Here is a 144,179-nt window from a genome sequence, read left to right as displayed (position 1 = left end):
GCGATAGCCAAATTCTATCTCTACTACCGGTTCATTGAATTTTTAATGGGTAATTACTGTCGAATGGTAACTTTACTATCGATACATCTGTATCTCTCACCTGTAAAACCGGATATCCGGTCATATCGGTTTATCGCTCTCAAGCTTAATGCATACCTGTCAACCCGAAGCTGTTGGCAAGCTTACAAATAGTTACAGTGCCTTGCAAAAGTATTCGGCCCCCTTGAACCTTGCAACCTTTCGCCACATTTCAGGCTTCAAACATAACGATATCAAATTTTATTTTTTTGTCAAGAATCAACTACAAGTGGGACACAATCGTGAAGTGGAACAAAATTTATTGGATAATTTAAACTTTTTTAACAAATAAAAAACTGAAAAGTGGGGCATGCAATATTATTCGGCCCCCTTGCGTTAATACTTTGTAGCGCCACCTTTTGCTCCAATTACAGCTGCAAGTCGCTTGGGGTATGTTTCTATCAGTTTTGCACATCGAGAGACTGACATTCTTGCCCATTCTTCCTTGCAAAACAGCTCGAGCTCAGTGAGGTTGGATGGAGAGTGTTTGTGAACAGCAGTCTTCAGCTCTTTCCACAGATTCTCGATTGGATTCAGGTCTGGACTTTGACTTGGCCATTCTAACACCTGGATAAGTTTATTTTTTAACCATTCCATTGTAGATTTGGCTTTATGTTTTGGATCATTGTCCTGTTGGAAGATAAATCTCCGTCCCAGTCTCAGGTCTTGTGCAGATACCAACAGGTTTTCTTCCAGAATGTTCCTGTATTTGGCTGCATCCATCTTCCCGTCAATTTTAACCATCTTCCCTGTCACTGCTGAAGAAAAGCAGGCCCAAACCATGATGCTGCCACCACCATGTTTGACAGTGGGGATGGTGTGTTCAGGGTGATGAGCTGTGTTGCTTTTACACCAAACATATCGTTTTGCATTGTGGCCAAAAAGTTCAATTTTGGTTTCATCTGACCAGAGCACCTCCTTCCACATGTTTGGTGTGTCTCCCAGGTGGCTTGTAGCAAACTTTAAACGAGACTTTTTATGGATATCTTTGAGAAATGGCTTTCTTCTTGCCACTCTTCCATAAAGGCCAGATTTGTGCAGTGTACGACTGATTGTTGTCCTATGGACAGACTCTCCCACCTCAGCTGTAGATCTCTGCAGTTCATCCAGAGTGATCATGGGCCTCTTGGCTGCATCTCTGATCAGTTTTCTCCTTGTTTGAGAAGAAAGTTTGGAAGGACGGCCGGGTCTTGGTAGATTTGCAGTGGTCTGATGCTCCTTCCATTTCAATATGATGGCTTGCACAGTGCTCCTTGAGATGTTTAAAGCTTGGGAAATCTTTTTGTATCCAAATCCGGCTTTAAACTTCTCCACAACAGTACCTCGGACCTGCCAGGTGTGTTCCTTGGTTTTCATAATGCTCTCTGCACTTTAAACAGAACCCTGAGACTATCACAGAGCAGGTGCATTTATACGGAGACTTGATTACACACAGGTGGATTCTATTTATCATCATCGGTCATTTAGGACAACATCGAATCATTCAGAGATCCTCACTGAACTTCTGGAGTGAGTTTGCTGCACTGAAAGTAAAGGGGCCGAATAATATTGCACGCCCCATTTTTCAGTTTTTTATTTGTTAAAAAAGTTTAAATTATCCAATAAATGTTGTTCCACTTCACGATTGTGTCCCACTTGTTGTTGATTCTTGACAAAAAAATTAAATTTCATATCTTTATGTTTGAAGCCTGAAATGTGGCGAAAGGTTGCAAGATTCAAGGGGGCCGAATACTTTTGCAAGGCACTGTGTGTATGTCCTTACAAAATGGTGACGAATCTTCCAACGTTTTAAAAAGCGTGCAATATGAAACAAAAATAAAACTCAATTTTTTAAATAATATTAATTTATTGGTAATATTGTCACATATAACCTGGTGCAATCAATATCTTCAGCTACAACAGTGCTTCTCCATTATTTCCTGTTACGCCCCCCGCCCCCCCCCCCCAGGGAGACGTAAATGTTCGGTGCCCCCCCAACTTTCTGCCGCCACTGTAAATATACTGTAGTAACATTTGTCTATAAAATTCTTAATATTATATAAGTACACCTTTACATAACATTGTGTCCTTTTTATTATTAAAGAAAAAAAGTGTAAAAAAAAAAAAAAAAGACCATTTGATACTGAAAAAAAAAAAAGAATAAACTCAATAAATAATCATATATTAAAATTGATGAGCAACATTACCTCAAAAGACTGAAAAAAAAGCAAAAATTAATAGAACAAAAACAACAGTGTCACTGGACAGAGAGACAGTTTTTATTTTTGCTACAGGCAGTATCAGCTCCTTTGCGGTGTTGGGTTATTTTGCATTGAGCAACTTGGTATGCCACCTTATATGATGCTGACGGTGCTCGCCGGTTTACTGATGTAACACCGACCAAGCAGGACGATTGTTGACAATATTCGGCACGTTTTCGCTGGAAAAAAAAAAGAATTCCTGCTCTCCGCTGGGAACATTTATAGACAAACCATACAAACTGGTCTTTCCTCGTCTCCCACTGTACTAAAAGTCAAAGTCAAATGCTACATACGCTTCGTCATATTTTTTTGTCTTAGCTTTTCATATCTCCAGTTCTCTTTGCTGTGCGCTCCTGTTTGGTTAAAAAAAAAGCACATGCTGCAAATGAGAGCGCCACTGTCACCCACTCAGTGGATGTGCAATTAAACTCTGTTCTAGTGCGGCAAAAAAGTATGTTCCCCAAGGTCACATACACCACCCCCATCATCGTTCTGCGCCTCCCTGGGGGGGCTCGCCCCACTATTTGAGAACTACTGAGCTACACCATGATTACTAAAATTTAACAGTGACTTTTTTTATAATTGTATGTAGCACTTTTTTGCAATTTCTATCATGTCTTTTGATGGCTGCACTTCAGCTAGCAATTCAGTTTGACTTGAAGGTAGTTCGTAAGTGTGTCCAATTATAAATTAAAAATTAACTTACCGATGCAATCTTTGAGTCAGGGAACATTTCTTTTGCTAATTCTGAGAAGTGATCACCACTAGTTGCAGGCAAATTGTGTTCGGCAACAAATTGGCAGAATAAAATCTCCGCTTTTGTCACTTTTCATTCTGCAGGCTTCATCTTTATAACCACTGTTGTTAATCTTACTTCAAAAACGTAATTAATTACAGTTCCAAATTACTTCTCCCAGAAAGTAAATGAGTTAGTAACTTAGTTACTTAAATGTAAGAGTAATTAGTTACTTGGCAAAGTAACTGGTGTGTCCTTTCATGTTTTTTCTTTTATTAAAAAACAAAAAAACATTGTAACCTTTGCTATGTTTGGAAGTCATTTAGTGTTGTGAATCAATCACATGGTTAAAATTGCTCCCGTTTTTGAATTAGTTCCCTTCCGTCTACTTTTGACATGTGAAAGTTTTAAAACTGTTTCATCATTTAAGATAGATTCAAGTCAAGATTTTGCCGATTTAGGAGTATTTTAGATAAAAAGTTACCTAAGTTCGCTAGGAAGGTTCACTACAACAGAGCCTTTCTGAGAAGTCTACTGCTTTACAGTAAGAGTAGCAGTTTACTAACGCCGCCGAGTCTGTCATTTCGCATATAGTTCTTTATGCATGTGTTATCTAGTGTAACATCAAGTGGGCGTAGATTGTAGGCTGTCGGCTACAGAAAGGAAATTTTGGAGCCACCTACCCTAGCATTGCGTTTGCAACAGCGTCACAACACTCTTCCCTCCTTCCCACTCCTGCTCTTTTCTCTCCGAGTCGCTGACTTTTCTCGCGTCGTTCAACCAACGTAGAAACGCATAGTAACACACATTGCCTCGTTGCCGAAACGGTGACACAATCCAAACTGAGAAAAAAAATGTAATGCACGAAAAACGTAGCGATTTTGAACGTACGGCGTACACATTTAAAAATCAGTGCTCACTTGTACAAATTACGCCGAAACCGTACAATTTGACAGGTATACAAATGAAACATTTTGGTCCAGTCGGTAGTTTATTTCTTTGTAAAGTTATTACTTACCGCACCGTGACAGGGGCTGACAACACAAATAGGGGGACAGAAAAAGATATTAATGACAGAGGTTCTTCACTGTACGTTACCTTGTTCAAAAATTCATTAAAAAAATTTTTTCCCCTCTATAGGGCAAGTGACATTTCTTGTTTTTTGAGGAAAAAAAATAACATTTTGGGTCACAATATGATAGGGAACCTCTGACTTAAAGACTTGTAGCCTGTAATAAGCCACAATTGTTCTCTATTACTAAAATATGTTATGAGAAACACTTAAAATATTGCCATTGATTTAAAAATCTCTAATAAAGTGATACGTCTACATCCGAAGTTCATTTGTTGCAGGACCTTGTTTGTAAGTCGAGATGGTCATATGTTGAGCAGGATTTTCCCATAAGAATACATTATAATTCCATTAATTGACTCCCCAGCCCGAAAACCTACACTAAATCTTTAATAATTACTGCTGTTACTATAGCAAATAGCAACTACAAAGAGCAAAACAAATAAATTATGAATAAATATCGGAATAATAATGTAATGATAATAATACCCGTAATCATACGCGGAGTTTAAGGCCAAGAAGTGTCATTGCATCTAATTGACTTTCCTATGTATGATTTTAAATTTAAGACTTTCCCGGTAAAATATTGCTTATATAATTGTAAAGCAATAAAACAAACAACAAAAATGAATGAAATGAACAAAAAAAATGTTATAATGGATCAAAATTATTTTTCGAACAGATCATGTGACTACCAATTTAGACGGTCATTTGCATTGGTTAGCCAAAACTACCTGAGGACCGAAGAGGCAAGATGAATATACGTAATTTTTTGAAAACTAAGCTTTCAAAAGCGACAACTACTAAGCAAGAACCAAGGATTAAAAATGTCGACCATGTACAGCAGGGAGCACCTCCAAAATGGTGAGCGGAGTTTCAATTTGCCCCACTTAAGACAACAATGGCGACCTACTAGTTAAAGTAATTTTACGAATTGTATAAAAACAAAAACATCAAGAGGGGTTTCAATAGCAAATTATTTTAACTCATGATAACGTTTATCTATTAAGAAATACGTACAAGTCTTTCTATCTGTAGATCCGCTTAACATTTACGCAGTGGCGGTTTTAGGGGTGGGGCCAGAGGGGCACTGGCCCCAAATCTAGTTTGGATGGCCCCTAAAGTGCCCCTGTTCGTATTTTAGCACAAAGCATGTCAATCGGCGAATTCTTCTTTTCTAAAGTGAGTGCGAATGGGATACAGGTAGCCCTGTTTATGAACGAGTTCTATTCCTATGTTGGCGATGTAACCCGGATTTCCGTGTACGTCAAAGCACCCTCTAAATTACAAAAAAATATATATATATATCCAAAAACCTGTGTATTATACATCATTGTACTGTCCTCCTCAACACGTTGGAGCTAAGTCTTAGCTAGACATTGAGCTAAGCTCATTGGGCGCCCCATTTTCGGATGTCCGTGTGGTCTGCTGACTTTATTCAGCTTCTCATGACATCAGCACTTGCAGAATAAAAATAAAATAAAATCAGTCTCATCATCAATAACAGCAATTAAAAATTTCCGTTTATACAGTAACTACCTGCTGATAGAGCAATAACAATCCACACAAATGATTAGCATGTATCATTTAGCGTCTGCACATGATCGAAAACAACCACATAAACTCGCCCCAAGTATTCAACCACTATTGAAAATGCATAATAAACAGTACAAAAGGGGTTATATACAGCCGTTGCCTCTGGATGCTTCACATGCAGGCTGTCACCACTGTCACTCGTCTGCTGTGTGTGTGTGTGTGGGGGGGGGGGGGGAGGGGGGGCGTCTGTACATGTACATACTTCCTGTTCTACGCTTCCTGCGCCAATATAAAAGCATGCCCGCAACAGCTGCAAGCTACCCCACAAGAGGCGTACCAGTCAAAAAACCTGCCAAGGAGCCTTCCACTGGAAGCGCGGAGAAGCCCGTCCGGAAATCCAAGATCAAGTGGCTGAAAGCCAGCGACAAAGAAGGATTGAGTAGTTTCGATGTCACCCTGCACCCAGTCCTCCTAGGCGCCCTAAAGGGCAACACTATATCGAAGTTGAACAACATCGTCCACATCATCTACGAATAAGGTAGAGAAAGATTCGGAGGAATGCAGAGGAAAAACGCTACACCGAGGCTGATGGGGAGAGAAGGGAGAGAGAGAGATCCTCCTGCTGGTAAAGGAGCGACGTCTTCGACAGAAAGCATGGAGGAGAGCAGAGGGAGAGGAGAAAGAAGGCCTCCAGAGCCTCTGAAGAGAACTCAGGGCCAGGCTAGCCCAGCTAAGGCAAGCTGAACGGATTAAGAAGCGCAGAAGCCGCAAAGAAAGAGCAAGGGCAGGTTTTTTTCGAGACCCTTTCAATTATGCCCGGGGCTTGTTGGAGGAGAAGAAATCGGGAACACTGCAGGTTTTGGAGCAGGAGCTAGGAGAATACATCAAAGAGAACAGATCCAATCAGCATAGCAGAGCAAGTCAGATCTGTATGTGGTCTGGCTAGATCTAGCAAATTCCTATGGGTCTGTTCCCCACCAGCTCATCCACTTCAACTTGGATTTTTTTCCACATACCATCACACATTGAGGGCCTGGTAGCAAAGTATTTCAACAACTTCCAAATCTCCTACTCTGACCAGGAGGTCTCAACTGGCTGGCACCGCCTGGAGAAAGGGATAGCCATAGGCTGTTCCATCTCGCCCATCCTTTTTACAGCAGCATTTGAGAGGCGTTAGATCCCAATCTCGCCACCGACTTCCAGATATCCGGAGCTACATGGACGACAAAACAACCCTCCTCCAGACATCGGCTTGCACAGTAAGACCCCTGAAAAGGCTCGAAGAGCTGCTAGCATGGGCCCGGATGAGGATAAAACCAGCGAAGTCCCGCAGCCTCTCCATCAGGAAAGGCATACGGACCGATACTATCCGCTTCACGGTCAACATTGAGGAAATCCCGCTGTTAGTGGACCAACCAGTACGGAGCCTTAGAAGGCTGTACACAGCTGACCTGTCAGACAAACATGGCCACCTCGATCGGCTCCCAGCTGCTGGACGGCCTAAGCAAGATTGACCGTAGCCCCCTGCCAGGAAAGCTCAAAGTCTGGTGTTACCAATTCACTCTGTACCAGCAACTGATGTGGCCCCTAAAACTCTGCGACGTCAGCCTTACAACAGCCCAGAAACTGGACGCGAAAGCCAATAACTACATCCGCAAGTGGCTAGGTCTGCCCTGATGCTTTTTGGGAGCACTACACTGAAGCTCCCCTTGAAGTCCATCAGCTTGGGGTATAGACAGGAAAAGATGAGGCTTGTTTTTGAACTTAGGGACTCACCTGATCCAGCTGTCTGAAACGCCAAGGCCCATGGACGCACAGGGCGCAAGTGGGTCGCCACCAAGGCTGTCGATTTGGCTATTACCAACCTAAAACACCTTGAAGTTTTTGGGTTTCAGCAGCAAGGCAGGTCTGGCTTCGGCTGGAGTCCTACACCAAAGATGTGGTCCAAGGCTTCAAGGAAGGAAAGGAAAGACCTGGTGATCTCCGAAGTCATCAAGATCGAAGAAGAGAGCTACAAAATCTGAGCTGTCAGCCAACAACAGCAAGGAAGATGGATGACTTGGGAGGCTGTTGTCAATAGAACAATCTCATGGGCCGACATGTGGAGGACGCCCCAGCCATGGTTGAGCTTCATGATCAAAGCCACATACAACACACTTCCCAATCCCCAGAACCTGCACTTATGGTATGGCACAGAGGAGACATGCCATTTCTGCAACTCCAGCAACCAGAGTCTGCAACACATTCTCTCTGGCTGCAAGGCTGCACTGACACAGGGCCAGTTCAGGTTGCGCCATAATAAAGTCCTGCGCAAGCTGGCCAAAGTCCTCGAGGCCCGTAGGCTTGAAGTTAACAACACCAGCCCGCTAACATCACACCAGAGGATCCAGTTCATCCAGCAAGGAGGCAAGAGGCACAGCATCAGCACTAATCAGTGGTCCCTACTTTTCCCCCGGAGGCGAGAGGAACATGAGGGCCGACTCGGACCGGCAGCTTGCGTTCCCCGGAGTCATTACATCCATCACCCTCCGACCGGACATTGTCCTCTCGTCTGTTCCCATGAGGACAGTCATCATGGCGGAGCTAACAGTTCCGTGGGAAGAGGGGATGGACATCGCGTTTGAGAGAAAAAAGGAAAAATACGCCGACTTGGCTGCTGCATGACGCCAAGCAGGCTGGAAAGTGAGTTTTACCAGCAAAGGTCGGGTGTAAAGGCTTCACAGGAACCTCCACCCAGTGGCTCATGGTGTCACTCGGAATCACGGGAATGAAACTGAGGAAAGCCTTGAAGGACCTGGCAGAGGAAGCAGAGCAAGGCAGCTTCTGGCTCTGGCGGAAAGATAGAGTGTGGGGGAAACAAAGGCCTTAGGATCTCCGTTTTTGCTTGGTATGTGGTCAGGCTTGCACTTGACTCAGGGACTTGGACTGCCCTGCCATGCAGAGTCCCTTGGAGCCCAGGCCATAAACCAGCTGCAGGGAGTGGCAGGGAGACGTCCGGGTCACTGCCCACCACCCAGAGATGTTCCGGGATGAAAGGGGCAAAACATTTAGGAGGGGTAGCTCCCGGCTGACGACCCTGCAGCGGGCCCACCGGCACAGTCGGCGGTGCGACAAGCAGTTATGCTCAGCAGGTTCCACCTACATGTACTCCAATCCGATTACAGTAATTTTCGGACGATAAGCCGTTACTTTTTTCCTTCATTTTGAATACTGCAGCTTATAGTCTAATGCGGCTTATTTGTTGGTTTATTTGGGTTAACATGTAACACTTTATTTGACAGGGTTGTCATAAGACTGTCACAAGACCATCATAATTATGATATGACACTATCATGGGCATGACTGAATGCTTATGACAGATGTCAATTAAGTGTCATCCGACAAATTATGTCACTAACTCCATTCATGTCCAGCTTGGCTCTTTTACATGAGTCTTATGGCGCCACTGTCATATAAAGTGTCACCAAATACCATAACGAGCAATTAATGAAAAGACTGGAGCAGTAACTGAAGAAATAATTAGCACAGAACATGAATTTTGATTCTTATTTAAATCTCTAGCACTGCAATGCATGCTAGGAAGCATGTTGGACAACAACAGTGTTGACAGCAGGTGGCAGCAGAGGTTGACTGTCTCCCCAAAGGGAGCAGTGATGACCAAATGAAGCTTAAATAAGCAATGAATCGTGGTTCATCTGGTATTATGACACTCGTATGATGCCTCTGTCAAATTTCGTGTTACCGGTTAATACCTTTTGGCGTAAACATCTCAAAATACAGTGAGGACAGCTGCAGCTTATAGTCAAGTGTGGCTTATCTATGAACAAATGCCGTTTTCGTGCCAAATTTGGCGGGGGGCGGATTATCGGCAGGTGCGCCTTAGAGTGAGAAAATTACGGTATATTTGTAATTTTTTGTAAATTTCATAGTACAGGGTGTTCCAAAATGGTTGACCCCATTCTAAATGCCCATATTTTGGAAACTACTTGATGGATCTTAATGAACTAAATACACTTTATGTTGAAGGTCATAAGTTTTATTGGTTAAATTTACAAAGTACAAATATTTGTTGGTTCTATCGCAGATTTTCATAAATATGAGCGCTGCCTGTGACTCTGCACACGTCGAGTCGGTATTCGAGCTCGTGCCAAACTCGCTGTAGCATGTCTTCGGTAACAGTTCCAGTGCAGCTGTAATTCTCTGTTTTGTTGTTTAGTTGGTGCCTTCTTTGCAAAATTTGTGAAGAAGGCACACTGCGCTGTCTGCGGGGACTGAGTCCGAGCATACTCTTACACGCAGAATGCATTTCTTTTGAAGTGAACGGCATTTCTAAACCTGAAAAGATAGAAATGCCAAACGTTACACACAAAAACTTGAAACGTTTCTACACAAGCTGTGAAAATTTGAGGTCATTCCAACGAAAATTGTCAAAATTATTGGCCTGCGAAATGGGGTCAAACATTTTGGAACACCCTAAATTTAACCCATTCCCATTCATTGACAAGGATAGCTGCCCAATTTATTCAAACTGGGCAACTGGATGAGAATGCTCACCTTTCAGTGCCATTGGCAGTGCTAGACATACAATTAATTTTGATCGGGAGAGGCCGAAGGGATGAATGTTTGTTCGTCCGTCCCAGTCAAAATAAATTGGTCAAAGGCAGCCAGTCAGTTCAATGAGTGCCCTATTACAGGTTAAACATAGTAGTAATACTCAAGCATTATACACCAAGAAACAGCCAAATGGCCAGTCATAGTACAGGGGCGTAGAAGGTCAAAATATAACTACTACTACTGATAAAATGCTTCTTTAATACTTTAACAGCTTTGCATTTATTAATGTCTTGAAATGAAAATCTACTGAATTATGTGCTCACACAAGAAGCGATATTATCAGTTCCTAAAGTAGGTGTTGTGGGGTCACCAAGGCAACGATGAAGGCACAATTCCCTTTAATACCAGCGTGATAAAGAAATTCAAGCCAGTATGATCAAAATTATTTAGAGATGCTATTTGAAAGTAGAATTGCTGCATAGTGCCGCTTTAAAGTGAAGTCTTACTGAAGCAATTAAATCATATTTGAACATAAAACTGGAAATCAAGCCAGAAAATAAGAAAATACTATATATTTACTATATATACTATTTACTATATTTACTATATACTATATATACTGTATATTTAATCCACAAAACCTGTGTATTTTTTTAAGTAATGAAAAGACTTCTAAAGGGCTCATCAAAATATCACTCTACGCTTCATGTTACTCCTTTTGGTAGGAATATGCGTTAGTAACCTAGTCATGTTTGGTATATCATTTACACTAGTGCCTTGAGACGTAGGAGTTTACTTCCTGGAAAGTTTCACAAGTGAAATTGCGTGTTGTGCTAAGAAACTCCTGCGAATGACACTAGCGTTTGTCAACAATGTTGTCTGATCTCTAGATTCCAATTGTTGACCGTGTTAAGGAAAGCGCTTCAAATATTTTGTTGGGACTCAACTCATTTTAAACTCAAGTTGACAAAGCCTTTTGGAGTTTATTTCCTCTTCCTTTTAACACAAGGAAAATGTACTTTATGCATTTTGGCAGAAGTGAAATGAATTTGCACAGGCACCACTTCTAAGGAAATTGATCTGACAGTGTTCCTTTTCATTGCTGTACCCAAACCGTGAGGTTATTACAGGACAAACAATGCACACACGTTAAAAATGGGTCTTCCCTTGGTCCTTACCAGAACCAGACCTTTGGCTGAAAGCACAGAAGGAACAAGATGTTCCCATTCTGTCCGAACTTACAGCTGGTCTCATTTTTTTTTACTTTAAAAAGAAAAATGCCTTTTCATATCTGTAGCTTATGCAATTTACACAATTGCTGAGAAGGTGTTTTGTATATATTTCAGGGAATTGCATCTTTCCTATGTTTCTTGCTGTGACATCCAGGGACTAGCACTAAGCAGATATGTAATGAAACCTCTGTTACAAATTCTCACAAAACATCCACATCTTTGACATAAGTGACATAAGTTTTGAAAGAAAAAAAAAAAACAACCTCCTGTGGTATAACTCAAATGGAAAGGAAACCCCGCCCAAACAAAGCAGCCCCTCCTTTCACACTATGAGGAGTGCGCAAGTCTCTAAACCAGTTCCACATTTTCCAATCACCTAAGACAGACACCCAACAGCATTTGTCCCCCACTTTTTTCAACATTCATGATTTGCATAAAGGAAATGAGGCGTAGCCACCGAAGAATGATAAAATAAATAATTTTTTAAAAAATTACAATATCCTGCAAATTGCATGTGATGCATCCATTGAAAGCAACACAGAGGCTGAAATTTGATAGTTAAAACAACAATAACAACAACTAACATGCATGTGTTTTGGAAATATAGTGGTATGAAATACATTTTTGAAACTACTTGAAACATTTCAACATTTCATTTTCATTTAACATTTGGAATTTCTCACATTCCTGCATAAAATATCCATCAAATGTGATCTGATACTTGTCAAAATCACACAGATGAAAAAAACTCTGCTTTAACTAAAACCACCCAAACATTTATAGGTTTTCATATTTTAATGAAGATAGTATGCAAACAATGATGGAAGGGGGAAAAATAAGTAACTGAACATCACATTTAATATTTTGTGCCCCCCTCCCCACCGCACCCCCCGTCCCTTTGGCAGCAATAACTTCAATCAGTCGCTTCCTGTAGCTGCAGATCAGTCTGGCACATCGATCAGGACTAATCTTGGCCCATTCTTCTTGACAAAACTGCTGAAGTTCAGTCAGATTCCTGGGATGTCTGGCATGAATCGCTGTCTTTAGGTCATGCCACAGCATCTCAGTGGGGTTCAAGTCTTGACTTGGCAACTCCAGAACATGTATTTTGTTCTTCTGAAACCATTCTGAAGTCGATTTATTTCTGTGTTTTGGATCATTGTCTTGTTGCAGCATTCATCCTCTTTTTTGCTTCAACTGTCTGAAAGACAGCCTCAGGTTTTCCTGCAAAACATCCTGCTAAACTTTTGAATTCATTCTTCCATTAATGATTGCAAGCTGTCCAGGCCCTGAAGTAGCAAAACAGCCCCAAATCATGATGCTCCCTCCACCATATTTCACGGTGGGGATGAGGTGTTGATGTTGGTGAGCCGTTCCATTTTTCCTCCACACATGACATTGTGTGCTACTCCCAAACAATTCAACTTTGGTTTCATCAGTCCCAAAAATATTTTTCAAAAACATCTGTGGAGTGTCCAAGTGCCTTTTTGCGAACATTAAATTAGCAATATTGATTTTTTTAAAGACAGCAGTGGCTTCCTCCGTGGAGTCCTCCCATGAACACCATTCTTGGCCAAAGTTATACATATAGTTGATGTGTGCACAGAGATATTGGACTGTGCCAGTGATTTCTGTAAGTCTTTAGCAGACACTTTAAGATTAGTTTTTTTTTTTAACCTCTCTGAGTATTCTACGCTGAACTCTTGGTGTCATCTTTGGTGGACGGCCACTCCTTGGGAGAGAAGCAACAGTGCCAAACTCTCTCCATTTGTAGACAACTTCTTGACTGTTGTTTCATGAACATACAGACTTTTATAGATGGTTTTGTATCATATCCCAGCTTTATACAAATCAAAAATCCTTGATCCCAGGGTTTCAGACAGCTTTTTTGATTGAGCCATGAGGCACATCAGACAATGTTTCTCATCAAGAATTTTTTTTCCTGGGGTGTGTTTTATAGTGGGTAGGGCAGCTTTAAACCACTTATCAGTGATTGGGCACACACCTGACTTAAAATGTTTGGTAAAATTGGTTTCGATTGCAATTTAAGTCTCCTTAGGCAGCGGGTCCACTTACTTATTTTTCCTCCTTCTGTCATTGATTGCATGCTATCCTCATTAAAAAATAAGAAAACCTAAAAATGTTTGGGTGGACTTAGTTAAAGCAGACACTGTATTTTCATGTATGTGATTTTAACAAAGATCAGATCACATTTGATGGTGATTTTATGCAGAAATGTGAGGAATTCCAAAAAGTTCAGATACTTTTTCATACCACTGTATAACGTCATTAGCCGCTTCTTTTTTCCTCCGCTTTGAACCTAGCGACTTATAGTACAGTGTGGCCTTTAAAGGGGCGCTGGAAGTCACTCACTTTTTTAGTTTTTCCCCATTGAAAAACAGCCATTTCGATCCAAATCTGTCGTTCTCGCACGTTTCTCCATACAAGGCATGCCCAATGACAGTAAACACGCATGCTGGATAGTTTACGTACTCCTACTAGGCTACTACAGAGACAGCGTTCTATTTCACCTACAGTATGTGTTGGAGTTTTTGTATTAGAAATAAAAAGGCCCTTGTATTTCAATGCAAATCCCCGCAACTAGACGGCGCAATGACACACGATCACATTTGAACTAAAAGGGCCAATAAGCCTCGTTTAACACCCCCTTTTCACAACACTCAAATTAATAGCACACGAATTTCCAACAGGGCTTTGCACGGCGGGAGCTAAACAGCAACAACAAACAATAATATTGAATTTTAGAAAATGTTGCTGTTTTTGTAAAGAAAAAAATCACTAATTCGTTTTTGTGCCATGTTAATCCCTACTCTGTCAATAGTTTACTTTTCAGTTCCAATAGCACCTTATTCACCGTGATCCGGCAGCAAGCAAGGTGTCAGGTGGTGTTATTAACAATAACAAAAAAACTTTTTTAACATACAGTATATACTCCCCAAAGTTAAATGTGCTATAGACCCTACTCACATGACGTCACAACCACGCCTCCGCACCATATTGTCCGTCAACTCGTCGTGTTTACGCAACACCGCTACGTAAATTCCTCCTATTACGGCGTGTTTTTCTGCTCGTTAATATTAATAATCAAAATGGTGAAGGTGTGTGTGGCGGTTGGTTGCAGTAACAGAGAAGATAGACGGAGAGACTTGAAGTTCTACAGTATTCCGAGAGACCCGGAGAGGAGAGCGAGATGGACTGCTGCAATTCGACGAGAATACTGGGCACCAAACGATCGCCACAGATTATGTAGTAGTCATTTTATATTTGGTAAGATGCATTTAATATATATTTAGAGTGTTTTGGGCTGACAACCACAATTACGATCATTGCGAGGCTAATCGCCGACAACATACAGTTTCAAATTCAAGATGCTTATTTCTTCCACCATCATTATTTTTTGAATAATATTTTGCTGGTACCAAGTGAAAGAAGCTGGCCTCGTCTACGGATCATCAGTTAAACAGGTGTGTCCAAACCTTTTGCAAAAGGGGCCAGATTTGGTGTGGTAAAAATGCGGGGGGCTACCTCGGCTGATTTACATAGAACAATATATTTAAACAAATTTTAGCAAGTCACATTTGCTTTATTATGATTATTTTTTTAATTAATAATTGCAACAATCTCGTCTTTGTGGCGTTCTCTTTCGACACTCGGGCTCTTGCGAAATACTGCTGCTGTGAAATTAAACTAGCTTCAAGTTGATATAATTTCTCGCTGCGTATCTTCCCTGTAATGTTGTCGTACATGTCAGCGTGTCTTGTTTGTTAATATCGCGTCACATCGAACTCTTTGAAAACAGCGACTCTCTTTGCAACTGAGGCAGACACAGTTGTTGCGTATTGTATTGATGAAATAGTCCAATATCCACCTATCCTTGAAGTGTCGGCCATTGCAGTCAACTTTTTTTTAAATTGATTGTCGCCATTTTAGAAAATTGAAAGTAAAGGGTCACACGGGTAATGTTGCTTAGAGTGCTGCTCTTAAAGTTTTTCAAAGTTTCGTAGGTTGAGTTTCTGTGGACAAGATAGTTGTAGATATCAGGGTAGCAGATGTCAGGCAGAGACGGCGAAGACAGCAGGTCGAAAAATATCGATTTAGGCATCAAATATGGATCTGGCGAATGGATAGACTGAAGCTTTTGCACATAACGCCTTCTATGCAACGCATCCAATGAGTTTACAGCATCTGAAAGCACCGGGGCTTCCATGAATTGCACTATAAATTGCACGACAAATTGAAACCATTGAGAATACGGATAAACAATGACGGACAATATGGTGGCCGGATACAGCGACACGTCATTGTGTGACGTTGGTGAGTGGGGTCTATACTCCCCAAAGTTAAATGTGGTATTGATTCAATGTTTTGTTCATTTTTAAATCTACCAAAACCCTTTTCCCTCCCAACACCAGGGGGTGCTGCAGCTCACTCTGCACCCCACTTCCCACGCCACTGGCCTTATATATGGATTTTTATTTTTATGATGAGCTGTATGTCTTTAGTAGGGTTATCAAAAGTATCGAAAAATATTAAAGTATGGTTACAGAAATGTATCCAGATACAATATTGGATTGCAAAAGCATCCATACACAGTTATATTTTTGTACAAAAAAAAAAAAAGCGTTAACCACAAATTTGTTGTTTTGGGGTAAATTTGATTTTGCGCTACTCTTGTAATAGAGGACATTTTTGCATTTTCCTTCTTAACTCATTGGCTGCCATTGAGAGCACTTCACATCCATTGCATTCAGAGTGTGAGGGTTGCCTGCGAATGAACAAACGGCCATAATATTAACCTTTAGTGTAGCCTAGATGACCTAAAATGCGGTGTCCACGTGTGTGCGCCAGGTCCCAGTTAGATAAAATACAGAAAATATAACACGATTAAAACAGAAACACACTCTGGTTATGGCCCCCAATAACACTCTAAAGCTTATCTGGTTATTTATTTACTTTGAATTTCATCGCGTACGACTCATTGCTTGTCATTGACAAGGATCGGTGTCCAATTCATTTAAACAGGGATGTCTGGCTGTGGATGCTCACCTGTCAGTTCCATTGATGATACTAGATGTAATTAGATGACTGCTCTAAAAAGGGGTTAACTGTATCAAGTAAAAGCTTTGTTTTCATCAAGCAGGATGGTTCTGTTCAGCTCGGTACATGTGCAAACTGTCTGTGTCTAATGGTTGCAGTCATTTACTGTTTTTTGGATCTGTGTTCCTGCGCGTGTTTTCGAGCACAGTCCTGCACAGGGTTACCTCTGGTAAATGGTCATTTTGATTCCATTACAGAAAAAAAAAAAAGTCTGACAGATTCACCCCATCGTTGCGATGACTCATCTTGTCCAGAAATGATTGAGCTGCACGCATTTTGCCTGCATGTGATGATGGATGTGTTATTGTGTACAGACTGACAAGCCTATTTTGAAAAGGGTCTTTTTTTGTTGATAATGTGGCTCCTGCGGTGGACATCACATATGAGGATGCCAGGTAACTTTTTTTTTTTTTCCCACATGACCAAAATAGTCACTTGCCCTATAAAGGGTTAATCTGGTCAACCAGAAACGTAAAACACCAAGTCTTCAGGCTGAAACTAAATGCTGTATTTGGAGATTATGCTAATTTAAAAAAAAAATCAATTATTCACTTGTTGGATAACCAAATTTTGATTTCCAAAAAAGAGGACATTCGGCCCATCCTCGAGATACTTAAATTTTACTCGAAGTTCACTCAAACAAATTCAAATTCTCATAGGTTACTCAACAGGCTTTATTATTTTTGAAATAATAGAAGAATAATAATATTAAAAAGATGGAATGAAATGATTTAAAAAATAATAATGCCTCTTTTGTATTAACGAATCATCCTTGAACAAAATAATAGCTGTCTTTCTTATTGTACAAATAAATAATTTGAAATAATGTTCTAAATAATACCTAATAAAAAAAATCCAGCTTTGAGGTGGGGAGTAACGCGTTACATGTACTCTGTTATATTTACTTGAGTAACTTTCTGAGAAAAATGTACTTCTAAGAGTAGTTTTACTAAGCTATACTTTTTACTTTAACTTGAATAGATTTGTGAAGAAAAAACGCTGCTCTTACTCCGCTACTTTGTGCTACACAAGAGTCGTTATATTTTTCCCTGTTTATTCTACATATTATTTATTTATTTTATTTTTTTTGCCAGCGATGCAAAGAGTAGAGATGTGCCTGGTGTATTACAAGGGGTAGCTCTACCGATTTCACCAATGAGACGGCACAACAATAATCACATGACCCCATTATACCAATCAGACGCAAGCTTGCCGTTCTATCTTCACGCCAGCCTGTTCAATCATATGGTGTCTTTAAAACACCGTAAAAAATGAAGTTTTTGCTATAGAGCGCTGCCCTCAACGTGACTTGAAAGCGCGGATTTTAACCTCTCTCCCAATTTTTATTTGGCACCGATTGACCATGGAAAACCAGAGATATGATCCTTTTAATTCAAACTCGCAAGTATTTTCTCCACCATAGGGCAGTCATGCTCTTTGGATGAATAATGCTTTATTTACTTTTTTTTTTTTTTTTTCAAAGATTTTTTTTTTTGTATTCCTTTGGCTTAATGTGGTTATGTATTGGGTTCTTGTATAGTATCATTATAACAATAGTCCATATAGATAACTTTGTGCTCTGAAAAAAAAAAAACGTTTAAAAAAAAAAAAAATCCAACAAAAATATAAGCAGTAACTCAGAAAGTTCCTCATTACTTGAGTATTTTCACCAAATACTTGTACTTAAGTACATTTTTTGGACGACTAATTTTTATTTGACTTGAGTAATATGTATTATTTTGAAGTAACGCTACTCGAGTAAAATTTTTGGCTACTCTACCTACCTCTGGTTATGGAAGGTACAGTATACGTTCTTCCTATCCTTGCATTTTTATAGTTTCAAAAATACTAAAGCTAAAATCTTCCGCATGAAACGACTTGTTGTTTGTGGTTGTAATTATGAGGCTCTTTAATATTGTTTACTACAACTACTGTACTGCTGTGGCTGCAACGCATGCTATCTGCTGCTAGCCTGTTGCTAATCGGTATGTGTAGAATGGCACAATTACATCCAATTTTACTACAATTCTGTGTTTTGTGTCACAGCTGAGACATAAGCTTTGCTAAATCAAGTTATACAACGATAAAGATATGAAAACAAACACTCATCTACTACAAGTCATACATGGGATTCTTACCCTGAATGCATAAATGCAAGTGTTACAAGTTTTTGTTCATTTGTTTACAGGTGGAAAACGCTGTTAGGCGAGGGAAGAGAAACACTTACTGTACGTCGATGGACATATCTCGAGACTACGTGCATTCTACTTTGATGATGGAAGGCTCGACTTATGCTCCACCTTCGTTAATATTTTTTTTAATGATTTCATAAATTGTGATTTATTGACCTGTTTTGCACATGCACCAATCGTTTTAAATAGAAGAAATTGAATCAAGTTTGCAAAAGTTTTATTGTGATCAATATCTGCAATTAATAAAATAAGAATGACATACTCTTTGTGTCTGTACATGTGTCACGAGCTTATAATACCATTTCTATACTCTAAACAGAAGAACAATACCCTGTAGTATTTCCTTGTAACAACAAAATCTGTGTCAGCCCCTCTGCACTCGGCATCTGTAAAATTATTTGTAATTTTGCCTCATTTTGGTCGCTCAAGTGGCCGGCGTATCAATCTACACCTCACGTTAACACAGACTGCACAGATTGTTAGAATTTTGTCCACGAATTATCAATGAAGTGATAAGAACACACGCACAAGACAAAAAGTCCTGGAGCTTCATCTACGTTGTGCTGAATCCATTTTTGGAGATTCCGTGGGTTCCTCCGGTTTGATTTTGCAGTTTTAACTTTGTCTACGCACTGCTTACTTAAACCGCACTTCATGTTGTTCTGTCTAAAGCGGAAGTCCGTAGCAGAAAATGTCAAAGATGGCGCCGCCCATGTTTCACTCAGGAAATTTGTCTAAAACCACTATTAAGAACAGTGTTGGAAAATGCATTATCACAAGTTATTCTACATTCAGTTAATAACCAGAGAAATGTAGCATGATTTATATGACACAATTGTTTTTTTTGACGGGTGTACAAAAAACAAGATACTCTTAAAAATTTCGACACAGTTAGTACTGCACCAATACTAAATCACAAAGTCCCTCCAAAAACCCTAACACTTGTGGTATTTGGGAACAGACTCGCCACTCCAGGCAAAAAAAGGCATGACAACGACAATGGACCGACACTGGGGGGAAAAATGGGGAACTACTCTAAATACAAACAATATGAGAGGACAAAGGGCACACCTGGACATGACAGGAGTGACTGAAGAGAGCTTGTCAAGTGGAAAAGGCCTGACAAAGTTAAAACAACCAGGCAGGGAAGACACCAACAGGACACAGTCAAGTTACCCCTTTGAACTCTCCCATATTGTACAGTACTGGCCAAAAGTATTGGCACCCCTGCAATTGTGTCAGATACTGCTCAATTTCTTCCAGAAAATGAATGCAATTACAAATGCTTTGGTAGTAATGTCTTCATTGATTTTGCTTGCAATGAAAAAACACAAAAGAGAATTGGAAAAAAAAAAAGAATTAAAATAATATTACACAAAACTCAAACAAAACAAAAATGGGCCGGACAAAAGTATTGGCCCCATTGAAAAATCATGTGATGCTTCTCTAATTTGTGTAATTAACAGCACCTGTTACTTACCTGGGGCACATACCAGGTGGTGGCAATAACTAAATCACACTTGCAGGATGGATTAAAGTTGACTCAACCTCTGTCCTGTGTCCTTGTGTGAACCATATTGAGCATGGAGAAAAGAAAGAAGACCGAAGAACTGTCTGACGACTTGAGAAGCAAAATTGTGAGCAAGCGTGGGCAATCTCAAGGCTACAAGTCCATCTCCAAACACCCGAATGTTCCTGTGTCTACCGTGCGCAGTGTCATCAATAAGTGTAAATCCCATGGCACTGTGGCTAACGTCCCTAGATGTGGACAGAAAACAAAAATTGACGAGAGATTTCAAGTAAATATTGTGCGGATGGTGGATAAAGAACCTCAACTAACATCCAAACAAGTTCAAGCTGTCCTGCAGTCCGAGGGTACAACAGTGTCAACCCCTCGTATCCGTCGGAATCTGAATGAAAAGGGCCTTTCTGGTAGGATACCCAGGAAGACCCCACTTCTGACCCAGAGACATAAAAAAGCCAGGCTGGAGTTTACCAAAACTTACCTGAGAAAGCCAAAAATGTTTTGGAAGAATGTTCTCTGGTCAGATGAGACAAAAGTAGGGCTTTTTGGGACAAAATGAGACTTTCAAAGAATAGAACACGGTCCCCACAGTCAAACATGGCGGAGGTTCCCTGATGTTTTGGGGTTGCTTTGATGCCTCTGGCACTGGGCTGCTTGACCGTGTGCATGGCATTATGAAGTCTGCACGCAACCAACAAATTTTGTTGTAGGGCCCAGTGCGAGAAAGCTGGGTCTCCATTAGAGGACATGGGTCTTCCAGCAGGAAAATGACCCAAAACACACTTCAAAATGCACTAGAAAATGGTTTCTGAGAAAGCAATCTCAAGCAATGAGTCCAGACCTGAATCCCATAGAACACCTGTGGAGAGATCTGAAAATGGGAGTTTGGAGAGGCCACCCTTCAAATCTCAGAGACCTGGAGTAGTTGGCCAAAGAAGAATGGTCTAAAATTCCAGTAGAGCATTGTAAGAAACTCATTGATGGATACCGGAAGAAGTTGTTCGCACTTATTTTGTCTAAAGGTTGTGCTACCAACTACCAAGTATTAGGCTGAGGGTGCCAATAATTTTTTCTGGCCCATTTTTGGAGTTTTGTGTAAAATGTAGGGCTGTCAAATGATTAAAATTTTTTAAATCAAGTTAATCACAGCTTAAAATTAATGAATCGTAATTCATCGCAATTCAAACCATCTATAAAATATGCCATATTTTTCTGTAAATTATTGTTGGAATAGAAAGATAAGAAACAAGACGGATATATACATTCAACATACTGTACATAAGTACTGTATTTGTTTGTTATAACAATAGATCAACAAGATGTCATTAACATTACTAACATTCTATTAAAGCGATCCATGGATAGAAAGACTTGTAGTTCTTAAAAGATAAATGTTAGTACAAGTTATAGAAATTTTATAATAAAACCCCTCTTAATGTTTTCGTTTTAATAAAATTTGTAAAATTTTCAAACAAAAAATAAACTAGTAGCTCGCCATTGTTGATGCCAATAATTACGCAATGCTCATGGTGCTAAAACCCATAAAATCAGTCGCACCCAAGCGCCAGCAGAGGGTGACAAAACACAAAAAAACAGCAGGAACAAATGGACATGACACTGTGCTGTCATTTTAATCTGTTTGAGCAGGGCATGTGTGTTAAATGCGTCAAATATTTTAACGTGATTAATTTAAAAAAATTGTTACGGCCCGTTAATGCGATAATTTTGACAGCCCTAGTAAAATGATAAAGATTTAATTTTTTTTTCATTATCTTTTGTGTTTTTTCATCGCAAACAAATAAATAAAGATATTACAACCAAAGAATTTGTCATTGTAATCATTGTCTGGGAGAAATTGAGCATTATCTGACAGAATTGCAGGGGTGTCAATACTTTTGGCCAACAGTGTACATAAACATTTCAAATAGAGATGTCCCGATCGATCGGGTCCGATCACGTCATTTTCAAAGTATCGGAATCGGCAAAAAAAATCGGCCATGCCTTTTTTTATTACATACGGTATATATTTTTTAATTAAATCGTTTTCTAATTGTATTTAACGTTACAGACATAATATGTTACACTTATCCAGAGTCTTTAGTTTAGGCTTAAGGTAGGGTTATCAAATTTATCCCAATAACGGCGGTAATTAATTTAAAAAAAAATGTATCTTGTTAAAATATTTAAAGCAATTAATGCATGCGCTGCACGACCCACTCACGCATTGTCGCGCTCCGTCTGTAATGGCGCCGTTTTGCCTATATAGAGAGCTAAAATGCAGCGTAAAATGAGTAGAGTGAATTTTGGCAGCCTTTGGAGCCTTATTTTAATTGGCTAAGGCCTTACAATCTCTCTCCCTACGATTAGAAACATCATGGGAAGCAATGTGGGGAAGCAAGGTAGCATTTGATCTTTTCCTGAACACCTTATGTTATTTCCCAACGCAGAGAAGATATATCAATTGGTAGCACTACGCACAGCTATGGTTCCACTTTCCATCATGCATTTGGGCATGGCCTTCAGTATCACTTACTGAAAGCTCAACAAACACACTAGATGGCAATATTTAGTCACAATATACAAAGTCACAAGTCTTTCTATCCGTGGATCCCTCTCACAGAAAGAATGTTAATAATGTAAATGCCAAACCTGAGGATTTATTGTCATAATAAACAAATACAGTACTTATGTACTGTATGTTGAATGTATATATTCGTCCGAGTTTTATTCATTTTTTTCTTAATGCATTGCCAAAATGTATATGATCGGGAAAAATTATCGGGAATGATTGGAATTGAATCGGGAGCAAAAAAAAAGCAATCGGATTGGGTAATATCGGGATCGGCAGATACTCAAACTAAAACGATCGGGAGCAAAAAAACATGATCGGAACAATCCTAATTTCAAATAATAATTATGTAGAGAAAGAACTAGTGTAAAATCCGAATTCAAAACTAGAATTTCAGCTTTCTTCTACAGAATGAGGTGAAGCCACAAAACAACAAAAACACCTCATTCCTTTGCTTGTTTTGGACATGAACAAGTGTCCAAAACAAACAACTTACAGAAAAGCAAGCATTCACACAGTACTCCATGTTGGCTTCTCGTCTCTCGGTCCATCTCACTTGTGCTATTAATAGCAGTCATCAACCTCTCATCAGTCCTTCCTCCTCTTCAGGCCCTCTGTCTTAGTCAGACACGGCTCATTTGATGCATCTTCTTCCACTAATTAGCTCTGCATAAAGAGTTGTCAACAGATGTCTCCAAACTTTGGCCTTTGAAGTGACATTACAGCTGCCGGAGTAAACTTCCAGATGGAGCAGTGATGAAATGGGTCTCAGGTTGGTGTGTGACTGGGAGGGGGTAGACACTCCCGAATGCCCAATACTCACAAAACACTAAATATAAATCCAAGAAAAATGTTGTGAAGCTTTAGCTAGACCAGAGGCACTTATCCATGCGATAGGGTAATTGCTTTATTACGGTCCTCAGCAAAGTTCGAATTTACTATTTTTAATCGCACACACTTTTCCAATGTCAGTTCTAGTTCCTTGTCTCCTCTGCTCATTTTCTCCAGCTTGATAATCACCTCCAAGGACAGAGCGGATCATTTAAAAAGATCATTTTCACTTCCCTAATGCCCTCTATGTAAATGACTAATGTGCACACTTTTCCACATCACAGCAGAGAGAGCTCAACAAAGGCAGCAGTCACGTCAGGTCAGACAGTTCAAATTATTAATCAGTGACCTGGGAAATAGACTTGGTGGTGTTGGAGATAGCTAGGAGATGAGAGAGGGGGACAAAGCAGCTGGTGCACACTACTATGCTGTCAGATTAGGATGTAGGAGAGCTCATAAGTCTCTCTTTCCTAGAAGAATCATCAATGGAAGCATCAAAGCCACAAATGCAATTCACTAATGAAACAGAAGGATGAAATTGGATTAGACATGAATTTCCAGATTCAGTGGTGCAAAATGATTCAAAATCAGTAGCAAAAATATGGACAATTTTCATAATAAGATTTTAGTAGATAGAGGTGGGAATCTTGGGGCAACTAACGATTTGATTACGATTCAGAGGCTACGATTCAATAATAAATTGATTACTGATGCACCACACCCCCATCTGTTAGCTGCTTTTAATGTTTCGTACATAAGATACAAAAATTGTACAAAAATCCTCTCAGGCTTAAAGGCCAAATGTGAAGTAAGGTTGGCCAAACATGTTTTGGAATAATATCAATGGCTAAACAATGAAAAGCATATTTTCGTTTTTTTTTTTTTAACGCAACCCTTCCAGATTCTTTGTTTAACCCATAGCAACGCCCTTGACAACGAAAATGCTTTTCTTCGACAATCTTCGGAAATGACGTCACACCGAGAACTGCGAGGGAAGTCCGCCATACACACAGTATTGTTGCATTGCTTCTCGGTAAGATGCCACGGCGGTGTGTGGCGATGTATTGTTCTCAATCTAAAGAAAAGATGTATGAACTTCGGAAACGCGATTATTTTGTCAAATATACAACATATACATTATTTTTTCATGCTTTATTTGTTGGACAATGTTTAATTACTTTAATTGTGACCCTATTTGGCATGTTATGAAATTACTTCACATTTGGTCTTTAAATAAACGACTATTTCAGTATCGATTTAACAGTTCAAAAGAGTAAATAAAATACCCAAGTCCCCATTCTGTGTAAGCAGCTTTAAAGTGCATGTGACACGAAAAAGCATGTTTATATCATAATACACGCGGTATTTTATGCTCCTGAATGATATGGACCGCTTGGATGTGTGTGGAGGCGATCACTATATTTATTTAGTTTTTTGAATCCCGCGCCATGAAAATGAGTGACTTCCAGCTTCGATCTTGCGTTGAGGAGGAGGGCGCTGTGACGTGTACGGGTGAAGGCGTCCTCTTCACTAAACAGCCGTACTGTTGTGCATGAGGACTAAGGATTCGGCTGATTTTGCGGATTAATACGTTTATTTTTCGCATCACGCCAGCCAAACGGCTGCAGAAAAATCTTGCATTATAAGGGAGAGGTGTGTGCACCATTTTGGAGTTTCAAAAGGTTGCCATTCACCGTGGATATTGGCCAAAACAAGCCATACTACTGTGGGACCATTGGATTTACAAGGAAGTGAGTAAACATCTGGTTTTGTATTATGTCAAATACGAATACAGCGATTACAAAGTAAACACTACAAACTTTCTTTAAATAAAGGACTACTTACGTTTGATCATTGATAGGCATATAACAAGCTGTCCTCATGCACATTAGCTGCATGTTAGCTGCACAACAACTGCAGCCGCCCTCCTCCGGGGAATGAACTGTAAATTGCTCTCCGCCGGGCAGTTTGCCGATCTGCGAAGACAATCGACAACCCAGTCGTCATGTCAAATAATCCGGGCTAGTTATGTGTGATTTTCTGCTTCAAAGACTTTGAAACATCACTCGGTTCGGGTTAGCATGTTGGCTAGCTGTCACGTCTCTTGGTTTGTTTACATTCTGCCGGGGAAGGGAAATGACATAGGTGTATAGGTAATATCGTTCGGGAGGTGCGACGGTAAAGGTGAAGTCGACAGTTTTGACCATTACGGAGTAATTTTGCCATGTCGTCCTGAATAAATTCATTTTTATTGTTTCATATTCCATTTAGCACAAGACTGTTATTTGTTATGACCATGCCATTTATTTAGCAATTGGGGAAAATACTTGGATAAAAAGAATATCCTGTAAAAATATTGAAGTAAGGAGACAGAAACAATGACAGTTTGCAGCTCTCGTCGTAGCGTTTTCCTCGTTGTTAATAGTTCCCCCTCGACGGGCTGACTGGTCCTTCTCAAGCCATTTATTTAGCTATTGTGGAAAAATACTTGGATTAAAAAGAATATCCTGTAAAAATATTGGAGTAGAGAGACTGAAACAATGACATTTTGCGGCTCTCTTCGTCGCGTTTTCCTCGTTCTGAATAATTCCCCCTCAGTGGGCTGAATAGTAAAACCGATGAGCCCAGTCTCCCGCTGACGTCATCCACCTGTTGGGGACGCTAGAGCTCTATAATGGTAGGCGTGGCTAACCGGCAGATTAAAAGACTAATTTCTCGTCATCTGCGCTTTGCTAAATTGTTGTATATAGTCGAATCGTCTGAAAATATGATTCTAATTCACATAATAATGCTATTTAAGACTTTTTTTCTCCTGTCGTATGCTCTTTAAAATACATTCAATTAATTTAATGTTGTGAATCAACTGTTCACGTTGTTAAAATTGCTCCCGTAATTTCACAATTTCCCTTCTGTCTACTTTCAAAATGTGTAAGTTTTAAAACTGTTCCATCATTTAAAGATAAATCAGCAAAATCTTGGCTTGAATCTAGGAGTATTTTAGATGAAAGGCTAATTAGGTTCGCTCAAAAAGGTTTGCTACAACAGCCTTCCAGAGAAGTCTACTGCTGTAAGATGGCGGCTGTTTACTAACGCCGGCGAGTCTGCCATTTCGCATCTAGTTTTCCACACATGGGCTAACGCCACCGAGTCTGTCAATTCGCATTTACTTTTATATACATGTGATATCTACCGTAGCATTATGTGGGCGTAGTTTGTAGCGGCTGTTGTTCGCAGTCAGGTATTATTGTTTTTTTTATCTAGTGTCATGAGGTGAGCATGATGTTTACTCTCGGTCTGTTCCTTCTTGCGTCCCGAAGACTGCTGTTCGCAATCTGAACTTTTTGGCAATTGCGGTGCTCTCAAGTACGAACCGTGGTAGGGAGTGGACCCAGACCCGGCGGCATGGGCGGGCATTAGGGGGCCGTGCCCGCCCTGAGGGACGGCTGTGCCCGCCCTAGCTCGATTAAACTGTACTGTGTAATTTTTTTTTTTTTTTTTAATCTTCCACAAAAAACACACACACGGGGAGAATGAACCCTGTGTAATTTTTTTTTTTTTTTTAATCTTCCACAAAAAACACACACACGGGGAGAATGAACCCTATATTCCAGTGTTTTTCAACCAATTGTGCCGCCGCTGTGAGAGATCGTCAGGTGTGCCGCGAGAAATTATCCAATGTCGCTTTTTTTTAAACATCGTCGGGCAAAGTTGCAGTAGGAAGGAAGGAATGGGGAAAAAGTTCTCGGTTGTGTGCAGATGAGTTGAGTTGCGTTTAATGAACTGCTCGGATTTCTAGGCATCAGCCACCTTGCTCTCCGTAACAATGTGGACCCCAGCACTTCTACTGTTCATTATTTGACTCGTCAAGTGTCGATATATACAAAGGTATCCTTTCCATTTTATCCATATGTGACAACCGTTAATCTTCCCTCTTTTTTTTATTCCAACACATTATCGAGGACAGCTAGGTGTGAGATGCCTAGAAATCCGAGCAGTTCTTGAACACGACATGAGCGGCTATCTAGCGCCATGGCGCCATACAAGCTTAAACGTCATCTCCAAATGAACGCCCGTCGCTTCAGAACAAGTCGATGGATTATTTTGTGAGCCTTCATGAAAACACAGAGAAATGGGCAACTTTTTTGAGAAAAACTACAAAGGTAAATAAGAATGCCCTGAAAGCCAGTTACTTTGTTGCTAAATCTCAAAAGTCCCAAACTGTGGCAGAGACGTTAATACTACCTGTCTGCAAAGCCATTGTCAGCGAGACGACCAGCCCTGATGTGCTTAAATGCATTGCTCAAGTCCCCTGTCTGATAGTTTTTCAAGCCTAATTGCTAAACGTTTCACATTGAGTAAGTATAAATACTGAGAAATTATTTTATAATTAAATATACCATACAGAAAGTAATTTTCGAACATTTTGGTGTGGTGTGTCGCGAGATTTTTTCCAACGTAAAAACGTCCCGTGACTTAGAAAAGGTTGAAAAACACTGCTCTAGTCATCCTATCTTGATCTGTTGTCATTCAATTCAACCAATCAGAGCAGTGAATGTAGGCAATTTCTAGCAAATCACAGATGAGGGGGGCGGGCTGAGTAGCCGGCCATCGCGTACTGCGATTGGATAGGGATTGCTCCGGTTACAGAAATGGCGATTGAGCGGCTCCTCCGTTGCTAATTCAAATTGGAATGGACATCCGTGTTTTTTTCAAGAAACTAAAGACGAACTCAAGCCATGACAAAGACGCGGCCGAAAGTCAACATGAAGGGATAGCACTGCCACCTCCTGCAGTTTCAATGACTGACACTATCATCAGAAAATATAACGGGTAGAAACGCCACTGTTACGGCTAAATTTACATTGAAGAAGTGTGCCCCCCCCCCCCCAAAAAATGTAATGCCCCCCTGTAATTTCTTTCTGCAGCCGGGTCTGAGTGGACCGGCGATTTCCTTGGCTCGTTTGTCGCTCCTACATCCGGCTCTTACTTCAGGGAGGTGGCCTAGCGAATAAAAACACCTGGACGCTTCGGATGGCTTTTGCAGTGGAGACTTTATTAACAAACACAACTAACCAGCGGGGGACACAGCCACTTAACACAGGGCTCCTGCGGCACGCAACTCTCTCAACGCCTGCCTCTCTCTCCCCTTCGGCCCTCGCTCGCCCACTTCTTCTCCGCTAAATTGGCAATGCTGGTCATATTGAAAAGGACAGTGGCCCCTTGGGGAAGCCGGTAACACCGCACTGACTGTGTTTTAGTTCCGGTTTACTTGGCATATTTCAATAACCGGAATTCGGATGTTTCTGAATCGTTCCCGAATCTTCCACGGCCGAATCACGAATAATCTAAGAATTTGAAATTTCGCACACCTCTATTAGTAGACCAGTGAAATGCCATGAGAAACATGTGGGGGAGTTTTTATATAAATTAGACACATTGTTATGAAATAGTGGCTTGTTTATAGAGATACTTTTGAAAATGGACTAATAAAAATTGGCTATAATTTGCTGTTTTATCATTCTTTTATCCTTGAATGGTACAAACAATAAAGTAAATGGTTGTCAGGTTTTTTATGGGGTTAGGTGTTTTTTTTAAATGCCAAAATTAAAGGGAGAAAAATGTTAAATGCTGAACAAAAGTGACATAAATATAGTGCAAAACTGGCTTAAATATTATTTTTCTCTGTTTCACATGGAATAACTGGTTTCTAGATAACTTTTTTGGCAAAAAACAACAACAATAAAAACTTTTGTGAGTCACCCGCTTAAAAAAAAAAAAACCTCAAATCAATTGATAAAATCGATTCATGGCCCAGGCCTAGTTTACAGCACTGAGGAACCAACCAATTTGTACACCAAACGCATACATGGTCATGTTACAAACAGATTTGCAACACTCCATTTGCAACTTCCATCTTGAAACGCTTTCAATATCTCTGCGAAGTTGGTGGAGTGAAGCTGAGGTGTTAAAAGTTTTGGGTTTGAGAGTTCTGCACACGTCCACCAGAGCTGTGCAGTGATGCGGCAAAGCCCTCGAGAAAAGCTGCTGCCCACGTTACAGACTTTAAATAAAACACTGCCCTGATTATACAGTTCTCTTCCCAGAAAAGGCTCGAAATTTGCACATATGTGAGCAGAAGACTGACATGGCCTACATGTAAACAGTACAATTTTGCACTCCCCAAATATATCTAATGACTAAAAAAATGAATGCTTAGTAGTAGCAGTCACAGCATCTGTTCATGTTGACTTATGTGCTGCATTTGAATAACAAATGACACTAAGCAGGGATGCAAACGACGTAGTGATGCTATGGTCTTACTGATCTGAGTGAGCGTCCAAAAATAATCTCCAAACAAGTCAACAAGACGGTTGGTGCTTTTTGCAATACTGTCTTTTTCAAAATCAAATAATGTCACAGCTTATTAGTCGAAAGTGAACACAAATTAGCATAACGCTAACGTGCAGATCAAAGCCTGAACTACTGTAGTAGTCATTAGGCTGGAAATTGGGTAGCAAGCAGGAAAACACATCAATTGATGACAAAGGCTGGGAGGTATATCAATATATACGTTTATATACAGTAGATATAAAGCTTGTGTAACAGTTTTAAAAGATAATTGAGCATTCCCATGTAAATAAACTTCCTTTCCTTGCTGTGTGTGTCATGGAACATTTGAGGTGGGTATGTATTGCATTTGCTTACCCACAGGTGGCTCAGACAGTCTTAAACAACATGACATAGCATTGCAGCTGTCTTTGACAGGTAGCCAGAAAGCCGTGTGTTAGTCTCACCCCCCCCCCACCCCTTCACCCACACACACACTCACACATGCAGAAAGTGACTGTTTGCAGAAAGTGACTGTTTGGAAAACGGAAACCCCAAATAAACGATGATCCAAGGCCATAATTCCTTCTATTTTTTAATAACTTACTTTCCAGTGTGGTCCATGCTGACTCAGGTTTACTTTAAATTTCCATCTATTACATTTTTCATCATTTGAAAAACTTTCCCTTCAGTCGTTTGTAACTAAAAAGTGTCCCATCTTTACAATCAACTCCTTCTGGATTGACACATAAATACAGACAAACAAGCGTGTGCACACAGTGTTGTTTACGTCAACGACAAATATAACAAAAATATTTCGTCAACGAACTATTTTTTTCATGACGACAACAAGACGATAATGAGCTAAAAATATGTTTTTGGACATTAAAATATAACGAGACTAATATCAGTTTTCGTCTGATGAGATGAAAATGCGCAATAGTTTCCGTTACATGTTCACAATGTGCAACATTGATCTGCCATAACGTACCGCACGTAACACGTCACCTTTGCTCATTAATATTCATGACGTTAGCAACTGTTGCTAGGGGGTCAAACTTGCATTTGTCCCTCATGCTAAATGCATGTAAATAGTGTATGAATGAGATGTTTACTGAGCTAAACCTACCAGTTCTGTCTGAAAATGATGTCCCTGGTGCCAAATTCACTGGTAAAGATGTGGAAGAACATACAAATGTTCTCTTAAGGAGATGGCTTGAGTGTCGAGGGCTGAAAAAGACGGGAAAAAGAGCCGACCTGATCCAGAGGTAGCTTTTTTATCGACACCTTTTTCTTGCATTGCCTTACGCCACTGACAATGATATTCTCGTTTCAACAAGCAATCCTTTACCACAATATGCCCTGTCTTTCTTATATATTACATCCTCTGGTTGTCTTATGTCTCTGACCGTTCTTGGGGGCAATTTATATTGCTATTTTTGTGTAGGGATTGCAATTGCTACTTGGTGGCAGCCAATGAACACTTTTAATTTTTTCATTAATCACAAATCTTAATTATATTAATTTATTTACACTTCCCCCTTGGTAAAGTTGTTTCTTTACAACAGAAAAGGTAACAACAGTGGCAGTCAGATACTATTTTTTTTTTTTCAGGTCATTCATTGTCAGACAGAAGCAGCACAGCAAAACGCCACGCTAAAAACGGGAAACGTATCAAGAAAACATTATTCATATGCCATAATGTCTAGAGTCGTTTAAACAAGTTCCATAGCAGCAGTGTTTACTCGGCATGTTCTTCTTTGAAAGATTACCGGCAGAAAACATTAGCATTACGCTAATGCTAACAGTGAGCGTCCTCTTAAATGCTCAGACAACTTTTTTTTTTCTTTACATACAGTTCGTGGCATCCAGGTAGGTATAATTCTTTGAAAATCATGTACTGTTTTCCTGCCGAGTGTGTATTATCACCAAGTTGGCGTTGTGCTTGTAGACGCTACAATATGTGCTCGTCTGTCAATGTTCATTCGAAATAGTTGGGGACCATTATTTATTTATTTTTGGAGTAAATATTTTTAATTTTACAGATGAAAACATTTTTTTGTAAACGTCGACTAAAACTAAGACGAAATTAGTCTTGAGCTTTTGTCAACAAAAACTAGACGAAGACAAACACATTTAAAGATGACTAAAATATGACTAAGAATAATTAAGTATTAGCGTTCAAAAGACTAAGACGAAACTTAAAAGAGCTGCCAAAAACAACACTGGTGCTACAGCACAATACAGGCTGAAGGTTCTGGACGTATGCCCTCTCCTGGCTTACTTCTAACCTACAGGCAACACAGGCACAAATACGTCTGCGTACTTCATTTTAATCCATCCATGAATAATGGAGAAGTAGCAATTTTAGTTGATGTTCTCTCCCAGAAGAACAAAACGAAGAACAACAAAGTAACCGAGAACAGGAGAGCTCCATCTGGGCGGTTTAAAATAATAATAGAGGTTATCATTAACTATTAACTGGCTTGTATTCATTTGGGCTGAAGCCTCTTTGTGTGTCAAGGTCACGGGCAGATAGGGATACCCTCAAAATGAGGGAATTGAAATATCATCTTTCACAGTCAGGCACCATAAGAGCACTGCATTGTGTGGGAGGGTTACAAGTTAATGATACAAGTAAGACGGCTCTGAGCTGTGCATTTGTGTGTGACCTGATTCTAAGGCAATGAAATATGGAACAAGTCAAACACCCGTGTGTTTACAAAGGAAGCACTTGTAGTAAATGGAAATTGTATATACAGTACTGCTGTACTAAACAAGAGTGTGGAAGCCCTCCAATCTCGAATAGTTTGCACATGTCAATGGCAGGCAGTGAGTTAACACGACAAATTCCGAGAGTGCTGGAAAGATTCTGCTGCTGTATCTCGTTATGAGTATTTCGTTTGCACCCTTTCCCATCTATTCTTTGTGCACGTCGATGTAGGCTGCTGCAACCTCACCTTGTTATAATGAGACCCATTTCCTTTCACACTCTTGGGACAGAAGGCCAGTGTGGGTCAGCTCTCATGGTTTTCAGGGATAATTGGGTCGTTTAACCCGTTGTTGCCTGAATTTACATTTAACACATATGTATACAGTACATCAAAATACTTTGGGGTAATACCTAAGTACACGTAAACAGTATATAATAACTTCCTCTTATTTATACTCCAAAAAGTATTTTTAAAATCTTTTTTTAACTCATTGGCTGCTATTGACAGCAGTAAACGTCTAGTCCTCCCAGTCAAAATGTATTAGACATTTAGCAACGTCAATTGCAGCCAAATGAGCTCAATGGGTGCCTCTTAGTGCAAAACTAGATTAATTTTTCGTTTATCAGCTCACGGATGAAGGCGTGACTCACCGGTCAGATTAGACAGGCGAGTCACACCCTCTGCTGACCCTTCACTCTTCCACGATGCTGGTCCAGGTAATAGAGAGCATTTAAGCCCCCTTGTCCCTGTTGATGGTCCTCGGGCCCCGCTTGGGGATTTCAATGGCCTCCATGATCCAGCGCTGATGTTTGTTTTCTTCAGTGCGGATGAGTCTGGCCTTTTCCCAGTCCATAATGTGGTTTTCCCTTTTGCAGTGCTCGGTGATAGCTGAATTGTGGTGTTCCTGTTGTGTTTTTTTTTTTTTTATTGACCTTGTATGTCTTATTGCTGTCTCCCTCTCACAATCTGTCCCTCCGATTTATGATTTTTAGCGTGATTTGCACAGAATTTCATATATGGAGTTGCAATTGCTTTCTGGATTAATTTTGTCCTTTGGATAGACCAATATCTGGTGAAGTGTTATGTGTGGTTTGACGAGTGTGTTTATGTTGTATTTTTTTCATGACTCTTTGGATACGTTCCGTGACTCCTCTCACGTACGGCAACGTCACCATATTGCTGTGTTCTTGTTTTGTTTATTTTTTTCTTCCCCCCGTGTTGTTTGTTTTTAACCTGTCCTGCACTTTTTGCTATTGCACACTGTGGTTACTGACACCTTTCTAGTGCATGTTGTATGTGCTTTTCCTCCTGTTCTGTCATTTGGGTCCGGGATTATTGTTATACTTTCATGTAATGTTCTGACTACTGACAGTTTGTGGATGTTGGGGTGTTCAGATGTCCATAGGAGGAATCGTCGGTGTGTGTGTAGGCTTCCTGTGTACTTTTATTCTGATGTCTCCGTTGTCTGGTGTATGTTTATTTCCAGAAAGGCTACGGATTGATCGGTTTTACATTTTCCAGTATGTCGTTTACGTAGCGTTTTCATAGTGTGGGTCTGTATTCATCCAGGGCTGGTGTGAGTGCTTTCTGTTCCAAATCCTCCATGAAGAAACCGAACATGATGGTTTGTGTCTGTAGATGGTGTTTCTGAATTGGAAGTACCGTATTTTTCGGACTATATGTCACAGTTTTTTTTCATAGTTTGGCTGGGGGTGCGACTTATACTCTGGAGCGACTAATGTGCGAAATTATTAACACATTATTATATCATTTCACATGTACTTTGGTGTTTTGGAGTGACACTGATGGTTTGGTAAACTTCTTACTTGTTGGTAAGCATGTTCTTTATGTTATAGTTAACTGAATAACTCTAAAAATAAATAAATAAATTGATAAATACATATAGATAGATAAATAAATAAATAGCTATGTTACGTTAACATACCGGCCACGTTCGCATTTCGTTGTTCATGCATCATGTTACATTATCATACTGTACACTTATTCAGCACGTTGTTCTCTAATGTATTTTAATTTTGTATTTTAAATTGCCTTTTAAGATTACATATCTGTTCTATGTGTTGGATTTTATCAAGTAAATTTCCCCCAAAACTGCAACTTATACTCCGGTGCGACTTATATATGTTTTTTTTTCTCTTCGTTGGGCATTTTATGGCTGGTGCGACTTATACTCAGGTGCGACTTGAAAAATACGGTATGTGGAAGTGATGTCCTGTACTGTTAGATTTGTGCGTTTTTTGAGTGTCCTGTCTGCAATTAGTCTGTCGTGCACGATATGTATGGTAGCCTGTGTGGGGTTTTTTGTGAGAAGTGAAATGACATCATGTGATATGAAGGTTCAGCAGAGGGCTTGACTCGCCTGTCTAATCTGACAGGTGTCACGCCTTCATCAATCAGCTCATAAATGACGGCGGAAGTAGTCGCCGAAACATGTCAGGTAAATAAGACAACCTGAAACAATTGTCTAGGATTAAAGAAAAAAATCAACCATCTGTAAGCGAAGAAAAAATTAACTTAATACAACTAAAGTGCAACACTGTCTTAGTTTTTTTCTCCCACTATTTGTGCTGTGGGCCCAACAAATGCTTTCTCATGAAATAATCTAATTGGTTGCCTAATTTTTTTCCCCATAAAACAACAAAACATCAAGTCAAATTAATTATTTTAATCATCTGCAATAAAAACCTCAGATTCATTCATAAAATCGATGAACGCCCAGACCTATGTTATGATATTCTTATCTCAGGTGAGCACAGCATGATAACAATCTAATGAGTTTTTTTCTCTACCTTCTTCTGTATTATTGTTTACAGTGATACTACAATAGCAAATAATTCAGAAGGAGAGCTGACTCACGGCTGTGTGGAAGCTCCAGCAGGAGGGCACAGAGGGGAACTGAATCATCTGGAGCCTTATTGAGTATTTCCTCCATTTGATTTCATTATCGCTCCAGTGATCATTATCATCCTCTGCACTGTTTGAGGCTCCAAATTACAGGGAGTGCAAGAGGGGTTTGAAAAAAACAAAACAAAAAATCATGGCGTGAACAATACAGAGAAATCGAGCATATTACCAAAATGCTGCAAGGCATCTTCTCTTGTTTCCGTTTGTTTCGAGGAACCTGGGGGGAAAAAAATAGAGACCTGCCGTGCTTTCAGTCTGACAGTGTGTGGGCTGTAATCAATGCATTTGAGCAAAAATACATTTGTTTCTGATAAGACATACTTCACATAATAAAAGGAGACAACACATTTTGTCTGTTGCATTGATGTCATTTTTTCTTTTTTTTTAATTAGAAATGGATCAAACAGAGTCGTACTGTTTTTGCCTTAACATGGCATGCATACAAAATCCAAAGTGTTCATCTGTTAGTGCCCAATAGTGATGATATATATATATAGGGGTTACTATTCATTTATTATTCACAAGATATAGTATGTACATTCAAATGACTAGAATCCAGCATCTTCAAGGAAAACCAAGCAATACTAAAAGTTACAAAAATTTTAAATGAAAATATTACACAAAATCAAATGAATAAACCCCACTTCTTAAATTATGATTACTTAATTGTTAGTCTTAGGCACGTGTAGATTGGTGAGGCGTTTAAAAAGGCAAGAGGAGGCCAATGACCTCTTCCTGTCATGGATTTCAAGCTGATGTTGTTGTAAACAAAATAACTACGCATTCCTACTTTTCCTGTAGGTCATTCACCACAAAAAAAAAAAAAAAAAAAAAAAAAAAAAAAAAAAAAAAAAAAAAAAAACGTAAAATCAAACAACGTAGGTTTGAAAAAGTTAAGAAACTTATCCGTCGAAGTTTCTTCTGTCTTTGATATGTAATAAACTGAAAGAAAGTCCGCTAGGAACTCATCTGGAGATTCTCTTTGGCATAAACAAATGTGATTTCCAACAAGAAAAACATTGATCTGAAACAAAAAGAACAATAATGGCTGAAAAACAACCATAAATTTGCCCTCTCAAAAAAAACAACAACAACAACACAATAGTACATGGGACTGTCTGCATTTGGCTAAGCTAGGGTCACGTGATTGAACATCACCACTGGAACAAGCGCCACACTGATTATCTTTGTGAAATGAGGTATTAAATAATCCAAATTCCTCAGGTTATACTTCTATTAATACAGAGTATGTGTTGTGGTAGTTAGTAAAAGAAGGAAGTTGATATTGGAAACAACACTCATTGACGGCAATAGACGTCCAATCTATTTCAACTGGGAGAGACTTTCAATGGCAGCTACAGTTAAAAACGTAGGGGAGGGGAAAATTTTGAGACTATTTTGTTATTTATTCTGAAGAGGGATCCTATAATAAATACTGCACTTAACATTTATCTGGCATGGAGAGTTCTATGTTTTTTGGGACGAGAGTCCCCAAATACTTGTTTCTCTCCTGTGTCCTGCAAATGGGAGAAGATTGTGAAGGGGGAACTAAAAAACACAGGCATGATTTAAGTGAAGAGTTTAGCGTTTTCCCCTTTGTGACAGCAAATGAGACTTTACTGCCCTGGACAGTATTTTTAGGATGCTCTGCATGTCCGCTGAGACGACAAAGGCGTCAGTGTGACCTGTTCCTACAATGTTAAACTACGACTATTATGTTTAACAGCAAGAATAAGAATGTTTCTTGAACGTTGGGAATTTGGCAAACTTCATGTCCTTAAGCTCAGTGTCATACAGGGGAAAAAAATAATGTTTATTTTTATTTTTTTAAAGGAGACCCTATATTACTTGCATGTGAACGCACATGCAGACATATGGGCTTCATCTAAGGCAAAGGGGATTGTGAATAAGTGTAAAAAGTGCTCGTCGGGTCTGTTTCAAACAGATCAGGTCCAGCGTGCTGCACAGAGCTGCCAGTGTGTTTCCTGTCAGGGGAATAAGAACGCTGGCTGCTCGGGGGGCTTTTTCCTCCCTCTGGCCTCGTGAATGAGATCCCCTCCATTAAGTTGCTCCCCTCATACGTCTCCCTCAGGATCTCTCACTGGGATACGCTCAGCAGTTTGGTAGATTTATTGGGGTAATCGATAGCTAGGCTGATGGCAGCGATGTTCTTCAGAGCCTGCGTCATGAAATGAATAGGAATCAGTATGTTACTCAAATATAAGGGCAGTACTGTATATCTATACAGAACCTTCAAACAGGGTTTTCGTACAATATTTTTTTCAACGAGTTTAAATTATTAATAGTAGATGATAGTTGCACTACGTTTTTTATTACGAGCCCTGCCTCGAAATGTGTGAGTAACTGATACCTTCATTAAGGTTTATAACTACCTACACTGCTGGCCAAAAGTATTGGGAACCCTGCAATTCTGTTAGATAGTGCTCAATTTCTCCCAGAAAATGATTGCAATTACAAATGCTTTGGTAGTAATATCTTCATTTATTTTGCTTGCAATGTAAAAACACAAAAGAATGAAAAAAAAAAATCAAATCATTATCATTTCACTCAAAACAAAAATGGGCTGGACGAAAGTATTGGCACCCTCAGCCTAATACTTGGTAGCACAACCTTTAGACAAAATAACTGTGAACAGGAACAACCGCTTCCGGTATCCATCAATGAGTTTCTTACAATGCTTTGCTGGAATCTTAGACCATTCTTCTTTGGCCAACTTCCCCAAGTCTCTGAGATTTGATGGGTGCCTTCTCCAATCTGCCATTTTCAGATCTTTCCAGGAGGCGTTAAATGGGATTCAGGTCTGGACTCATTGCTGGCCATTTAAGAAGTCTTCAGTGCTTTCTCTCAAACCATTTTCTAGTGCTTTTTGAAGTGTGTTTTGGGTCATTGTCCCGCTGGAAGACCCATGACCTCTGAGGGAGACCCAGCTTTCTCACGCTGGGCCCTACATTATGCTGCAAAATTTGTTGGTAGTCAGCAGACTTCATAAAGCCATGCACACGGTCAAGCAGTCCAGTGCCAGAGGTAGCAATGCAACCCCAAAACATCAGGGAACCTCCGCCATGTTTGACTGTGGGGACCGTGTTCTTTTCTTTGAAGGCCGCGTTTTTCTCCTGTAAACTCTATGTTGATGCCTTTTGCCAAAAAGAACTGTTTTTGTCTCATCTGACCAGAGAACATTGTTCCAAAACATTTTTGGCTTTCTCAGGTAAGTTTTGGCAAACTCCAGCCTGGCTTTTTTAAAGAGTATTACAACACCTGGGGAAATGCTAATATTCCATCATTTATCCATAAACGCATGCCTTTGGGATTCATATCATGCCACTTCGTGTAATTACACACATCGCAACACCAAGAAAATGATAGAAATTTGGATCGATTGTCAAGCTAAAACGACTGGCGCCGGAGATCCCCGAAACTAGCATATTGTGTGCGTGACGTCACAACTAGGAAACACCCGGCTCATTGCTTGCGTCCTGACAAGTACTAAATGGCGGCGATGATGGCGGACAATTTTGTTTCTAGTTGCAGCGACGAATCCGACGTAACGAACGTTCTTCTAATAGTGACGAGGTGAGTTATGAACCTTTCTTTGGTGTTTTGGGTTATCAATTTGAGCCCAAACAAAAGCAAATGCAGCCTAATGAAACGATCATTGAGGGGAGCAATCACACTGATGAAACACTGGCAACAGATCGTGTGGGAAACACCGAATGGTTTTGCATTTCTTTTTGTGAAGCTGATACACCGTGACCGCAAAATAAAGTAATATATAGAATAATTATCATTTATTGTGCTATCATAGGTTTTCGCTCTGCCAACAGACACAAATATGAATGGGATTAAAGGATTTGTTGTATATATTTTACAAGCGATAATCTATACAAGTGTCCAGTCCTATATCCAATGCGTGATATGTTTTTTATTGTAAAAGAGTAATCACTCTGGCCATTTCAAGCTTGACTACTCCCCTCCTTTGCTTTGCCTGTGGTGGTGGGGTGGTCTCATCAGTGCCAGTCATCGTCCTCTTTCTTGATATCTCAAGACATTTAGGTGGCTGCGCGTGTATGGTGGGCACCGCATCTGCTTTTAGCAGCAATTTCTTAGCAAAACCTGATTTCATTTGTCCGTAGTTCAAATAGCAATCAGGTGTAAAATGTGATCCACACAAAACCGAGCGTGCAAAATTAGCGCTCTTTGCATGGAAGAAACTTTACTCATTGTCTGCGTAGTCCAGCTCTTTTTCTCGCGTTCGGGAACTCATGAGTAGTACATTGCGACAAATGGCTATTTGTACACCACATAGCACGACAGGTTTGAACCATTTTAGCGATTTGTTGATAAAACAAGAACGTAACTCTCTCGTCGATAAACAACGATGGCACCTGCCTCGACCTTTTGTTTCCTGGCTGTGATGTCACAGCCCCATTCGGCTGTTTCCGGGCTACATTCGGAAATGTTCGTAATTTTCCATCTATTTTCGATAATTGGTCATGAATGTGATTTATTTTTTTGTTAACTTTATTAATATTTGTTATCTTGCCACATAACGGTTCTATTGATATCTCACAGCCCCTTAGTATTATAATTCTCTTTCAGTCTCTGGGTCAGAAGTAGGGTCTTCCTGGGTATCCTGCCAAAGAGTCCCTTTTCATTCAGAGGGTGACGGATAGTACGGGTTGACACTGTTGTACTCTGGGACTGCAGGACAGCATGCACTTGTTTGGATGTTAGTCAAGGTTCTTTTCCACCATCCGCACAATCTTTTGTTGAAATCCCTCGTCAATTTTTCTTTTCCCTCACATCTAGGGAGGTTAACCACAGTCACATGGGCTTTACACTTATTGATGACACTGCGCACGGTAGACACAGGAACATTCAGGTCTATGGAGAGATTTGTAGAATTAAGATTGCCCACGTTTCCTCACAATTTTGCTTCTCAAGTCCTCAGACAGTTCTTTGGTCTTCTTTCTTTTCTCCATGCTCAATGTGGTACACACAAGAGAACAGGCCACAGGTTGAGTCAACTTTAATCCATTTCTACTGGCTGCAAGTGTGATTTAGTTATTGCCTCGGGTAAGTAACAGGTGCTGTTAATTACACAAATTAGTGAAGCATCACATGATTTTTCAAAGGGTGCCAATACTTTTGTCCGGCCTAATTTTGGAGTAAAATGATAATGGTTTCATTTTTTTCCATTCTCTTTTGTGTTTTTTTTGCAAGCCAATTAAATGAAGATATTACTACCAAAGCATTTGTAATTGCAATCATTTTCTGGGAGAAATTGAGCATTATCTGACAGAATTGCAGGGATGCCAATACTTTTGGCCAGCAGTGTCTGTATTCTGTAAGATGGTGGTAACAGCACTATTCATCTAAATTGAAATATTCAACTCACTTAAACATAAATCATAAAACACCAAGATACCATAAGAATATGTGATGTTGACTGCGGTTGGCTGACAAACAGAACAGGGAGAAACCTGCCTTTTGCCTATAGTTAGCTGGGATCCGCTCCAGAAATCCCGGAACCCTTGTGAAAATGAATCAATGAACGAATGAATGAAGTAGCTGACTGTACTATATTACTTTTATAATGACAAATTTGTGGTGCGGAACGACAATTTCATTTTTCTGCTTTCTCAAAACATGGGATACTTCACTAGATGATGGATTCTTACTTTTGTAATACTTTTGAATAGATTCAGTTATTTCCTCTTGGTGTGAACACAGTAACAACAACAACAAAAAGAAGTTTTAAACAAAGAACCACATCACTCATAGTTTTATATTCATCCTGACAAGGAATTGGCAACCTTACAGACAGAACTTCCCGCACATTTTTCCCAACTTCCATCCCCCCTACATGACCTCAACACCAATTGATCCAACCTTAGGCTCTATTAAACTCTTTGGCTGCCATTGACAGCGATAGACGTCCGATCCATTTAAAGTGAAAGGGTTGGCAGGGTTGCCAAACCTCTCAAATCAAATGGATTAGACGTCTATTAGTGATAAATTCAGTAAATTAAAACTGAATTTTAAGTTACTTTTTAAGACCCTTATGATTGGATGTCTATATATCGTCAATGGCGGTCAGAGAGTTTAGGATAAGTATAGAACCGCAGAGGCGTGCTCTGAAACAAATGGTAATGGACTGTAATGACTAAATGCATTAGTTCTCAGAGTGCTGCCTACACACTCAAAAAGGAGGGGGTGCAAGAGAGCTGCTGGACATCAACAGCTTGACAAGTCATTACTGAAAAGTGACCTCGACCTTCAACTGACTGTTCAATCAACTGTGTAGTTGTTTAAGAAATACTGTACAATGCAGTGCTTCTCAATTATTTTCTGTTACACCCCCCCTCCCCCCAATCAGGAAGACGTAAGCATCTCGTCCCCCCCCACCCTGAACTCTCTGCTGCCACATTGGCTTCCCATAAATTTTGATAATTTTGCAACGTTACGAATAAAACATAACAAAATGGTTCAATGGTGCCCCCTCGAATTTTAAAAAAAGGCCTCTCCTATCAGTTTTTTTAACGTAGACCGACAAAACTTGGGAAGCCGATACGTTGTGAAAACCTGCTCCAAGAAGTCTCTTACACCCATGTTCCAAACCCAACAGAAAATCGGGTTTTTTGGATTGAATGTGAAATTTTTATCGATTTACAGGGTGCACATTTGAGACCTTGGCGCCTAGGGAGTTAGTTGGATCCTCCTTAAAAATGGTAAGACTGTTCATGAGACATACGATATACCCCCCCACTAATTGAGAAGGACTGGTATAATGGGACAAAATCCAGGAGGCGAAGGCAACTGTGTACATAGTATAATGTAACGTATAATATAATCATCGAAATTTACATACGTTAATTGAACCTTACCAGTGCTGTATGATTGATGAGGTGATCATCAGTGGTCATCGCTAACAAGTACTCCTGGAGGATGCCTTGCGTCTAGAAACACATGTACACACATCTTTCTTAGCATCACACTGATCGGTCAAAAGTTGAAAATGTCATTGAGTACCTTAAACAAACTGAAGAGTGATTCCGCAGTAACTTTATTGGTAAGACTTAAGTACGAGGATTGGAGGAACGCACATAAGACTACATCAGGGCTAAATGGGCCGAGACCGTCCAAATGTAGCATTTACAGCTCTTTAGACACAGTCCAGAGGCCTCGGGCCACCATCAGTCTTTTAGCCCCCCAACATGTTTATGCTGGGAAACATCCGAGCACAATTTGTACACTTGGTTGTGCGTGACATACTGTTTTATTCCTAAATATAACTCACACTTCCTGGGGTTAAAGGTTCATATATTCTCAGTGGGCCTGGCCTGTGTGTGCGTGCTTGACTTCACAACGGAAAAGGACTGAAGTTAAACAAAGTACGGGACCTATAATTTTATTACAAGATATCGATACGCCAAGATTTGATACAATTATTCATTTTCAAAATTAAACAGAAATTACCCCCACCGCTTCACTCACGATATTTTTGAATCAACATTTAACTGACCTGCCAGAAATGTTAAATAAATGCATCAAGTACTGCAGCAACCTAAAACCAACCAGTATAAACACAAGCAGTAAGGTAGCATACATATTATTGCTCAAATGTCAAAAAATCTATTTACAAATACTTTTGACTTTTAAGACTGCTGTCTATTAAAATTGGCATAACAGCATGGTTAATAAATTAATCGATATTGATATTGGACCAAGTTTATGAGTTGCTATTTTCACTTGTCTTACATGCAAGTTTATGAGTTGCTATTTTCACTTGTCTTACATGCATTACTCACGTACTGTTAGCAGGGGGAGACGATTGGCTAACTATTTAGTGGAGATAGGGATATCCAGAGCCATGTAGAAAGCGAGTTGAGACACTCTCTGATCACGTGGTTCACGTAGGTCTGAATAGTTCCAAGCACAAACAGCACTTTAATGGTTTTCGATGGAACTGACAGTGATAATTACAGCATTTATGGTAAAAATTGATATAATCACGTATATATTTTTTTGATTATCTCAATGGGGTCCGCCCACATTGAAGCGATGTTTGGAACTATTCGAGGCGCCATTACCCGGAAGTAAAATCGCATAATGCATCCCTATCGGAATGTCGCAACTCTTTCTATATGGCTATGGGGATATCGTCAGGCCGATTGGTGGTACAGTAGTACCTCTACATACTAAGTTCATTCGTTCCAGGACCTTGTTTGTAAGTCGAAATGGTCGCATGTCGAGCAGGATTTTCCCATACGAATCGGGTTCTACTGTGGCGGACTTTTTTGCTGTTCCTGAACGGACCGCGGGGCTGACGTGACAGTGAGCAAGAGAGAGCTATTTTACTTTCTGTTTCGATCCTGGCGTCGACAGCAGTGGACACTAGGCGAGTTGATGAAATAAATGATTAGAAACCTGACGAAGCTGGTGATTTCTTTGGGGATTTTACGACAATAAGAATTGTCACCTTAACCTTATAAAGACTAGCGGACGGAGGAGGACCGCCGACCCAGTTCATGGATGCACACACCACGCTTATATTTTGCTGTCATTCACATCTTCATTTCAATGGTAAGCGTCACCTTTTTTTTTCTCCACCTGCACTAAACCTTTTGGATCCAGTGTTGATTTCTCTCAAAAGAAAATCAGCAGTGCGTCCGTCTTCCGGCAAAACAAAGAAACTGCGGCACTGTCAAAAATCGTCGTATTTCGAGCACGTCTTCGGATGTAGAAACAAATGGCGAGTCAAAAAATTGTATGTCGGATGTCGAAAAGATCGTGTGTTGAAGCGATCGTATATCGAGGTACCGCTGTACTACTATGACATATGGAATCACAAAATCTAACAAGTCCGTGCAAATTGCCAAAATGTGCCGTGCATGCACAGTCTATTTATGTCGATAATGGTGATGTAAAAATGTAAAAAAAAATGACATTTAAAAAGTCAATGGAAAATTTTTAAACTTTTTGGCGATACATATCAGCACTACTGCATACTATACCAGACAAGGCCTGTTTCTTTCAGAATTTGTGGGTATACTGTAGTTTACTCACGATAGCGCGAGCCTCTGCAACAAAGAACAGCTCAGTGAGGGCTCTGTGAAGAGGTAGCAACACAGTGATACTGGTTGGATCCTGGCTTAAATTGTTTTCCATGGACATAAAGAGCTGCCACAGAGGTCGAAGCAGGGTCAGCTGATAGGCTCTGCAGTGCAAAGAAATCCATATTTAGTCAGACACAAGGACATACACAGGCTGAATTAAAACATGTTTTAAATTAGTTTTTCACTAGAAGACATCAAATTCATTTGAACTGGGAGGGCTGGCAGCGTTCATTGGATGTCCATCACCATCAATGGCAGTCAGTGAGTTAAACGGGGAAGCTTTAACTAACATGGTACATTTGTCAGTGCGCTATTTCCTGATGCACCGATTACTCTGACAGAGACAATAGTTTTGCTAACAGCTAATTTTGGTTTGTGCCAAAAAACAACAAACTAAGGGTGGTGAGGATGTTTCCAACGATTGTTGCAACATATGTCACGTCTCTCACAGTCCCCCGCCCCATAATACATAGTAATTCACCGTTAGAAAATGGAAAAAAAACATTTTTTTTAATGTAACTGACCATTGCAATTCCTTATCTCTATGTGGTTCAGTTACAGGGCACCCTAACCTTGAGAACACTTAATGAGTGCATGTGGTTGCCATTGTGACCAGATGGAGTCGGAGTCTGTCTGCACATAGGCAAATTTTGAACACATCCTTTACCACGTGATTGTGGTTGAGAATGCGAGGCACTTATGAAGGCTTTTATGCAAAACCTGTTCAGACAAATGCAAAGGAGGTTCTACATACATAGTGTAATATCCAGATTACTGGGACTCAGACATGCCATTCTTGAGGGTAAAGCAAATCATGTAATATAGTATTACTGTACTTACAAAATGACAAGTATTTTACAATACATTTGTTTTCTTTCTTTTCATTGCAATTTATTTTATTACCAGATACTGTACAATAAAGTCTATAATACACATTTAGTATACAGGGGTCAAGACTTTCATTAGTATGATCCGATCATGTGATCAGAAATCGGGCTGATCGCGACATTTTTCATAGGATCAGAATCAGGTGAAAAGGATCGGGTTTCTAATTAAAAAAATATGGTTATATTTTTCTCCTTGTTCATACAGTGCCAGACCCTCCCTCCTGCTAGCAGTGCGGCCAAACTGTCCAGTGCAGCTTGCGTTTAGTACTTAAAGTTAACGATGATTGACAAGTTTGTACCTTTGATCACCAGAGAAGCTTGGTAGCTCTATTAACAAAGGCACAAATGTGTCAATCAGCGTTAAACTGGTGCCCAGTCATTAGTGTGCTGTGGCAACTCATTGTGTAAGTGAGAGGCTGTTCTCAGCAGTGTGAGCAAGCATTGATTTAACTCACTCAAAAGTATTTTTCTATGATGTTTTTGTTTAAAAACAATTCACATCATGAAGGCCGCATGGGGGGGACAGTAACATGTTTGGAACTTTTGTTCAAATAACAAAAAAATAAAAAATAAAAATTCCAGTACACGATCAGGGCTTGGTATCTGCAGATTCTCAAAATCAGGTGACTCAGACTTGTGTGCAAAATTATGCGATCAGGACATCCCTAATAAAATTTTTCATAAGGGAAATATCAATAAGCGTGTGTAAAAATTAGGCTTGCCACGTACGTCTGGGATTGACACTGGAGAAGGCGGAGCAACAGGTGAATGGCTTTAAGTCTCTGGTTCCCAGTCTGGCGACAGGCCACGCCCACTTGCCACTCCCATATTTCAGTTAATGGCAGTTGATTGAGCACTTGTTCATCCGCTAACATTTGCTTAAGGATCTCAAAACCTGGTTTGAGGTAAGCAAAAGCACATCGAGGGTGACAACAGAGCTAAAAACAGCTCATTATCAAGTTAATCTTTAGTATTTAGAGGAATGGCGTTTACAAATAAGTAAACAGGAAATGGCAAATAAGTATTTAGTCAACCACTAATTGTGCAAGTTCTCCCACTTGAAAATATTAGAGAGGCCTGTAATTGTCAACATGGGTAAACCTTAACCATGGGAGACAGAATGTGGAAAAAAAACCAAGATAATCACATTGTTTGATTTTTAAAGTATTTATTTGCGAATCATGGTGGAAAATACTGTAAGTATTTGGTCTAAACCAAAAGTTCATCTCAATACTTTGTTATGTGCCCTTTGTTGGAAAAACAGAGGCCAAACATTTTCTGTAACTCTTCACAAGCTTTTCACACACTGTTACTGGTATTTTGCCCCATTCCTCCATGCAGATCAGTGATGTTTTGGGGCTGTCATTGGGCAACATGGACTTTCAACTCCCTCCTCACCCCGTGGCGTCAAAATGATGACAAGAACGGTGAGCAAAAGAACCACACGGGGGCACCTAGTGAATGACCTACAGAGAGTTGGGACCACAGTAACAAAGGCTACTATCAGTACCACAATGTGCCGCCAGGGACTCAAATCCTGCACTGCCAGACGTGTCCCCCTGCTGAAGAAAGTACACGTCCAGGCCTGTCTGCGGTTCGCTAGAGAGCATTTGGATGATCCAGAAGAGGACTGGGAGAATTTGTTATGGTCAGATGAAACCAAAATAGAACTTTTTTGGTAGAAACACAGGTTCTCGTGTTTGGAGGAAAAAGAATACTGAACTGCACCATACCCACTGTGAAGCATGGGGGTGGAAATATCATGCTTTGGGGCTGTTTTTCTGCAAAGGGACCAGGACGACTGATCTGTGTAAAGGAAAGAATGAATGGGGCCAGGTATCGAGAGATTTTGAGTGAAAATCTCCTTCCATCAGCAAGGGCATTGAAGATGAGACGTGGCTGGGTCTTTCAGCATGACGATGATCCCAAACACACAGCCAGGGCAACAAAGGAGTGGCTTCGTAAGAAGCATTTTAAGGTCCTGGAGTGGCCTAGCCAGTCTCCAGATCTCAACCCCATAGAAAATCTGTGGAGGGAGTTGAAAGTCCATGTTGCCCAACGACAGCCCCAAAACATCACTGCTCTAGAGGAGTTCTGCATGGAGGAATGGGCCAAAATACCAGCAACAGTGTGTGAAAAGCTTGTGAAGAGTTAGAGAAACGTTTGGCCTCAGTTATTGCCAACAAAGGGCACATAACAAAATATTGAGATGAACTTTGGTACAGACCAAATACTTATTTTCCACCACGATTTGCAAATAAATTCTTTAAAAATCAAACAATGTGATTTTCTGTTGTTTTTTTTTTCCACATTCTGTCTCTCATGGTTGAGGTTTACCCATGTTGACAATTACAGGCCTCTCTAATATTTTCAAGTGGGAGAACTTGCACAATTCGGGGTTGACTAAATACTTACTTGCCCCACTGTGCATCTGTACCTGTTAGGAAGCGACCCCTGTGACCTCCTGAAATTGTAAACTTGTAGCCCCATTCTGTGTTGCTCATGTCTGACATAAATTTGTAGTACAAGGTGTCACCTAAAGAAAAGACACATGTCGCTCAACAAGGTCACTGGTGAATAGGAGAGAAAATGCAACTGAAAAAATGACACTCACCTGGAATTTCAAAATCGGACCACTTCTGAGGAGAACCACTAAAAATGTGGACATCGTGATGGAAATCACTGCTGCTGGACATGATAAATTCATCACAACCTTCCTCGGTGTGGCAGCGGGAGTCAAATTTTACAGATAGGTAAATTGCCCCTGGAATGTGTACCTTATCCTGAGAACAAAAGAAAAATTATTAACTCGTAATTATAGTTTCAAAACGTCCTATTTGTCATTATAACTGGAACTTGTGTGTTTTTTTCTGTTTATGTTGTGAATTACAAACACCAGAACAAAAAATATCCAGATATGTATGTATGTATGTATGTATGTATGTATGTATGTATATATATATATATATATATATATTCCAATTGATTAAATGCAATAAAAAAGTACTACAATTTATAAACTCTCGTTTCTCCTCGAATTTCCTCCAACTCAACAGCTCAAAATCAGAAGTCCTCCTTATAGGCACCTCAGCCATGCTCACGAACAGTGTTGTTAATAACGGCGTTACAATATAACGGCGTTACTAACGGCGTTATTTTTTTCAGTAGTGGGTAATCTAATTAATTACTTTTCTCATCTTGGCAACGCCGTTACCGTTACTGAGGACGGAAAGGCATGCGTTACTATGCGTTACTATATTGGTCGAAAAGTCTGAGGGAGACTGACTCACCGAGACGACAGAGCAGAGCAGGAGTAGGGAGGAGGCAAAGTTGTGACGCCGAGCAAACGCGATGCTAGGTAGCTCCAATAATACATGTTGTAGCCGATAGCGAGTACAAACTACGCCCGCATGTTATGGTAGATATGATAGACATAGTAGATATCACATGTACTGTACATAGATATATAACTAGATGCAAAATGACAGACATGGCACTAAATGAGTTATTAGACAGCCGCCATCTTAAAGCAGTAGCCTTTTTAGGACGGCTCTGTTGTAGAGAACCTTCCTAGCGAACCTAAGTAACTTTTTATCTAAAATACTTCTAAATAGGCAAAATCTTGACTTGAATCTATCTTTAAATGATGAAACAGTTTTAAAATTTTCATATGTCGAAAGTAGACAGAAGGGAACTAATGCAATAATGGGAGCAATTTTAACAACTTTTAACAGTTGATTCAGGGTAAAGGGTAAATTAGGGTAAAGAATTAGGCTCGGGCCAATTGTACCAAAAACCTTCACAAAAACTTCACATAGTGTGGCCAATGTGTTTTTTTTTTTTTTTTTTGAGGGGGAAAAAAAAAAAAGTAATTATCACCAATTACTTTGCCAAGTAACTAATTACTCTTACATTCAGGTAATTGAGTTACTAACGCAATTACTTTTTGGGAGAAGTAATTTGTAACTATAATTAATTACTTTTTTTCAGTAAGATTAACGACACTGCTCACGAATGACAATAACTTCTCTATTACCATCAACAATGTACCAATCTCTCCTTCTACTCAGGTTAAGAGACTGGGTGTTATCCTCAACAGCACGCTTTCCTTCTGCTCCCATATCAACGACATCACCAGATCAGCCTACTTCCACCTTCAGAATATTCTCCTCCCTTCTTTCACCCGCCATACTGCTTCCACTCTTGTTTGTAGTCTAATCACCGCCCTGGCTTAACTACTGTAACTCATTGGTCTTCTGTCTCCCAAATAAGTCCCTCCAGAATCTGCAGCTCATCCAAAACTCAGCAGCACGCCTCATCACTAGGACCCCCACCACACACCACATCACTTCCATCCTCTGTCAACTTCACTGGCTCCCAGTTAAACAATCAACTACAAGATCCTCCTCATTACCTTCAAACCATTTCATGACCTGGCCCCTCCCTACCTATGCAATCTCCTCTATATTAACCGTACCCCCGTTCACTTCGCTTTTCCTTTATCCTCCACCTTTCCGTCCCTCGTGTCTGTGTCGCCATCTTTAGTTCCAGAGCTTTTAGTCACTGTGTCCCCATAGACATGGTGCCCCCCCAGCTCTGGAGCTCCCTACACCCCGATCTTCGCAATATATCTACCCTCTCACATTTCAAATCCGGACTAAAAACACACCTGTTTACTCTTTCTTACCCACCATTACCCTTAGCTCTGTTCAATCTTGACTTTTGGATTTTTTTATTACTTTTATCCTGCTTTTAATCTTTTTTTATGATTGTTTTGTTGTTATTGTTGTTGACCTAATGTGTTTTCATCTTTCTTGTGAAGCGTCTTGAAGTGACATGAAAAGTGCTCTCGAAATAAAATGTATTATTAAACTTATAAACTTTATGTAGGTTCATAAGACTCACAATTAGTACATGACACATGTCATGAACATGAATAAATGCTTATGACAAATGTCATTAAGTGTCATTCCATAAATTATGTCACTTTTGGTGCAAAGTTGACAGGAATAGCTACAGTCGAATCTGAATGAAGGCACCTACTAATACCTTGTTTGTGCTGATCAAAATATTAGGAACAGCCTCCATTCAATTAGAGCTGAAGCGAATTTAGTGAATGACTGGTGCTGCGTCACCAGTAGGTGGATGGTGAGATAGTGTAAATCGCTTTGAGCGCCTTCAAAGGTGGAAAAGCGCTATATAAGTGTAACACCAACACCAACACTTATTGACATGTCGTAACTCATAAGTATTCATTAAAACGATCATGACACTTGTTGCGTTATACAGTTGTGGTCAAAAGTTTACATACACTTGTGAAGAACATAATGTCATGGCTCTCTTGATTTTCCAGTTATTTCTACAACTCTGATTTTTCTCTGATAGAGTGATTGGAACAGATACTTCTTTGTCACAAATAACATTCATGAAGTTTGGTTCTTTTATGACTTTATTATGGGTGAACAGAAAAAAGTGATCAAATCTGCTGGGTCAAAAATATACATACAGCAGCGCTAATATTTGGTAACATGTCCCTTGGTCATTTTCACTTCAATTAGGCGCTTTTGGTAGCCATCCACAAGCTTCTGGCAAGCTTTTGGTTGAATCTTTGACCACTCCTCTTGACAGAATTGGTGCAGTTCAGTTAAATTTGATGGCTTTCTGACATGGACTTGTTTCTTCAGCATTGTCCACAAGTTCTCAATGGGGTTTAAATCAGGACTTTGGGAAGGCCATTGGAAAACCTTAATTCTAGCCTGATTTAGCCATTCCATGACCACTTTTGATGTATGTTTGGGGTCATTGTCCTGTTGGAACACCCAACTGCGCCCAAGACCCAATCTTCGGGCTGATGACGTTAGGTTATCTTGAAGAATTTGAAGGTAATCCTCCTTCTTAATTATCCCATTTACTCTCTGTAAAGCACCAGTTCCATTGGTAGCAAAACAGCCCCACAGCATAATACTACCACCACCGTGCTTGATGGTAGGCATGGTGTACTTGGGGTTAAAGGCCTCACCTTTTCTCCTCCAAACATATTGCTGGGCATTGTGGCCAAACAGCTCGAATTTTGTTTCGTCTGACCACAGAACTTTCCTCCAGAAGGTCTTATCTTTGTCCATGTGATCAGCAGCAAACTTCAGTCGAGCCTTACGGTGCCGCTTTTGGAGCAAGGGCTTCCTTCTTGCACGGCAGCCTCTCAGTCCATGGAGATGCAAAACACGCTTGACTGTGGACACTGACACCTGTGTTCCAGCAGCTTCTAATTCTTGGCAGATCTGCTTTTTGGTGATTCTCAGTTGAATCTTCACCCTCCTGACCAATTTTCTCTCAGCAGCAGGTGATAGCTTGCGTTTTCTTCCTGATCGTGGCAGTGACCAAACAGTGCCATGCACTTTATACTTACAAACAATTGTTTGCACTGTTGCTCTTGGGACCTGCAGCTGGTTTGAAATGGCTCCAAGTGACTTTCCTGACTTGTTCAAGTCAATGATTGTTCAAGTCAATAATCACTCACAAGAAATTGCTAATTCGTGTTGCTGTATGTATATTTTTGACCCAGCAGATTTGATCACTTTTTCTGTTAACCCATAATAAAGTCATAAAAGAACCAAACTTCATGAATGTTTTTTGTGACAAAGAAGTATCTGTTCCAATCACTCTATCGGAGAAAAATCAGAGTTGTAGAAATAACTGGAAACTCAAGAGAGCCATGACATTATGTTCTTCACAAGTGTATGTAAACTTTTGACCACAACTGAAAATATGAACCCATTTTCAAATAAATTGTTACCAAATTTTACACAGGTAACGTAAGCACATTTTAAAAAGGAAAATATATATACATGACAAATAAGCAAATATACCCACCTCAAAGTTGGTGTTGTTGTCGTACGGGTGCTTGGATTCTCGGACCTGCACTGCCATACCTGGCTCTTCCATAAACTGACAAGCAGTGAGGGAAAGGCTGCACAACATATCTTGGCTGCAGCCTTTCAATACCCTTTGGAGAATCTGAAAAATAAAAACGTATTTTAGACTCAGTGAATTCAGCTGACAATATTTCCATTATTCCTGATTTCTTGTCACCTTTTCCCACAACAGCCGCTCCTCCAGTTGCATTAACATATCCAGAATATAAGCCATATGTGAAGCGCCGTTCAGTTCGAGGGCCTCCTCGCTCAAAGGCGCCTCGGCAGGCCAGTCGGCCAGCAGGGAGGCTAGCACGTGGCGGGCATACAGTGTGGCGATAGCATGGTTGACCTTAACTAGGTACTGACGAACAGCTCTAGTGCTGCGAACATCCAATTCCTTGTGCAACAGAGCTGAGCTTTTAGTGCGCCGTTGTTTGGCGTAGCTGATCTGCAAATCACTCTCTGAGTTGGTGATGAGTCTCTGTGTCACCACGTTGACTTCTTCTGTGGCCTTTTCACTTTGACTGGGTTTAGACTGTAAAAGAAGTTAATTAGTTTTTTGAATCCCACGCCATGAAAATGTGACTTCCAGCTTCAGTCTCGAGTTGAGAAAGAGGGCGCTGTGACGTGTACCGTAGAAGAAGTCCTATTCACTGTCCCGCCGTACTGTTGTATGAGAAGGACTAAAGATTCAGCTGATTTTGCGGATTAATTCGTTTATTTTTCGCAACATGCCAGCCAAATGGCTGCAGAAAAATTTTGCTGCACCAGGGAGAGGCATGTGAGCCTTTTTGGGGTTTCAAAAGGCTCCCTTCACCGGTGGATATTGGCCAAAACAAACCCTACTACTGTGGGACCATTGGACTGACGAGGAAGTGAGTAAACATCGTGTTTTGTATTATGTCAAATACTGGGATCATTTTAATACGTAAGTGGCTTGCATTTTGTGGCTGACATGCTCCCTGTCGACTCGGCCGACGACTCCGGCGGCTTGTCGCACACCCCCTCGCCGGGAGAGCACTATACTCGGTTTATATCCCTCTTCATGTGCCCGGTGTTCTGTCAAATTTTCAACCCCATCAGAAATTGCAACTTTGTGTTAAAAATGGCCGCAAATACAGCGATTGCAAAGTAAACACTACAAACTTTCTTTCAATAAAGGACTATTTACTTACGTTTCATCATGGATGGGCAGGTAGAAGGGATCTCCTAAGACGCATTCTGTCTGTCATGTTTGCTGCACAACAACTGCACGCCGCTCTCTGTTTATGTCGTCGCCGTGTAGTAAAGCATTATTTTTCATTATATTCGTGTTGACTATGTGGCAGCTACGCGTTCCTCTGATATCGGCCGGTTTGTCCGGCGGTACAGTGTGACATGTTCCGGGCTAGTTTTGTGTGATTTTTCGCTTCGAAAGCGAAAATAAGACTGAGACTTCACTCGGTTTGGGTTAGCATGTCGGCTACCTATCACGCCTCTTGGTTTGTTTACATTCTCCAAAGCCTGGGGACAGGGAAATGTCAAAAGCCTGACTAACTACGGCGGCATAATAAAGCATTTGGGAGGTGTGACAGTAAAGGTGAAGTCGACAGTTTTGACCCTTATGGAGAAATTTTGCCATGTCGTACTGAATAAATGCATTTTTATTATTTCATATTCCATTTAGCACAAGATTGTTATTTGTCATGACCATACCATTTATTTAGCAATTGGGAAAAATACTTCGATACAAAGAATATCCTTTAAAAATATTGGAGTAGAGAGACTGAAACAATGACATTTTGTGGCTTTCTTTGTCGCATTTTCCTTGTTATGAAGAATTCCCCCTCATTGGGCTCCATACTAAATCAGATGAAACCATTCTCCTACTGACGTCATCCACCTGTTGGGGATGCTGAAGCCCTATAATGTTAGGCGTGGCTAGATGGCGGATTAAAACACTAATTTCTCGTCACCTGCGCTTCGCCAAATTGTTGTATATAGTCGAATCGTCTAAAAATATGATTCAAATTCGCATAATGATGCTATCCAATAATTTTTTTATCCTGTCGTATGCACTTTTAAGTTCTTTATTGTGGATGACTAAAAAAAAAAAATAATAATAATAATTGAGTTATTCTTTGTAGTTGTTGTTGGTTTTCCCCCCCCAAAAAATGAAACCTAGCAACCAGTTTTTAGATAGATTATTCCACGGGAAAGAGTTTGTTTCTTTGTGAGGTTATTATTTGTATTTGGGGGCTGACAGTATAAACAGGAGGAGAGAAAAAGAAGATGTTTTGAAGGTTAATTATGTTACTTTTGTTTAACATTTTTTGACCCTTTGTAGGGCAAGTGGCTATTTTGGTAGATTTCTGGTACTGTAGGCCACAATATTAACATTTGGTGATGTCCACATACAGTATGTGGATGCCAAAGCTCAATTCAATGTATATATCTAATTTTGTATGTATCATTATTTGTATAAGATTAATTTATTGAAATAAGTATATTATGGATTAATAAAAATGTTCATATTAAAAAATAATTAAAATACATTAGTTATGGTCCCCCAATGAAACTCAAATTAAGTAGACAAGGATAGACGTCAAATTCATTCAACCAAGGAAAACTGGCTGATAATCCTCATTTTTAGTGCCGTTAACGACGCTAGCCTTCCAATCTATTCTGACTGGGAGTTACTCATTCACCCCTTACAGTCAGCACCTCCAGTGAGTTAAATTTAGCAATTTTTTTGGGATTAATTACTCACGATGCAGGATGCCACAATCATATCTGTGTCGACAGCCTTGTTGTTTCTCTCCTCCGAGCGAGGCCGTCTGTTTGGATGCCATTTCTGAGCTGAAGTGCGGCTTGTATCGTCCGTTTTCATTTCCTCTCCGTCAAATCTGAAAAGGGAAGAGCATAGCAACGTAATACAACATATTCAGGGAATAAACTTTTGATGCAGAGCAGTATGCAATAAATCTCTTATACCGACCTCTTTTGCACTACCATAAAGGAGGAGTCTGATTTTTTAATTTGTAACTCGTTTAAGTCATTGTGGGTGATCTGTGCAGAGGAGAAAAATCTAGTTTATTTTTATGTCGCAGTATTCCTTTAAGTGAGATAGAAGAAGGTCTGTCATCACCTGAAAGCAAATCTTAGCTTCCTCGTCTAGACCGTCGCGTTGCTCGGGCTTGTTGACATCGGTGTCATCAGCTGTGCTGCTTGAGTGGTCAGAGTCGTGCTCCTTGTCTCGCTCTTTTTGATCCCACTCGGGGTCTTGAGCCATGGAATGGATTTCCCGCTTGGAGGAGTATAACATGATGGACAAAATCTCCAGGTCTCGCAGCAACCACAGCTTGCTGAATCCCGTCCCCTTGCTGCATTTGCTCACGAGCAACTGAGTCAATCCTGACTGCTGGACGGCTTCCTGAGCTTGTTCCACCCCATGCTTCTACACAGAATAACAAGGGAAAAGAAATGGTTTATTACATTTCAGGTGATTTAAACTGTAAAGTAGCCATGTGCCGATTACCGGTTTCAAGGTACACCGTGGAATGAAAACGTCAAAGTTTCAAAACCCCAAAACTTTTATGTCATACCGTCCCTAAGGGATTAGCTATTTTCAGCTGTTCTACACGATGGCTGGAGAAGGTGAAACTCCTGAACCCCCCCCCCCCCCCCGACATGTAAAACATGTTAACTCCAGCATGTTTAGTGCGTCTAGCAGTGGTAAAATGTGGTGGGGTTTTTTTCTCTCTGGCAACGGTCTGTTTGAGAAAGAGTGTGTGTGTGTCTGTATAATAATGTAAACATGATACGAGTCATACACATGTGCTTTTTATTGAAAATAATTCAATTTTTTTTTTCCTGATGCTAATAATGTTGAGCTGTGGCTGTGGGTATAGGCTAACCTAAAGGACTGCATTTATTTAAATTTTATTTAGAATATACTGTATATATAACTTATTTATTTTAACTTAACATTACATTTATGTTCCAATTTGCTAATACAGTATGTTTTGAAAATTAAAAATTCTTTATCCTTTAATCCCTTTTAAAAAAAGATATCTCAAAGTAACACATTTTAGAGCTGTAATTCCAATACCGTGATAACGTGATATTTTGGCTGAAGGTTATGATAACGTGATATTTTGGCTGAAGGTTATCATACCGTAAGAATATCATACCGGCACATGCCTACTATATAGCAAAACCCACATAAAGAGAATTACACATATACTTCATTAAAATCCAAAATACATTCCAATTTTATAAGAGCCTGCTAACTTAATGCTAATTTACAATGGTAGAGCTCGCTGTGCAAAATACCAGTGAACTCTTTTAGTGACATTGACGATGACAGATGTCCAATCAAGTGGCTATTCACACACTTCAACTGTCAATTTATATGGTTTTACAACTAGTAGAGACCCAAATCATTTAAACTGGGAGGGCTGACATCGAAGAACGAAGTCTATTGTCGTCAATGGCAGCCAATGAGTAAAAAATAAACAACATAAAAACCAACTATACAAAATCTAGACAGAATGTAAAGAATTGAGATTAGACAATATGATTAAAAAATATATATAATGTATATATAGTACAGTGAATATATATATATATATATATATATATATATATATATATATATATATATATATATATATATATATATATATTCATATATTTCTTTTTATTTATTTATTTATTTATTTTATTTTATTTTTTGGAGGACCAGCTCGTCTAGCCCAAATGCAATTCTTGGATCATGAAAGTAAGCCTGAACCATACATCGTTTAAACATTGCCATCGCGATGTGCGCATGCGCAATAGTCCCATCGCAAGGACGTGCGATAGTTTTTTTGTTTTTCTTTCTGATCCACAAACCCTTGATCTGCTTCATTCGCTCGCACAGCCTCTCTCACCCCCTTTCGCAGCTCTCAGTCACTGCGCAATTGCTTATTAAAGTTAACTATGGCTTTGATCTGGTCAAAGAAGCCGGGCAGCAATCTGTCAATCAAACTGTTTAACTTGTTAAACAGTTTCTGCAAAGGAGCGCGGGCTGGAATGAATGTGTGTGTCTGTAGGAGGAGAATGTGGAGACGTTCGAGACATATAAAATAAACGCCAGAAGTGATTATGAGGAGTTTGTAATTTCTACATGTTACTCTAAGAGTCACAGCCATGTTAGGTAAACAAAAGCATTTAATAAAGCCAAGCATTTTTCTACTACAGTACTTTATTCTTGTTTAAAAATGATTCAGTGGGACAGTTATGTTTAAAGCTGATCATAATTATTACATTTAAAGTGCTTAAAAAGCATAAAAAAAAAAATATATATATATATATATATATATATATATATATATACATTTTTTAAAAAGATCATACTTTGGGGGAAAAAAGTGAAGAAAAAACATGTCTTATATGTATCTCTTTCCAGTGCTAGATCTGAATAAATACATTGAGCACACACACACACACAAGAAATGGGTGGGGGGGGGGGGCGTTTATGCGCTACTTCGCGGTTTTTCACTTATCGCGGCGGGTTCTGGTCCCTATTAACCGCAAAAAACGATGGAATACTGTACACTGTGGTCATGATGAGTCATCCAAAGTCTTTCCAAAGAGCCATTCAAGTCATCTAGTAAGAATGTCTTTTAAAATATATATATATATATATATATATATATATTTTTTTTTTTTCTAATATCGCAATATAATATCGCAATATATCGCAAACCCCCAAAAAATCGCAGCAATAGTTTTTTCCAATATCGTTCAGGCCTACATGAAAGGTACCTTCAGTGTGTTGTAAAGTCCCTTGAGAGCCAAGGAGAGAACCCAGGAAGCCTCCACTGCATCAGGACAGCCATTTTCTTGGCTTGTCTGCATCAGGTGGCAGATAATTGAGATGAAGTTGTTCAGGTAGCGACTGAGCAGTGTCTTTGGGGAACATTGCCCATCAGTTTGCCCTGCAAGGCATTCTGAAGAATCCTGAGACTGGATAAGTTGGTAGTCATTGACTAGAAAAAACAGTATAGCACATAGAGTGGGTGTTTTTCCCTAATGCTGGAAATGTTGTTGATTGACCACTAGAAGACTAACCTGTTTTTCTCTTGCGGGTTTTTATATCCACCACTGCTGCCTGGTTTGTTTCTGTGAAATGTTTGAGTAAAATCATGGTGTGGTGCTCATTGGCGTTGTCAACAAAGACTGTCTGCGTGCCAACACACAACACCTAAAAGGCACAAGAGCTTGTTAATTATGCGAAGATGGAAAAAAATTGATCTTGTTAACAATAGGTCTTACAAGACCACCTCCCCAAAAATCTTTGTTAACATCTAATAGAAATTAGCAGGAGAGTCAGGACACATGCACACCATACAGTTGTTGTATGAATGTTCGATGTTCACATATCAATGTCTGATCTTGTTTTTCTTTATCAGTGGGCAGGCAAGCAATAAAAATTAACATTGTTTTACTCATTAAACCAAATATATCAACAAAAATGCATATTCTAACTGAGGAGAAAGTTAGGACACCCTACCACCTAATAGCTAGTGTTACGCACTTTGGCTGAAATAACTTCAGTGAGACACTTTTTGTAGCCATCTACCAGTCTTTGACATCTTTGATCGGTCTGAAGAAAGTTTGCCCCACTCCTCAATGCAGAATACTTTCAACAGTGAGATGTCTGAGGGGTTTCTTGCATATACAGCCTGTTTCAAGTCACCCTACAGCATCTCAATGGGATTAAGATCTGGGCTTCACAATTGTTATGAGGTTCTTTTACTGGAATGCTGTATTGGGTTGTCCTCTGTTCTGGTGTCCAAATAATTCAATTTTAGATTCATCTGTCCAAAGAACATTATTCCAGAAGTCCTGGTCTTTGTCTACATTCACTCTGGCAAACTTCAGTCTGGCCTTCATGTTCTTCTTGGAGAGGAAAGGTTTCCTTGCACACCTCCCATGAATGTTACATTTGTGTAGTCTTTTTCTGATTGAAGAGGCATGCACTTTCACATCAGCAGTAGCAAGAGCCTGCTGTAGGTCCCGTGATGACATTTTAGGGCTTTTGGAGACTTCTTTTAGCATCTTGCAGTCTGCTCTCTTGCTTGGACGGCCAGACCTAAGCATGTTGGCAGTTGTTTTTAATGTCCTCCACTTGTAGACTATTTTCCGGACAGTGGAATGGCGAATCTTATATTCTTTTAAGACCTTTTGAAATCCTTTACCAGACTCATAAGCGTCCACAATCTTCTTTCTGAAAGTGTCAGACAGCCCCTATGATCTCACCAGGCTGTTTTCTCTCACTTCAACGGTCAGTCACTGTTTGAAAGTATTCTGCGTTGAGGAGTGGGGCAAACTTTCTTCAGACCGATGTCAAAGACTGGTAGATGGGTACAAAAAGCATCTCACTGAAGTTATTTCAGCCAAAGGGGGTAACACTAGCTATTAGTTGGTAGGGTGTCCTAACTTTTTCCCCAGTTAGAATATGCATTTATGTTGATATATTTGGTTTAATGAGTAAAACAATGTTATTTTTTGTTGTCTACCTGCAATTAATTCATTCTTTTGTAGAGATTAAAAAAAAAAAAAAAAAAAAAAAGGGCAGACATTGTTACGTGAACATTTCTTAATAAAGAACGGAATATTAAATGGGGTGTCCTAATTTTTTCACATGAATGTATATACCATAAAATATGTTTCATTTCTTTCAATCAACATTATTTATTAAATAAAAAGTCTTGTTCAGTTCTTAAAGGTAACAACAGTGAAAATAGTACTTAGAGCAGGAGAATAGAGGGAAGGCCCTCCATATTTGAGTGTATTTTGATTTGCTGAAGTTTTGCAAAAAGGGCAGATACAGATCTCTGCATCGCCTGGTGGAGTGGAGTAGGCATGAATATCAGAAATATAAAATGAAAACATTGTGATAAGCCCCTGGGAACAACATTGGGCATGTGCATATATACTTGAACAAATGCAGTAAACTTTTACATTGAATATGGTTCATATACTGCATTTCCTGAAGAGCAGATGAACACAACCTATTTGAAAAAGTTGTAATCCTAATAAATTTCTTTTGTAACTATGTCTTTCAAATATGTTTTAAGTAGCAACCCATATTACACTTCATTATATGTGGATGAATTAAATTATTACATAGTGTCATCATACACGAAGTATCTATGAATAAAGGAATCCTACTTAAAATACCAATAGATTAAATTATTTTTCTGCGAAAATGTTTAATGTGAAATTCAAAATGCAAATTTGAAAACTCCATCAATACGTGGTACATTTTCAATCTTTCTTACCTCAGGGAAGCCCACCAACACCAGCAGGGTGAAGAGGTTTGTGCGTTTCAACGTTTGTGGCAGCTGCTGAATACAATGATCAGTAAAGGCTGCAATCACGGTGCTCCAACCAGGACAAGAGTTCAGATCATGTAAAATATCTGCTACTGTGCATGCCCAATCCAGACCAATACGACTGGAAAACACAAGAACGAGCGTGGGGGTCATATAAATTAATGCAGGAAGTGGAAATTCATTGTCAGGACTAGAAAGCAAACGGAATCAAGTAATGTATGGTACAAGAGAGAAAACATTATAATACCTGTCCAAACAGACGGCGCCCAGGCTGAAGAGCAGCTGTATGGTCTTCCAGCCATGAGTGTCACAAATAGCTGCCTCGCCACGTGTCAGTAACTCATACTTGTCCGTTAAAGCCTCTGTGACAGCGCAATCGGCCTCAATCGGAGGGATTCGCATTAACAGCTGCCCAAGTAGTCCGAGGGTAAGGTGGTACGTCTCGTTAAGAGACCCGGCGTTAGAAATGACAGCCCTGAAAAGTTGGTGTAGGATGGAGCTGACACTGGGAAGACTCAGAGTGCTTTCCTTACAAAAGGGAAAAAGAGAAACAACTTAGGGATTTAGTCATCTAAATCACATTCAAATATAGAATGCTTTACTGAGGTACAATACAATTATTTTCTGGGTAAAAAAAAGCTCCAGTCATTCAGGAGACAAAAAGAACAAAAGACAAAGACAAACAAGTTTTTTTTTTTAATTCAGTGGCTGTCATTGACGACGCTCGACGTCCAATCCATTTTGAGTGGGAGGGGTTAAAGTTTTTGAATTCAGTAACTGCCATTGAAACATGAGCATTCACAGCTAGTCCTCTCAGTTAAAATGAATTGGACATCTTTTGTTTTTAGAATAAAGTGCAAAACTTTCTCGTCCTCAATTTGTGTTGTCAGCATATAAAGTGAAAACTTGACAAAGAAGAAGGAATAATACCGGTCAACAAAATTTGGGAAAATATCTACTTCAGCGATAAAAATGGCTGAATCTGACCTGCTGTGATGACATGGATTGGAAAATAATAGATTTTAGTGCTGGTTGGCTAAAGTATTCAAAATATTTAATGTTTAAGTTACCGTAATTGAAAACAGCATATTATGTCAGAGCTTTTGCCTACATAATTATATTCTGAAAGGGTGGACAATTTTCTTAGGCATATATATTTATGCAGAAATAACCGTTTCCATTTCAATTAATTCCCATTTTCACCTAAATTGCTTGGATTTTAAAATTTCGGCCAGATACATGTACTCAAAAACAACAACTAAATGACACTTTTGACTTATTTTTCTTTTTAAGTAACCCAAATTTTCTAAAGTGTTGCTACTTTTATTCAGGAAACGTTTTGCTTGTAGACCAGTGTAATCTATCAAATAATTGGTTGCTGGATTCAATCTAGGGCTGCAGCTATTGATTATTTTAGTAGTCGATTAATCGATGAACTCGTTAGTTTGAATAATCGAGTAATCGCATAAAGAACATAAAAAAATTAAAATACCTTAGTTGAGCCTCAAATGGTATTAAAAAAAATTAAAAATAAAGATCTATGTACAACAACTGGCTAACTTACATAGCAAAAGTCCGCTAGCTTAAATGCTATAAAATACTTTTTTTTAACAATGCTCTTAACAAATGGTTCAGCCACATATTCCCACAAAAAATGGCTAAATATATCCTAAATTATGAATGCATTAAAAAAAAAAAAACATTAGCTCACACAAAAACATAGCTTATCTTGGTCTTAACAGGGAGCAGATCACTTTGGCCATGTAAAATGAGGCAGACTAGATGGCAGTTTATCCACCCAAATCAATAAAACTAAATGCAATTACTTTCAAAAACAAACCTTTACAACGCCACTTTAATTAAACGAATACTCGAAGCAGCAAAATTTTATTCAAATCTTTTTTTCTAATCGAATACTCGAGTTAATCGATTAATCGTTGCAGCACTAATTCAATCTTTTGAAAAAAAAAAAAAAAAAAAAAACGACCACCTAAAAAACAAAGTTCATTTTTTTTTTTTTTTTTCTGAATGATCCGCAATAAAAAAACGCAAATTAATTAATTTATTAATTCAATTCAATTGATCGCCCAGGCCTACCTACTTGTTTGGCTGGCGGTAACATGGCAGCTAGAAGTCCAAGGATTCTCTCCCTGGAGCACTCTGCAAAGACATGCTCCTGAAGGGGGACCTTGGGAAGCCGGTCGTCAGTCTCCTTGACAACGTCCGAAGCTGTTAAAAATATCACATAATGAGGCCGATGTGCAAGTCATAACTATCATAACTGTGAAAATACGCAAGCTTCTTAAAGAAATTACGTCGGATCACAGGAGATTGCGGGTCCTCGCTGGACACAGACGGTGTCTTGCTCAGGCTGATTGACTCCAAAGTGTCTTGTGTAACAAGTTTTCTTTTGTCCGTCTCTGTCATGCTAGGTGTTAAAGACGTTTCAGCTGTAGCAGAGTTGACCTCCTTTAACCTTTGCTCTTCCACTGATTGTTTAGTCTATAAATTGAGAGGAAACCAAGTAAGATGGGTTGAGTGCAGTGACATCATAGGTTTTCAAACTGAATACAACATTCTAATATCCTAATAGTTGCCCATGCTTGTGCATACTTTGTGCTGTACTCACCTTGTTTTTGGGCGGTGAAGGAGAGCAGACTGCAGCAGTACTGCCAGGGAGGGATGAGGTATCAGTCGCAGTACTAGCCTCCTGATAAGACTCTGGGGAGACTGGACACAGCTCACTGTCGGAGGCTGAGTCATGTGACAACAGCAGATTGCGCAAAGCTGAAGACCGTTGACCTATCAAAGGTCAGCAGTGTATTAGATATGTTTGAAGAAATTGTAGGCTGGCCTACTGTATGTAGTTTTACTGTTGCAACTTGTTCAAAAAAAGTTCAGATAACACTTCTATTTTGAAAAAAATTAATTTGTTTTTTACCTTTGCTGGTCTGCCCCATGAGTAAGCAATCAGTGATGAGCTTGGAGCAGCATGCATGTAGGGCTGAGACTTGACTCAGAGTGGTACTGTCCAAAGATTCACCCTCTATCTGCTTTTTGCTAATAATTTCCGAAGAATAGAGTGCCAAAGCAGCAAACAGAAGCCAGGAGTAGTTGTGGATGTATGGTTGAATTAAGCGATGGCGATCGCTTATTCTAATTGTCACCATTGGGTAAACTGTAATCCGATGTGTAGGCAGGTGGCTAAAAGTAAGATTGAATACAGCATAAGAGGCATAGTACACTAAATTTCAAAGAAAAAAAACCTTTTTGAACTTTAATTTGTCACCTGTCAGGATATTTCTTTGCATTATAACATCCAAAGCACAAGTCAAAGTCCTCACACACATTACAGTTGATCCTGCTGCCTACAATGAGTCCCAGGCAATGGTCACAGACATATTCCATGTTGACCATCTCGTGGTCATCCTCATGGCCTTCAGGCTTAGCACCACCTATTTAAACACATGCACTTTATAGTAAGGTTGGATGTGGGACTCATTATAAAAAAAAAAAAAAAAAAAAAAAAAATCTAAATAATTGGAGGCTTTGTAAATAATCCATCTTGATTCATCGCAGTTTAATCGTGTAATATTTGTCGCGATTTGAAAGGATTTCCATGTATGACTGATCCAAATAATAAACAGACATATAAATATGTTATGAATGATGAATACAGCTCTCATTAGCATAAAGTTCTCTACGTTTATTATTTTGGCAATGTGGAAGTCTCAAACAGGTTTTCCATTTTTGGAAGCTGTTAGCCAAGCTAATACTGTATGTCCATCAGAGGAATCAGTGCAATAGGAAATAGTGCGCTGACAAAAGCTTATTTTAATTTAAATAATAATAATATAATAATTAATATAAATTAATTTTGTTATTTATAGCTTTTATGTTTACCTCTTTGGGTGTCATTGATGGCAATAGACATCCAGTCTATTTGAATTGGGAGGCACTGAGTGAATGTTTATTTGCTGCCAACCCTCCCTGTTCAAATGGATTGGACTTCTACGACAGATCAACTCATTTAAAGAGATTTAATTCAGTTTTTAAGAGCTACAATGAGCTTACTGAGGAAGCAGGTCTTGCACAGGTCCATATCCATGCACTGCAGACATCTGTAGCGGTGCCAAGGTGCCATCCTTTCACAGCCATCGCACGAAATCACAACATTCAGCAGGTCACAATAACGTGCGATGAACATGTGCATCTGCCAAAATAACACCATTTCATTAAACAGCTTTTCAAAATTACTTAAATCCCGTGCTTTTGGACTTTCATTTTACCTTTCGTCTGTCCTCCGTGGAGTCCTCTTCATCAATTTTGTCATACCACTTTTCAAACATTCCATCCATGCACTCGTCCATCCACTCCTGGTTCTTCTTATAGTCTGCAATTTCATCCTCCTCAGTCCACTGGCTAAAAATGAACAAACACCCGAGAATAACTTGACACTTTACGTAAAACCTCTGCATATTTCATACAAGGCAAATTGTCTTCGGTGCTGTTGTCATGGTACAAAAATCATAAACTTTAAAAAAAATACTCTACAATTGATGATGATGGACATCTAATCACACGGCTCTTGAAAATTCTTTAAATGAGTTTACCACTAGTCGATGTAATGTAATGATGCTACTTTAGCGTCAGCTTCCCGCGACGGCTACCACAACGTTTGCCTTGTGACGGTGTTTACTTCCGCTTCTAAATAAATAAATGCATTTAAAAAAAAAGTCGATCCTTTGCACCCGATTCCGATCCTCTCATGTCATATTCGGGCCCGATTTTTAATCACGTGATGAGATCGGGGCTATCCCTACTCGATACTACATAAATACATTTTTAAAAAAGTAACAAGGAAAATGCAAAAATATCCTCCCATTACCATTACTATAAAGAGTAATGAAAAATCAAATGTATCCCATGATGAAAAAAATTCTGCTGACCTGTTATTTACTGAGCATTGATACTTTTGCAATCATTTTTCGTATCTGGAAAGAAAATTCCAGTTTCGATACTGTGCTCCAGCAGCACAATTTTTTTCTACTATGACTCAAAATTTACCTGATCGCAATGTCATGAACACTAATGTTCTCCTGGGACATGCTGAGCAATAATTCAGGAAGCTTGATGTTCAGGAAGAGGGAAGCATCGTGCACATCCCAATTTATGTCTACAAGGTGCAACAAGCAGGTTTGCACACAGGACAGGGCTGGTAGAAGAGCTCTGGGGAGGAGTGACGGGGGTAAGGTTACACTGCTTCTCACAATCTAGTCACAAGTGAAATGGAAAAATATGCTTACTTTTCATTGAGAGAACTGAATCCTTGCACAGCCTCAACCAAAATTAACACCAACTGATGGTAGGACTGTCGCACTTGCTTCCCGAGCTTTCGTCCACTGTCTGATAACTCAGAGAAGTAACTGAAAAAGAAGATTTATATCCGCTGATGCCTAAATTTACATTTAACAAATATACATGAAAAAAAACATTGGAGAATACATTGGAACATAATAACTGCAAAATATATACAGCCATGTGAAAAAATTAGGACACCCGATGGAAGCCTGTGTGGTTTGTAACATATTTGGTCATATGGAGTTTTAATATCAGTTTTAATAACCTTGAGAGATTCAAGTAATAGAACTAAACAATCAAAACTGAAAAAAAACATTTTTGCTAACTTTCTGTAAAATGTAATTTTAAATAAATGCAATTTCTGTTGAGGAATAAATTCGGACACCCCCACATTCAATCCCACTTAAAATGGCTAAAATCACACACAGGGGTATCACATCAGGTGCACACGATTAGAACATCATTACCCAGTGTTTTGAAGGGGGCTTGCCTTATTTTAACCTCACATTTAGTTTGGTGTGACTGTTTAAGTGAGAGAAAACACCGTGGTGAGATCGAAGGAGCTGTTTGAGGCCTTCAGAAAGAAGATTGGAAACCCTTATGAGTCTGGTAAGGGATTTCAAAAGATCTCAAAAGAATAAAAAACCAGCCATTCCACTGTCCGGAAAATAGTCTACAAGTGGAGACATTCAAAACAACTGCCAACATGCCTAGGTCTGGCCGTCCAAGCAAGTTCATCCCGAGAGCAGACTCAAGATGCTAAAAGAAGTCTCCAATAACCCTAAAATGTCATCACGGGACCTACACCAGCCTCTTGCTACTGTTGTGCAAGGAGGAAACCTTTGCTCTCCATTAAGAACATGAAGGCCAGACTGAAGTTTTCCAGTGTGAATGTAGAGAAAGACCAGGACTTCTGGAATAATGTTCTTTGGATGGATGAATCTAAAATTGAATTATTTGGACACTAGAACAGAGGACATGTTTGGCGTAAACTCAATACAGCATTCCAGGAAAAGAACCTCAAAACAACTGTGAAGCATGGAGGTGGAAGTGTCATGGTTTTGGGGATGCTTTGCTACAGAAGGACCTGGCTAGCTCACCATCATAGAATCCACCACAAATTCTATCGTGTATCAGAGGGTGCTTGAGCAACATACGAGATCATCTGTGAAAAAATTAAAGCTGAAGCGAAACTGGACCGTGCAACATGACAATGACCCAAAAGATACCAGTAAATCCACCTAGGACTGGCTGAAAAGAAAGAAATGTTGCGTCCTGGAATGGCACAGTCAAAGCCCAAATCTTAATCCAATTGAGATGCAGTGGGGTGACTTGAAACAGGCTGTATATGCAGGAAATCCCTCAAACATCTCACATCTGAAAGTATTCTGCATTGAGGAGTGGGCAAACTTTCTTCAGACCGATATCAAAGACTGGTAGATGGCTACAAAAAGCGTCTCACTGAAGTTATTTCAGCCAAAGGGGGTAACACTAGCTATTAGGTGGCAGGTATAGGTGGTAATCTTTGGGCACCTAACGATTCGATTACGATTCAGAGGCTACAATTCGATCGATTATTGATGTACACCACCCCCAGCTATTAGCTGCTTTTAATGTTTCGTACATTAGTTACAAAAATTGTCCCAAAATCCTCTCAGGTTTAAATAAATGACTATTTCAGTATCAAGTTAACAGTTCAAAACAGTAAATAAAATACTTAAGTCCTCATTCTGTATCAGCAGCTTTAAACTACATTTAATTTATTTAATGTTGTGAATCAATCGTTTACGTTGTTAAAATTGCTCCCGTTATGCCATAATTTTCCTTCTGTCTACTTTCGACATGTGAAAGTTTTAAAACTGTTTTAAAGATAGATTCAAGTCAATATTTTGCCGATTTAGTAGTATTTTAAATAAAAAGTTAATTAAGTTCGCTTGGAAGGTTCGCTACAACAGCCTTCCAGGGAAGTCTGCTGCTTTAAGATGGTGGCTGTTTAGTAACGCCGGCAAGTCTATCATTTTGCATCTAGTTTTCTATTGAGCAAGATACTGAACCCCACGTTGCTCCTGGTGCTGTGTCACCAGTAGGTAGATGGCGAGATAGTGTAAAGCGCTTTGAGCGCCTTGAAAGGTGGAAAAGTGCTATATAAGTATAACACCATTTACCATTTATACATTTGTTGCTAACGCTGCCAAGTCTGTCATTTCGCATCGAGTTCTTTATACATGTGATATCTACCGTAGCATTATGTGGACGTACTTTGTAGCAGCTATCAGCAGCAGTCAGGTATTATTGTTTTTATGGCATGAGTTGAGCCAGAGCCGTGAGATGAGCATTGTCATTACCCGGGTGATGACAAGTATGATGTTTACTCTCGGTCCGTTCCTCATTGCGTCCCGAAGACCACTCTGACTGTGTTTTATTTCCGCTTTACTTGACATATTTCAATCATCGGAATTTGGAGGTTTGTGAATCGTTCTCAATCTTCTATGGCCGAATCGCAAATAATCTAAGAATTGGAAACTTTGCACACCTCTCGTGGTAGGGTGTCCTAACTTTGTCCTTAGTTAGAATATGCATTTTTGTTGATATATTTGGTTTAATGGGTAAAACGATGTTAGTTTGTTGTTTACCCGCAATTAAATAACTTCCTTTTCAGAGATAAAGAAAACAAGACAGACATGATATGTGGACATTTCCTAATAAAGAACTGAATATTTAATGGGGTGCATTATTTTTTTCACATAAAAGTATGTGAAAAAAATAAAAATAAAAAGCACTATATAAAATTAATTAACAGCCCCACAATACCCTATACATCAGCTACAGAAATGTATACCGTTAGTGGAATTTATTTTAAATACGTACCTGGTGAAATCTTGCTGACATGTCAAGAGTTCTTGTAGGAACAGAATGCAAGGGGCTTGAAAGAGGTGAGGCTTTCCCAGTGAATGCAAACATTCTTGAACGATCTCCAGAACTTTACAAACGCTAACAGCCTGAGCTTTGTTCAATAACAATGTCTGCAGAATACTGTCGGAGGAAAGAGAAACAGCATGACTGATATCAAATCAAAATGCTAAAATATTTATGTATTCATTCATTTAAAATGGATTGGACGTCCACTTCTGTCAATGGCAGTCAATAAGTTAAAATAACAGAAGGCACTCTTACTACTGCAGTACGTTCCTGTCCTAATCATGTGGCTTTTAAAAATTAAATTAAAACTCTTTGAATGAGTTTACCACTGGTAGATGTCCTAACCATTTGAACTGGAAGGGTTAGCAGCGAACCTCCCAGTTCAAATGGACTGAACGTCTAACGGCATCAATGGCAGTCAATAAGTTAACAAGGAAAATGTATACGTAAATATCCTCCCTAACCATTACTATCAAGATTAGAGCAACATCAAATTTACCCCACAACAACAAATTTCTGATGACCTGTTGTGACCGGTTGTGCAAAAAAAGATTAATAACTGAGTATTTATACTTTTGCAATCAAATATCATATCCAAATATAAAATTTCAGTATCAAATGCTTCGATTCTTTTAACAAACCTAAATCAAATATTAATTCAAAAATACTATACAGTGATTGACTGACTCTTACGCACTTTGCTGGTGTGAGGGCGTTGTCCTTAATGAAGTTGAGTATGTGCTTGAGAATCGGGTACCGATCCTTGATAGATGGGGTCGTGCGGGGTTCTTCCATTGAGCGGCACGACAGGAGCCGTAGCCGTGCCCGAGTGAATGGAGCTTTATGGGTTAAGGCAGAGGGGGAGAGGGATGAGAGGCTTTCAGTGGAGCCTTTGTTGTCTGACTTGCAGTGTATACAGGAGGAGTTTAGGACATTGGAGGAATGGCTCTGTACTGGCTTGGTCTCCTCTGTAGCTGCTGTTGTTGTGTGTTCAAGGTAAGCGCTAGCCTGGAAATAGTCTTCGGAGACTAAACTTGGAGCATTGCTGCCCTCTGCAGCTTTTGAAAAATCACCATCGGAGCACGGTATGCCAAAAGGAGAAAATCTGAAGAGCAGGAGGCACTTTTCGATGCACATCTCAGCTGCAGGGAAAGAAACCATCTCACGTGAGAAAAATGATGTGACAATCAAAGAAAAGAAAAGGCAGGAATTCTCACCTAAGGTCTCTATTGTAACCTCATCAGAACTTCCTTCTTTTTCATCAGGGACATTCATCTTGCCAACAATATATCTCTGCTTCATCTCCAGCTAATGAAAAACACGAATCACATCACATACATTGTAAATTCACTGGCGATTTATCATCAGGTTTGTTAACCCTGTAATGCTCACCATCCAAGTTCTGATACTGTCTGCCAGTGCATACACCTGCACAAAGTCCTCATTCAGACATGCCTTGCACTCTTGATTGACTATACACAAAACATTAACAGACAGGTTGAAAAATGAGGTTATATACTGATGAACTCATACTTGACCACAAATAAGAAGGGAATAGAGACTAAAGGTCCTTTAGCATTACCATAGGTCATGAGGGCATTGATTAGGACTGGCGTGTGGTAGATCATGACAGCCCAAATGGCATTCACAGCATGGTCTGCCATTGAGCCGGTGGCTATTTCATTCCTCGTTGCCTGTTTTTTACAGGACTGCACAAGATTTCTCATCAGCTCTATTCCGCTGTCTGCGGGTTCCTGGGAAGTGTTCCACCGAGCAAAGTCCTCCAGAAGCCTCATTACATCATTAAGATTATGCCTTGCAATCTAACACAAAGACGCAAGATGTGATGTGCTCAAAACATGACTGGATTAGGAATAATTTATCATACCTGAACTGTTTTTTCCTGATCCGTGTCCCTTGCCTCACACAACCCATGTCGGAAAATTGGTTTCCACAAAGGGGAAGACTGAACGTGGGACACCTTCCAGGGTGGAAGTTCTTTCACAGAGCGTATTTCTAAAGTAACAGAGTAATTATAAAAATAAGCATCATCGACTGGAACTACCAAACTGAGATTTCCACAAAATAGCAGTCTATTAAAAAGCTGAGTTGGGTACACCACTTCAACATTAGAAATTAATACAGTGAGTTGACAATAAATGTGAGAAAGTCTCACCGTGAGGTGATTTCAGTGCCAGGGTTCTGGAGGCAAGACGTCCCATTAGACGAGCCACTAGCAGCTGCAGGTCAGAGATCCATAAAATGGTGATGTCTGGCAGACCCATTGCCGTTACAGTGAACTTGTAACCCCACTCGTTATTGCTGCTATCGGAGTGGAAGAGGAACTGAAGTTGAGGGCCTGCGTCAAATGTTACCTTCTAGAGAATCAGAAGATGCAAGATGGTAAAGTACAATGACCGTAAGAAAGCACCATGTTGCAAAATGGCCCCATTCCTACCTTTGGCCATTTCTCACTTCCAACCTTCATGTCATAACGAACCTTTCCACCTCTGGAGTCTGTAAATTCCAGATAATCATACCTATGAAAATTAAAACAAAAAGCATATTTCAGAGAAAGCACAAAATAAGTTTTAACTCTTTATTTGTCTCAAGACAAAGTAACAACTTCACAAAGAAACAAACTCTTTCTAATGGAATAATCCATTATATAACTGTTTTCTAGATTTCCTTCTTGGCACAAAAACTAGAGAGCTCAAATACCGTAATTTTCGCACTATAAGGCACACCTGACTATAGGCTGCCACCCACCAAATTTGACACGAAAACTACATTTGTGCATAGATAAGCCACACAGGACTATAAGCCGCAGCTGTCCTCACTGTACTATGGGATATTTACACCAAAAGAAATTAACCGGTAACACTTTATTTGACAGCGGCATCAAACGACTGTCATAACACCAAATGAACCATCATGATGCTTTGAGCCAATTGGCTCAAACCTTCATTGCTTCACGAAGCTTCATTTCGGCCATCACTGCTCCCTTGTGGGAGACAGTCAACCTCTGTTGCCACCTGGTGTCAACACTGTTGTTGTCCAATATGCCTTCTAGCATGCATTGCAGCACTACAGAATTTAAATAACAATCGAAATTCATGCTCTGTGCTAATTATTTCTTCAGTTACTTTTCCAGTTGTTTCATTAATTGCTGTTATGGTATTTGGTAACACTTCATTTGACATTGGCACCATAAAACTGTTATTAGGCAATAATAATTATGACATGACACTGTCTTGAGCATTAATGAATGCTTAAAACAGATGTCATTTAGTGTCATCTGGGAAATTAGCTCACTTTTGAATGGATGTAAAAGATTTCGGCTGGACATAAACGGAGTTGGTGACATAATTTGCCTGATGACACCTCATGACATATGTCATAAGCATTCAGTAATCCCAATGATAGTGTCATGTCACAATTATGACAATCTTATGACGCCTCTGTCAAATAAAGTGTTACCTATTAACCCAAATAAGACAACAAATAAGCCACACTGGACTATAAACCACACAATTCAAAATGAAGGAAAAAAGTAGCGGCATATAGTCCAAAAACTATGGTAAATAGTTTTGTGACTCTTCCGCAATAGAAAAGGCGAATTTATTCATAACATCGATTTATTGCAAGGCCTATTACATACCAAAGAGAATGATTAGGGAAAAAAATAATTAATTTTCTACCTCTTTTCCGTCTCACAGCGTTCATCAAACTCTACTTCAAATGACGTAGCACCAGGACAGGCGAAGATGTTGGTCTCATGACGGCTATCTTCATAGTTATGAGAGGATTCCATCATCCATGTCCTCAGCACCACTGGCTCCTGGGGTTGGTGCCAGCTCTCACGGTCTGCCTAACAACATTGGCGGCTCATTAGATTTTGAGTTTTTTTTGTTCCCCCAACCCCGCACACTTGTCGTAACTGGGTTCGGTGCAATAGTTCTGGCATTTTCTTTACATTACAACCACTAAAGCACTTAGCTAGAAAGCAATTCTTTTGAAGAACTATTTACCATTGATGAAAAAAGTTTAAATATGGTGATACACATTGAAAACTAAAGAAGGTCACGCAATATACTAACCTTTGAAAAAACATCATCTCTGTCACTGTACAGATTTTTGAGGGGCACAATCAGTGAAGAGAAGCTCTTGAGCAGCAGACAGTGAGGAATGTCCAATGTGCAAAGTTCCAGGAGGAAAATAAGCTGCCAGAGAAATTGCATTCAATTCAACACTGTCAACTCATATAAAACAGTTTGATTCTTGAATTGTGAGCTAATAGGGAATTACCAGTTGTCTGAAGACTGTGGCAATAATGGATTTGCCTAGTTTGTTTGTAATCTCATCACCAGTGTACTTATCCAGCAAGGAACCGAGTAGTACATTTTTGATACTTCCTAAGAACTGATCCACATCTGTTCAGAGAGGAGAAATCAATATTAGAAACTAGGGCTGGGCGATATGACTCAAAAATAAAATCCCTGTTTTTTTCATTCAAAATTTCATTTATTGGCTGCCATGAACAAATGTTCATTCGCCCTTCCCAGTGAAACTTCACCATTCATAAAATGGATTTGCCACCCAAGCCAATTGGAAACTGTGACATGATCAATGCATTTAACTCTTTCACAGACATTGACGATGATAGAAGTCCAATCATGTACCGTCCGGTCATCCTTCTGCTGTGATTTAAAATGACTTTATTACTATTAGTCGTACAATCTATTTGAAGAGGGAGGAGTGGCAGCGAATTAACGAACGTTCTTTCGGTGCCACCCACCTGCTTGGATGTCTATCGCTGAGTAAGGTCAATGTTAGTCTTAATTGCATTACACTGTAAATATGCAGCAGTCAAACTTAGGATGGGAAAAGAATAGTTATAGCTTGCTTTATGTCTTACATTTTAATAGGATGACTCTGGCCAGCTCCATGGTAACAGCAGTAGAAGTTCCTCCTTTAAGCTGGAGATAGCACCAAGAGAGAAGGCTACCTTGCAAAGCCCAGAATAACGACAGCAACACTGTCTGCCGGCTCAATCCACCACTGCTCTCTGCCATCAAAACTTCACACTAGATATAAAAGCATAGATAAGGTACTGTTGCTAATTGTTGAGCAAGTACACTGTCTTGAATTGTAAATCTGATAATTTTTTCTATAAACACAATTAAAATGTTGGATAATGATGTGCCCGTGATCTCACCTCTTGTGTTGCCACTAGTAGAAGTGTCTCCATCACCTCTAAAATTGGGCTGATGTCAAAGTCAGGGGAAGCTCCTTTTGGAGGGAGCAGGAGAAGGCCTCTTGGATCAAGATCACTGTATGGAGTGCACAGTGAGGCATGTGCGTATTTTGAAAATATGACATGTTCGCGAATGATCAGAATATCTACCTGAAGTAATTACATAATGATTCAAATGTAATTTTGACGGACGGCAGCTGATCCTCTTCTGCTATGTTTTTCTGGAAAAACAGACAATAAATATTTGAAAAGATACATTTGAAAGAATAAATATGGATACGCACCATCATGTGGAACAATTTTTTCCGCCGGATGTCTTTATCAGGGAAGAAAATGGCTGCCCCATTAAGGATGGCCTTCTTGGCCTCTTTGTGCAAGGCTTTTTCCGCTAATGTTACTCCCTCGGGTTCATTCACAACTAAAGCAGGGATCACAGTATTATTAGGAAAATCAAACACTCTATTGGTGTTATCGGATTATTAGCATGTAGTTCATACTGTGGCAGAGGTGAGAATAAAGCTCATCGACAGCCCTGACAGAGTCAGGTTCTGCCCTGCTGGATGTGGACGGGACATCTGCTGGTGGTGCTTTGTCAACTGATGTGCTGCTCATCTCTGGACTTTCAGATGGCACTGGGTTAGGCAGCATTGAGAAACAGTTCTGTAGCAACTGTAGGAGATGAATTCTGCTCTTCAACACCTCATCTCCCTCACTGAGACAAAGCCATAAACAGTTACCAATCTAATTTTGTCTGCAGGATTATGGTCACGTGAGAAAAATTAGAGTGGTTGATGCTATACTCACATCACCATTAGCTTAGTGTAGAAACTCCAGAAGAGGTCTAGGTTAAGATCAGTGAAGTCCAAAAGATACTTAAGCTTAATTTGAGAGGAATCCTGCAGGAACAGAGAAAGCTTTAAAACTCAACATCTGACTTTCCTCGCCTATAAACATGGTGGGGTGTTGTCATCAATTCATTGGCTGCGACTGACAACGATAGATGATAATCGTCCACCACGAAATAGTGCATTGATAAAAGTTCTGTGTTATTTATAGCTCATTGGCTGCTATTGATGTTTGATAGATGTCGAATCATTTCAACTGAGAGGTGTTGGCAGCAAATGAATGAATGTTCATTCACAGGCAACACTTTCAGTTCAAATAGATTGGACATCTTCTAGAGATAAACTGATTTAAAGAATTTTATTTCAATTTTCAAGAGCCATATGATTGGACGTTAAATTACCATATTTTGTGTGAGCTGTTGAATGAAGAACAAAGTCTTGTTCAGAAGATAAAGACCAGTGACAGCATCGTTTTTGCTACGCTCGCCTGTGGAGCTAATTTCATCAAGATCTTCAAGCTTCTCAGTCCCAGCGCACAAGTATCCACTGAAGCTGAGGGATTGCACCCCGAGTCGCTCGGCAGTGTCCTGCCTGGCGCACAGGAACTTTACCATCAGAAACTGAAAAGGCAAGAGTGAACAATTGGTAAAAGCAATTAGTTACATTTCATCAATCGCTTTGTTTTGAGATGGAATTTTACCTTCGCGACACGACACTGCTGCAGCTTGATCTCCACGTCATTCCAGTCCTCCTCTACTTCAAACCAGCCAATGGGCTCATCCTCAGACAAAGCTGCAATCCTCAGACTGCAGGTCAAGTGACAAAACAATGTGTCAGCGTTTTAATCTAACTATATAAGCCAGAGAAGCAAGATGCAAAAAAAATTAAAATAAAATAAAACAACTGAAAATCAAAAATTTGCAAAAAACTGTGAAAAGAAAATGCAAAAAACCCAAACAAAAACAACTGCAACAAAGTGTGTGTGTGTGTGTGTGTGTGTGTGTGTGTGTGTGTGTGTGTGTGTGTGTGTGTGTGTGTGTGTGTGTGTGTGTGTGTGTGTGTGTGTGTGTGTGTGTGTGTGTGGGTTGGGGGGCCTTAAAACAACCAAACACCGAAAGTGTTTGTCCAATTCTGCTTCTTGGACATGTCAGTAACACTCGAAAGTAGATTTTTTTTTTTTTTTTAATAATATTTAACTCACTGGCTGCAATTGCCGGTGCTAGGCGTCCAATTTATTCTTTATTCGATCCCTCCCAGTCAAAATGAAATGGACGACTAGAGCTGTCAGTAGCAGATAATGAGTTCAAATAGACCCTACGCTAGTGAAAAATTCTGGTCTAGTAGAAAATTTTGGTAGCCACTTGTTGGTTCTTTTATAACGTATTGGGAGACAAAGTATCAGGATATATCACTGTATCGTAACATTATCAAATCCATAGATGGAACTGGGTCAACTATAAAGCATTTTAGTATGCATGTAAAAGAAGAACTTCTCATACTTGTCTTGTACAAACTCCTTGTAGTCTTTGTAGTCCCATGTGTCATACTTTCTAAACCTCTTGAAATGTTTTGAGGCGTCAAACGGTTCTTCATCTTTGTAGGCAAACACCAAGCCACATTTGGCCCCGATGGCCCCTTTTCGAACCTTATTGCATGAAACCAGAGAGATGAGGTTATGAAATCTTAGTCCACTATCAAATGACAATACATTTTTCATAGTAAGGTCACTCACGTTGATCTTGATCTGAGTGACCTGAAAGTTGCTCTGGTCTTCAGTTGAGAGGATAACACTGGCTTTCCTCTTGCCACTTTCTGTGAGAAAACCTTTCAAGGAAAAATTGTGCGTTTGTCATTTGGTGCGTGGTGGTCATATCGAGACAAGATGAATATGTTTTTGCTAAATTATTACCATCTCCAGTGGAGGATTCAGTAAGCATATTCTCTGGTCCTGATTTCTCCTCTTTACTCTTTGCATCACATGCCTGTAAGTGAAGCTGGAGGGGCTTTCCTGTGATGTCATACAACGACATTGGATATTTAGTATCGTAGATGCTAATCTAAACAGTATGATCTCATTACGTGACATACACATATCTAGTTTCCGATACATGCTGAGAGAATAACTAGAATGTACTGCAGTTTTAAGAGTGCCTTCTGTCTTTTTAACTCACCGGCTGCCATTGACGGTGTTATATGTCCATTCCATTTCAAGTGGGAGAGTTGGCAGCCTCCCACTTCAAATGGATTGGACGTCTACTCGTGATAAATTCATTTAAATTCACAGCAGAGAAATAAGAAGAGCCACCTGACATCTACTTGTGACCAACTCATTCAAAAGTTACCATTTCGATAAAGTAGTTGTAACCGAACAGCAGCCATTGATGTGATGAGGGAGGAGGCCTTGTATTCTGTCTCTAAGTGGTCAGTGATGCAGGATAGGGCTTTAAGCACTTTAGCCACACTGCCTCTGGCTAGAGCAAAGGCCAGCAGGGTCAGCTCTGCATCAGGACTCACACAGCAACTTCTCAGACACAAAACAAAAAAGACATTTAGTTAGCATTACGCATCGTGGTCAACAATAAGATATTGTTGATGGAAGCGTAGGCTGAAGAAGTATTAAAAGGAATGTTTGGTAAAATTGTTTTTAGCAGGATTAAGCTGTTGATAAAAAGCCCTGAGCACTTGTGGGGGATGCTACAATGTGCAGTTGATAAAGTGGGACATAAGCTCAGTGAGGCACAATATTGATTTTAGCCTGTCTCTCATGTGATACTGTAAGCTTTATCAACTACAGAGAAGCAGTGCTGAGTGAGTGTGAGGATGAAAATTCCAGCAGGGTCTTACTCTGCTATCCTGAGGAGAAATGCGTCCACTTCCTCTAAGATTTTCGATGAAAAGAACTTGGGGAACTTGGTGGATGATGGTGTAAGAGACAATGGTGGCATGTGTTGTAATGCTTTTCTGTGAAAAAGAACAATGTTCACAACACAATTATACTCATCAAACCATACTCATCAAATCTTATTTTATGATGGTGCTAAATCCATATCGAAAAAGAAACCACAGTCTTACTGAGTGTTCTGCAGTACAGTGTGAGCCAGCGCTGCATTGGTCTCCATTGAGGCAGTGACCAAGGAGGTGAGGAGAGACAGGTACCAGATGGCAGAAGCATCTGAGACGGACACCTCTTTATTCTTCATAATCTGATAGCCCAGTGTCTTCAAGCCATGAATTCGTGTGTCACAGCCATCGCTCAGGCAACGCTTGATGTTAATTTGAATGTCTGGATTTTGAGGAAGACACAATACTGTTAACACATTGATGCAACATGTTGAGGGAAGTGCTGGTGTGAATTTCTTTAGATGCTGTGATATAAAAAGATACGAATGTAACAACAGTTCGACAAGGCTCAATAGTTAAGATAATCATTTGTAGGATACAGTAACTGATTATCATAGTTGTGAATGCAGTTAATTCAACGCACCGTAAAGCTCTTTTTAAAATACAGTGCTTGTTAAGGGCTGAACGATTTTCGGAAAAAAATCTGAATCAGCACATGATTGCGTTGCCGTTTAGCACAAACACTACCCTTAAAAACACAAGTTTTATTCTGTCAGAATAAAAGGGCAGCAAATGAAAATTATAAAATAAGACTAACAGACATGAAGTGACTCACATGGATGTGTGATGTTGGCATTTTCCAAAAGTGCAACGTAGCCCATCGCGTTGCTGGGGATGCGGACGTCTCGGATCTTGTCCAGGGAATGGAGATTTTTGCCCACCATTACAGAGACCAACTGAGGCATGTAACTATGGTCGTTGGCAGCCACAGCAATGGCCAGATGCCTCAAAACCACGTCTGGTTTTAGTTTCAATCTGAGAAACCCACAAAAGGACAAATTCAACATTTAAACAGACCATAAAATCACTAGGAGGATCTCGAATCATCACATATTTTAATTCTAATGCCCTTGCCTTATCCAGTGTGAGCGTGCGCTGCCGTCTGACTGCCAGAAAGACGACGTTTCCCCGTTTGTCATCTTGTAAACATCAGCGACGTTGGATGATGCTTCTATCGTGCTGTAACACTGTGTGACCACTTTTACCTTGTCTACATCTGGGTCACGGTCTAGCTCTGCTTTGTACTGTATATCTAGATCTGAATAGGAATATGTCAGTTTTAATTTTAAAGTTTAAAAATTAGTGACTGTTGAGTGGTTGAACGAAGAGTTTTAAAAAAATGTAACAAACATAAGTGGGATTTCTAATACATCAAATTGTTGTTCACCTTTTTCCCTTTGCAAGAGGAACTCCAGGAAGTCCTGGACCACACTTGACCTCATGGTGCAGATACTGTTGTAGCCGTCTAAAATAGGGGAAGGGATAGCACTGCTGGGAATATGATTCCGATGCAAAAATTTCAGGATCTTGAAGGCATGTGCTCCTAACCGGTCTTTGCTCTTGGAAAATATGTCAACAAAACCTGTAGAGCAACACAAACACATTACATTACATGTGTGTTGTAAACAATGGTTTGTGTTTAATTGACTAAAACATCTCACATACCTGGGGTTAAGGAGCACGCCTGTAGCTGCCTTATTACATGACTCAGCTCTCCCCGTAGATTAGCTCCATTGGAGTTCTTAAGAGTAATCAGCATGCTCTCTACATCCACCACTCCATCCCCCTCAGCATCGAACTGTCCAAAGGCCTACATACACAGAAAGTGCACCTTGTGAAATGTTATGTACAATATATAACCAGTAACCTAACTTAGCTTTAAACTATCCAGACTTTAGTTGTGTGCAACATTGAAAAAAATCTGATATCGCGATGCGAACCATTTTATATCACGATAACGCTATGGCACGATAACATTTTTGATTATTTGGTGAAAAATGATACAACAATTATGACAGCTTGTTCCCCTCACTTTATTTTTGAATTGACATGAAACTTCCATAATTGCTAAATGTATTTATAATAGAAATGCTGCAACTTGTTCCCCTCACTTTATTTTTGAATTGACATTAAACTTCCATAATTGCTAAATGTATTTATAGTAGAAATGCTGCAACCTAAAACTATCCAGTGTGCACAGAAGCAGCAAAGTAGCATACATATTTTTTGCTCAAATGTAAAGATATCTAATTATCTACCAATACCTATGAGTAGGTTTGACTTATAGACTGCTGTACATTAAGTTGGCATAATATAATTAACTACAAAGTCATTAAACTTAATATTAGAACGAATTCTGTTCTATTTTTTGTGGATTATATTTTCAATTGTCTAGCATGCATTACTCACATACGGTTGATAGGCAGAGCAAATTTGCTATCTACTGAGTGGAAATAAGGATATGTTGTGGCCGATTGGTGGTACTGTCATGGAATAGGGAAACCCAAAACGCTGTATTCAGCACAAATTGGGCACCGTTTGCGGCCAAAATGTGAATTTCAAGAACAAGTCTATTTAATGTAAATTGTCGATAAAAGCTTTATACCGTTTTGGCAATATATATCGTACAACACTAACTGACTTTCTAGGGGATAGGGGTTGGCATCGAGCTGGCGAGAAAAACCTCATCTTTATTTAACAAGTCACAATACAGAAAGGTATAAAGTAGTCTGCCACCAAACAGCACCACCAGCTTTGCAAAAACAGTAACATTCCAGCTTCAGTAAAAGCAAACAAAGCTACATTTAGACCGAACAACGCATTCGCCGGTGGAACCATTCATTCGTGCCCTTTGCCTGAACAAAAGTGGTCAAAGTCCAGACAGCACAGACAATAAAGTTGATTAGTAAAGGTGTCAATGACAGTTCAGCTGTGAATGCATTCCGTCCATTCAATTTCTGGGTTTCTCCTCCTGTGTCACAGATGAGCTGAAACTCAAAAACACTTTAAATGATTTTGTAGCGAATAGAGATGTACAATCCATTTAAAGTGTGAGGGTGGCTGTTGCCCACCCTCCCACTTCAAATGGATTTTGATGTCTTGCGCTGTCAATGGTACCCAATGAGTTAATGACAAAGATACGCACTACACGAAACTGAGAAATAGTCGTTCATATACAGTATTTTGCCTGCATGAATATGAATCCAAACAAACTCAAAGTCATGGAGTGTAGTTGCTCACCACTATAAGCTACCGTTTAACTCATTGCCTGCCATTGACTGCGCTAGATGTCCAATCCATTTTGATGGGGAGGGGCGAATTTATGAATGTTCATGATTTGCCCCTTTCCAAGTAAAATGGACTGGACGTCTAGCACCGTCAATGGGTGTTTGTAATATACATGTAATTCCTCTTTAACAATTTACCAAAACACATATTGAGAATACTCTACATACAGTATATCTAGCAGTGTAAGAGTTAACAAATAACTTTGTGACAGTGTCAATCATCTTGTGAATACAGTATTAATAACGTTATAATATTGATATAAAATTGTTCGCCACTGTGCAGGTGTACCTAAAAATGTGCCTAATAATGACTGACCATGCTCAAATAGACACTGCGTAAATAGGCATTTTGTGTGGATGTATGTGATGAGTTAGCTTCTACCTCTTCACATTCATCTCTGGGCGCATCCCTGCTTTCCAACATCTCACAAAACTGTTCAACATTGACCGACTCTTCTCCACGGTTTAACCGTTCCTCCAGCCACCGGACCAGGACTACCTCATTCCCGGCTAGGACAGACTCCCGAATGACGACTCCCGAGTCGCTAATACGAGCCGCTGCTTCTCTCAGTTTCACTTGTTCGAAGAAGACGGCGGGGCTTGGGGGCCCACCAGCGGCCACAGAAACATTCTTCGGTGCTCGCCTTCCGCCTCTCCCGGGACCGGAGCCTCCGACACCAGTGGCCGCAGAGGCCGGACTGTCTTCCGCCAAACCGGGGCTATCCGTTCCCATGTCTTCGTCGTCGCAGCTGCCTCCCCCGCCGCCGCTCTCTGCGTTGCCCATGACTGTTTTACGTACGATTCACCGAATAACACTGTCGCTTTTACAGGACTGTACAAAAAATGTTTCTACTAACCTACACTACTACCGCATTGACGTACAGTACGTGGTGGACTTGCCTGAAACGTTGTTTACGTTAGCCATATGCGCATGCCCAATCTCTTCTTCGTTTACGGAAGTATCTGCGAAGGCGCTAATGGGTCAATGAAAATGTCGGAAATTACAGCATCAACATTTAAACAATGCGCTGCTATGTAATATTGGCAAACATTTAAACAATGCTCTGCTATGTAATACTGTCAATCTTATCGGCGTGCTTGGCAGCGCTTTTCCTTCCTGGCCAGTGGTGGTTGAAATCAGGAAGTAAATCTAGACAGGAGTTACCGAGGCCACTCCTGAATAGCCACGAGTTGTCGTTGTACGACGGCAAAGAAGGCAGCAAGGGTATTTACCTGGCCATACTCGGGCAGGTGTTTGACGTGCGCGAGGGTCGTAAGCATTATGGGCCTGGTGGGGCATATCACTTTTTGGCAGGTGATTCCGATTAATGTATGCATTTGACAATGTTATCTTTAACAATAAATGTATTATTGCATGTTTCTGTAGTCATATGCTGTGCAGTGTATTACCAAGCTGTTTGCGAAAGTAAATACCAGCCCTATGCACAGGTATGCCTATTTTCCCCCCTTATTCACTGCCATTAAAAATGATAGACATCAAATCGGTTTCAAGTAGTGGAGGCTGGCAATGAGTGATTGTGCCACTGTCATTAACGATGACAGACGTCCAATCCGATTTGACTGCGGGTGGCAGCGATCGAGAGAATTTACCATTAGAGGGCATTCAGACTTATTAATGCCTGTAGGCTGCGAGTGCGCCAGTAGTAGCACACATGTGCATGTTTTTATTTTATCTCATTCACTGAACTCTAATTCTCAAAAAGCCTGTCCATGTTTTGTAATGATGAATTACCTTAAACTGAAAATGGGTCTTCAGATTGATAATAAGTATGCATCTTTATTTACCTAGGAAAGGATGCATCACTGGCCTTCATCACAGGAGATTTTACAGAAAGTGGGTTGACAGATGATGTGTCCAGCTTGTCCCCATTACAGGTGGTAGCCCTGTTTGACTGGCTGCTCTTTTATCAAAGGACCTATCAAAGTGTAGGTGAGTACTGTTTTGACAATACTGTATTGTGCAGCTTTCAGCTGGAATGTGAATGTTTCTAAGGCGTGTACATACAGTCCACTTTCCATTACAATTGTCATTAACAGATGGAATGTAGCGTTTTGTATACCGATTGCACCCATTGAATCTTCATTTCACTTCAAAATATTTTCTCTCCAGGTTTGGTGATAGGACGGTTCTATTCCAAAAGTGGAAAACCCACAGCGTTTCTATTGCATGTTGAATCATTGCTTGTAAAAGGCCAGCAACTCAAAGCAAAGACAGAAGCAGAAATGCTTTACTACCCTTCCTGTAACTCACAGTGGAGTACAGCTAGGGGAGGGAGAGTCTGGTGCTCCACCCAGAGGTAAATAAACAGTGGAAGCATGTACAAATATCAGAGATGCAGTTTTGTGACTGCATTTTTATACTCTTCTCAACAGTGGTGGAATTCAAAGAAGTTGGACTGGTGTCCCGCGAAAATTATTCTCAGTAGGTGCGAGTGGGTCCCGTTGCGTCTGTGTGGAAGATCCATCTACAGCCAACGAGAACCCCAACCTGCAGGAATATGATGGCTGCCCGACACATGAGGTCTCTTGCGCTATAGTAGCATAACTTTTTTTTTTTTTTTTAATGGACAGTTGTTCAAAACATTTGTGCTTCCTGCATGGAGGTTTAAATTAAATGAACAGACTGTGGGGACAAAGACATTGTTTTAAATGACCTTTATGTAAAGTTGTTCTTCCTTTTTCTAAAAGGATACACTCGGAAGAGAAGGGCTAGATATCTGAGCATACAGATACAATACAATGTGCATAAAAGATTTTAGAATGTGCATAAAAGATTAACAGAGGCAGGATTTAAGTCTGTCACAATGACAATCACAAACTGCATTAAGTACAAAAATGGTAGCAGTGGTCAAAAAATATTACACATTTATCTGTACAATTGAACAATACTTAAAGAGGCCTTACTAATCGGCCATCCCTATCATTCTCATCCCCTCAAACTATTGGACATGTCACATGATCTTTATAAAGTGCACCTGTTAGGCTTAGAAAATCAAAATGGCGGTTATGTGTCAGGTCAAGACAACTTGACTTGAGGCATCATTGTGGCGACAAGGACCTCATGGTCAAGTCAAAACTGGAATGTACTCCTAAATTGACTGATTTCGAAGAAAGGACATTGTCCTGAAATGCTACAAATTATAGTACATGCAGAGGCATACAAAATTGCTTGTTCGTGCTTATACACACCAAACGTATCAATAATGGTTCAAACAACCCACTCATCAATGATTTCATATTTTTGGGCAGCTCAGCCATTTTTGCGCCACGCAAGTGAAACTGAAATGTCCATGTTATGCTTCAGAGTCTGAAAAAATGTATTTCATTTCATAATGTATTCAGGTAATACAATACAAAGCCACAAGAGAAAGAGTCCATATCATACTGACCTTGTGAGTCGAGTTTTACACTGCATTTTGACAGCACGAGCGTACAAATCATGCTGCTGGGCAGGTGGCAGCATAGATTGCAGATACTGAAATAATTAGTTAAACATTTTGCTAACAGTGTTTAAGTAATTAATGTTCATTATTGAATTGCAACGACCGTTTATGTAGTTAAGAATTTACCATTATTATTGCAGTTAAGAAATTACCACAGTCCTACTGCTATCTATTAACTCATTGGCTGCCATTGACGGCACTAGACTTCTGATCCATTTGAAGTGGGATGGTTGATAGCAAATGAACAAACATTCATTAGCTGCCATCATCCTAGTTCAAATGGATTGGACGTCTCACTATTGATGAACTCATTGAAATTCACAGCAAGAGGATGAGAAAGAGCCACATAATTGGACATTATCAAACGAAAGCCACTGGTCCAGAATCGCCTGAAATACTCGTTAGTATGTCCTGTTACAGATGTCCCTTATGCTGTTGCCAGTAACTGCAAAGTTGGGCCCCCGACCAGGCCAACATTAGCAGGTAGGGAATATCTGCTCGACTGTTATGACACTCCACCAAGAGTTAGTACGTCAAAGCAGATGTCGCACACCCTCACTGGTTTGTTTAAATCAAACTTGATGATGGGGATCTCCTTTATAGAGCACTTGTGACACAAGAGACGCCCACAATGACGGCTGGAGAGAAAGGACATTGAAGTGTGACAAACCAATGATTCTAAAAAAAATACTTGGAAAGGTCAAGCTACTAACCAGTGATGTTTCCTAGTTGTGACTCCAAACTTGGCAATACACTCGTAGCAATTGGACCCATCACACCAAGGGGGCTCTTTGGACAGCATATCTATGTAGCAGTGTGCAAGGTTTAAAAAAATATTAGGTCATAAAAATATTTTCTGTAACTGCTAATATGGCTTCAGCCTTATTACAGAGCATCTGTATCATAGGATCAGGTCTGTTTATGGCGATAATAATGATAGACATACAAAATGTCGATGTAAAGTTTTATATCATTTTGGCGATAGTGCTGTATGATATAACAATAACAAATTCTACGACTGCATCATCTCGATAAGATAATTACAGATAACATTTGACAACAAACATTTTTCCTTAAATGAAAATGAGCGTGTATATTTTAAGTGAAAAATGCATTGAACAAACTTTAAAATTTTCAAAGTTACACTGACTTACCGAGAAGGCGAAAAAGCAACTGTTTTGTTGCTACTTGGTAGTTGAAAATATTAATGCCCTGATTATTATTGATTCCAAGGCGAGCACCAGCTCTCACAATGGCACGGCACAGGTTAGCGTTTCCTTTCATATAGGCCAGGAGCAAAACTGCAAATAAAAACATCAGAGTCAATGTGTTTACAATGAACAACCGATTAACTCTGGTTTCTACCTGTGTTTCCTTCATTATCTGGCTTGTCCAAAGGGTATTCGGGCATACACTCCAGGAACAATTCAAAAATGGCTGCAGCATTTTCTTTCCCATAGTGGCCTAAAATGTGCATGGGCGACTGACCCCTAATTTTTGGGTGTAAAAAAATTAAATTACTTGTAAACATTTCATTATAAAAATTGACTTTGGGTTGTACCTGAGATTAAAGGCCTCAGCATCGATGTTTGACTCTGTGAGGAGGGATCTTATATTGTTAAGACGGCCATGCATCACTGCTAGGTGAAGTGCTGTGGATGAAACACAAAGAATCAGTTTTTGGAGTGAAATTTGAAAAAAAAATAAAATAAAATAAAAACATTGTAAGCAGTTACTCTCAATGTTACTCATTATTTGAATATTCTTTTCACCAAATACTGTACTTTTTTTTTTACTTTTTGGATGACTACTTTTACTTGAGAAATATTATTTTGAAGTAATGCTACTCTTACTTGAATAAAAGGTTTTGGCTACTCTACCTAACTAAGCAAAAAAACAAAAAAAGTTTTTTCTGCTTTGAGCAACATTATCTTAAATGTAAAATATTTTTTATTTAATCCTTTGTGCGACTGACTGCGTTAAACGTTCGATCCATATTGACTGGGAGGGGCAAATGAATGTTCATTCAAAAGGGATTGGACATCTAGTGCCGTGAATGGCACTGAAATGTGAGCATTCACAGCCAGTCCTCCCAGTTCAAATAAATTGAGCAACTATCTTTGTCAGTGACAGGAGATTAGTTAAATACTACGAAATTAGAAACTACATCAACTTTTGAACGTTGTTGATGGCTATAACCAATGTGTTCTTCTTTTTTTTTTTTTTTTTTTTTAATTTTCATTACTTTTGTTTTTATTACCATTTTTTAATGTATAAATTATTTATTCAATACAAAAATTTGTGTTAAAAGACACAATAATGATTACAAACAAAATATATACAATTATTATTGATACCTGTCATCCACATATGTGGACATGACTTTTTGGGCCCCACTTGTTTACTAAGATGTTAATAATGTGGCCTACAGGACCCAAAATGTCATGTCCTAGTCCACGTATTTGTAATAAAGGAGCAGTTTAGTTAATTAACCTCGAATGGTTAGCAAAGCATTTGTAAGACGTTTGTGGCAAAAAAAAAAAAAAAAAAAAAAAAAACAACAACAAAAAAAATCAAAATTCTACATTTGATTTACAAGATGAATTGAAATTAAACAATTGTATTTACTATACCATTATTGCCATTCTCATCCTCAGCAGCAAAGTCAATGCCATTCTCCAAGAGTACAGAGCAAATGGTAGCCAAGTCCTGCTGAGCAGCCAAATGCAGGGCGGTCTGCCGGTGTTTAGTCAGCTCATTTACTTTGGCTCCAGCAAGCAGCTGGAGAACCACAGACGAAAAATGTCTCATTAAAAACATAATTGAATTTCAACTTCTTGAAAATATTTACTAACTGTCAGCGATAGACTTCCAAATCCATTTGAACTGCGAGGCGCTGGCACATTCATTTGCTGCCGACCTGCCAGTTCAAATGGATTGGACCTCTAATAGTGATAAACTCATTTAAAAGAGTTTTAATTTGTTTTTTTGAGAGGCACATGATTGGGAGTCTCTCATCGTCAATGGCAATGAAAGAGTTAAAGAAGCCAAATGAATGAAAATAATATACCAAGTTTCGGACAATGATCTCGGATCCAGCTTGCACAGCCAAGTGGAGAGGGGTTAGCTTAGCGGCATCCTGAACTCTGGAGTTGACATTAGCTTTCACACTAATGAGGAACAGGACACTTTCAATATCTGAATTTTGCACAGCCACATGGAGGAAATTACGCCCTTTATTGTCAACCTAAACAGAAGCAAAAATCAGGAATGTTGGGATTTGTTCCTCAACAATGACTTTCATTTTCATTCGTACCTGCTCAGCAGCACCAGGCTCCCTTTTGAGGATTGCTTCTGCTGCCTTGTTGTTCTTATGCGTCATGGCGCAGGCAAAAGGTGTCATTCCTTGCCGGTCCCGTATATTAAGACGTATGTCCAGATGGGAAATCAGAAGCTGTATAATAACGTTGTGCTGGTTGCTAATAGCAGCGTGGATCGGAGTTCTACCCTCTGCATCCTTTAAGAAAAAAATAAATAAATAAACAAAAGGCCATGAATGCCTTCCTTTGCGCTAAAGAAATCAAAATGCACCATTATGAGAATCACCTGCGTATTAACATTAGCTCCAAACTCTAGAAGGCACTGCACAACCTCCTCCAGGCCCCAGCTGCTGGCAAGGTGGAGAGGCATTTGTCCATCTCTGGCTTCTTCTTCCCCTTCTCCATTTGGGCCAGGCCGCCTGGGGCTGTTCACATCACAACCACTGCGCAGGCATGAAATACATTTGTTAGGATGCATATTGGAAAGAGAAAAATTAAATTGGGTACAGCATGAAATCAAGAAACCTCACAGTAAACTATATATGTGAGTATATACAGAGATCTTGGTGGTGAAATTATTGACCAGTCCTTTAAACCATTGTAGGGCTAGTGACAATTTTTGGTAATTAAAAATATAGATTTCTCATCCAAATACAGGAGGACATCAGATTATGGTTCACGCAGGCCATGTGGGTATATGAAATGTTAAAATTGTGGCCAACTTGACCCAAAATGTGATGGCCACTAATGTGGAAGCTTAGTGGTTTTGTTTTTTTAACTTACTAAATATGTAAGGACTGCAGGTGTCTATTCTAGTAGTATTATTTTTTATTATTAAGAATCCTGCAATTGGGTAGCAACCAGTTCAGGGTGTACCCTTCCCATAGTTAGTTGGGATAGGCTTCAACACCTTCCCAACCCTCGTGAGGAGATGCGGTACAGGAGGTGAATAATGAATATTATTAATCTTTTTTATTATTATTATTATTTTAATAAATACAATTATGTAGAGATGTGACCGAAAACTTCAGTGCCAAAAACTACTTGCCGAAAATAGATAAAAATGCATTATCGGAAGAGATGTGACCGTCACTTCCACGCCGAAAATTATCGGCCTAAAATAGCTAAGAAGGCATCATTGGTTTTCAGTTTTGAAGACTGAAAGTTTACCACCGAATAGTGTGAAGAACCTTAGCGCTTTTGTGATGGCGTCATCAAAACACGGCGAGAAGCAACACGCTGGATGACGCTATCTCGCTAACACTACTGGCTCAAAGTAATTTCCGGTCACATCTCTACAATTATGAATTAATAAAATGTTATTTAAAAACAACTTAATCAAATTAAAATCAATAAAAACAAATACATTCCCAGTGAAAATGGATTAGATATCTAGCGCCGTCAATGGCAGCCAATGATCAAGAGTTAAGGATTTCCGCTCCATGTACAAAGACTGTGTTTGAAGTTTCCAAAAAGTGAAGTTACTGTAGTTTCAGACCTGCGGATGAGAAAGCAAGCAGAGACCTCGTTGTTCTCATCAACGGCTCTATGCAGCAAGGTCTGTTGGCAGCCTGAAGGGCCTTTGCCCCAGCTTGTTGCATCACAGCCATGGCGAACCTTGGCAGTTAAGAAAAGCGATATTAAATTACATTTTAAAACAAATACTCTTTGTGTTTTTTTTCTCCAAAAATGTACACCCATCTCACAAGTGTGGATGCAATATCTTCCAGGCCATTCTCCAGAGCGAGCCATAATGGAGGGTCCCCTTTGTCATCCACCACTGACATATCGGCTCCTCTTGTGCAAATAGCATCCACCACTAATGGCAACTGGTTACTGATGGCCAACTGCAGTGCTGTCTGTCCTTCCAGGGTCCTAACAGGGACACAATATTTTTTCGACATTCATTTTTTAAATCTGCCAGTTAATGTCCATCTGCAAATTTTTTTTTTTTAAATTACCACAGAAATAAAAATTCTTGGTGGAAGCCGGATATGAAGAACAGAGGCAAAAACTGAAACTATGTATTATTCAAAATAATATTTTTTGTACATTATGGTATGTAAAAAATAAAATTAAGCCAATTATTATTATGATTTTTATTCTTTAAATTTTATTTATTTCTATTTTAATATGATTTTTTTAATACTTAGAATTACAAAAATATTTGTTATTTACAGTGGTACCTCTACTAACGTATGTCTCTACTTACGGAATTTTCAGGTAACGAGACGCCTCAACGAGAAAATATTGCCTCGTTACAAAAGAAATTTCAGTGTATGAAAGATAATACAAAAATACAGTATGGTACAGTCCCACAGTTTACTGAACGTTTATACATATAGTTGCTCTGCCATTGGCTACTGCCTAGCACCGCCCTGGCATCCAATTGGCTAGGAGGGACCTCTACTGTATGTGTATGTGTGTATCCCAGTATCCCCTTCATTCACCCCTCAGGCCATGAGGTGTTCAGACAGCTGTACGTGTATTAACTTTTATTCTTTTTTACATTATACACAACTCTCATTTTATGTTAATTGTGCAAAAATGTAATTGTAACATGCATTTGTTACGTACATGTTTTGATGCATTTTTATGCTTAATAAAAGAATTACGGCTGAATTTCGGGAGGGGGCGGGGGTTGGAACGGATTAGGGCATTAACATGGAAAACATGTCTCTACATGTGATATTTCAGTTTACGAAACTACTTCCAGAACCAATTCATTTTGTAAGAGGGGTTCCACTGTATTTGGTACTGCCATTTCAATAATGCACAACAAAGTAAAATTAAACAAAACAAAACAAAAAAAAATACAGTATTTAACTTGAAACCATTTTCAAAATGTTAAGAGAATACTAAGGGGCTGTGAGATATCAATAGAACCGTTATGTGACAAGATAACAAATATTAATAAAGTTAACAAAAAATAAATCACATTCAAGAGCAATTATCGAAAATTACGAACATTTCCGAAAGTACTCCGGAAACAGCCGAATGGAACTTTGACGTCACAGCCAGGAAACAAAAGGTCGAGGCAGGTGCCATCGTTGTTTATCGACGAGAGAGTTGTGTTCATGTTTTATCAAAAAATCGCTAAAATGGTTCAAACCTGTCATGCTATATGGTGTACAAATAGTCATTTGTCGCAATGTAGTACCCATGAGTTCCCGAACGCAAGAAAAAGAGCTGGATTACGCAGACAATGAGTAAAGTTCGTCCATGCAAAAAGGGCTAATTTTGCAGACCCAGCCTCAGGCACGGTTTTGTGTGGTGCGAATTTTACATCTGAAAGCTATTCCAACTATGGACAAATGAAATCAAATTTTGCTAAGAAATTACTGCTGAAAGCAGATGCGGTGCCCACCATACACGCGCAGCCACCTAAATGTCCCGAGATATCAAGAAAGAGGACGATGACTGGCACTGACGAGACCACCCCAGGCTAAGCAAAGGAGGGGAGCAGCCAAGCTCGAAATGGGTAGAGTGAGTACTCTTTTATAATAAAAAAACATATCACACATTGGATATAGGACTGGACACATGTATAAATTATCGCTCGTAAAATATATACAACAAATCCTCTAATCCCATTCATATTTCTGTTTGTTGGCAGAGCGAAAACCTATGATAGCACAATAAATGATAATTATTCTATACATTATTTTGCGGTCACGGTGTATCAGCTTCACAAAAAGAAATGCAAAACAAACCATTCGGTGTTTCCCACACGATCTGTTGCCGGTGTTTCATCAGTGTGATTGCTCCCCTAAATGATCGTTTCATTACGCTGCATTGGCTTTCGTTTGGGCTCAAATTGATAACCCAAAACACCAAAGAAAGGTTCATAACTCTCCTCGTCATCATTAGAAGAACGTTCGTTACGTCGGATTCGTCGCTGCAACTAGAAACAAAATTGTGTTTCCTAGTTGTGACGTCACGCACAAAATATGCTAGATTTCCGGAATCTCGGGCGCCGGTCGTTTTAGTTTGACAATCGATCCAAATTTCTATCATTTTCTTGGTGTTGCGATGTGTGTAATTACACGATGTGTGTAATTACACGAAGTGGCATGATATGAATCCAAAAGGCATGAGTTTATGGATAAATAATGGAATATTAGCATTTCCCCAGGTGTTGTAATACACTTTAATAACAATAATCTGCTATTGATTCACAGACATGCCCTTTGTACTTCATTATTACTACTTAACAATTATATTTTGGTGTTCTGTCACTTTCATTTGTGTTTCCGGATGGTAAATGAAGGAATCATTTCAATTTCATCTATTTGTAGAGTGCTAATAAAAAGCTAAACTCTCCAAAAGTAGATTGAAAACAAGTACAACTGCATCAACGTTTTCTCATTAGGGAGTTACCTCACATTGATGTCTGCCTGGTGCTCAAGAAGGAAAAGGGCACTTTTGCTGTCCTGTCTTTGGATAGCCATGTGAAGTAGGGTTTGTCCATTGGACATGGTATCATTGATTGAAGCTCCTGAGCCCAGTAGCTGAGCTGCTATTGTGTGCATACCTAACAAGAGCAAATTGTCCAATTTAAGACAAGCAGTCGGTAAGGTTGTGACCCGAGGAGACTGCATACTTGTGTCAAGAAACAACTGCGTGGAGCATTAATTTTAATTACACCGCAATTTACCTGTCCAGAGGGCCAAGCCCAATACTGTCTGGTCCAAAGAGTCTTTGAGACTGAAGTCTGGAATGATCTGGAAATTATTGGTGGCATGAAGTGCATTTGCTGCAACATAAAGAAAAGAAATAGGTTGATTGACTAAAGAAAAATAACAGAAAAATGGTATTCGTGTATACAAAATATATGACCTTTTTGCTCAAGGATGACAGAGACCACATCTGGGTGGTTGTTAGCAATGGCCATATGCAGGGGGGTTTGAAAAGCCACACCAAGTGCATCATCAGGCAAAGCCTTAAGGGTCTGTAGGTTGGGGTTGGCCCCTTGCTGGAGCAGCTCTGCTGTAAGACTTGCAAGGCCAAAGCGACAAGCTGTATGAAGAGGACTTTCCCCCTGGAATTGGATACAATCCATCAAATTCAAATGACCAAGCATGTGGATAAGAAGTGCATATTAGGGTATGTCGTAATCCCTAATCCTTCGTGTATTTTAATCAAAGAATGTTGGAGAGTTTTAGAAACTTGAGAACCAGTTCAAATTATGAAAAAAATGCACCATAAGCCCGCCTTAAAACATTACAGATTGGTTGAAGGATTTTGTGATATATCTGCTTAATTAGTTGCTGGCTGGAATATAAAAGAAAAAAAACCAAATATAAAATAAATAATATGCAAAGCATCAGTTTACTTTTTGTCCAAACAGCAAATGTAAGAGATGCTTTGTGAAATGGGCATTCCATTCATTTCGCGATAACCCATAGATGTGTCATACGCACCCATTTGTTAATATGATTGACCTTTGCCCCATGAGTGGCTAGGAAAAGAGCAGCTGCCTCATTGGCTGCACGAGCTGCTCTCTGAATGAGGCAGTTCCCTGTTGAAAATAAAATCAAAATTAGATAAAAGTTCGCCTCCATTTTGACAAAACTACTAAAAAACGAAAAATTAATAAACCCCCACCTGTTGATGAGTCAGGCGCATCGGTATTGCTCCCTCTTTGGATTAACTGTGCCGCAAAGCTGTTCTCATCAAACGAGGTGCCATTGACAACGGGAGCATCGTCCTCGAATGGATTTACAGAGTTGTCTGAAGAAACTGTGATATACTGCAGCGCTAACCACAAAGCTGCACTGCCCTCATGGTCCTTAAGTTCCAAGTCGAGCCTAATAGCATTTAACAAAGTTAGGCTTTGGTAGTAATAAGTACAATACTAAGAGCTATTTGTCAAGACGCATATTCAATTTCTTGGCAGAAAGTAACTCACTGTCTGCACTGTAGTAGCTGGCTGAAAACAGGCTCGTTTCCTGAAGCTACAGCTTCATGCAAGGGAGTTCTAACATAGTAAAAAAAAAAAAATAGTTGAAACCATGTCAAAGTCTTGCTTTAAAAACCCTTTTGTGTAAGAAAAAGATTATCGAACATGTGACTGACCTGCCCTTGCTGTTTTGCATGTTGGGATTGGCTCCAGCTTTGAGCAGAGCTTCTGCAATCCTTGCCATGCCACTCATCACTTCTGCTGAGTGTTTTTTGGGGCTAAAAGAACAAACGAGGTGGAGAGGGGTCTCCACCGCTCCCACAGTAGCGGCGTTCACCTGAGCTGAGTGACGGATTAAGAAGACTGAGGCAAATTCGTCACCTGAAAAAAGAGGAACGCTGTAATGAAGGAAGACAGCTGAGTTTACATGAGTACTGATGTACATGTTTGACTAAGTATTTTTGAGGGCTGCAGCACCGATGTAGAGCAGGGGAGTGCCATTATGTTAGCCAACCCATATAAACATTTAACTTGTTGACAGCCATGGACGGTACTAGATGTCAAATCCATTTTGACTGGGAGGCGCGAACCAGGCAAAAATAAATACTGAATATAAATAGAAACATGGCGTGTAACTTCCCACCTCTTTGGATTGCCTTATGCAGAAGACTCCATCCGCTCTGGTCCACCATGTCCACATCCGCTTTGCTGTTAACTAAAGTGGTGGCAATACTTTCCAGTTTTCGGGAAAGTGCCAAGTCCAGAGCTAGATCACCGTTGTTGTCAAGTTCATTCAACTTGCGTGGCAACTAACAACAACAAATACAATTTTGAGCTCAGAAAAAAAGCGTAATTCTAACCTGCATTTAAGTAGCTCACCGAACTCAGGAATTTCTAACTCAATAGCTACCACAGACTGTGTCTACTCGTGACAAATGCTTTAAATTTACAGCATAAGTATGAAAAGAGATTATTAAGAAGCAAGAGATTGCAACAGACCTGTGAGTCCATCTCGATGAGATAAAGGAAAACCACATCTTCACGCTCAACTTTGATGGCTTTATGGAGAGGATAGTCTGTTTTAGACTTTATCATCTTGTACAAAAGTTGGGCACTCATGGTGCTGAAATCTTCTTTCCTCAGATCATCCTAAGAAAGACATTTTGCATGAACTCATTGGCTGCCATTGACGGTGAGAGACGTCCAATCTATCCAATACTCCAAGTGGGAAGTTAACCACCCTCCCACTTCAAATGGATTGGACGTCAACTAGTGACTAACTCATTTAAACAACAGAAAGATGAAAAGAGCCACATGATTGGACATCTGTTGTCGTCAGTGGCACTGCAAGAGCTAATATGAACTACTTTATTTTTTTGGAGGGAACTCACCCAGTGACTGGCTATGATCTCTCCACAGTAGTTCATCAGAGTTGTGGCATTTAGCTCCTCAGCTGTTTGGTAGAAGCGAATGCAGTTCCTGACATTTACCGAGGACATTACACCTTTTTCACACCTGTCACCATGCACAGAAAAGCATGGAAGTGTCACATACGAATATCACAATATATTCACTGGATAATGATATTAAACAACTTGCGCTTGTCCATTCATGTCTGCAGGATCTAATATCAAAGCTGCATCAATTTCATTCGTAACATTCATAAATGCCTCTCCACCTTGTAATTCATCGCTTTCAATCTTTAAGGGGAACTTTTATTTTTTTCAAGAATCTTTTCTATGTGCCGGCAAAGGTCACAACATTCATGTTGATATTCTGATAGTGGAATAATAAACCGGTTGCCTCGCACGGCCAGACTGTTCTCCCAGTATTTTTCAAACACTGTGAGAATAGTCTGGGACCCAGCCCATTAACGGCCTCTCGAGCAAAGACAAAATCAACCGTCCAATCAGATTTGTTTATTTGCGTGACGTGTTCTTAACGAGCAATGTCACTCTTCCGCGTCGAAAGTCGTCTCCAGAACAACACAGATGGCGAACAGGAGAGCCGAGAATATGTTCCAATCCACGGTAAAATCAGTTTTAAATTACCGAAAACACATCGACATAAGTCATTGACAACAGTCTGTCTCGCGCTCGCCATGTTGAATAAACTCCGCTCTCCTCATATGTTTACTTCCGCGCACAAGTCCCTCGTCGCTTTACTAACGTCACGTCCGTCCGTAGATGATTGGTCCACTCCGCTGCCTGTTTGCTGTGGCTTGCTCCGCCCCGGAAATTTTATCCGCTGAATGGTGGCCAGACTCAATAGCTGGAACAACGGTGAGTCTGGTGTAACAGGCTAACAAACAGGCACATCTAAATAATCTCAGGGGGCCGCCATTTTGTCCAATACCACCCTCTGCTGTCAACTAAAAGCAGCATTGCAGCTGCTCTCTGGCAGGGATGTGAATGTCACATGACCCAACTTGGAAAAGGGATTTATTGTGCATCTGTGCTGGCTAGCAAACTATGGGTTGAATACAGTTTTGAACCCAAAAGTATAACACATCTTGGTCAGTACAGTGGCTATGAATATATGTTGGTAATTTCTGTTCCTACTGCAGCGACGTAAAGTTTTGAAAAACTTTTAGAGAACATAAAAATAAAATAAAACGAAAACGTACAGTGGTATTTGAGCATGGCTTCTTCTGCCATATGACAATGCATTCTTTTGCAACCGAGCAATTTAGTTGATTGCATGCCGTTCATAACTTCGTAACTCATAAACTGAGGACCTTCTGTATTTGTGACAGGCTGACCTTTCTCTGAGAAGCTGAAGCTGGAAGCGGTTGGCCAGCTTCATCAAGTCAATGAGAAATGCGTCATCTTCACTAAGCTCCAAATCGTCCGTGTATGCCCAGCGTAACATCGCCATGGCAACCTCAGGTTTGCAATCTGCAGACATTTTTTATGTAGTGAAAGTTAGAGAGCGACCAATTAAAATTCTCAGAACAATATTGGAACATCCAATGGACCCATCAAATCACACCATTAACAGTCTTGTGGGAACGCGACTTTGAGGAAATGTTCGTCACCCTCCATTAACATTTATGCTAGGGATGCGCTGAAATGAACATGCTCGTTTGAAACCGAAACCTGAAACATCAAAATGAATTATAATACCTTGTTTTTTAAATTCATTTTGTCCACAATTTGCATGAGTGTCAAACCTTAAATTACATAATTCTTCCCACTCAGGAAAAAATGCTGCAAAAATTGCATTACAAAATAAAAGCAGACTAGACGCCACATGTTATACACACATATTAAAGTTGTCTTTTTACAAACATTGATTTATCGTGATTATTAAAAGTCAAAAGTGTGATTTGGCTTTTAAGAAATTGTCAATCAGAAAACAATGCCTATTTCATTTGCCATCTTAATGTGCAAACACACTGCAATGACAACGACTACTAATTTCCTGTTAACCAGGACTCTGGTGTCATTTTCTGCCTCTCAGTACCACAATCACCCACCAGATAGGTCCAGTTCAGAGGTGTTGGCCATATTGGTGAGACTCCAGACGTCACTGCGAGCAGCCAGGACAAATTTATGGGCACTGAGCCTATCCCCATCAATCTTCACTTTCAAATCACTGCAAGGAAGGACACAGAAACACAGAGACATGTTTAGATGGCGAATTAGGAAAAAAAAACAAAAAAACTATTCTCTAGAACAAATCAAGATGCCAACCTAGAGCCGGGCAGTTTACCAGAGATTTTTCATGACATAATTTTGACCATGTGGGTAAATTCGTTTTCTTAATGAAACGAAAACATTTAAAGTGTTTTCAGCCTGTTTTGACTATGTGTTGTTCAGCTATGCAAATTCCCCTTTAAGAAAGTTCCATCTGTGTGCTTACGAGTGAAGTCAGGTGCCAATTAGTAAAAACAAATAGAAGCATGTTGCTATCAAATGGTGTGCTAACGCTACAAGTGAACGTGATGGAGTTGGATAATAGTTAAATGGCTACCACCTGTAGACGTTTCGCTTATGTCAGACATTTTGGCATAGTAATGGAAACAAATGCGCTCTGTGTGGGACGTGAGGTCACCATAAACAACGACAGCGGCTCCAACGTTGTCGAAGCGGCTGAATTCAATGAGTTGATGCGTGAGCAGTGCTTTTGGCACGGACAGCAATTAGCATTCAGTATGTCGAGTTATTTTGTATGTACAGTATGTGTGTGTGATTTCTCTGATGGCGTTTACAATGGATCAGCTCAGCATTCAGCATAAAGTATAATCCATGAGTGTAGCCTTTACTGTGACCGTTTAATGGCCACAGCTATTTTTCTGTATGTGCTTGCTTTATTCTGTGTCATTACTACCATCATAAAATCTTAAATGTTTCATTGTTGTACATTGCTCAAGTCATACTAGCCCTTTTAAATGTTTGTACTTGAATGATTATTGTTTACAAGATATTTGTATATATTTAATGTTTACACTGAATGTACAATTGTTAAATATGTTAAATTAAAAGATGGTAAATAAATCAATGAGAAATGGTAAATTTGTATTTCATGCATTTATTCAGATTTTCAAATTATATAACAGTCCGGTTGGGCGAATTGATCGTCATTTATTGTTATCGAGGTAGATCTGCTCAATTTACCGTGATAACTACTAAAGGCCATATCACCCAGCCCTTTGCCCACCTGTATTGTTCCTGTCGATACAGTTCCGACACAATTTCCAGAAGCCGGCTGATAAAGGTGTCAGCAGATGCTGGGCTGGTGGAGCACGGGCCAGACACCTGAGCAGCAAGGACAGCACAGCGTCTCTCCGTGTCAGCCAGCTTCTGCTGCATCTTGACGTACTCCTGCCTCAGCAGGGCCAGATGCTTCTGCAGCTTGGCCACCTCCTCTGCGCCAGGATGACAGAGAACACACAATGTAAGATAAAATATAATTGAAATTGAACCCCCCAAAAATCCTGCTCTAAATGGGTAATATACAATTTTAATTGGCACTACAAGAGGGATTATTTAGTATCCAATCCAACAAATGATTAATAAATGTTCATAATGCCTCGGCATCACATTGTCCCAGTGCACCTAAGGTTGCCAAAGTGTATTCTGAGGAACTGTGTTGTATATGTATATATATGTCACAGAAGAATTAAAAGGCATCAATAAGAGTGCTTCTTTTAGTTGATACTTTTTCTATAGCTCTTTATGTTGAAACTCTAAAACATGACTCAGCCGCTCCACTAAGTTCCACTGGGGCCCATTTCCTTCCTTTAAAACACTAAAAGTGTTTTTAAAGAGGAAAAAGTGCTGAGATGGCTAGTTACTTTGTCCCGCCTTGTAAACCGTTAGTGGCAATGCAACTGGTCATGTGACAGCAAGACACTATATAAAATCCATCTGATAACTACTGCAAAATAAGCCTGGTACTTTATAAAGGCAGCAGCTTAACATGAATCATTGCACAGCTCCTGTAATATACAGAAAATAGTACTGAAGCCTATATTAATCTTAGAATTTTGAAGACAAACCAGTTGGGTACAAAACAATGCCAGCCAAAATTCCCCCTCAGAATTTCAAAACTAAGTAAAGAATTTGTTGTCAAGTTTAGTACAAAAACAAAGCCCAAATCGAGTTCAACTGACTTTGAATAAAAACAATGTCTACTCATAAAACATATAATTAACAAATGTGCAGTTCAATGTTTACAACAATAGTTTGGTGGTCAGTTTGGAACCGATCGTGGATAGTCCATACTCGAAAGAATTCGGTACCCCATTTTATTACTCGGGAAAGGAATAGATAAATATCTGTGCTTAAAAACGTCTCTGTACTCAGTTGAGCAACACCTCACAGCATCTTCATTTTCTGACAGGCAATGGATTTTAATGGTCATTTGAGGCGAACTTTATAACTTCTCGTAACAAATTCTACATGCATTGTACGTTTTTGCAAAAGTACAAAAGACATTTATCACAACACCAGGCGACTGTCAGTCTTGGCTCAGACATTTAATTAAATCGAAGGGGTGGAAAAAAATTGCTAGCAATATCAACCGGAGCGCTACAGATAAGAGCTTGCTCATTTACAAGCCGAACATGGCAATACCTAAGCCGTGGTGTTCGCCAATGACAATTTAACTCAACATACATATTAAAACCGTATTGCCAAGTTGGTAAAACCATCCTTCAAAACACGTCTTGCAAATAAAAAGGGAGTGGACAGACAGAACCCCTAAAAAAAAATTCAATCTCATACCTTCCGCCATGTTGCTCCGCGTTAGCTTCGTGACCGGACAGTGTTCTCGCGATAAAACCAAGAAGAATATAGGAGGCGGAACTGCTGCGTTCAAGGCACCCACTTGTATTATTAATTAACGTGACTAGAAATGACAGTAATAATCATTATTCAATTGTCATTGTTATTATTATTGGAGGAACTTATATACATTTTTTTAAAAAAAATACAGAGTTTGAGTTTTTTTTTTTTTTGCCGGGTGGTGCTTCAATAAGTTTTTAACTCGTTTACTGCTTTTGACAGTGATAGACTTCAAATTAATTTCAATTGGTATCGACAAGTTTCCTGAGCGTAACATGGGCAGCGCCATCTTTGATCATTTCTGCTCTGAACTTCCGGTTTAGACCAAAAACATGAAGTGCGGTTGAAGTAAGGTCCAGCTTCAAAGCGCCAGTGCGGATCTACTTAGCCATACACCTTCTGCAGACAATAAGTTAGGAATGTGCTTTAAACCTGGGAGCTACCTAAAAGATTCTGTTTGTTCTTATCACTTCGTTGATCATTCGTGGACAAAATTATAACAACCTGTGCAGCCTGTGTTGGCGTGAGGTGTAGATTGATACAATTGACATCGATAGAGATCTATTCCAATTTGACTAGGGCAGGGGTCTGCAACCCAAAATGTTGAAAGAGCCATACTGGAAAAAAAACACAAATATATCCGGAGCCCAAAAAATTGAAAGCCATATATAAGCCTTATAATGAAAGCAAGGCATTCTGTATGTGTCTATAATAGCCTTGTATCAAAATGACTAAGTTGTCTACAAATACATAATGAGCATTCATGATTACCATAATTTCCGCACTATAAGTTGCATCTGTAAGCCTTCAATGCTATCAAAAGCTGACTGTGCGCCTTATAATCCGATGTGCCTTTTATATACTGTAAATGGATCAATATTGGGTAATCATGACATTCCATTTAGCTCAACTCTATCTTGAGGATGCATAATGTAAAGGCAACCACACTTATACTGCTATACTACTACTACTAAGCCTTATAATGCAGTGCGCCCTATACATGAAGTTTTAAAATAGGCCGTTCATTGAATGTGCTCCAATGAACCTTATAGTGCGGAAAATACAGTAAATGTGCATTTTAAGTTTAACAGTGCCTCACTTAACGCTACGTTTAAAATATTATCAAACATTGTGAATTTTTAATATTCAACAAATGTCTCAACACTGTTTTACTTAACTATCTCAGTGATGCTGTGTATTTCATGCATCACCCAGAACACAAAAGAATCACTTAAACACACAGAAATATTGGGAAAAAAATATAATAGAAGAGCTCACTACAGGTAACAGGCTTCATAACATGAAAAATATACAACAGTATTTTGTCTTTGTACATTGTCCAAAAATTGGAACAGTTCAGTGAGCAAAAAAAAAGATGGTTGGATTTGACGGGGACAAAAACTGAGAAAAAAAAGAAAAAAAACGTAAAGCAAAATGACACAGACACAGCATGGACAAACAGAAACAAAATGCCAGAAACATTCTGCAAAGACCCCCTATAAAAAAAAAACAAATTAAAAAACATAAAAGCTACACATGCACAGTAATTTACAAAGGACAGAACTGACCAAAATATAGTAGCTACTAAAATTTGCTATTTTTGAAGAACTTTAAATTTTACTATGCACGTACCAATTATTTTGAGATTTATTGCTACATTAAAATGGGGAAATTGCATTTTTATATTGCCTGTATCTTCATTATCCCAATTCATACACTGCATATACATTTTCCCCCAATATTTATCCAACATTTCATTTGCTTCTTGATCGATGCAGGTTGCGGCCAAGCATTTATATCTGGAGGCACTTTTGCAAAAGTACAAAAGAAAATTGCGCATGCACAAAATGAATAATTATGTTGCTCTGCTTGTTGATAAAACAAAGGGGTGGTTAGACTTTTAATAGCTTCAAAAAAATATCACTAAGGAACACATTTTAAGTTAGGCTGTCAACGTGGTTAAAGAATTCATGAAAAACACCAAACATGGCCAGAAATGACACAACTTGTGTCATTCGCTTGAATCAATCAAGCTCTTCACAACAACATTGTAATCCCCAATCTAAGAACTCCTGATGAAAAAACAAAACAGAGCCCATGTTTGAGAGGGGGGTGGGTGGGAGAACAAATCCGGGCCAGCACAATTCATTGAGAGTAAGTGCATTAAGTATGGACAGGGAGTTTATATATTATCCGGTTTAGTCTGTACTATTTACATTTCTTTACAATATCTTCCTGAATGTTAAAGCAGTTCATTGACTTGCCAAGTGTTATTTTTCTTCTGGGTTGTTTTGTTATGTTCAGTTGGCACTTGCTTGGTGGTTGTCTGTGAGCCGTGGTATTCACTGTAATGTTCTACTGCAGCTTAGAAGAGCCAGTCAAATTCTTCTTGCCAAAATAGAAGCCGATCCTGGTAAAATGGTGGAAGAGTACAGGAAACGGTGCCGTGTCGCGTTTCAATTGGAGACCTATGGAAAAGCATGTAACACATAACAGATATTATCAAGACAGAATAGCGCTTGTAATAGTCCACCCTAATTATGTGAGGCGAGGCCATGTACGGTCCATGAGTACATTCTACATTTCTTCAGCATTTCCCCAAAACACAAACCAAACTAACAGCATAACAGACCTACTCAAAAACAATGGTAAAAAAAAGATTTAAGACATGCCCTGAATAGGTTCCACCTTGCCAAAGAAGACATTAATAGGTCTCATGAGGAATTGTGCCACACCATTAAGTCATTGTCAGACATTGACAGCGACAAATGAAGCAGTTGCTTGGGAAAAAAAAACAAAAAAACAAACTTACAACCACTTACGACACTGAAACTAAGGAAACACATCAACAACCCTCCTACTTTGAAAATGGTTTTTATTTCATAAACTAACATTAGTTGCAATCGATGGCGATAATCATAATAGATTGGATGTCTATCACCATCAACGGCACTGTAACATGATCATTCAATGTTGAGATGGATTTGACGTCTATCCCTGTCAATTGCCGTGAATGAGTTAAAAGCAAGATTGTCCTTCTTGGCTTTGGAAATTGCGGTTTCTCAGAGCCAAGACTAGGCTCTGAGATCAGAATAGCATCAATAGTATTGATGCTATTATAAGCATCAGATTCAATACACCTTTTGCGTTGCTTTTTCTTATTTTTTTTCAAATACCCTTGAAAAAAAATGATCCCAAACACTGGTAAAGCAACATTTCTGGTCCGGACCAGCAATATATACATTTTGGAGTAGGCACCCAAATCTGACGATCTTAAACCAAGAGAGAAGAATTAAATTGGGGTGACTTCAAATCGGTTGTTTAATTATCCTGAGCTGCAAAAGTACGTCATTGGTGCCAGATGTTGTATGACGCCATGCAACACAGATGTAAAGAACTTTTTATTTTTATTTTTTAAATGGTGCATTGAGTAAAACTAAAGTTCAGCTTAGTTTATGCAGTACAGTATTTGAGTAAAACATGTTACTTCCATTTTCTGAGCAGCCCACTATTGTTTTTTTTTTATTTTGGGGGGTAAACAATGTTTTAAGTCACTGATGGTGTAGTGTGCATTTGCCTGACTTTGGCACAGGCGGCTTGGGATCAATTCTCACACAGTGACGGTCTGATTGTGGATGTGAATGGTAGTCTGCGTGTTCCCTACACAGGAAAAAAATAACTGGTGGATTTACTTGATAAAATCATTGCAACAATTTGCACGTACTTTTATTAAGTAAATTTTACTGCTTGCAACATTACGTTCAGTTCACAAGCAGTAAAATCCAAAACGCAAGTCTGCTTGCAATATTAAGTTCAGTTTACAAGCAGTAAAATGTACTTAATAAAAGTGCGAATTGTTACAATGATTTCATCAAGTAAATCCACCAGTTATTTTTTTCAGCGTGCAGCTGACTGAACGACCAGTTTAGGGTGTAGTCTGCCTTTCGCCAGGTGTGAACTGTGTTAGGCTCCAGCACCCCGCAACAGTGACAAGGATAAGCGGTGTTGAAAATGGATTGAAATTTTAAAAAGTAAAAATTCACAGCAGAAAGATGATTGGAAGCCACATGATTGGACATCTATCAGTGTCAATGGCAATGAACAAGTTAAGTAAAATGTAAAAAAAAAAAAAAAAATTATATATATATATATATATATATAGTAATAATAATATTTAAAGAAAGAGAAAATACAGGCTACTTTAACTACTTGGAGTATTAATACACTCTTTCCTTAGAGACAACAGAGCTTTAATAAGAAATTATACAATAAAATGAACATGACATACTTTTAAATGAGTTGTATATACATTTTCACAAATCACCAGTGTCCTTCTAAGAAAGGGTTAGAATCCAGCATACTTGCCCTGAAAACATGAACCTAGATCCTTGCTAAATATCACTCAAACGCAGTCTCTTGGCTTTTCCGTACACAGCGTGCAACTTTTCTTTTAAATGCTCCGTGCCTGTCTTCCCGCCACTCTTTCTACAAAAAAAAGGGTAAAGTTTAGTCAAATATGCTTTTTTGATTCATAACTTTCTGTCATCAACCAGCGAACTTACTGCTGCATCCACGTTGGCTGGCGAGTCACCATTTGGGTCTGCCAGCATGGAGATAACACTAATCATGATAGTTTCAACTGTATGGATGGGAAGCCAGCGTTCTTCAGGTTTTTCATAGCCATACTTATCCTCCCCAGGTTCATGTAAAATAGAAATACATACATCTCCATTCTTGTCAACTACAAGAACAAAAAACAAACAAGAGGAAACAATTATTGACCAGCCAGTCATTATTCAAACATTTTTGATTTACTAATTATTTGGAGGATTCTTCTTCTTTTGTTAGAGGTATTCTCAAATTACAGTACTAATCTGGACATGTTTGGCTATATCCTTCAGCTGTGAACTGAAATTAGTTCATCACTAGCTGACGTCCAATTGATTTGAACTGGGAAGGCCGACAGCGATGTTCATTCGCTGTCAGCAAATTATTTCCCAATTCAAATAAATTGAATGTATATCGCCATCAATGGCAGTGAATGAGTTAAGAAAGCCTTGAAGAACGATAAAAGCCAAACTTCAACAACTTTAAATTCAGGTACTTTTGCAAACGCATTGTACATTCCTTGCTGTACCTACCATTAGGATGCCAGATATCTGTGATAAATTTCATTTTCGGTGGCCTGAGAGGGTAGTCTTTGGGAAATGTCAGATGAGCTTTGAACACACCACCTTCACTGTGAACATTACAAAGAGGCCAAATAGAAGAATTACTCTAACAACATCAGTACAATAATAGTTCAAATCATTCCTATCTGTTGAATTGACAAGAGACAGACAACATTTAAAAGGTGATGACTTACTAAAGTGTGTCTGGTGGCCCGATTATTAGAACTTCCCATCTGTAAAGATCATTATCTTCAATCAGTCCAGCTGAGAATCCTTCTACTGGGTTTTTATTGAGCTCTAGAGAGAAAAAGATATCAAAAGTTATATGTCAGCAATTCTCAAAGTTCTCACTGATTTCACCTTAACACCGCAATAGTATCTGTTAAAAAAAAATCTTGCTTAGTGGTTGCATTAGGCATTTTGCAGTTACCTGGCCTACTAATTGTATTTTGCAGTAATATCACAGCTGCACAGCAATACAGGATGACACAAGTAAATCTACAATTTCACAAGAAAAAAAAAAGTTTTTAAAAACTATTTAGAAAAGAAAAACGTTGGGGATGATGACAACTAAACAGAGCAAATTTGAAAGAGCAAGACATCTGGACTGAAGCTTCTTTCACAAAGATTCTGCAAAATCAGAGCGTCAAAGACAACAATTATGGTACAATTTCAACCTAATAAATTCCCTGCCAAATCAGAGTGGTGCTCTTATTGTGCATAACAATTAGAGATAGACCGATTGTCGGCCAAGTCGATTATCGGCGCAGATATTTGGAAATTTGACATATCTCAGGATCGGCTTTTTTTTTTTTAATTCGACCGGCTGATATGAAAAAAAAAAAAAACAATTTAAAACAGTTATTTTGGCTCAGATGCAGCCGCTCCTCGCTCTCCTGCTTACTGTCTCCTGCATTAGCATTCACCCCGTCCTCGGAATGGTTAAATAGTAATTGTAAAAAGAGTTACATTTGTATTGCGTCTTTCCACCTTTTTGAGGCCCTCAAAGTGCTTCACACTATATCCTCCTCTACCAACTGGTGACGCAGCACCAGGAGCAGGTTTAGTATCTTGCTCAAGGATACTTAGATGATGTCTTCAGGGCGGAAAATCGAACCCACACTCTGGTTTAGGGAACGACTACACTACCATTGAACCACGCCACCACCCAAGTCAAAAGCCTCCGAAGAAGAAGCTGTCCTTACCCAAACTGGAGAGTAAGAGGAAGTTTTCCCGTGTCAGAAGCTCCAGACAGAAAACTCAAATTCAGGCACTTCTGGGGCAATTATTTTCCATTTGTTTGATTCAATAAACACGTTTTAAGGCATTTCAATGAAGTTCAGTGTTTGCATTATTCAATTTTTTTTCCCGCCAATTTTTAACTTTTACTGCAAATGAATATCGGCTCCAAAAATCGGTATATCGGTCGAGCTCTAATAACAATAGATTAATTTTTTTTTTTTTTTTTTTACATTATCATAGCATGAAGTGTGCCGTTGTAATTCTTGAACACCAGAAACACCAAAGGCAAATTTCAAATGTGATTTCCTCAAAGTAAATGCACCAAAGGTTAAGACACTAAAATAACATACATGACTTAAAGCCTACCCACGAACGCCAAAAAGTAAAACACCATTGATATTCAAAATTTTTGTTAGCGTAGCTTGATCTGACACAAGTCACGTTCCGTTAAAGAAATCTCTTTGTAAGATGATACTTGATGATGACACTCTCAGGTCCTAAATTAGTGATGGTTAAAAAAAAATGCAGTGTCAAATTTCTCCTTGGGGTTAAAGAGAGTAGCTGAGCCCGTACATGATCTAACTAGTATAAGAATGGCCCAAAAGGGGTCTCAGTTTAACAGAATTAAAACTGTCTGAACAAAAAAAACACCTCCTAGTTTAACAAGAGATTGCCAGTAGTGTTAAAAAATGTAAATATAAATATTCCAACATTTTAAATGCACACTGTTAACAACATAGGTTGCTATCACATCATTCAGAAATATATTTCATTTTAGTCCATGTCAGATAAGGTACATGTAAACAGCAAAACGCTAACGCTAGCCCCAAACAAAAACAAACATTGGACTAAATTTTAAATAATTTTCTCAAATATAGTGGTGTAATGCCCTTATTGATAATAATGAAAGCCCTGAGAATATCTTACACATGCTACCGAATTAAATTCTTAATGCCCTACAATTTCCTGAACATTTCAGTAGTGTATGACACCGTATCAGTGGTATCTGAGGGCAGTTTACGCCAGCACCGTCGTTTGAGTCCCAGCTAAGTGTTCATTAGCAAGTCGGACAGTATCCGCTAGCGCCAAATGTTTAATTACCTGCGAGCTGTCTCCTGAGTAACAACGCTGATTGAGGCTCTGTCATAGCTCAGCCAATGTAATGCAGCTATTGTGAACAGTAGTATGCCGAGGTAACAGCGTTATATTCTCGTTTACTGCACAAGCCTCCGTCTCCTTTATTTTTCTTTTAGCATTCTCGACATCTCTTCTTCTTCGTCGCCGTTGACTGCAGCTCTCTTTGCTGGAACTGTTCTTCTTCTTTGGTTACGTAGTGTATCAGCACGTGTGATCCTTTGTACGTTACTGCCATCTTCTGGCAAATACTTGCGTCTCAAATTCTGTGAAATAGTTGGCGAGATTAGTGACTAGCTCATTTCAGGTTTTTTATTTGAAAATGTGTGAACGTTTACTGTTGAAATCTGAAAATAAACACATGTATAAAAAAGACTTTCTTTGGCGTGTTATTTAAATAAGACCAGTGTTTACAACATGTCTACAACGATGTTGTGACCGTTTATGAATAGGTTAGCTATTTATATTGTTTCTCCTAGCTTACTATAACCTACAATAAAGCAATACAAGTACCTCATGAAGCGTATTTTAAGTTGGAGAACTGGTAGACCGATTGACCGGCCAACCATGACACTGTTTTTGTCTCAAATCTGCCTATCTCAATGTGTCAAAAAGACAAATTAATCCTAAAAGTAATCTAATTTCACTGGTGTTTTACCAGAAGCTATAGCTGTCACCACAAAACGTTTATTTAGCCCTCATCACCTGACAGTCACATGAAATTGTGTTTGCACAAAGCTAATAGCCTTTAGAAATAATCAATTGTTTACATTGATCTTAAAGTTATGGCATGTAAAAAAGCTACAAAGCCTTAAAACCTTAACAGTGAATATGATGTGTCCTTGTGCTGATCTGGAGATCTTAGAGATTGATTTTTAGCAGATAAACAAACCAACATTAGGTAATGGTTTGCTGTTTTAATTCTTTTCTTTTATTGTTTCCAAAGAATGCATTGGAAGGAAATGAAAGCAATCAGTGTTCTGTTTACAACATCGCAAGACACTGAGGAACTATGCGAAAGCATTTGGCCAACCCCCAAATGGGCTGTCCTGCATTTAGTAACTCAATATAAGAGCTAAAGCTTCATTTTTCTTCCTCATGCTTCAGAGACACACAGGGAGCTCAACTGTCTTCTGACTACTGACACCATGGAATGAGCAAGATCATCATCAACAAGTATGTCAGGTTAATTTCTTGTCAGTCAGGCTTCACAAATGACCTGACGCTGAACATTGCCGTTGAAGTCACTAGCCACTACCTGGGAAGTAAACTTTTACTTCTTTGAGGGAGTAAAACAGTGTAGCAGTAGTGACCAAAGTAAGATTTTAGATTTAAATTATTAGAGAGTATAAAATTATGTTGACCCCCCTCCCGCATGTTGTGAAATATCAGACTTTTTTCTTTTCTCCTTCTCTGTCAGGTTGTTTCAGTTTCAACATCCTTGTGTAACTGTATTATATCTTTAGAATCTATGGATTAAAAAAAAAAAAAAAAAACTTATTCACAGCCATTGAAAATTATAGACAACAAGCATTGATTGGTCATGTTTCCATGCCAGTGACGGAGATACACATCTAATCCAATTTGACTAGGGGGCTGCACTCTCGAACAAAATGGATCGGACACCTATCGCCGTCAATGGCAGCCAATATGTAAAATTCAAAATACATAATTTGACAAAGTACAATTAAATAAATTGTTTTCTTAGTTTGACAGCAGAACCGTCCGACAATCGTCTTCTTCTCTTCCTTTCGGCTTTTCACTTCAGCGGTCGCCACAGCGAATCAGTTGCCTCCATCTAACCCAGTCCTCTGCATTCTCTGCTCTCACACCAACTACCTTCATGTCCTCTTTAACTACATCCATAAACTTAGCCAAGGTAATTTTTTTAGATATCCAGGTGAAGAGAGGGCTGCCCATCATGGAGCTGAAAAGATCCGTCACATTCCTCCATGATGGACCACCACCTCGACGGAGTTTGGGTTCCATCTCTGGTCTACAGTATGGCTCGCTGGTGAACAGTTTATCCTCACTTGCACCAATAACAAACGAAACACCTGCCATATCACGTCGAAGATCCTTCATAGCAGTGGCTGTGCTCTGCTATGTAAACCTACTGAACTACATGGAACGATACACAATTGCAGGTTTCTGCATACAAGACCATACATGCCTCTCAAAATTATTGTCTGCTGTCTAAGAGCAGAACTGCACATAACTACTTTTATCATCTTTAGGTGTACTTCTCAACATACAGACATTCTTCAATATAAACGACAGTACAGCTGGATTACTGCAGACAAGTAAGATTATAATTTCTTAGATGGTCTCTCACTCCACCCTTCATTGCCTCACAAGGAAGTGCTGCAATTCTGTTGCAGAACAGTTTCTGATTGCAGCAATATGTGCTACATTAACTGTCTTACCGCATTTAAGATTCTTGAACCATAAAATGACTTGACAGATCATTTACAAAGGCAAGCTCACTTGGTTAGAATGGAATAGAAATACAATACAACAATTTTCTTGCCTGCACAATACATCATACTGTAGCTGACCGCTCGGAATGATGCGACACGCAGAGGGCTTCGACGGGTGTTCTTTAACTTTATTTTCAGTCATTTTTTGTTCTTTTGTTGACACCGTGAAAACTACAAAATTTCAGAAACGTAACAACGGTGTGGCATTAAAATACAATTCACAAAACCAACAATAAACATTTCCATTTCTCCTACCTCCATCTGCTTTCCGAGCGCGCTATCTTCAATCGAACCAATATAACCTCTCCACACTACAGTCTTTACACAAACAAATACAAGCCAAACGAATATAAACATAAATTCCCGCAGTAATAATAACTCTTGCAATTTATTTGTGGACTCACCTACGATGTGGCTGCGCTGCTTCTCAGACAGTGCAGCGTGTGTACAGGTTTACAGACAGGTGTGCTAAATTTCCTCATTAAGAAAAACACGGGAGCATGGGGTTGTAAGCGGTGCCTTTCAAAATAAATGCAAAAACGGAAGTGCCCGCAATTCACAGACCCACACGCCATTTACACTCCCACCAAATTCTGTTACAATGAACACACAACAGTAAAATGAATTGTACAGAATTTCTCAACTGTGTGCGTGTACAACTACTGTCAATTCTCCATGAGAAGAACTAGTTTTTGAATTGGTGTCTCGATAACGGACTTTTTAAAGGAGGAACTCTGAATTTCTTGCGCCTTGCGTGCGCCAACTTTGATTCGCCGAACTAAGTCATTGCCATCTTGGACTGCCTCAACTACTCGTCCTAATTGCCACTGATTTCTTGAAAGGTGATCGTTCCTTATGATAACAATATCATTGACATTTAGGTTGCGCTTTGGTAAGTGCCATTTCTTTCTTGTGCCTATGTTAAGGAAGTATTTCCTTTTCCACCGACTCCACAATTGTTCAATAAGATATTGGACTCTCCTCCACCGCTTTGTCCCATATAAATCTTCCTTTACAAATACTCCAGGAGGAGGAAGGGAAACTTGTGCTTTCAACATGAGATGGTTTGGTGTTAAAAGTTCCCAAGTCTGTGGATCATTGTCATTTCTAATTAATTGAGCACGATTCACAACCTGTTTCAATTTGAGAAGATCATTCCTCCATTCCTCCCACCGTGGTCTAATATCTTCTGAGAATGGCTTGTCCCATCCAGTGTTGCGTTGACTAAGCTCTTGAAGGATTCGCTTTCCTGTTAGAATGAATGGGGCAATGAATCCAGGTTGATCGAAGAGAGAGGCGATGACGGACAAACAGCCACGGCGGGTGGAAGGCTGATCCTTTGCAGATATGTTAAAGTTGGAAGCGTCTTCTTTAATTGACCACTGAACACAGAGACACTGTTCTGACGGAGATACATCTTCATTCGACTTGAACTTATGCAGGCGCATGCCTCCCATTTTGCACAACTCTTGTGACTCGGTGATCAGTTTCTTGGCTTCTTCCACTGATGACACACTAGCTAAACCATCATCGACATAAAGGTTTTTCTCCAAAAATGTTAATGCCCGTGGATGATTATCCTTGTATTGTTTTGCTAGATGCTTGAGGCCAAAATTGGCACATCCCGGAGCCGATGCGGCTCCAAAGAGATGAACTGTCATTCTGTACTCTTGTGGTTCCTTCTCCAGATCACCACCTTTCCACCAAAGGAATTTCAAATAATTTCTTGACTCCGGAGAGACAGAAAATTGATAAAACATTCTTTCGATGTCACAGATAATGGCTACCTTTTCCTTTCTGAATCTACAAAGCACTCCTACTAAGGGATTAATTAGATCAGGTCCAGTTAGCAGTGTGTCGTTTAAAGAAATTCCATGAAATTTTGAAGAACCATCAAACACAACTCTTAACTTATCTGGCTTTTTAGGATGATAAACGCCATGATGCGGCAGATACCACTCTATTTGACCTTGCGATGTTGTAGGGGCAGGCTCTGCATCGCCCTTATTAATAGTTTCCTCCATGAATGTTTTGTATTGATCATAATATTGTTTATTGGCCTTCAATTTTCTTTTGAGACACTGTAAGCGAACCATAGCTAATTTCTTGTTGTTTGGCAGATTAGGTAAACTGTCACCTTTAAAAGGAAGGGGCATCTCATAATGGCTGTCATGATTTTGCTTAATATTTTTACTGAGAAACTGTATAAACTGGACATCTTCTTGTGACACGTACCTATCCTCGTACGCTTTCTCACTGAAGTCTGCTTCAAGGGCCTTTATAACATCTGTCGTTGTTGGACATGGCAACTCCTTGACTGTGAGCCGGTGCACAAAGCTATGACTTCCTTGTCTGTCTAGGTGGGAGTTTGATGAACCTATTATACTCCATCCTAGTTCTGATCGTTGTGCGAACGGCTGGTTTGTGTCACCTAAAATTACTTCACAAGGAGCCAGTGCTGTAGGACAGTCGTATCCGATTAAGAGCCCGATATCACAGTCTTGAAGAGGTGGTATTTTACATGCCAAGGTTTTGAGATGAGGCCAACGCAATGCTGTCTCCTTTGTTGGAATATAAGACTTATCTACTGGGATGAAGTCACGACTATAGGCTTTTTGTATTTGAATGAGGATCTCAGAATTTAGTCCTCGTACTTGTAGACCATGAACGCACTTGCTGGGTATAATTGTGTCAATTGCGGTCATGGTACTAAGTTTCAAGTTTACTGGTTGGACGTTTACACTTAATTTGTCGAGCACATCTTCTAAAACAAATGTTGAATCACTTTGTGTGTCCAGCATTGCATATGTGAGTACTTCTCTGTGTGGTTCTTGAACTGATGAAACAAAAACTGGTACAATACTTGAGGTGGCAGACGTATGTTGTGTTGATATGTGTGACACAGCATGGTGTGGCACTTGACTTTCATGTCCTTCTGTGGCAGCAGAGTTACTAGTTCGTGCTTCCACCAGTTCTTGCCTTCGGTCCTCATGCAAACAGGTTGGGTGACGTCGATTGCAGGTGCTACAGGTGTGTCGTCTTTTACAATCCTTGGTCATGTGACCCTTTCTCAAGCATCCAAAACAGAGTCTGTTTTCATGTATAAAGGCTCTTTTATCCTCAATGCTCTTAGCTGCAAAGGTGGGACATTTTGTGATGACATGTGTCTCATTTTTACACACAAAACAAGGCCATTTGGGTTTACTGCTAATTGCTACTTGGCTTTCGTGTGCAAGATCTCTTGGTTGTGTGTTTGTATTGAAGGCTTTAGCTCTCTTTAGGTTCCTGTCATCTATAGTTCTGAAATTTGTCAACAGTTGAGAAGTAATGGGATTACAAGAGATTCTCGCTTCTTTACTTAGGAACTCAGTGAAGCATGCGAAGTCTGGAAAGTTGCCTGTTGTGTCGAGTTCATCGACCACAATTCGACTCCACTTTCTAACAATCCATTCAGGTAGTTTTTTGAGCAACCTTTGATTTTCTTCACAATCGTTAAGAATAGCTAGACCACTGACGTGTGGCATTGCTTCAACACAGCTTTGGAGGAAGTCAGAGAACTCTTGTAGTGCTCGTGGGTCATTAGTGTTTATCTTTGGCCATTTTAAGAGCTTATCACGGAACGCTTTTTGTACAATAAACGGATTTCCATATCTGTCTTGTAGAACTTTCCAAGCTCCGTTATAAGCATTTTCGGAATCTCGGTAAAAGAAACCTTCCACAGCTCTGCGCGCCTCTCCAATAAGATAATTTTTTAAATAAAACATTTTTTCGCTTGCAGGGAGGGGCTTTCTGTCAATGAGAGTCATGAACGACATTTTCCAATCTGTAAATTTTAAAGGATCGCCACTAAACATGGTGGGTTCAGGCACTGGTAACCGATTCATACTCAAAGAACTAGCAATTGCTTGTGCTAGGCTACTTTCCTCTTGCGTCGTATTGTCAAACGATGCTTGGCGAGGTTGAAACGGTGCTGCACCTGGATTCAATGAAGGCTCAGTTTTAAGTCGTCTGTGACATACAGGGTTAATTCTGTCATTGATTCCTTCGTTGCGATTCTCATAGCCATCAAAACCATCATATGCTCTCACACGAGCTGCTGCAATAGCGACCTCCTTTTTTGCTTGTAACTGCTGCAGTTTGGCCCTCTCCTGCTCTAGCTGCTGCTGCGTTTCAACTTCTCTTTGTTTCATTTCAGACATCATTTTTGCTTCTTTAAGCTTCCATTCACTTTCCAATTTTTGAACGCGGGCTTGCTGTGCTTGAATTTCTTCCATGGACTTGGATCGTTCAATCCTAGCGGCTAACTCTGCTTTGGCCTCTACTCTGCTGCTTTGAGTGCTGCTTGACCCAGAATGATCACTTGTTGTGTCAGATGAACTTGTAGTTTCCGTTATGGTGTACCCAAAAACTGAGCCATATTCATTTTTATTTAAAGCTGCTCTGACTCGCTCTTTCTCAAGTTGATCATTATAATCTTCGTCAACAGTTTCAAGGCGGTTAACTATTAGATTACTTATTTCCTTCGTTAAAGTAACACAGGCGTCCATTTTGATGACAATTTCAGGTGTGGTGTTACTGTTCCTCAAAATAGGTTCATATTGCTCTCTTACGGCATTGTGCTTCATTTCAACATCTTGCTTTAATTTGTTGAGTTCTTCTGCTGAGCAGAGGGTCTTTAATTGTGTCCTTACATCCCTCGCCGTCAATTTCCAAGAGTTATAAGCTTTATGAAATATTTTAGCATGTTTTTTAGCCATTTGCTTCTGCATCTCTTGGCCCTTTTCTGTTAATTTTCTCTCACGTGAGCTAGACCTGAGTGGCATGTCTATGGGATTGTCTGTTTTCTCGGGTTGAAGTGACATTTTAATTTTTTTTTTTTTTTTTTTTATCTGACTGTCTTATTTACTTGAAACCTTTTACTGTCCCACGCTTGAAACTATACTTATAAGCTGCAGTTATTTTACACCACAGAGTAACACTTTGTCAAGCATTTAAAACTTATGGACCTTCAAATAGAATTTCAGCATACACAGTGACAATCAAAAAATGCCATTAATGGAAATCCCTAAATAGACATTAATAGCTATAGAGCTTCAACCGTTTTTCCTTTTATAAACAGACATGTCATGTAATATTATACCATAAACATTTGAACCAATCGCCCCAAAGTTGTTTGATTTACGCCACAAATTACTTTGACGTCATCTAATGCGAGCTGTCATGGCTGGATCTTCAATTCCACTGCCAGATTGGGTGCGTATGTCCCTCCTCTTTGCTCCTTGTCGCTCTGTGTCATGTGTCTGTGTCCGTAGATTACCTTGAATGCGCTTTTCCCTGCGCAAGATGCCGATGGGAGTGGAGTTAGTTTAGTTGGCTTGTTGTTGGACGATCGATGAATTTAAGGTACGAGGGCGTCCGGGCCTCCACCGAAATGGCAATCCGTTGCAGCCGGGAAACATGCGCTGGTCGCCGCCGAGGAGTTTTCACTGTAGCTGACCGCTCGGAATGATGCGACACGCAGAGGGCTTCGACGGGTGTTCTTTAACTTTATTTTCAGTCATTTTTTGTTCTTTTGTTGACACCGTGAAAACTACAAAATTTCAGAAACGTAACAACGGTGTGGCATTAAAATACAATTCACAAAACCAACAATAAACATTTCCATTTCTCCTACCTCCATCTGCTTTCCGAGCGCGCTATCTTCAATCGAACCAATATAACCTCTCCACACTACAGTCTTTACACAAACAAATACAAGCCAAACGAATATAAACATAAATTCCCGCAGTAATAATAACTCTTGCAATTTATTTGTGGACTCACCTACGATGTGGCTGCGCTGCTTCTCAGACAGTGCAGCGTGTGTACAGGTTTACAGACAGGTGTGCTAAATTTCCTCATTAAGAAAAACACGGGAGCATGGGGTTGTAAGCGGTGCCTTTCAAAATAAATGCAAAAACGGAAGTGCCCGCAATTCACAGACCCACACGCCATTTACACATACAAACTGAAGATTTAGTGTTTTTTTGCCACATACTTAACATAAAATAACATGATCTGAAAAAGCAACTGTGACAAAGTTGCATGCCTGTGTAAGACGAAGTGATCTAAGGTACGGATGGAAACTCAAAAGTGAAATAATTTTTAAAGGAACTAATACGTGTTAATTTTTGTGGGCGGGTGTTATCATGTTTGTAGGTGAATTCTCAAATGTCTTATCAAGTGCTAACAGCTCTGAGAGAATAACCGCTAAAAAATACAAATAGTAAACCAATGCTCCTAAATACTTCATACAGTGGTACCTCTACTTACGACCTTTTCTACATAGACAATGTTCAGGTTAAGACACCTCGACGGGAAAATATTGCCTCTTGTTACGAAAGAAATTTAATAATTAATTTAATTATATTATTAACTTGTATTCTTGGTTTTTTAAATTATACACAACTCTGATTTTATGTTCATTGTGCAATAATCAGGGGTGAAAGTGGCTGGAGTTTCTTGCCGGACTCCCTGACGTGAAGGTCGCCACGGAGCCAGAAATTTTATTTATTAATTTATTTTTCTCTAATTTTTTTTGAGGGGGGGGGGTCAAACCTCTTAAACTACTGAAATGCAAAAAAACCTGTTTTAGCACAGTTATTTCTATAAAACATACAAAAACCGATTTTCATTCAAATTTGTATTTTTTCAATGATTTGCAAAATAAAAGTTAACAAAAACAGCAATAACCCCAACCTCCATCTCCTAATTTTTATTTTCCCTCATTTCCTCACATACTAAATGCCACATCTCAATTTTAACTACTTAAGAACATAGGATGTATATTAAAATTGAAGTTAATGTAAACCTTTACTTTTTTGTTTTTTTTTATAATAAACACATAAGTAACATACATTCAGAAAAATAACTACAAATGACTTATATTATGCAGAGTGAAATGGAATATATGTTTTGAAGATCGCGCAAACATTGACTTTTTTTAAATCATAAAGAAATGAATAAGTAGCCTAACATAAATGAACAAATATAAGTCCAAAGTGCACATTGACAGCTAAGATGCTTTGAACCTCCCCACCAGAGCAAATAAAACTAAATATGATAAATAAGCCTCCTCAAATCTTTCGTTGCCCTTAAAGATTTGATCCATTTTATGCTGCATTGCCCCTTTTTTGTCGCATCAATTCAACAACTTTTTTTTTTTTTTTTGCTGTTCCAGAAGCTAACTATCTCTGCTGATCACATGTCAGTATGTCAGCCAATTGAACGGATAAATGAGTCCAGGCGTTTTGCTTTGCTGTATGCATTCGCATATTGACGTGACTCATCATCGTCAGATTCGGATAACTGTAGCAGCTGGGGAAACCTCCATGCCGTCCGTGGAAAATAAAATAAAATAAAATAATAAATATTGGTGGAAACTGATTACGCTACTTAATAGAGCTGGGAATCTTTGGGCACCTAACGATTCGATTACGATTACGATTCAGAGTCTCCGATTCGATTATAAAACGATTATTGATGCACCCCCCCTCCTCTTTTTTTTTTTTTTTTAAATTTTTTTTTAATTAAACGTTTTGTACATTAGTTCCAAAATTGTTCAAAAATCCTCTCAGGCTAAACCAAACTACTATTTCAGTATCAAGTTAACATATAGCAGTAAACAAATATAAAAAAATAACAGTAAATAAAAAACTCCAGTCCCCATTCTGTAACAGCAGCTTTACACTACATTCAATTAATTTAATGTTGTGAATCAACTGTTAAAGTTGTTAAAATTGCTCCCGTTATTCCATAATTTCCCTTTTGTCTACTTTCGACATGTGAAAGTTTTAAAACTTTAAAAAATTTTTAAAGATAGATTCAAGTCAATATTTTACCGATTTAGGAGTATTTTAGATAAAAAGTTAATTAGGTTTGCTTGGAAGGTTCGCTACAACAGCCTTGCAGGGAAGTGTACTGCTTTAAGATGGCGGCCGTTTACTAACGTCCGCATCTAGCTTTTTGTAGATGTGCTGCTCACGCTACCGAATCAATGGTACATCTAGTCCTATATAAATGATATCTACCATTACCTTATGTGGATGACGTACTTTATAGCAGCTTTTCGGCAGCAGTCAGGTATGTTGTTGTGTTTTTTTATTTTGTGGCATGAGTTGAGCTAGAGCCGAGAGTTGAGCATTGGCATTACCCGAGGGGCCAGGTAATGAGAAGCATGATGTTTAGCTACTCTCGCTGCGTTCTTCCTCGTTGCGCCCCAAAGACCGCGCGGCGCGCTGAGTGTGTTGTACTTCCGCTTTACTTGGCATATTTCAATAATCGGAATTTGGATGTTTGTGAATCGTTCTCGTATCTTCCACGGCCGAATCACGAATAATCTAAGAATCGGAAATTTTGCACACCTCTACTACTTAAGCACTTTATCCCGCTTGTTGTTAACACTTGTGCATGTAAATCTGATGTTGGTAGATTGTTTTCTTCTTGGAGATGAAATGCATGTGTAGCAGCTTAGCATTTTTTTTTTTTCTTTACATAGCGTTTTGACAGTTGCCGTCATATTTTCGGAATCAAAGCAACGTGTACCGGAACAGCGTTCCGGCACTGAATCTTATACCGGAACAGCATTAAGGCCCTGAATCTTATACCTGAACTGCGTTCTGGCCCTGAATCTTATACCGGAACTGCGTTCTGGCCCTGAATCTTATACCGGAACTGCGTTCCTGACCGTTCTGGCCCACTTTCACCCCTGGCAATAATCTAATTGTAACATTTATTTGTTAAATGTTTACATGCATTTTTCTGCATTATAAAAGACATATGTCTGAATTTTGGGGGACTTGGAATGGATTTGGACATTTTCATTGAAAACCCGTCTCTACTTAAAGAATTTTAAAGTTACGAAACTACTTCCACAACAAATTAATTTTGTAAGTAGAAGTGCCATTGTTCTGGGTAATTTTCTAGTGCTACTAGTATTGGTATTGACATCAATACAGCACTAAAATGACCTCATTGGTATCGTGAAGTACTAAGAAACAACGTTCTGATTCTGCGCAATATGTGCTCTTTCAGATCTATATATAGGCTATTGCATGTTTAAAAAGAAAAAAACATGGTATCGATACAGTATCGGCCAATACGACACAGGGTATCGTTAGCCAGAAAATGTTATCGGTGTAAACCATAGGCGGAGTTTGACTTTTGTGGGGGGGGCAAAACATGTTGATGACCCCGAAACATGATGTCAGCAATAAAATTAACTTACAAGATATATGTTTGGGTAGTAGCCTACCCCATGCTCGGAAATACTGGCATCCTGGTTATGTATGTGTTGGTTTGCGTGCGTTTGTGAGCGCGGGCAGTTTTCTGTGGAGAAGTAGACGCCAATTTTTACTATCTGATTTAATGCACGGTGGCTGAGTGGTTAGCACATCTGCCTCACAGTTCTGAGATCAAGGGTTCAATCCCGGGCTCCGGCCTTCCTGTGTGGAGTTTGGATGTTCTCCCCATGCCTGTGTGGGTTTCCTTCGAGAACTCCGGTTTTCTCCCACATCCCAAAAACCTGCATGGTAGGCTGATTGAACACTCTAAATTGTCCGTAGGTATGAGTGTGTCCGTGAATGGGCGTATGTCTCTTCATGTCCTGCGACTTGCTGGCAACCAGTTCAAGTTGCCTTCTGCCCGTAGTTAGCTGGGATAGGCTCCAGCACCTCCGCGACCTTCGTGAGGAAAAGCGGCATGGAAAATGAATGAATGAATTAATTTAATGCCAAGTTTTTCCAGTTACTCACATCCTGGAATATGGTATCCTTGCTGTGGCTCTATAGTACAATTAGCGTCTTTGGTGGACAAATTGAAATTCCGCTTATCATTTTGACAGTGCTGGCCGGTGTTTCATGGTCCACATCTTTAATCCTTGGTTCTACCTTAGTATTTGTTGTCGCTTTTGAAAGCTTAGGTTACAAAAAGACTACGTATATTATCCATCTTGTTTCTTCTGTCCCCAGGTGGTTTTGGCTAAGCAGAGCAAATGACCGTCACTAAGGTGCTCGTCACATGATCTGTTCGAAAATTAATTTTGACCCATCATAAAAATATATTTTTTTGTTCATTTCATTCATTTTTGTTGTTTGTTTTATTGCTCTACAACTTCTATAGACAAATTTAGGCGGCAAAGTCTTAATTTAAAATTCATATATTCGAAAGTCAATTGCATGCAATGACAATCTCGGCCACCATGGGGGGGCTTTGCCCCCTCGGCCCCCCCTTCATCTCCACGTATGGTGTAAACTAGCATTTTTTGTATCGTTACATCATCATTTTTTACAGAACTCCATCCCCCATCTATTTGCAACTGTGCCTCGTTTTCTTAGGGTCATGCACAAACTAGAGTATATCCCAGATCAAAAGCCAGCTTCCACTCTGGTCAATAGTTCATCACAGTTTATACAGTACTTGTTAAGACCAACAAGTAAAGTCAGCAATGTGTGCTAACATAGTATCATATTCCTACTATGACTGTTTTTCTTTATGTTGAAATGTACTTGTCACATAAAGAGGGCCACATTCAATATAATATACTAAAAAACTCACAGTTTTTATCTGCAGCTTCCTGCTGACAGCTCCTCTCTTCGGTTACCTCGGCGACCGCTACAATCGCGTATATATCATGGCCGCTGGTTTGAGTGTCTGGCTGTTAACTGCAACTGGCAGCTCTTTTGTTCCTAAATCGGTATGTGCAAAATTCACACACTTCAAGTAACTCTTGACTTCATTATTATTTTTTTTTTCCCAAGGGAAGTGCTGGAATCTTTGTTGCATAACAGCATATTGGACTAAATAATGTTCATGTGCTTCTATGTCGCCTTCATCTGTCAAGTATTTTTGGCTTCTGGTGTTGTTACGAGGCCTGGTTGGAATAGGCGAAGCAAGTTACTCCACTATCGCGCCCACCATTATTGGGGACCTTTTCACTGGGGGACAACGGACCATCATGATCGCTGCTTTCTACATCTTCATCCCTGTTGGAAGGTAAGGTCAGAATGATGTACAATGGAATTTGAGTGAGCAATTTTTCACTTATGATGATTTCCTGTTTGTCCTTAGTGGTCTTGGGTATATAACTGGATCTTCCATAGCCAGCCTCACTGGTGACTGGCACTGGTCTCTCAGGGTGAGAATGTTCTTCAAAACATACCGTAAATGCAATTGATTAATAGATCCATGACAATGATAATTCGCTTTGCATGTTACTTTGTTGACAGATAACTCCCATTTTGGGTGTAGTTGGACTGATTTTAGTCCTGTTCTTATGCCCAAACCCCCCCAGAGGCGCTGCAGAAAACAACCAACACGGTGTTAATGGTCGGAGCTCTTACCTGGAAGACATCAAGTATCTTTTGAAAAAGTAGGACTGTAACAAATTTCTTTGGATGGATCTTTGAGAGGTTTTTTTTTTGTTTAATTAGCTATTTGCTCACTCTCTCCTTAGTAAAAGTTACATATGGTCATCTCTGGGAGTGACCGCAATGGCCTTCCTGACTGGAGCTTTGGCTTTCTGGATGCCCAGTTTTCTGTACAGAGCTCAGGTCTCTCAGGGACTTCAACCACCATGCACGAAAGGGTCCTGCAACTCCATAGACAGGTGCGGTGTGCGTCACTTTTCATTGCTAATACCTGTCGCTTTTTTAACTCATTAGCTGCCATTGAATGTTCACTCAGTCGAAAATGGATTGGACGTCTAGCAACTTCTATGGCACTGACACTTGAGCATTCACAACCAGTCCTCCCATTTCAAATTAATCGGAAGTCCATCGTTGTCAATGAGTTAACATGTTGTCTTTCTCTGCTCCCAGTACAGTTATATCTTTGGCGCCATCACAGTGGTCTCGGGAATTCTCGGAGTGTGTATCGGCACTGGTTTGGCTAGGTGGTTGCGAAACAAAGTGCCCAATGCAGATCCTCTCATCTGCGCTGGAGGCATGCTAGGATCTGTCCCGTGCCTCTTTATTACCATCTTTGTGGCAACCGCAAGCATTCCAGCTACTTATGTAAGCCTAAATTTCATTTGTACTCAAATAAGATTCAACTACTGTAATTTATGGACTATAAAGCACTCCTGACTATAAGATGCACCCCGCAAATTTGCTAAGAAAGCAGTATTCTATCACTCATATAAAAGCCGTACTGAACTGTAAGCTGCAGGGATATTCACGCCTAAAGATTACTGTTGTCATGATACAAAAGTTTTCAAATCGGTACTTTAAAAAATCTGTCTTATTTTGTGGCTTTAAAAACTGAGTATAACCAGATACCTGAGTATCGATATATTTGCAATCAAATATCATATTCGGAAGTAACATTTCAATATTGATGCTTCGATACTTTTCGATACCTTTGACAACTCAACTAAAGACATACAGTTCATTGGCCTGTTAAAATCCACATACAGTGGGGAAAATAAGTATTTAGTCAACCACTAATTGTGCAAGTTCTCCCACTTGAAAATATTAGAGGCCTGTAATTGTCAACATGGGTAAACCTCAACCATCAGAGACAGAATGTGACCCCCCCCCAGAAAATCACATAGTTTGATTTTTTAAAAATTTATTTGCAAATCATGGTGGAAAATAAGTATTTGGTCTATACCAAAAGTTCATCTTAATACTTTGTTATGTACCCTTTGTTGGCAATGACAGAGGTCAAACGTTTTCTGTAACTCTTCACAAGCTTTTCACACACAGTTGCTGGTATTTTGGCCCATTCCTCCATGCAGATCTCCTCTAGAGCAGTGATTTTTTTGGGGCTGTCGTTGGGCAACATGGACTTTCAACTTCCTCCTCACCCCGTGGCGTTAAAATGATAACAAGAACGGGGAGAAAAAAATCCCAGAATCACACGAGGGGACCTAGTGAATGACCTACAGAGAGCTGGGACCATAGTAACAAAGGCTTCTTTCTATCAGTAACACAATGCGCCGCCAGGGACTCAAATCCTGCACTGCCAGACGTGTCCCCCTGCTGAAGAAAGTACACGTCCAGGCCCGATTGCGGATTGCTAAAGAGCATTTGGATGATCCAGAAGAGGACTGGGAAAATGTGTTATGGTCAGATGAAACCAAAATAGAACTTTTTGGTAGAAACACAGGTTCTCTTGTTTGGAGGAAAAAGAATACTGAATTGCACCATACCCACTGTGAAGCATGGGGGTGGAAACATCATGCTTTGGGGCTGTTTTTCTATAAAGGGACCAGGACGACTGATCCGTGTAAAGGAAAGAATGAATGGGGCGATGTATCGAGAGATTTTGGGTGAAAATCTCCTTCCATCAGCAAGGGCATTGAAGATGAGACATGGCTGGGTCTTTCAGCATCACAGTGATCCCAAACACACAGCCAGGGCAACAAATGAGTGGCTTCGTAAGAAGCATTTCAAGGTCCTGGAGTGGCCTAGCCAGTCTCCAGGTCTCAACCCCATAGAAAATCTGTGAAGGGAGTTGAAAGTCCGTGATGCCCAACGACAGCCCCATAACATTACTGCTCTAGAGGAGATCTGCATGGAAAAATGGGCCAAAATACCAGCAACAGTGTGTGAAAAGCTTGTGAAGAGTTACAGAAAACGTTTGGCCTCTGTTATTGCCAACAAAGGGTACATAACAAAGTAATGAGATAAACTTTTGGTATTGACCAAATACTTATTTTCCACCATGATTTGCAAATAAATTATTTAAAAATCAAACATTGTGATTTTCTATTTTTTTCCCCCACATTCTGTCTCTCATGGTTGAGGTTTAACCATGTTGACAATTACAGGCCTCTCTAATATTTTCAAGTGGGAGAACTTGCACAATTAGTGGTTGACTAAATACTTATTTGCCCCACTGTATAAGCATTACAGTACAGTACTTGTTTTCAAGAGTCATTCAATTATTATTTGATTTTGAATTTGATATCTCATTTTAGGTCTTCATTTTCATAGCTGAGGTCCTATTATCACTTAACTGGTCCCTTCTGGCTGATATGCTACTGGTAAGTGCAACAGTAGAAACAAGACACAACGAAATAAGAATTTTGCATTCGGATTGTTCCTTCTCTTCTCTATAGTATATTGTTGTACCCACTAAAAGGGCCACAGCGGAGGCTCTTCAGATTACAGTTTGTCACCTTCTAGGGGATGCAGGGAGTCCTTATCTAATCGGAGCGGTGAGAAGTAGTAAAGACCTAACTATTCCAACTGGATTTGATCAGTGCCACTTGTTCCAGCATTCAGTAACCTCCACTGCAAATGTCTGTTTTTAGATATCTGACGCAATACATAGTTCCAAGCCTTCATCCACCGAATGGAGCTTCTCAAGTCTTCAGTACAGCTTCCTTATTTGCCCTTTTGTCGGTATCCTCGGAGGGGTTTTCTTCCTCATGACTGCTCTTTACATCAGTGATGACAGAACGGCAGCTCAGCAGCTAACTATAGGTATGTATTGCATTACTAGCTGCAGAAGTAAGTTAGTGAATAAGTAGTAGTAAGCACCTCAAAAATTTCAATGTTCCAGTCAGACACTTTCATAAGCAGATAGACCTGGGGTGTCAAATTGGCAGCCCGGGGTCCAGATCTGGCCCGCTGTGTCATTTTGTTTGGGCCTCAAAAGTAAATCACGTACAGTATATTCATTCTTCCTCTCCCGTTTAAAATGGATTGGATGTCTAGCGCCGTCAGTGGCTGCCAAAAGAGTTAAACATTTCTGTCTTGGCCAACATAACGTCCCGTCGAGGGAAACCACAATATTGCCTGCAACAAAGATGACTTTGACAACACTGAGATACACGGATCATTGTGTCACCGTCATTGTCAAATTTGGAGGTGCATTGATAACATTCCAATGAATTCCCTTATTTGTTGCTTGTGGAAAGATGTACTAGTATTGTCTTCTATAATTTGTTGCCTTTTCTACTGATTACAAAATGTTTGTTTCTTTCTTTCTTGTGTTATACCAGCAGATCCTCCGCAGCAATGTCCTACACACGAGCCCACTGCGGAGATGACCAACGTACCAAATAAATAATCATGGGCAAAAGCAGCTATGCATTTAAAAATGCTTGTTAATTTAATCACAGACTAAAGCGGCAATGAATGTTGGAATTGACATTCAGAGGTCGTGTTTTCTGCAGAAAAATAAAAGTCAGTCACCTTGCTTTCAGCATCTTAAATGTACTGTGTTGAAAATTGATGCAGGTTTTATCTTGAAATTTAATTCAGGATTTTCAATAAATTTTACATAAATACCGTTCCGGTAGTGTTTTTCTTTCATGTTATGGTCATAAAGCAGTTAAAAGAAGAAAAAAAAAACTTCTTTGTACATGCTATTGTCAGGATGATTTATTTTACTTCACAAACAATATTATTAATCTGTATCTTGGAGACAAATGTCTTCCCATCTGGGTCAGTGAGAAAAATTGATGTTATGAATTTATTAGATTTTATTTTATTTATTTTTTTTGCGGATGATTAAAAAAGTCAAAAGACGTATTCTTAATTTGGATGGCAATTGCAGCTATGGAGTTCAATGATTGCGCTCTGTCTATTAATGTTATGGTGTGCTTTAGAATGCAGGGGTGGCAATAAAATCAGAAAATCGTCAATCACTTTTTTGATGGAAAAAAAAAAATCTAAGATTTTATTTTTAGGCCATATCAACCCAGCACTACTCTCATCCATCCATCCATCCATCCATCCATCCATCCATCCATCCATCCATCCATCCATCCATCCATCCATCCATCCATCCATCCATCCATCCATCCATCCATCCATCCAGCCATCCAGCCGGCCAGCCATCCAGCCATCCGTCCGTCCGTCCGTCCATCCGTTCATCCATTAAAAAAAAAGGAAAAAAGCCCATTAAACCTAAGTAATTACTCTCTACAGTTAATAATTCCACCGACTGAAATGATAAGCTGACACTACAAATTCATAATAGCCTATTCATTTCTACTCGATCATCACATCGAGTCTTTCTTATCTTAAATGAGACCATTAAATTTCTGCCTGCACTCATCAAATGCTGTAAATCTCCTCCCTTGCTAAATCCAGTTCCTTAGCAGAAAATGCTGAGTGTAAAGAAATGGAACAACAGAAGTGCAGGAAATATTAATCATAAAGTACAGCAACATACGGTGTGTTGTTGTCTTTCCCACTAGGTGGTGCTGCTACATTGTTGTTAAAAAGCTCATCTCAGTTTGCACATACATTTCAGCATAATGGCCCATTTGTGTTTTGAGCAGCAACATTGCTATTGACGGCGCATTACCCTTCATTGACATTCGTTCATTCGTCTTTCCCGGTCAAAATGGATTGGACGTCCTGCGCCGTCAATGGAACTGAAAGGTCAGCATTTACAGGCGACCCTCTCAATTTAAATACATTGGACATATAGCTATAATTGCCAATTAGTAATGATTTTTTTTTTTTTTTTTAATTAATTTTTAGATGTATATAATCTTAGAAACATAGTAAAAATAATATATAAATACAATACTGATAATGAATAATAATAATAAAATAAGAGAAATAAATCCAACTAAGGCTTGACGTCCACATATGTGGACATCAAATTATTTTCACGTGGGCCCACAAAATAAAATGAATATTGTGGCCTCCATCCATCCATCCATCCATCCATCCATCCATCCATCCATCCATCCATCCATCCATCCATCCATCCATCCATCCATCCATCCATCCATCCATCCATCCATCCATCCATCCATCCATCCATCCATCCATCCATCCACCGCTTAATCTGGAGTCAGGTTGCTGTGGCAGCAGCTTTAGCAGGAGAGCCCAATCTTCCCTCTCCACGGCAACTTCAACCAGCTCCTCCGGCGTTCCCAGGCCAGCCAACAGACATTGTCTCTCCTGCGTGTCCTGGGTCGTCCCCGGGACCTCCCTCCGGTGGGACATGCCCTGAACACCTCTCCAGGGAGGCGTCCAGGACGCATCCGAACAAGATGCCCGAGCCACCTCAATTGGCTCCTCTCAACGTGGAAGAGTACCCTGCGGAGGAAACTCATTTCTGCCGCTTGTGTCCACGATCTTGACCCCAAATAGTTGATTGCCTTATAAGGGATTATATATAATCATAGACTTCATAATATATTGACGGGACATGGGGCGTGGGGCCGATTAATATTGTGCCTATCTCCGTCAAAGCTGACTGAGGGAAAACACAGACAAAGAGCTTTTTATGATGAAAATTCTTGTGAATAAATGCTTAAATCCATGAATTCTTTATAAATATGGACGTAAACCAGTCTCAATTCTTGGTTAAAAGCAAAAAAAAAAAAAAAAAAACGTAAATATGTCGAACGAGCCGCTAGGCTTTAAGCCACTGTGGCACCGCCTTATCTCCACAAAGTGCTTTTTATATTGAGATTCTTGTGAATAAATGCGTAAATCCCTGAATTCTTTATAGATATGGACGTAAAACAGTCTCGATTTCTTAGTTAAAAGCAAAAAAACAAAAAACAAACAGGCAGTTAGCATTTATTTTACGTAAGTGTGTCGAATGTGCAAATAGTCTTTAAGCCACTGTGGCGCCGCCTTATCACTACAAAGAGCTTTTTATATGGAAAATTCTTGTGAATAAATGAGTAAATCCCTCAATTTTTTATAGATATGGAAGTAAAACATTCTCGATTCTTGGTTAAAAGCAAAAAAACGGGCAGATAGCATTTATTTTATGTAAATATGTCGAATGTGCTGCTAGTCATTTTGCCACTGTGGCGCCACCTTATCACAACAAAGAGCCTTTTACGTTGAAAATTCTTGTGAACAAGTGCTTAAATCCCTGATTTTTTTATAGATATGGACGAAAAGCAGTCTTGATTCTTTGTTAAAAGAGCAAAGAACCGGGCAGTTAGCATTTAATTTACGTAAACATTGCGAATTGTGCTGCTAGTCTTTAAGCCACTGTGGCGAAGCCTTATCACCACAATTTACGTTGAAAATTCTTGTGGATATATGCTTAGATCCCTAAATTCCTAATAGATATGGAAATAAAACAGTCTCGATTCTTGGTTAAAAGCAACAAAACTTGGCAGTTAGCATTTATTTTATGTAAATATGTCGAATGTGCTGCTAGTCTTTAAGCCACTGGTGCGCCACCTCATCACCACAAAGAGCTTTTTACGTAGAAAATTCTTGTGAATAAATGCTTAAATCCCCGAATTCTTTATATACCCTATCCACCGACGTCACAAAACCACGTGCTCGCTGTGTGGTTCCGCCCACTTGTCCGTCATTTTGTCTCTTTATTAGCATTGTTTTCAATTGATCGAGGAATTTAAAATGCATTTCATGGAAGACCCGGTGCTTTCTGATGCCGTAAACTCACTGGATGTGTTGCATAAAAGGCGTTATGTGGAAAAGCTTCGTTCTATACAATCGCCAGATCCATATTTGATGCCCAAATCGATGTTTTTCGACCCACTGTCTTTGCCCTGTCTGCCTGACATCTGCTACGCTGATATTTACAATTATCTTGTCCACACAAAATCAGCCTATTCTCACGAAAATTTGAAAAACTTCAAGAGCTTGGAGGCTTATAAATACTTCGTTGCTGGTTGGGTGAAACAGGTCCTCGTCCACGAAAATTCGGCAGGAATCTATCTTGTGCTTGGAAAGGTGAGTTACGAAATTTTCAATTCAAAATCTTTTGTTATTGCTAACATCCGCTGTCAAGTCTAGTGTATTTCATGTCGTTTGTCAATGGAGTTAAGGCTTTTAATGTTTATATGGTTTAGCGATAGCACTCTCACTACATACATACGTGTATGTTGTCGGCGATTAGCCTAGCAATGATCTTAATTGTGGTTATTTGTCAGCCCCGTAGACGAGGCCAGTTTCTTTCACTTGGTACCAGCTAAATATTATTCAAAAAATAACGATGGTGGAAGAAAGGGAAGTCACAAACATCTTGAATTTGAAACTATGTCGTACTACGTCGTATGTTGTCGGCGATTAGCCTAGCAATGATGTTAATTGTGGTTATTTGTCAGCCCCGTAGACGAGGCCAGTTTCTTTCACTTGGTACCAGCTAAATATTATTAAAAAAATAACGATGGTGGAAGAAAGGGAAGTCACAAACATCTTGAATTTGAAACTATGTCGTACTACGTCGTATGTTGTCGGCGATTAGCCTCGCAATGATCTTAATTGTGGTTATTTGTCAGCCCAAAACCCTCTAAGTATATCTTAAATGAATCTTACCGGATATAAAATGACTACTACATAGTCTGTGGTGATTTTTTGGTGCCCAATTTTCACGTCGAATTGCAGCCATCCATTTCGCTCTCTTTGGATCCCTCGGAATACGGTAAAACTTCAAGTCTCTCCTTCCATCTTCTCTGTTAGTGCAACCAACAGCCACACACGCCTTCACCATTTTGATTATTAATGTTAAGGAGCAGAAAAACACGCCGTAAATAGGAGAAATGCACGTAGCCGTAACAGGTTAACGCTATGTTTTGACGGACAAGTGGGCGGTACCATTCAGGAGAGCGGAGTTGTGACGTCACGTGGGTAGGGTCTATAGATATGAACATGAAACAGTCTCAATTCTTGGTTAAAAACAAAAAACCGGGCAGTCAGCATTTAATTTACGTAAATATTGCGAATTATGATGCTCATGCCGTAGCGGTGAATTTCTCCCATTGATTTTTTTTCACAATGTTTCAAAATGCATGCATGGTACGAAAAATGTAATAATTACCTTGAATCCTCGAACAAATCACTCCTGTGACAATGCTTCCCGTTTGTATGAGGTGCAGCGTTTGTACTTTTTCAACTTAAATCTGGCGTTGGAGCGCTGCATGTTTTTGATAATAACTGCGACCGACTTCGACCGACTGATGGGGAGTGTGGGACGTCCCCCTACTTGAAGGCGTGGTGCAATGTCTGGGGAATGTGTCACGTCAATATCATTATGAAGTCTATGATATATTTTTTATCCGTCATAAGCAAGCGTGTTACAAAAGAAATCGCAAGATATTATTCTCAGCCTGACCTTGCAATTATTGTTGCTCCATCATCAGATCAGAAAAATCTCTAATATTCAGTATCCAGCATTAATTTGTATCCATTATTTTACACTTTAAAATGCCTTTGATCTATTGTGGAATTCTTAGTCAAACGGTGTTCGAGTTCAATGTGGTTCCTGTGTGGTATGTGTGTTCGAGGTTGTGATGGCGTAAAATTTTGCAGACGGTATAAAAATGGAACATTTCTGTGTACGACAGCCGCATGCCAATAAGTTTTTTAAAAAATTCAGACATCTGCCGCAGTAGCGAATGGTGTCCCTTGCCTTTTTCTGAGATGTTTCTTTTCTATTGTTTTTTTTTTTTTTTTTTTTAATTACTGGAGAAAAACCTCATGCGAAGAGGAATTTTTCTGCAGCTAACACAGACAAGGACAGGCAATCGTTGTCTTGCGTCATCACCATCTGCCAATGACTATTCCCTGTTGGGAAATCTAATCAAAAACAAAGAGCTTTTTCCCTGCCAAGCTTTGAGTGATCTGCCATAGGATCCCTATCATTACAGAAAATAATGTCTAATTCACAATGAACTCATTGTCTGCCATTGACATTGGACGTCTATCGCCGTCAATGGCACTGAAACATCAGCACCCGGTTAAATGCCGTTTTTAAATGCTATTACAGGGAAAAACGCTATTACACCATACCTTTTCTGATTTGATGTTATCTACATAAGTATAAAAAATATTAGCCAAAATTATACAATGATTAGCCTAATGTACTGTCAGCGTGTACTTATTCAAGTGAGTGTATGGAAAAAATTGAATATACTCTGGCTACGTTTCGAAGGTGCCACGCAACTGTTAATAGTGTAATTGCTTAGTCATGGAATATGCTGTTTTTTCCTTTTCCCAGCAGTTTTAGCCTTGAACATGTCATTTTTGAGACGTTACGGTTAGACTGTGCGGACAGACACGTATGTGCAAAACAAGCAAACACGCACGCACACCAAAAGGTATGTGGAAAACATTTGAGAGGTAACAGTCTGACCTGCAATTAAAACACAATGGGCATTGTGCACCATATTTCTGAACACTTTATCTGCATACCTCTCAGTTTCCCTTCTCGACCATGGCAGCACAGGAAACTGTCACAATGGCTAATAAATTGTCCGGGTCGATCAATGAGGGCGAACGGAAATGGTCCGTGTTTACTCAAGGACGGGGGAGCATTTTAACATAAAAACAGTTTGGAATGCAACCCCATTAAGCAATATGTTCATCCACAGAAACAGAAGGCAGTAAGAGGTTATCTGTTGCTTTTCCATGTTTTTCCAATCGAGCGGATGACCACAATAAGCGAAGACAAACATTTGTGGATATGAAGTAGCACACTTTGCTTATCACTAGGACACTGCTGTAGTGATATGACATCACTGGAAGGAAGAGACCTTCTCCACCCAGTCTGTGGCCTGTTACAGTATTTGGACCATTCCTTCATTCTGGCGTATATGCCATTTATTTTTACCCACTACTTTGCCTCAGTTAGTCAATTTGACTGTAGTTCCTTGACTAAAAGTCACAGTTTTTTTTCGCATTTTGGTTGGGCCTGCGTCTTATACTCAGGTACGACTTAAATGTTTGTTTGTTTTTTCATAACACTGACATCCGCGAGAAGAGCTGTCCAAAATGTGGACCTTACTTTTAGAATTGTTCAGTAATTTGGGAGTGATTTGGAGTGACATCGAGAGTTGGGTAAACAAGTTATGTTGTGTTGTTTAGGCTGTAGTTACAAAATACCTGAAAACCATTTGATGCACACATAATGACTTAAAGCAAACTAGGAAACTTTTCAACCTTTATAAAATATTTTCACAACATTTGTGATGATATGTCGACTGACAACTAGTTGAATGACACCTGTTTTATATCTTGACGGGCTCTGTATCGCTTTCACCAGCACTAATAACTTTGAGAAGGGTGGCAGGAACCCTACAACACACAAAAAAACTGCAAATGTGCTGACTGCTTTTCGGCATACCTTAGCCTTCATTACTATTGACGTGTCACTTCGTCATTCTTTGCGTGACGCCTTATCAGAGGGGGCCGAGCTTCATTTAGTAATAGCTGAAGACGGCACACGCTCATGTTGGATTTAAGCTTGGATTTACTTACGATTGGATTTAACTACGAAATCTGTACCTCATACAAACAGGAAGGATTGTCTCAGGAGTGATTTCTTTGAGGATTCAAGGTAAATATTATATTTTTCATACCATGCATGCGTGATTGAAGCATTTATTCGCAGGAATTTTCTTCTTTGTTTATACAAACTAGCCTGACTAGCTGACTAGCCTCATAGTTTACTTTTAACCGTGAATCAAGACTGTTTTACGTCCATATCTATGAAGAATTCGGGGATTTAAGCATTTATTCACAAGAATTTTCGCCAGAAAAGCTCCTGTTACGCCATGTGGCCACTAGCCTCATTTGCTTACATAGTAGCATTGTACTTCGACAATATACGTAAAATAAACGCTAACTGCACGGTTTCTTTGCTTTTAACCAAGAATTTTGACTGTTTTACGTCCATACGTATCTATGAAGAATTTGGGGATTTAAGCATTTATTCACAAGAATTTTCAGCAGAAAAGCTCTGTTTACGCCAGGCGGCCGCTAGCCTCATTCACTAACAGTATATAGTGTATAATGATAATAAAGGGCTATTCTATTCTATAATAAGTTGTGATTGTATATAGAATTCATTAATAATCTATTTATATATTATTTATAATGGATTTTGCATGTTTTCCTCAAGTATTAAGCTTCTGATGTTAAATTGAGTGATTTATTAGCTGTTAAAAACTTGCAGTAAAAAAAAAATTGAGTTGCTATTTTGGTCAAAAACCTATATGATATGTTAAATATTGCTTTTGATTCTGAAAATATATGTGATTATCTCAGAATTTGCTGATTTTTGTGCATCTAGTGTAAAGTTTGAGACTTTTATAGCCATTTTAAGTTGTATTATACTTATATAAAAAATAATCAGCGTTTTATAAGGGAACGACTTTGAATTTTTTTATGCCGCTGCTCATGGAGACTCATATATGGCTAAGGTAGGTGCCTGTTTTGGTTTTAGGTGGGTAGCAGCTTTGGTTTTGTAAATATTTGAAGTTTTTGAAAATAGGCCCTCTACAAGTCGGCACCGTTTCCCGTGTCATGTCAATAGGGTATGAAGTCTATGGCCATACATCACTTCCCCCTTTCCCCATTCATTATAAAGATGGAAGTCGATGTTAACGCTTTTGCGCAAATTCTGCAAAGATGGCAGCGCAAATGAGACAAAAAGTTTGAGAAACTACCAGGATAAAAGGATACTCAAGAATAAACATTGGCTCAGCTTTCACACGCTGGCATGACACGCCATCCCCGAACTCGTTAGCATGAGTTCAAGTGAGGTGGTGGGGTTAGCCACACTAAGCCACACAGCTAACCGTCATATGCTATTGTTTAGTCACAACTAGAATCATTACCTTATTACTTTTCAACCTTCATATAGCTGCTGGAAAGAAATGTTGTTTAATCCATCTGAAGGCGACCTTCATGATTTTACGACACTATGCGTGTGTGCGCTGGTCCTCATGGGAAACGCAGTCTTCCTTAAAGCAAAACACTACCGCTTTTGGCCACCGGCGTCAATAAAATTGACCAAAACTAAAAAAGTTCAAAAGTGTTGCTTTAATTTTTTTACCCTATCAGAGCAGTCATTGAACTGATTGGCTGCTATTGACGGCGCTAGACGTCCATTCCATTTTGACTGGGAGGGACGAATGAACGAAGGTCAATGGCAGGCATTGAAAGATGGACTTCACATCCAGTCATTCCAGTTTAAATGAATTAGACAGCTATCACAGTCAATGGCATGCAATGAGTTAAATACTATCTAATACTATCTACTTTAGAGTGTTACTTGGGGCTGTACCCAGACTGTATTTCTGTTTTTATATATTTTAATGTCATTAATTAAGGTTTATTAAAATTGTATTAAATTGTAAATTTATTTCTAATGGCATAAAAATGATATAAGACTACGATAATGATTAATAATTTTTAAAAATAGTAAAATTAATTGCGAATCTTTTTAATGGCAAAAATAGTTACTTGGCCCATAAAGGGTTAAAGGTCAAATATATATAAAAATACTGCAACAATACATTACTCAAATGTAATGCTCACGGACATGAGCATTACTGTAATGCTCATGTAATCCAATGTAATCTCCAACCACCGGGCAGGGTACCAGTAGCGGTCTGTGGCGCATTAGCTACCAGGCTGCGGAGAAATCGATAATTTATTTTCGACCGCAATTGGGTCCTGTGACTAATCCGTGTAGAGATTTGTTTCCGTCGCCCTCTAGTGGTTGACCACCATTACTGGGGTGTTTACACACTTATAGCAGCCCAGCGTCAGTCAATGTAAACAGTAACATTATCTGCTGTTGGCTGTGTGCTGCGGGCGGCGACGTTTTTGGACAGCTTATTTACGGGAAAAAGCCAGCTTGCTGAGCCAGAAGAGGAGCCTACAACCAAGTCCATTCTGGATAATATGTGGCTCAAAACTAGCAAACGAGGCAACAAAAGCGAATGCACTGAGACCTTGTTGCGAACTGTATTGCTAAAGCCAAGAAACCTTTCACGATTGGAAAACAACTCATTATGCGTGTGACCAAGGATATTTGCCGTCAGGTTTTAGGAGAGGCCGCTGTTAAAAAAGGTTGATTCAGCGTACGGTGAGTTACATTTTCCTCATTTTTAGCCCCGTCGTGTTATTTTATAATTGCTGTAATTTTCCGCCATTGCAGGTCCGTGAAAAAAAGGCCTACATCACACGAGTCTGTGGCGCAAAAAAGGTTGGGGACCACTGCTGTAATGTATAAAGCTTGTCCTAGGCTTGTCCTTTTGTAAAATAAAATTTCCACCAAAATGTTTTCTCCCTTCTTCATTATGCAATTATCCATTTTTATGGCTACTGCGACTTGTACTGCATTGAAATCTAAAACATATAGTATGATGATGTCAAACGAAATGATTTACTGTTTTTTTTTTTTTCCTTGTTAATTTTACAATTATTATAATGTAATATTACCTTTTTTTGAGTTGAAATATTCATAGCGATTGGTTGACTACTTGGTCATGCAGAATTATGGAAAAGTTTTTCTCTAGATACACGTCCAACGTGGTGATTTATAAGGGAAGGAATACTTAATTGCAAATTCTTTCGTTCAGAACGAGGTTTTAGAGAGGAGAACAGATCATTATATCTCACTTTCTCTGAAATTTTACTTGGCATTCACACATTTCTGGTTCTTACCAATGTTTATCAAATACCTTGAGATCATCCAAGTGTCACAAAAATGAGTCGCAGTCCCAGTGTTGACTGTAAATGACTGCCAACTCTGTGGTTCGCTCTACAATGGCGCATGCCGTTTGTTCCTATGTATTTAGCATTCCTCTTCCAGAGGCCTGCTGGCCACTGGGCTAGAGGGATCTGATTCACAGACGGAACCAAAAGCAATGGGGTAATTACCAAGACCCATGAAGACTATAAATAAGAATTGCACCACCACACAGATCTGGCCCCGCGGCACGGTCAATTCTGTTGTGAAGCAGCTCAAATTTACGATTTTTCCTACAGCTCAAGAATTCAAGTAAAGTGGAATAATTAACCCTTTTTAGGGCACTCGTTGCACTCATTTCGACTGGAAGAGGCGAATGAACGAAATCCTCAGCTGCTCTGCCCCAGCCACTCCACCGCTTCACTTTAGTGATCTACAAGGCTGAAGGGGCTCCCGCGAGCTCCTGCCAGGCTCAGACAACACCGGGGTCGGGAGGTCACGCTGGATGAAAAAAGGTAAAAATGGTACAGCCCGCACCTCAAGGCTGATCGAAGCCCAGACGGCTCCGTCTCTAAAAACAAATTAGTGAACAAAAGTCGGGTGGTCTGAAGTGACTAGAAATCAGCTGGGTTCCTCATTACGCATTACTAACATCATCTGCAAAACCATACCTGTCTTCTCTCTTCCTCTCTTTCGTCGGGTACTCGCTATCCCCTCTCCACATGGTGTCCCATTGGTAATAGTAGACAGCAACGCTGCTTGTATTGAGTAGGATATATCTTTAAGGATGTTATTTGTTCTTCTGTTTTCTCTTTCTCTCTGCCCCCTAAAAAATTTACTGTCCAGCTGCTTTCTCTGAATTAATAAGATAATATAACCAAACACAATAGGAGTACGCCAAACTCCCATGAGGGACTTTGAAACTGTTCAGCCAAAAAAAGACACCAATGGGCCGTTTGCATGGTGACGTTGCGATACCAAGCAGAATGACCTCACCTATACATGGTGACGGCAAAAACGGAATGTGGAGACACAAACCTTTGATTCCGTCCTCCAAAGCGGAACGATTCGATTGCGTGGATTGCTCCACAATCATATGAATGGAACGCTCTCGCTCCGATGACGTCAGCACTTGCGTCACTTTGGGCAAGTGCAGTCGCTGCCAGTAAACATTGAGAACAGCAAAGATGGCAGAATGGCGGCTTTAATTGACTGTTTTACTGTATTTTATTTTCATGTTTTTGTGCCTTTTGAAGCAAAAGGGAAAAAAAATGAATGGACGGGTGTGTTGTCTTCCGGGCTGAGGCGGTTGTTCTCAAGGAAGTGAATCATTGGCTATCGCCTTGTAAAACTGCACTGCCCTCTAGGGCCTGGCATGAATACTACTTCGTTTTCAAGCGGATTTGCGACATTTTTCAAATGGAGACAGAACCAAGACAGAACTATATACAGTGGGGTAAATAAGTATTTAGTCAACAACTAATTGTGCAAGTTCTCTCACTTGAAAATATTAGAGAGGCCTGTAATTGTCAACACGGGTAAACCTCAACCATGAGAGACAGAATGTGGGGAAAAAAAACAGTAAATCACATTGTTTGATTTTTAAAGAATTTATTTGCAAATCATGGTGGAAAATAAGTATTTGGTCAGTACCAAAAGTTCATCTCAATACTTTGTTATGTACCCTTTGTTGGCAATTACGGAGGCCAAACGTTTTCTGTAACTCTTCACAAGCTTTTCACACACTGTTGCTGGTATTTTGGCCCATTCCTCCATGCAGATTTCCTCTGGAGCAGTGATGTTTTGGGGCTGTCGTTGGGCAACACGGACTTTCAACACAGATTATCTATGGGGTTGAGATCTGGAGACAAGCTAGGCCACTCCAGGACCATGAAATGCTTCTTACGAAGCCACTCCTTTGCTGCCCTGGGATCATTGTCATTCTGAAAGACCCAGCCACGTATCATCTTCAATGCCCTTGCTGATGGAAGGAGATTTTCACTCAAAATCTCTCGATACATGGCCTCGTTCATTCTTTCCTTTACACAGATCAGTTGTCCTGGTCCCTTTGCAGAAAAACAGCCCCAAAGCATGATTTTTCCACCCCCATGCCTCACAGTGTGTATGGTGTTCTTCGGATGCAATTCAGTATTCTTTCTCCTCCAAACATGAGAACCTGTGTTTCTACCAAAAAGTTTTATTTTGGTTTCATCTGACCATAACTCATTCTCCCAGTCCTCTTTTGGATCATCCAAATGCTCTCTAGCGATCCGCAGACGGGCCTGGACGTGTACTGGCTTCAGCAGGGGGACACGTCTTGCAGTGCAGGATTTGAGTCCCTGGCAGCGCATTGTGTTACTGATAGTAGCCTTTGCTACTGTGGTCCTAGCTCTCTGTAGGTCATTCACTAGGTCCCCCCGTGTGGTTCTGGGATTTTTGCTCACCGTTCTTGTTATCATTTTGACGCCACGGTGTGAGACCTACCGTGGAGCCCCAGATCGAGGGAGATTATCAGTGGTCTTGTATGTCTTCCATTTTCTAATAATTGCTCCCACAGTTGATTTCTTTACACCAAGCGAAGAGTGAAGAGTTACAGAAAACGTTTGACCTCCGTTATTGCCAACAAAGGGTACATAACAAAGTATTGAGATGAACTTTTGGTATTGACCAAATACTTATTTTCCACCATGATTTGCAAATACATTCTTTAAAAATCAAACAACGTGACTTTTTTTCCCCCCACATTCTGTCTCTCATGGTTGAGGTTTACCCATGTTGACAATTACAGGCCTCTCTAATCTTTTCAAGTAGGAGAACTGGCACATTTGGTGGTTGACTAAATACTTATTTGCCCCACTGTAAATACAAACATGAAATTTGTTGTATTCTTCGAGCGTCACTATGCAAACGGCCCTTAAGATTCCCATTCTCCATGTCTAAGCAGCTGAACAAGACAGCTAAAAAAAAAATAAAAATAAATAATAATAAAAAAACTATGGATAAAACAGTAAATATTTTCTTATTTTTAAAATTGGTCTTTATTTTTATTTATTACATTATAAAAGGAGAAAAAAACAGTGAATATTCACCGAAATCTGGACTATGGAAATTTTACATCAATTTATCAAAAGCAAAGTCGATGCATGAGATTTGCCTCCGCGGGCCACGCAAAATGAAGTGTCGGGCTGGATCTGGCCCCTTGACCGCCAATTTGACACCACTGAGTTAGCTGCTTCACCGCCTAACAATGAAAAAAAACCCTGACATTTTGGAACGTCTAATGTTATAAAGCGTCTCAAGTTGGAGGTGTAAAGAAGTGTAACTAAAGTGGGATCAACAAAATATCAGTGAAGTCTGTACATTACCGGATCTTCAGTGTACATTTTGTACTCAGGAAGAAAAGGGTTGGTCAAAAGATTGTTCCATGAATGCAGGAAGGGGAAATGTGTGCATTAAACTGGCTGCAAATGTGACTCATTGGGACAACAAAGGAAGAATCCCGTTGTGTTATTATTACTGGAATTGGAAAAACTATAGTTCACTTGCCTGTAATACAGTATGTTTCACCATATAGGATATATAGAACGTTTAGGGCAGAGATGTCAAACTGGTGGCCACTGGGCCAGATCTGACCCACCGCATCATTTTGTTTGCAAAAGTAAATCAACTTTGTTTTTGCTAAATGAAATTTATGTAAAATTTCCGTAGTTTGTAAAAAGTAAAAAATGAATATTTACCTTTAAAAAAAAAAAAAAATTAATCCAGTAATATTAGTTAAAAAAGAAAGTTTGCAGAATTTTTTTTAATACATGAAAGATTTTTGAAAATATGAAAAAACAAGGAAAAATTTGTTTAGAAGCTTACAAAAAGGATTTCCGACAATTTTGAGGTAAAAAAAATGTCTCTAAATCGTTTATTGACTACCAAAATAGAAGAAAATCCATTTGCCTATTAAGTAGTCAATCGGCAGCCCTTGTTTACCTCCCATTGAAAGCATTAGATGTCTAATTCAACCAATCCAAATAGGTTAAATATTTATTAGAGTAAGCCAACACAATTGTCTTACAAAGGAAACCATAACTATGAATAAATAAAAATTCAAGGAGTAATACAAATACTTAATTTTTCTAGATACAGACATGTGACTATAGGTCGCTATTTTTTCCCCTCATTTTGGGAATCCTGTGGCTTATTTATTGATTTATTTGGTCTAATAGGTAAAACTTTATTTGACAGCGGCATATTAGGACTGTCATAAGACCGTCATAATTATGACTTGACAATATCATGGGCATTAACGAATGCTTATGACAGATGTCGTTAAGTGTTATCTGGCAAATTATGTCACTAACAACATTTATGTCCAGCTCGGATCTTTTGCATCCATTCAAAAGTGAGATAATTTGCGGGATGACACTAAATGACATCTATCATAAGCATTCATTAATGCTCATGGCAGTGTCATATGATAATTATGATAGCCTTATGACAGTCTTATGGTGCCACTGTCAAATAAAGTGTTACCAAATACCATAACTAGCAATTAATTAAACAAATGGAACAGTAACTGCAGGAATAATTAACACATAACATGAATTTTGATTGTTTTTTATTTATCTGTAGTGCTGCAATGCATGCTAAGAGACATTTTGGATAACAACAGTGTTGACAGCAGGTGGCAGCAGAGGTCGAATGTCTCCCCAAAGGGAGCAGTGATGGCCAAATGAAGCTTCTTGAAACAATGAAGCTTTGCAGCCAAATGGTTCAAAGCTTCACGGTGGTTCATTTGGTTTTATGACAGTCTTATGAGGCCGCTGTCAAATAAAGTGTTACTGGGTAATATCTTTTGGTGTAAATATCCCATACTACAGTGATGAAAGCTGTGGCTTATAGTCCAGTGTGGCTTATCTGTGAACAAATAACGTTTACGTGTCAAATTTGGTGGGTGCTGGCTTATAGTCAGGGGTGCACATAATTTTTTCGCCCAGGTTCTCAGAGGAGGACCTGGAGATGTGACTTGGTCCTCATTGAGCTTGAGAGCCGACCCGCCTGATGCGATAAATTTATGACAAGCTTTACTTAGAGCCAATTAACTTTAATTATATTAACAATTAATGCTTGATTAACATCAACTGGCACAACAAAATTGGCATTACTTTGAAGTGAAATGTAAAGAAATAAACATAAAAGCACCAATTCAAAATAAAGGGCATTATGCGGCTCCCACATTAACTCCAAGCCTTTTTAAAAGTGGGATGTCCTCCTCATAAGACCTCATGGAACGTGTATGTTTAGCTTTGTAAAATGCGAGCAAAAACACGTTTGTCAGTGCATGTCACTGTTCATTACCTTTATTCCGCGACTTGTCCATAGGGCGAGTGGGGTCATGTCTGACATCGATAGTTTGCTTAATTGCCACATGCTCTCTGTTTTTTTCGTGCTTTTCAAAGTTTGGATGGCTGAAATTCTTTGACCCTACATAAATGCGCTGCTCTTACTGGCGACATTGGGATTCTCACGGCACATTTTGTACCGCATTTCCGTGCGAGCATCATTTGCTTCTAGCCATGGTACCTCCTGTAGCCACTTTTCAGCAAAAGTCCTTTTTTTCGGTAGCTCCGGTGACGCCTCTGTCGTCTGTCTGTCTGTCTTTTGACGGGGGTGGGGGAACACGGAAGTAATTACTCAGTGTGGCCTGCCTCTTCGACATTTTGAGAAGTTATTTTCTCGTGTCCGCCGCAAATACAGTGGTCAGCCATCGGTTCGCAAAAGTGTATGGAAACCGTTGAGGGCCAGCGCGTTTGTCTACGTCCAGTACGCATGCGCGCATGCGGACCACTTATGTGCACCCCTGCTTATAGTCCAAAAATTACAGTACATATAGTGCAGACAGCACAGTACAGTACAGTACAGTGCATAGAGGGTTTGTACTCAAATCAAATATTTTTTCCTGATGGACATCATGTACAAGTAGTTTAAAATATATTCTTAAAAAATTGACTGCATTTTTATACTGCACATGAAAGGCGGCACTTTTATCTATAGCTGAAAGACACAAGAACTGCATTTTTATTTCAGAATGCAGCAAAACTCAGCCTTATCGCCTTGCAGCCGCTGGGCCCACCGATTAGCCAAGTTATCTCCCATCCTGCATCGGGGGCTCGGCCCCGAGCGCAGACAGGAAGGAAGGCTTCAGAGAGCGAGTGGTGACTCAGTGGCTCCGGGCCACATTGCAGAAAAACTGCCAGAGATAGGTCCAGGTCCACCGAGCTTTTCTGTTAGAAGGAAAAACACACAGGGTCCCGCAGACATGTGCAGCATATCAAATACGTCTCAAAGAAAGAAAAAAGGGGGTGCAGAGGGAGAGAGGAATAACTTCGCTCAAGGGCTCCCTCCGAAGCGCTCCACATGAACTCACTGTCTGCTGTGTGCCTTTCCTGAATTTCCCTCTGGCGTCTGCGGGTTAAAAAAATCAAATATTGAAATAATACGAAATTCTTTTGTACTATTTGCATTGTTTACACCATGGGTGTCAAACTGGTGACCAGAGGCCAGATCCAGCCTGCTGCATAATGTTGTGTTAGCTTCCCAAAGTAAACCACATTCATCGACATTATGTTTTCGGCCATGATCAGTGTTGTCAGTAGTGTAATCTGATTACTTTCTCTCAGTAACGATCACTCTAATGCGTTAATTTTCCCAAACCAGTAGTCTGATTATAGTTAGTTTCCTTAGCACCTGTGCGTTACCATTTTGTTATTGCCTCATAACGTAATTAGAATGAAAAATACTGTAGTTATGTACAGAAAGAGTTTTGAAAAGAAAATGTTGCTCTTGAGTTTTGGAGTGACATCACATGTCACGTTTTCTCATCGGGGAAAAAACACGGCTCACGTGTATTACCATGCTGTGTGAGCGCTGTCTGCGGCGGCAGCCAACAATATAGCCCAGCTACCTCGTCAGGACGCGAACAGTGAAAGGCAGGAGTGATACCACAATTGGCTGTATTTGCTCACTGGATATACAGCCATTATTTTACATTTTTGTCCAGTAAAGATGACAAACTTGCCGTGGTTAAAAACACTTTCAACTGCTAAAAACTCCACATCCCAATTTAAGGAGCCACTTGTAATTACAGCACAGCATGACAAAACTCAAAACAAAGCTTACAGGAACGAGAGCACTTACAGTTTGTAACCAGCCTTTACGTACATTTTATAGTTACAGTTTGTAACCAAAGGTGGAGTTTGACTTTTATGAAAGGGCGGGCAAAAGATGTTGATGACCCTGAAACAAAAGTCAAAAGTTTGGACACACTTCATCATCGTTTGCTATATTCTCACTACTATTGTAAATTCTCACTGAAGGTATAAAAACTACGAACAAACATGTGGAATGGCGATGGCGTACCGCACGCAACACGTTACCTTTGTTCATTAATATTCATGATGTTAGCAATTGTTCTAGGCAGGTCAACCTCTCGTTTGTCCCTAATAGTAAATGCATGTAAATAGTGTACGAACGAGATGTTTACTGAGCTAAACCTACCAATTCTGTCCGAAAATGATGTCTCTGTTGCCAGATTCACTTGTAAAGATGTGGACAAACATACAAACGTTCAGTTTAAAGAGATGAATAAGACGGGACCAAGATCCGACCAGATCCAGAGGTAGCTTTTTTATCGACATCTTTTTCTTGCGTGCATTGCCTTACACCACTGACAATGACATTCTCCTGTTTCACCAATCCATCCTTTACCACCATATGCCCTCTCTTTCTTATGTAATATATCCTCTGGTTGTCTTACGTCTCTGACCATTCTTGGAGGTAATTTACATTGCTCTATTTGTGTAGCGATTGCAAATGCTACTCAGTGACAGCCAACAAAACCGCTTTTGAAAAAACCCACTCTTGATCCTGATATTTTGGCCAATTATAGACCTAACTCTAAGTTACCATTTCTCTCCAAAGTCCTTGAAAGAGTGGTAATTAAACAGCTCTGTCAGCACCTACAGGACAATAGTTTATTTGAACATTTCCAGTCTGGCTTTCGAGCTCATCATAGCACTGAAACTGCATTAGTCAAAGTAACTAATGACTTGTTACTAGCCGCTGACGTTGGATTAGTCTCGATCCTGGTTCTGTTGGACCTGAGTGCAGCCTTTGACACAATCGACCATAATATCTTATTGCAGGGATTAGAATGTGACATAGGCATTAGAGGA

General features: G+C 39.6%; 5 protein-coding genes and 1 long non-coding RNA gene across 9 annotated transcripts; 2 read left to right on the top strand and 4 right to left on the bottom strand.

Annotated features, from left to right (window-relative positions):
- Positions 1-36,472: 36,472 nt before the first annotated feature.
- zzef1 (zinc finger, ZZ-type with EF hand domain 1) lies at positions 36,473-82,691 on the bottom strand. 2 transcript variants are annotated; one of them, XM_057820717.1, is made up of 54 exons: positions 81,909-82,691; positions 79,905-80,049; positions 79,627-79,821; positions 79,314-79,497; positions 79,015-79,214; positions 78,411-78,621; positions 78,183-78,299; positions 77,681-77,862; positions 77,248-77,346; positions 77,071-77,162; positions 76,838-76,983; positions 76,039-76,144; positions 75,740-75,958; positions 75,298-75,389; positions 74,991-75,205; positions 74,778-74,911; positions 74,644-74,714; positions 74,455-74,569; positions 74,155-74,323; positions 73,545-73,669; positions 73,337-73,459; positions 72,938-73,107; positions 71,695-71,776; positions 71,413-71,614; positions 71,125-71,252; positions 70,819-71,059; positions 70,629-70,708; positions 70,454-70,544; positions 69,934-70,378; positions 69,186-69,350; positions 66,263-66,382; positions 66,024-66,185; positions 65,246-65,378; positions 65,031-65,169; positions 64,246-64,411; positions 63,898-64,160; positions 63,586-63,758; positions 63,272-63,458; positions 63,058-63,185; positions 61,204-61,484; positions 60,903-61,077; positions 58,687-58,819; positions 58,381-58,604; positions 55,718-56,026; positions 55,568-55,638; positions 55,340-55,475; positions 52,766-53,125; positions 52,547-52,690; positions 48,291-48,459; positions 48,114-48,212; positions 46,406-46,571; positions 44,740-44,890; positions 42,558-42,629; positions 36,473-37,828 (listed from the first exon to the last, which is right to left on the bottom strand). In XM_057820717.1, the coding sequence occupies exons 1-54, from the start codon at positions 82,308-82,310 to the stop codon at positions 37,748-37,750; spliced, it is 8,988 nt and encodes a 2,995-aa protein (XP_057676700.1). In that variant the 5' UTR covers positions 82,311-82,691; the 3' UTR covers positions 36,473-37,747. The 2 variants fall into 2 exon arrangements, with proteins under 2 accessions (XP_057676700.1, XP_057676701.1); XM_057820718.1 differs by having other exon boundaries at positions 77,681-77,859; positions 81,909-82,690.
- LOC130906402 (neuferricin) lies at positions 81,896-98,310 on the top strand. Its single transcript, XM_057820721.1, has 5 exons — positions 81,896-82,841; positions 83,337-83,477; positions 83,658-83,844; positions 83,921-84,068; positions 90,041-98,310. The coding sequence occupies exons 1-5, from the start codon at positions 82,586-82,588 to the stop codon at positions 90,062-90,064; spliced, it is 756 nt and encodes a 251-aa protein (XP_057676704.1). The 5' UTR covers positions 81,896-82,585; the 3' UTR covers positions 90,065-98,310.
- Positions 84,166-100,565, bottom strand: ankfy1 (ankyrin repeat and FYVE domain containing 1). Its single transcript, XM_057820720.1, has 25 exons — positions 100,443-100,565; positions 98,875-99,082; positions 97,691-97,809; positions 96,974-97,109; positions 95,604-95,727; positions 95,212-95,361; positions 94,856-95,021; positions 94,389-94,593; positions 94,222-94,290; positions 93,918-94,120; positions 93,734-93,831; positions 93,150-93,351; positions 92,968-93,066; positions 92,691-92,844; positions 90,017-90,185; positions 89,809-89,927; positions 88,597-88,753; positions 88,307-88,507; positions 88,061-88,237; positions 87,624-87,771; positions 86,552-86,642; positions 86,356-86,480; positions 86,145-86,291; positions 85,704-85,794; positions 84,166-85,628 (listed from the first exon to the last, which is right to left on the bottom strand). The coding sequence occupies exons 1-25, from the start codon at positions 100,450-100,452 to the stop codon at positions 85,496-85,498; spliced, it is 3,501 nt and encodes a 1,166-aa protein (XP_057676703.1). The 5' UTR covers positions 100,453-100,565; the 3' UTR covers positions 84,166-85,495.
- Positions 100,566-101,752: 1,187 nt separating this feature from the next.
- On the bottom strand, positions 101,753-108,244 carry ube2g1a (ubiquitin-conjugating enzyme E2G 1a (UBC7 homolog, yeast)). Its single transcript, XM_057820893.1, has 6 exons — positions 108,017-108,244; positions 105,868-105,970; positions 105,644-105,741; positions 105,065-105,243; positions 104,868-104,987; positions 101,753-102,970 (listed from the first exon to the last, which is right to left on the bottom strand). Exons 1-5 carry the CDS (start codon positions 108,060-108,062, stop codon positions 104,901-104,903), a joined length of 513 nt encoding a protein of 170 aa, XP_057676876.1. The 5' UTR covers positions 108,063-108,244; the 3' UTR covers positions 101,753-102,970; positions 104,868-104,900.
- An 856-nt stretch (positions 108,245-109,100) lies between these two features.
- Positions 109,101-125,803, top strand: spns3 (SPNS lysolipid transporter 3, sphingosine-1-phosphate (putative)). Of its 3 annotated transcripts, none has more exons than XM_057821700.1 (13): positions 109,101-109,225; positions 109,942-110,196; positions 110,287-110,352; positions 121,125-121,261; positions 121,409-121,560; positions 121,636-121,702; positions 121,794-121,936; positions 122,021-122,173; positions 122,390-122,579; positions 124,490-124,555; positions 124,631-124,729; positions 124,826-124,997; positions 125,522-125,803. In XM_057821700.1, the coding sequence occupies exons 2-13, from the start codon at positions 109,971-109,973 to the stop codon at positions 125,584-125,586; spliced, it is 1,536 nt and encodes a 511-aa protein (XP_057677683.1). In that variant the 5' UTR covers positions 109,101-109,225; positions 109,942-109,970; the 3' UTR covers positions 125,587-125,803. The 3 variants fall into 3 exon arrangements, with proteins under 3 accessions (XP_057677683.1, XP_057677681.1, XP_057677682.1); XM_057821698.1 differs by having other exon boundaries at positions 125,519-125,803; XM_057821699.1 differs by having other exon boundaries at positions 109,219-109,366; positions 125,519-125,803.
- LOC130906945 (uncharacterized) lies at positions 115,117-116,383 on the bottom strand. Its single transcript, XR_009061379.1, has 3 exons — positions 116,353-116,383; positions 116,204-116,266; positions 115,117-116,119 (listed from the first exon to the last, which is right to left on the bottom strand). It is a non-coding gene; the product is annotated as an uncharacterized LOC130906945 (long non-coding RNA).
- Positions 125,804-144,179: the final 18,376 nt, after the last annotated feature.

Source organism: Corythoichthys intestinalis, chromosome 18, assembly GCF_030265065.1.
Source record: "Corythoichthys intestinalis isolate RoL2023-P3 chromosome 18, ASM3026506v1, whole genome shotgun sequence".
Classification (NCBI taxonomy): Eukaryota; Metazoa; Chordata; class Actinopteri; order Syngnathiformes; family Syngnathidae; genus Corythoichthys; species Corythoichthys intestinalis.
Note: the sequence above shows the minus strand (reverse complement) of the source record. Positions and strands in the feature narration are given on the sequence as shown.

What these genes read in the sequence shown, in the direction of transcription:
- ube2g1a (XM_057820893.1), bottom strand. Translation starts at nt 108,062, where the DNA reads ATGACAGAGCCTCAATCAGCGTTGTTACTCAGGAGACAGCTCGCAG. An exon ending in ACTCAGGAGACAGCTCGCAG is followed by an intron (nt 105,971 to 108,016) that starts GTAATTAAACAT and finishes TTTTCTCTCTAG; the next exon opens with AGCTCAATAAAAACCCAGTA. An exon ending in AGATATCTGGCATCCTAATG is followed by an intron (nt 105,244 to 105,643) that starts GTAGGTACAGCA and finishes TTGTTCTTGTAG; the next exon opens with TTGACAAGAATGGAGATGTA.
- spns3 (XM_057821698.1), top strand. Translation starts at nt 109,971, where the DNA reads ATGGAGCTGAAAAGATCCGTCACATTCCTCCATGATGGACCACCACCT. An exon ending in GGAACGATACACAATTGCAG is followed by an intron (nt 110,197 to 110,286) that starts GTTTCTGCATAC and finishes TATCATCTTTAG; the next exon opens with GTGTACTTCTCAACATACAG. An exon ending in GCTCTTTTGTTCCTAAATCG is followed by an intron (nt 121,262 to 121,408) that starts GTATGTGCAAAA and finishes TCATCTGTCAAG; the next exon opens with TATTTTTGGCTTCTGGTGTT.
- ankfy1 (XM_057820720.1), bottom strand. An exon ending in CAGCTACTACAGTGCAGACA is followed by an intron (nt 94,121 to 94,221) that starts GTGAGTTACTTT and finishes AAATGCTATTAG; the next exon opens with GCTCGACTTGGAACTTAAGG. An exon ending in TGTCATCCTTGAGCAAAAAG is followed by an intron (nt 93,067 to 93,149) that starts GTCATATATTTT and finishes TTTATGTTGCAG; the next exon opens with CAAATGCACTTCATGCCACC.
- zzef1 (XM_057820717.1), bottom strand. Translation starts at nt 82,310, where the DNA reads ATGGGCAACGCAGAGAGCGGCGGCGGGGGAGGCAGCTGCGACGACGAA. An exon ending in GACTTTACAACACACTGAAG is followed by an intron (nt 56,027 to 58,380) that starts GTACCTTTCATG and finishes TATTCTGTGTAG; the next exon opens with AAGCATGGGGTGGAACAAGC. An exon ending in TTGCAGAGGCTCGCGCTATC is followed by an intron (nt 42,630 to 44,739) that starts GTGAGTAAACTA and finishes ATGTGTTTCTAG; the next exon opens with ACGCAAGGCATCCTCCAGGA.
- LOC130906402 (XM_057820721.1), top strand. Translation starts at nt 82,586, where the DNA reads ATGCTCTGCTATGTAATACTGTCAATCTTATCGGCGTGCTTGGCAGCG. An exon ending in GGCATATCACTTTTTGGCAG is followed by an intron (nt 82,842 to 83,336) that starts GTGATTCCGATT and finishes TTATTTACCTAG; the next exon opens with GAAAGGATGCATCACTGGCC. An exon ending in ATGGCTGCCCGACACATGAG is followed by an intron (nt 84,069 to 90,040) that starts GTCTCTTGCGCT and finishes AATATCTTCCAG; the next exon opens with GCCATTCTCCAGAGCGAGCC.